The sequence below is a fragment of the Myotis daubentonii genome, chromosome 8 (assembly GCF_963259705.1).
Source record: "Myotis daubentonii chromosome 8, mMyoDau2.1, whole genome shotgun sequence".
Lineage (NCBI taxonomy): Eukaryota > Metazoa > Chordata > Mammalia > Chiroptera > Vespertilionidae > Myotis > Myotis daubentonii.
In genome coordinates this window covers 19,186,959-19,330,306 of record NC_081847.1, presented here as the reverse complement: position 1 = coordinate 19,330,306, position 143,348 = coordinate 19,186,959, and the positions used below count along the sequence as shown (strand labels likewise).

The 143,348-nt window shown below is 45.9% G+C and overlaps 3 protein-coding genes across 10 annotated transcripts; 1 reads left to right on the top strand and 2 right to left on the bottom strand.

Annotated features, from left to right (window-relative positions):
• Positions 1-9,477: 9,477 nt before the first annotated feature.
• Positions 9,478-13,155, bottom strand: LOC132239330 (gametogenetin-like). Of its 3 annotated transcripts, none has more exons than XR_009454025.1 (2): positions 11,399-12,039; positions 9,478-10,840 (listed from the first exon to the last, which is right to left on the bottom strand). XR_009454025.1 is itself a non-coding variant. In XM_059705479.1 (2 exons), the coding sequence occupies exons 1-2, from the start codon at positions 12,966-12,968 to the stop codon at positions 10,837-10,839; spliced, it is 888 nt and encodes a 295-aa protein (XP_059561462.1). In that variant the 5' UTR covers positions 12,969-13,155; the 3' UTR covers positions 9,478-10,836. The 3 variants fall into 3 exon arrangements, 1 of the variants encoding a protein (XP_059561462.1); XR_009454024.1 differs by having other exon boundaries at positions 11,798-12,039; XM_059705479.1 differs by lacking the exon at positions 11,399-12,039 and adding an exon at positions 12,085-13,155.
• DSTN (destrin, actin depolymerizing factor) lies at positions 12,426-61,036 on the top strand. Of its 2 annotated transcripts, none has more exons than XM_059705481.1 (4): positions 12,426-12,564; positions 51,782-52,089; positions 57,509-57,615; positions 59,799-61,036. In XM_059705481.1, exons 1-4 carry the CDS (start codon positions 12,562-12,564, stop codon positions 59,906-59,908), a joined length of 528 nt encoding a protein of 175 aa, XP_059561464.1. In that variant the 5' UTR covers positions 12,426-12,561; the 3' UTR covers positions 59,909-61,036. The 2 variants fall into 2 exon arrangements, with proteins under 2 accessions (XP_059561464.1, XP_059561463.1); XM_059705480.1 differs by lacking the exon at positions 12,426-12,564 and adding an exon at positions 15,860-15,928 and having other exon boundaries at positions 57,539-57,615.
• Positions 61,037-65,430: 4,394 nt separating this feature from the next.
• On the bottom strand, positions 65,431-136,899 carry RRBP1 (ribosome binding protein 1). Of its 5 annotated transcripts, XM_059705476.1 has the most exons (25): positions 136,760-136,899; positions 106,405-107,518; positions 105,562-106,374; positions 92,566-92,714; positions 91,215-91,337; positions 85,799-85,951; positions 84,860-84,978; positions 82,529-82,682; positions 80,630-80,768; positions 78,534-78,703; positions 78,272-78,306; positions 76,011-76,101; positions 75,116-75,208; positions 73,279-73,371; positions 72,950-73,033; positions 72,721-72,810; positions 71,919-72,011; positions 71,494-71,565; positions 70,828-70,923; positions 69,985-70,068; positions 68,250-68,354; positions 67,389-67,472; positions 67,046-67,141; positions 66,443-66,586; positions 65,431-66,004 (listed from the first exon to the last, which is right to left on the bottom strand). In XM_059705476.1, exons 2-25 carry the CDS (start codon positions 107,495-107,497, stop codon positions 65,966-65,968), a joined length of 4,212 nt encoding a protein of 1,403 aa, XP_059561459.1. In that variant the 5' UTR covers positions 107,498-107,518; positions 136,760-136,899; the 3' UTR covers positions 65,431-65,965. The 5 variants fall into 5 exon arrangements, with proteins under 5 accessions (XP_059561459.1, XP_059561456.1, XP_059561457.1 ...); XM_059705473.1 differs by having other exon boundaries at positions 105,562-107,518; XM_059705474.1 differs by having other exon boundaries at positions 68,259-68,354; positions 105,562-107,518.
• Positions 136,900-143,348: the final 6,449 nt, after the last annotated feature.

Genomic DNA, 143,348 nt, shown 5'->3' with positions numbered 1-143,348 from the left:
ACGAATTTCGTGCACCGGGCTTCTAGTACAGGATAAATGAACTGGAAGGCAGATTTAAACTATTCATTACTAGTTTTTGGTAAGTTGTTATACTAGCCTTTTTTTCCCCTGAGTGTAAATAATAGTATATTATATTTTCTTTAGAAAATAAAATCACCTGAAGAAAAGTTAAGGTAATGCTAACGTTGTTTTATAAAAAATAAAACCTTTACTCAGGAGCCCAACCATTACTTATGGCTTCTACCTTCTAAATTTTCTCTGAAACAAGGTAATGTTTTGGATTCCTAACATCTTTCCAGAATGTCTAGCTTCTTCTACACAGAGATGTGGAGGGATTGTTACTCAGGAAGGAAAACATTTATTTTCCTTTTTTCTTTTGAGGGGAAAATCTTTTCATCTTCACCCTCATTAATTTTTATGGTTGGTATTTTCATTATATTAGCCAATAAGAGTCTGGACTAAATAAAGTACAAAACCAAAGGCATCTGAAAGGGCTTCCTGGCCAGGAAGATACTATATCCATCTCAGGAGTGTCTGGCTTCAGGGAAAACAAGTGAAATCTTGGCTGGCCAGGAAGGGCACCTAACAGAATCCAGGCAATGCTTTCTGCCTTTTTTTTCCTCTGAAAGCTCAGAAACAGAGTCACAGTTTATTTGTTGAATACACGCTCCTTGTTTCTTGTAACCATAGAGTCTGGCTTAGTTGAGTGTTTCTTAAGTCATGCTACTGCTGAGCCAATATTTATCATTTTTGAAATTTCCATGAGTCATAAAATAAACTGGAGAAACTCACTGTACCTTCTATGGGTGTTTCTTTTTTAGAGTTGCTTAAAAATAAAAGGAAAAAGGCTGAACCTGAAATCCCACACAGCATTTACCAGACCACATACTACTTCCTCATTGTGGAGGATCCTTCTCTAAATCAGGGCTATTCAAAGTGTGTGGCCTGTTGTCTAAAGCTCCTTTCCTCCCCAACAGCCCAGACCCCTCCTGTCTCCACAGGGTCAGGGGAGGGCTGCAAAGAAAGGAAGCTGTAGAGGCTTGAGGGAGGAAGTGACTCAGTGGCTCAAGGGATGGGAGGGAAGATTTTTCACAGGAGTCAGAATTAAAGGAGCAAGTAACTCCTTCCATTTCCAGCATGGAAAATCTTGTGAGGCGACCACCTCTTGATGGCTGAATCAGAATTTATTGACCAAATATTTTTTTTAAAAGACACTGTAAGCCCGTTGGTATGACTCTGGTTGAACGTTGACCCAGGAAGTAATCTGTAGGGGCACATGTCCAGATTGTGGGCTCCATCCCCCGTATGGGGTGCGCAGGAGGCAGCCAATCAATGACTCTTTCCCATCGTTGATGTTTCTATCTCTCTTCCTCTCCCTTTTTCTCTGAAATCCATAAAAATATTTTTTTTAAAAAAATTGCATGATGTGACATGTTTTGTCTCTCATTTACATGTGAGTGCGTGTGACATGTTATTTTCTCCTTTTGTGCCTATCAGCTCCCTTTCCCCAGTTGTGGATAGCTGGGAGAACCCCATTAGTCCGCAACCTCGACAATTATACCAAGTTATTGATTTTGCTGTAGAAACAGGCTGTGTCAAGAGCTCAAGGCCTAGAGTTCACAAATCAAAATGCACGAGTCTGCCTTAATATTACTAGAATAAATATTCCATAAATTGCTAATGTTGTGCTGGATATTCAATAAATCTTCTGTGTAGTACAGGCATAATATTTTAGAGCCAAAGGGGTTAAATTCTTCAACACCTTCAGTTTGCAGGTGAGGGTAGGGAGGCCCAGAGAGGTGCATCTCACAGGTCACACAGCCAGACAAGACTAGAACTTGTAACGATAGTATCAAATACAGTGGGGCCTTGACTTATGAGTTTAATTCGCTCTGAGACCGAGCTCGTTAAGGAGCTCCTTAACTCAAATTACTCTATCAACTCAGTGCAAAAAATCAGCCGAGAGACAGCTGGTATCTCAAAAAACTCATTAGTCGGGACACTCGTAAGTCAAGGCCCCACTGTACCTCACGGAAATGCTGGGATCTCAGTGATAAAAGTAAAACAGTTATACTAACAGGCACTTAAATTTCGCATCAGGACCATCGTCCCTCGGCTGTTTCTGGTGGAGCAGTGCTTTAACTTGCTCCATGTTCTTATTCCACCCCTAGATGAAGGGAAAACTAGAAAGAGGCTGGAGCAGCCCCCCAAAGCACACAAAATTCACATCTATATCTACTTAGGCATCGTGGTCCATGGAGTCTAATTTTTTTTTATAGGAACATGTGGTAATCTTTCCTTCCAAATATTGGTCCTGAGTGAGCCCTCCCACCATCTTTTCCTTAATTAAATGAGAAATCATTTCGGTAACGAACACACACTTCCTTCCTCTTGGGATGCCTCACTCATTAAGACCTGTTAACATCTCCCAGTCTGATCTGCCCCACCAGTTAGGATCCTGAGAATCCTCAAGGGAACCTGGGCTGAGTTTATCTTGTCATTGATCTGTTTTCACTAGTGATCTCCTTGTGGCAGGCGCATGACTTATTTATCTTTGCAGTCCTAGTAGCGACCATGGCTACAGCTGGCACACAGTAGGATCCCAGTAAACATCTGCTAGACCTAACTGAAAATACTTCAAAGCGCCATCCCATTGTGAATGCAACCAAGATCCTTCTTTTGCCTCCAAACACAGACTTTTATGTGTGTTTTTTTTTAACACTCTTTTCCATGAGAAAATCAGGTGGTAATAATAGATGACGGGGTGATGCAAACATCCTTTAAAAGGGCCAGGCTGCACAGACTCCTGCTTGGTTATCATTGTAAATATGACGCTTATATAAAGCTATAATTCAGGTTTTTTCTGTAATCCATCTTGATCTCTTTACCATGGTCTGGAGGTCCTACATGATCTGATTACTGGTTACCTTTTCAGCCTCAGCTGGGTCCACGCACCCTGGGCCTACGCAAGCATGTCAAACTCATGGCCTGTAGGCCAGCTGCCTCATTCCAGCTGCATTCACTGTCTTCCTTTGTCTTTTAGCACACCTAGCTCATTCCCTCTGCAGGGGATGCTCCCCACTCCTATCTTCACACTGCTGAGTCCTTCTTGGCATTTAAGAGTCAGCTTACATTTCCTCTTTGGAGATTTCTCTGAGCACCAACTTAAATGCGCCTTCACCGCCTCCAGTTATCTTCTGTTCTATCACCTAGTTTTATTGTCAATTAAGCACCTATCACCACCCAAGACTTTTTTGTTTAGTTGTTTATTATCTGCCTGTAGCTGACTAGAATTTGAGCTTCGGAACAGCAGGAACCTTTTTCTTATTCATGCTATGAACAGATTTGGCACATTGTAGACACATCGTAGATGTTGAAATAATGAATTCAGTAATTAAATTAAAAACAGAACTAAAGTTGCAATTATTATTTCTTCAAACCCCCCCCCCCCCAGCCCCGTTTACTAATTTCACTATCTTCAAATTTCTTTATACAGATACTGGCTCTTTTCTCTCTATCCTCCATGACTCTTAACTTTTTTTTATTATTATTATTCTTTGCATCTCTATTCTTTCTAGATACCTTCTGTGAGTTAATTCCTTGACCTTATCTTGCAACTCACATCTTCATTTTTTTAAATAAATGCACTGTTTTCCAACTCATCCAATAAATCTTTTAGTTCAAGAATATTTTAGACTCCTAATGTCTAATGTTTCTATAACTGCTTGTTCTTACTTCTGGTTTCCTAATAGCTTTCCTTATTCCTCTGAGAATATTTACTACGCTCAAATTCTTGTCCTGGTTCTTCTGCTTGAGTTTATTCAGTTGGCTATCTTTCTTTCAAAATGTTTGAATCCCTCCTGTCTCATTATATTTACCTATGGACTCATACACACATCCCTAGGATTTTCATCTCTCTACCAGGTCTTGTACAGAATACCTGGGGGAGGAGGTGAGAACTGGTGCCATTCCTGGTGAGTTTGGGGGTAGAGAGATGAGGATGCATCAAGCTGAGAAACCTCTGATGTTGCAATCTGTGCTCACCTCCCCACACCTCAACCAGGAGGACCTTCTAGATGACTTCCCAGTATCCCAACCCCTTTGTTCTAGGGTATAATTATTTAGTTCTCAGGGGCAGGGAAGGTAAAAGTGGGGTGAGGAAAAGTTCCAGGGTTGGGCAGCCACTTGCATATGTTAGTATCACCTCCCCACTCCCCAGCAAGGCTCCAGAACTGCCTTGACATTACCTGGCAGCCTCTGGGGTGGACACTGCTGGTTCTGAGGTTTTCCTGCCCTACGGCAGTCATGGGAGAGGCAGAGGTTTGCCGAGCATAACGGGATGGTGGTGGAGAAAAATGGGTCCCAACCAGAGAGCTTGCCACTATCAGCCTATTACTGTTTATGACATGCCTTTCTTCTCCATCTGTCATCTTCCTCCCATCCTTACCCATCGTGTAAAATAGTACTCATTTTTCCTAAAATTATATCTTTCGAGCTTTAAGAGCAGCCCTCTTATTTTTATGTTAGAATTTGTTGCAAAATTTCTATTCACTTCATTCCTACTCTTCAAGATTTTATAACTGTGATCACACTCAACCCTCAGGCTTATTTACATTCTGAAGAGTTTGAAGTCATTGAGTCTGTCATTATAGCAAATACTTGATTCCTTTATTTGTCCCTTTTAAAATATTTTATGGCTTTTTTTTTCTCCAAAAGTATAACAACCTGACTAGAACTGTAGAGAGAATGTAACATGCTTCTGAAAAACGGGAAGACAATATAGACAGATCCCCAAGATATACTGTGGAATGAATGAATAAGAGCAAGCTGCAGTCCCATATGCATTGTAGAGGCCATTTCTATTTTTTAAATGCTCCACAGTGTAAGGGTCTGTTAGGCTTCATGCTAAACTGATAACCTCTGATCTTGGCATGTGGATTGTGGGGGAGGAAACAGTGGGGCTCTTCATTTATCCCTAGCTTGTTTCCTTTTTAGAACACTTCCCCAAACCTTTCTTGAATTATCTAGTTTAATGGAAAGGCATCAGGGTAGCCCATGAACTCCCTGAAATTGTAGGCTAAGCTTTGTGAGTCATAGAAAATGTCTACTTTTCTAGAGAGAGGGTCTGTAATTTTCTTCAGAATCTCAGAGGGAACATTTGGTCCCAAAGGGGTTAATAACCACTGGTTAAGGTTGTTGTGCCACTTTCTACTCCATTTTCTCAGAGGTTAACACAAAAAGTTCATGTTATCTGAAAAACATGTCATATTTGTTCAATTTTTAATGTTATAAAATAGTGGTATATGACTTTTACCCTATCATAAGGACCAATAGAGAAATCAATTGTTACCACATGGTTCTGCATCATCCCCATGAATATACTTTTTTAAAAAATATATATTTTTATTAATTTTTAGAGGGAGAGGGAGAAAGAGAAACATTGATCAATTGCCTCCTACACATCCCCCACCAGGATTGAGCCTGCAAACCAGGCATGTGCCCTGACCGTGAATTGAACCAGCAACCTTCCAGTGCATGGCATGATGCCCAACCATCTGAGCCACAGTGGCCAAGGCCCCATGAATATACTTAAATTTAGCTCTTTCCTAAAATAGATGCCTGGGCCCTAGGAGCTGCCTGCATGTCCACAGTGTTTTCTCTACAGTTTCCATTTGCTTTGTTTTGTACAAGACCCCCTGTAATGTGAAGGAAGAACCAGAGGTACCTCATTTTCTTGTTCAGCATTACCCATGAGTGATGTGTCATGTGGCCTGACAGTAAAGGTCATGGGTTTGGAAACAGATCACTTATTCTTTTGGGCTCCTAGGGAATAGCTCTTCACCATATTACCTCATCTGTAGAATGGGACTAATAATGTCATCTACCCATGGCAGTCACCACTAGTTATCTCCAAATGCCCATTTCCCCCTTCTTCCTTAGTAAAGAAACCCCAATTTCTTAGCTGAGTACACTTATGCTCTGAGAACAGACCACATGACCCAGCTGTATGCCTAAGTTCTGGTCAATGAGATAAAAGTGGAAATCCACTCAGTCTAGTACTTCTTTTTAAAAAGAAAAGGGTGGCCCTAACCGGTTTGGCTGGGTGGATAGAGCATTGGCCTGCAGACTGAAGGGTCCCAGGTTTGATTCCGGTCAAGGGCATGTACCTTGGTTGCTGACACGTCCCCAATGGGGAGTGTGCAGGAGGCAGCTGATTGATGTTTCTCTCTCATTGATGTTTCTGACTCTCTATCCCTCTCCCTTCCTCTCTGTAAAAAAATCAATAGAATAGAAAACAAAAAAAAAAAGGAAAGGGTGAACTTCCAGTTTCCAGTTCTGCATGTAAGGAGCTTCAAAGCTGCCACTTGGTCCTAATGACAAGTAAAAAGCTGAACAGGTAACTCTTCTTGGATTTGTAAGAGAGGAGAGGACAACGGGCAAACTGCTGCCCCCAAAACTGGAGACAGACAGGCAAATACAGGGAATTGCGGCTTACCAGAGCAGACACTCCTAAGCAGAAACCACTGTGGGAACCTGTGGCAGGAAAACTTGAACTGTACTTGTCAAATTGCTGGAGGCTCAGTGTGGAGAAGTCTGAGAGTTAAAAACTAGGGAGACTCATTCATAGGAAGGGCTCCCACACTTCTGTGGGTTCAGGGGTATTAGCAGAGGCTACCTGACCTGGGGAAGGGAAATATCCCAACCATTCTAGCCATCCTGTCCCAGCTACCAGTAGAGGATGGGCGCACCGGGGGAGGGGGAGCACAATGAAAACAGTTGTGAAGTTCACAGTCTATAGCACAGACTCACTAAAGGACTGAGACCTAATTGCAGGACTATAGAAACCTTCTCCTCCCTGCCACACCACACCATCACATTACTAAAGGTCTGTTTACTGCAGTTCCTTTTCCCTAGTACGTCATGGCAAACTATCAAGAAAAAATTTTAAGGCATACTAAAAGGCAAAAATCACAGAAATGAAGAATGCCTTTGATTGGCTTATTAGTAGACTGAGCACAGCTGAGCAGCTGAGGAAAGCATCTTTAAAGGACATATCAAGAGAATCCACAACATCAAAAAGCAAAAAGACTGAAAAAGACAGAACAGAATATGCGAGGACTAGAGGACAACTACAAAAGGTGTAACATATGCATAACAGCAAGACCAGAAGAAGAAAAAAAGAAATAGAAGAAATGTTTGAAACACAGTGACTGAGAATTTCCCCAAATTATTGTCAGATATCAAACAACAGATCTAGGAAGCTCAAAAAACACCAAGCAGGATGAATTAAAAAAACAAACGAAAGCCAAAAAACAAAAACAAAACTACACCTTAGCACATCATTGTCAAATCAAAGATAAAGAAAAAAAATCCTGAAAGAAGAGGGAAAAAAACACCTTATCTATAAGAGGACCAAAGATAAGAATTACCTGTGACTTTTCCTCAGAAATGGTGTAAGCAAGGAGAGAGTGGGGTGAAATATTTAGTGTTGAGAGATAAACTCCACCAACTTTGAATTCTGTACCTTCAATATTGTCATTCAAACGTGAAGGAGAGCCCTGGCCAGTGTGGTTCAGTTGGTTGGAGGGTCATCTCATACACTGAAAGGTCATGGGCTCCATTCCTGGTTGGAGCACCTATGAAAGGCAACCAATCATGTTTTTCTCTCACATCAACGTTTCTCTTCCTCTCTCTCTCAAATCAATAATAACACATCCTTGGGTGAGTTCTAAAAAAAAAAAAAAAGTGAAGGAGAATAAGGACTTTCTCAAACAAAAACTGAATTTTTTGCCAGTAGACCTACCTTGCAAGAAATGTTTTTAAAAATTTATTTAGAGAGGAGGAAAATAAAATATGTGAGAACTCAGATCTACACAAAGAAAGGAACATTGAAGAAATAAGTAAAATAAAAATTTTTATTTTTCTTATTCTTAATTGATTTAACAGATAAGTTTATTCAAATACTGGCAACAATGTATTTGATTATATACACTTATGTATATATCTGTGTGTATACACATGCTTATGTTTGCTTATATGTTAAGTGAAGTAAATGACAGCAATGATACAAGGGACTGGAGGAAGGAATTAATATTATTTTGTTATTATAAAGAGTGTTAGTGTTATTTGAAAGTGGACTTGGATTCATTGTAAAGATACATTGCAAACACTAGGGCACCCACTAAAAGAAATAAAATTTATATGAGAAAAAATGTAATTCTATAAAATGTTAAATTAAAACCTCAAAAGGCAGAAAAAAAGGGATAATAAAAATAGGAAGGAAGTTGAAGGGCAACAAATAGAAAACATAGTTTTGAATATCAATGGCCTAAATGTATCAACTAAGACAGCAATTTTCAGAGTGAATCAAAAAACATGAGCCAATTATGTTGGCTTGGCAAAATCCATTTTAAATATAAAGACACATATAAATTAAAAGTAAATGGATGGCGACAAAATACTATGCTAACCCTAATTTAAAAAAAAAGCAGGAATAGCTATATTAACTTCAGACAGAGCAGACTTAAAAGAAAGTTATCAGAGATAAAGGGCATCATCCTATATAATAAAAGGTTAATATGCAAATTGACCCTAACCACAGAATGACCACTGGACCAGTCACTATGAGGCACACTGACCACCTCTTAGTCCCGTCCCCCCTGGCCATCAGGCACCGATCACCCAACAGCAAACGGGGAACCGGGGGTGGGTGACGGCAGGGGGCGGGGCAGGTTGCAGGCAGCTGGGGAAGATGGCCCTGATCGCAGGCCAGGCCTAGGGACCTTACCCGCGCACGAATTTTGTGCGCCAAGCCTCTAGTATGATGATAAAACGGCCAAGCCTCTAGTATGATGATAAAACGGTCAATTCTCTAAGAACATACAACAATTCTTAACATGTATGCACCTCATGTAGTTGCTTCAAGCTACATGAAGCAAAAACTGATAGAATTGCAAGAAACAGACAGTTGGAGTCTGATAATCCCTCTGTCATAAATGAACAGATCCAGCAGGCTGAAAATCAAATCAGAAAGCAAGCTATCGGACACCACACTCCAGCATAAAACCCTTAGACAAAACACCAACAAAAGCAAAACAACACAAAACACCTGGACAAGGTTTATTTCTCTGTAAAGCCATAGACCAAAGTGACAGCAGTGGTTACCTGTGAGAAGGCAGGCACCAGAGACTATGGAAATAGAGACCAGAGGTGCTCAAGGAACTTTCCTTTATTGTGTTGTTTGGATCTTTTTTTTTTTTTTTTAATATATTTTATTGATTTTTTTACAGAGAAGAAGGGAGAGGGATAGAGAGCTAGGAACATCAATGAGAGAGATCGATCAGCTGCCTCCTGCACGCCCCCCACTGGGGATGTGCCCGAAACCAAGGTACATGCCCCTGACCGGAATCGAACCTGGGACCCTTCAGTCCGCAGGCCGACGCTCTATCCACTGAGCCAAACCGGTTCGGCTGGATCTTTTATAATGAGAATATATTCACATCTTATTATATGATTAAAATTATTTTTTAAAGACTATAGACATAAACAAGAGAACAGGTGAATTTGCAGGGAGGCGGAGGAGAAACTAGAAAGCTTTTTCTACACTATATACTGACAGAGTTATTATACTGCCTTGCAAAAACACTTTTTCCAGTCTACTGATTAACATTAATGTTTAACTTACACTTCCCTGTCACTCATAAAAGGTTTTAAATAAAAGTGCCTACATGTTCACAGATTAAGTATGCAACAACATATTAAGTATGTTTCCTAAATGAGAAGTGAAATATACACATCTCATATTTAAAAGAGATTTTATGTTAATACTTGCTCCCTCTGTGGGATGAGGAGGAATGAAAATATCCAGCAAATTTATGTGTAAATGCAGAGGTTAAAATTCAATGGGACCTTAAGATCAATGGGTTCCCTCTTAGATTACAGTGAACTGATATAGACGTTTGCTTGAGGAATTGTAAACATCTTCAGATATTGGTTTACTTACTGAACAAACTGTATTAAATACCTACTACATTATCAGGAGCTATGCTAGTCCAAATAAGATGCATCCTAAACAGCCCTTGTCCTCAAGGAACTCAGTCTAATCTGATGATGGTGGATATCTGTGTGTGTGTGTGTGTGTGTGTGTGTGTGTGTGTGTTACTTGCTATACCAGCAGTAGGGAAAAACTTTTAAGGTCTCACTACTCAAAGCTGCAGACTGGCAGCATTTGAATGACCTGGGGGGCAACTGTAATCCCAGCTTTAACCCCCTGCACCTGCATTTTAAAAAGATCTTCAGGAGACCTGGATGCTCATCAAGATTTGAGAAGTGATGAACTGTGGGGTTATGGAAGGAGCACTATCAGTCCCTTGGGAAGTGGTCAGAGGTCTTCAGACTATAGGGTTATAAGAACCTTTCAGGCTGAGAAAGGAGCAGGCTCAGGGTAAGAGGGCTTCTGGAAGAAAACTGGGCACTACGGAAGATATGGAGACAAGGCAGGAAATTAAAGATAGCTGAGGCCAGAGGCAAAAAGGCCAGGCTGACCTGCTAATTCTGGAGGAAGCCATAGGAAAATTTAAGCAGCGATGTGACAGGATCCAATTCTTATGTTTGGACGTAACTCTGGTGGCAGAGTGGAGGATGAAATGCAGTCCAGACGATGGAGCAGACCGGCTGTGTATTCCCTTAAATGAGCAGGATTCAATTTTGGACTAGAAAGGACATCTTGAGGACTTAGAAGTGGAGGCGGGCACTGAATCCCGTTCAACCAGACAGACAGACAATGGGTTCCAGCTGCAGGGGGATACAGGAAGGTTCTTTCTTCTCAAAGCAGCATCACCTGGGAATTGTCAGAAATGCACATCCTCAGGGTCCCATCGCAGAGGTTCTGCGTCTGCAACTCGGGCGGGTGGGCAAACAACTCTAACTGAACGAGTTCCCTTTGAAAACCACTGCTCAGCCTGCCAAAAATCTTGTGGCAAATTGTATAGGCTTAGAATGGTCACAACTTGCTTCCTCTCTTAAAAAGAAAACAAAACAGCCCCGGGCTGAGCCAGGACCTATGAACCAGGAGGTCACCGTTTGATCCTGGGTCAGGGCACATGCCTGGGTTGCAGGCTCCATCCCCAGTGTGGGGGGCGCAGGAGGCAGCCAATCAATGATTCTCTCTCCACATCGATGTTTCTCTCTCCCCCTCCTTTCCTCTCTGAAATCAATAAACATTTTTTTTTTAAAAAAAGGAAAGAAATGAAAACAAAAACATGATGAGTAATAAGAAATGAGTTTCCATGCTGAATGGTCAGAACAAAAGCCACTTACAATCTAGATTTTTAGATAATGCCCAGCAAAAAACCACACACAACGCCCCCCTCCCACACACACATACACATACACTGACCATCCTGTCCAAAAGCCTCACATTTGGAGAATTAACCGGTTTGGGAGAGGTCGTGATGGTCTCAGTATCTTAAATTGAAATACGACCTAAAATAAAAGAATCAATCCAGTTTCAAATTCTTTGTGCCCTTTACTCCCCACAAAAACACCCTCAGAAAAAAAACGCTGGGATTCCTTCTGGCCGTCTGAAAACTGTGTTTCTGACGCAACCGCCCATAAAAAAAAAAACAAAACAAAACACACAATCCCAAATTTAAAGCCCCAAAAAACGGAGCAGCGGGGTTGGCGCCATCACCCCAAGACCAGCCGACCGTTTCCCAGCTACACCCAGCGGACCGCCGGCCTCCTTTCTCGGGCTGTTCCCAAAGATAAATAAATCACTCCCTGTTTTTTTCCAGACCTGACATTAGCGGTGACTCAGAGCACTCGGTAAGGCCACAGTCGCCTCCGGAAGGAGGGCAAATGTGCAGATTTTTTTCCTTAGACGAGGGCCCAACGTGCCGGGCTGGGCCAATCAGGGGAGGATGGCGGGAATCGCACCAAAGTAGGTAAAATATGCGGTATGCATGCCCCTCTGCCGCCGCCCGCGCCTCAGCTCCCGCCTGGCCTCGCGACTCCTTCTCCCCAACCCCGCCTCCCCGCCTCCCCGCCTCCCCTCCTAGGCCCCACCCCAGCGGCGGCGCACACCTGGCCAGGTAGCCACTTCCTTGTAAGGCCAACAGCTTCACAGTGGGCGGGGCGCCACGTGGCCCCGCCTCTTGGGGGGAGACGGGCCACTGGCCCCGCAGGTGCCAGGCCAAGCTCCGCCTCCTCGTCCCCCGCAGAAGAGAGAGGGACCCACCCCCACTCCCCTCGGCCCGGAGCTGGTGAGGGGGACCCCAGTCAGACTTCTGGAAGGTCCGGAAGGTGAGGAAGACCCCTTCCGCGTGCAGTCCCGAAGGCCGCTCGGGCGGGGCGTTACCCGGCCTTCCGGTTGCGTAGCAACGGCGGGCAGCGCGTGACGTGCGCAGCCGTGTTTGGGCCCGCGGCGCGCTCACGCGCCCTCCCCCTGGTAGGCTCGCTCCCTGCGTCGCCACCTCGCTCGTTTGCTCGGCCCCGCTGCTGTGAGGACACTCGGCGCCCGCCGACTCCCTGCCCCGCGTCCCTGCGACCGCCTCGGCGAACATGGTGAGTGGAAGAGAGTGCGAGGCGTGAGCTGACGCGGCGGGGGCGGCGCGGCTGCGGCGCCGCGGGGGTCGGGCTGAGGGGCGAACGCCGCCCCCCACCCTCCTTCCGCCCCGAAGGGACCCGCGTCCCTCAGCCGTCTCCCGCCGGGGGAGGGTCTTGGGCGTCTGTCGCCCGCGGACCCGCTGGGCCCCGCGTCCCGGAGCGGCTCCACGGCCGCTGTGCGTTGGTCGCAGCTGCTGCTTGGCCGCCGTCCCGGAGCGTCGCCTCGGAGGTTTCTCCGCCCTGGCCTCGGTACCACCAGTTGGAGTCGAGTTCTCCCCGCCTCGGCAAGATCGATTGGGGGGTGGGGTTCGCCAACCCCGGGCGGGGGGCGTGGGAATCCGGAGCGGCCTTGTTCGGGGCATGTTCCCCGGAGCCCGGCACAGATGCGCTGGTCAGGTCTGTCCATCTCGAAAAGGAAAAATACGGCCTTTATTGAGCAGCCCTGGGGGGCGCAGTGATCCCCGAGCCTGACCCGGGCAGGTTAAGGACGGGTGGCCTTTAGCCGCTTTCTCGGCCGTGTCGGGCCGTCCATCCGTCCGTCCGCTTCCTGCTGCGCTCTCCCTGTGCTCGTCAGGCTTGGCGGCGTTTGCTTTAACCCTCGCCGGCCCGACCTCGCCGGGTGCGGCTGGAAAATGCCTTTCACCTGTACACAGTGTGGCTGTGCTTCAGAACTCGGCATGCAAGGGGTGGGCATGATGCAGGCGTACGCATAAAAACAAATGGGAAAAAAAAACTTTTTTAAAGTCCGTAAAATTATCCCAGTCTCTAAAACAGCGGTTCTCAACCTGTGGGTCGCGACCCCTATGGCGATCGAACGACCCTTTCCCAGGGGTCGCCTAAGACCATCCTGCATATCAGATATTGACATTCCGATTCATAACAGTAGCAACATTACAGTTATGAAGTAGCAACGAAAATAATTTTATGGTTGGGTCACAACAGAAGGAACTGCATTTAAAGGGCCAGAAGGTTGAGAACCACTGCAAAAGTAAACATGCTCAGTAGGTGATGGACACTGCTTAATTTACATATTTTCCCGTCTAAACTGGAATTCCAGTGTGCCGTAAAACAGTGTTCTTAAGTAGTATTCTCAAGTGGAACATTTTGTCGTTTTCTTTAGCCTGCAGCACGCCATGACCATTTTTGGTCAGCGATTTGCAGGCAGAGGCTTACCACACTGCTAGAAATATTACAGTTTTTGCATCTGTCTGCGTGGAAGCAGTTGGTGCCAGCTTATTTGCATCCAAAATGTTTTCACGGAATAGTAGTTTTGGTTTTCTTAAGGTATTGCAATATTGCAACTTTCATGACTGTGCACACAGTCTCATTAGTGGAAGGAAATGAGATTAATCAGTAGTTTCTTGGTGACTGAGGATATGTATTGGGAATTTGATAGTGTTCAGTTTCTGATTCTTCTTTGGTTTAATTATGTAAATCATAAAGAGAATCAGCATTTAAGATTTTTAACCTCTTTAAGATTATAAATACATGTACTACTTCATACTAAAAGACCATTTTAACCTAAGGGTTTTGAGTGCTAGTACATCAGCTCTGACGAAAGTGCTATGAAACCTGCTTTAGGGTCTTCTAATTTGACATTCTATGTTTTTGAGTTGCTAGACTGCAAACTTTATTTTGTTTGAAAATAGGGCCAAGCATTTTAACGTTAGTTAAATAGTTAAACTTTAGTTAAAGCTTTACTTCCATATTTTTGTAATTCAAATAAAATGAAGAATCTGTTTTACTTACTGGTTCTTGTGGGAGGAGGAGAAACACAAATCAAGATGGGTGATTCCAAGTACATTTCAAACTTCTTGGTGTAGAGAGGTTAAGAAAAGACTTTATATGGTGACAGGAGAAGATTTGACTTTACTGGGTGGGCACAAAGTGCAATATACAGATCTTGTAACAAACCCACACCTGAAACCTATATGTTCATGTTGACCAGTGTCACCCCAATAAATATAATGAATTTTAAAAAAGAAGACCTTATAAGCTAGTCTTGTTTGGATGCTTGCAAAGAAAGTTGGTTATTCTTGTATGTAATCCTCATGAGAATAGAGCATTTCCCTTCAGTCCAGCTACTATAGGATATTGTGAAGATGGAAAGTTCCTTTATTATCCCAGATTTTAGCATTTTACCTTGGTATTTTATCTTTTTTAGATTTGTTGTCTAGATCCTGGGCTCAAATTTTTTAGTTTTTTAAGTTAAATTTTAACTGTTGATGGTTTTGTTCTACATTAACAAAATCACTTCCTGGTACTCACCAAGTATTCCAGAAGCATTTTGGAGTAAAGCAATTTGAAACCAACTCAAAAGATAAACCCAGGGCACTTTACCATGAAATTTCATGTTTTCAAAGTCTCACTTTACAGTGCCAATAAAAGGAAAAAAGAAAAAAAAGATGCCTACCCTCCACATGAACCACATCTACACACTCCAAACAAAACTTTGGCGTATATGTGTTGGGTGTGCCAGTTTCCTCATTTAAAGATTGATTACCAGCCCACCCACCAAATTCTTTGGGTTATCTGCTCAGTAGTTCTTGTGTTGGGTATGGATTGAGACATAACATAGACTTTCCTAGCTCCTCTTGTAACTGATAGTGTGTTCATTTGCAGTATAACTACATTGCTTTCTCTGAACTAAGAGTGTAGTGTTGCCCCTGAAACAGAGTAAAGGTCTATATGATAATCTAATCCGTAACTTTATTCTAATCAGAATGCTGCTCTACCAAACTGAACTAATTGGCTCAGACTGAATTACAAATGTATTGTACCACTTGATGATTAGCAAAAACACTTTTATTTATAACAACCTAGTGGAATAGGTTGGGCATGTGTTAATGTGCCTACTTAACGTATCAGAAAACTAATGGATTGACTTGTGTGACCACTTCTGACTCCACATCAAATTTTAAAAATAATTTAAAAATTAATTTAGAAACATTTTAAGTGGAAAACTACATAGAACAACAAGTTCCTTTGAAAAAAAGATTAACTTTTTGCCGAATTTCAGGCTATGCTACCGTTACATTTACCTATGCATTTTCTAATCCCAGAAATAACCAACCACTCCAGTGTCAAAGATATAATGCACCAACCAATTAAGGAAATGATTTCTTTTTTAGGCTATTGCAATTGGGAGGACATCGTTTAGTGAGGAACATCTCAAAAAAAAAAGGGGGAGGGAATGGGGACCTTGGGCAGGTAAATCAGGGAGTCTTAAGGGCAGAATCCTTTTGTTACTTGTTCCCCAGAACACACAATGATGGGAGTGGATTTCTTAACTGGCACTGCTTTCCAGGAGCACAGGGCTCAGGTAAAATTCAACATAGTCACCTGAAATTAATGTATTTCATTCTCATTGGCATTTCCATACTTTTAGCTATATATGTATGTATCTGCAGAAGTATATGCTGTATTGCCTTGATTTTTTTATATGTATATATTTTGATTTTGATACATATGCTTTGCGCATCCTTTTGCAACTTAAAATTAAACTTGGTCAGTTTTAGGGGGTGGGATGGATTTTAATTTTAGTTGTGGCTCTGGTTCTTTATAAAATAAACAGCTGAATACTTTCTATTTTATGACTATACTAGGGGCCCAGTGCACAAATCTGTGCACCTTGAAAGGAACTGTGGGCCGTGAGGCTCTGGTAGGCACAGGGGCAGGTCTTAGCCCATCCTCCGCATTCCACCCGTCTCTCCCACTGCAGCCTCTGGTACTCTGTCTGCTGGCAGCCCCGTTCCCACTGCTGCCACTCGCACCAGCTGATGGCATAGAACGATTGGGGCTGGTGCCAGCAGCGGGTGCAAGCAGGGCCGGCGCTGGCAGTGGGTGCAAGCAGTGGCTCCGGCGCCAGCAGCGGGTGCAAGTGGGGCCATGGGAGCAAAGAATTTTCAGTAACCACCAGAGGCTCGCCCTGATGATAGCAACTGGCGCCCCACCTTGGTCTGGTGCCCCCGCTCACCTGCTCCAGCATCCTGTGCAGCCATTTTCTGCGCACGCCCCCTAGTGGTCAGCGCATGTCATAGCGACCGGTTGTTTGGTTGTTCTGCCATTCGGTCTATTTGCATATTAGCCTTTTATTATATAGGATTAAGTTTATCCATTGCCCTATTGATGGATATTTGCCCAACTTTTTGCCCTTTTATCTTTTTTTTTTTTTTGCAATATATTGTTTCCATTTTTTTCCAAGTATATTTTTATTGATTTCAGAGAAGAAGAGATAGAAACATCAATGATGAGAAAGAATCATTGATTGGCTGTCCCCTGGATGCCCCTCCCTGGGGATCAAGCCCTGGGCGTGTGCCCTGACCAGGAATCGAACCATGACTCCCTGGATCATAGGTTGATGCTCAATCACTGAGCCATGCTTGCCAGGCTCCATTTTTATATATTACTATATATTGATTCTCTAGCCCAGGGGTGGGCAAACTTTTTGACTCGAGAGCCACAATGGGTTCTTAAACTGGACCGGAGGGCCGGAACAAAAGCATGGATGGAGTGTTTGTGTGAACTAATATAAATTCAAAGTAAACAAAAGGGTACGGTCTTTTTTTTTTTAAATTTTATTCATTTCAAATGGGCCGGATGCAGCCCGCGGGCCGTAGTTTGCCCACGGCTGCTCTAGCCCTAGTGAATATCTTCTTGGTTTATATGCAGAAGTAGAAGCCCTGGTTTGGAGACCATGCATATGTATTTTTTTAATCTGCCATCAGAGGTTCTAGTTTGCATCCATCCAATCATCTACATTTAGGGGCCTGTTTCTCCATTTCTTTTCACTACTTGCTATTATGAGACTTACAACCTTTGCCAGTCTGATGGGTGCGAAATGTTTTCTCATTCTTTAATTTGTATTTCTCTGATTAGTAGGAGTTGAGTATCTTTTCATTGCAGCTTAATTTTTGCTTGCATGCTCATCGGTGAACTTGACATTGTGTAAAACCTCGTCATATCTTCATCTAAGCTAATTTGTGGAGCCATCAAGTAAACCCAGACTTAAAATCAACAAGAAAGTGACTGTCAAGACCAGAACCACATACATACAGAGGACTAATATTCCTCTCCTCTGGCACCTAGTTTTTTTGCAAGCCTCAAGCTAAGTAAGGAAAGTTTAGTACTCTCTCTTAATTCTAGATACCTGCCATTGTTGGGTCATAGTAGTAGCAGAATGCAGTGATCCACGATAGAGTTCCATTTTTGCCAAGGGCCATGGATGTTAACATCCTTTGCGTTATACTTACACCTTTCTTTTTTCTAGGCAGTTAATCTAGCAAAATGTTAAAAACAAATAAACAACAACAAAACCCTACAAGGGATATATGGGAACTCTCTGTACTTTCTGCTCAATTTTACTGTGAACCTAAAAGGTCTCTGAAAAATAGTCTATTGAAAAAACAACAGACAAAACAAAAATAACTGTGACTATTTTTTATAAGTAGAATTGGTTTGAATCAAAATGGTCTTTAACTTGGTGTACAGGAAGACTCCAAACATTTGTGTTTTTATAATAAATAACTATTTTCTTTCAGTAATAATTAAGATACTTTGAGATGAACACCATAGTTGAAGTTTGAAAAAGATCTTGAAACTCTTGAAAAACTAGATTTAATATATATATGCATTGGTGGTTTTTTAATTTTTTTGTTTTGTTTTTAGTTTTGAAGGATTACCATTTTTATTTATTACTTTTCCTTTTCTACATTTATCCATTTTAAAATTAGCCTTTGAACTTTGGAGATGAACAGTGAGAGCACAGGGAAATCAGACCATAGATGAATTGTTCTTTGATTTTTATGTAACCAAAGAAAACTTCATCTAGCCTAGGAGTATATGCACTGTTTTTATCTACAGAACAATTATCTAGTCTCTGAATAATTAGGCCTAGTCTTTTTACTCTACAGCAGTGGTTCTCAACCTTCTGGCCCTTTAAATACAGTTCCTCATGTTGTGACCCAACCATAAAATTATTTTCGTTGCTACTTCATAACTGTAATGTTGCTGCTGTTATGAATCGTAATGTAAATATCTGATATGCAGGATGGTCTTAGGCGACCCCTGTGAAAGGGTCATTCGATTGCCGAAGGGGTGGCGACCCAGAGGTTGAGAACCGCCGCTCTACAGGCATGCTTCTTTTATTGTGGTTTGCTTTATTGCACTTCATATATGTTGAGTTTTTTACAAATTGAAGGCAAGAACCCTCACCAGCAAAACAATTATGGCTGGCTTTATTCTGATACTCACTTTATTGCAGTGGTCTGGAACCCAACCCCCAATATCTCTGAAGTATGCCTGTACTGTTTGATATTTGCATATCTAAACCACAAAACAGGTAGAAGATTGTTACTGAAGTATCTTTAACTTCCTTCCCTTGTAGCATAATAATGCCTTTCTAGATTGTCCATGAAAGCCATACCCAAAGATTTATACCTAATACTTCAGAAATATTTTAATCCCAGCTTTTCTTCTGTCCCTACCTCCTTGCCTTGATGTTAGAAGTGACTTTTCACTTGAAATTGTGCTTCTAAAAGCTATCTCCTGTTCATTTTGCTTGAAATTCTACATTGGGAGAAGTATAGAAAAATAAACATCAGATTGGTTCATGTTAGTAATACTTTGACAAACTTGTTACATTCATCATCGTGAAGTCTTCTATACAAGGACCTCCATAAAGTTGAGTAGTTTTTAGTCTAGTGATACTTAACTTTTGAAGATAATTCTTTCAGTAGCTGACATTGTAATGCTTATGTGGTTTGCTTTGGTATATTAAAAATCAGGGTTTTTTTTCTAAAATATATTTATTGATTTTTTTACAGAGAGGAAGGGAAAGAGATAGAGAGCTAGAAACATCTATGAGAGAGAAACATCGACCAGCTGCCTCCTGCACACTCCCCACTGGGTATGTGCCCGCAACCAAAGTACACGCCCTTGACCGGAATCAAACCTGGGATCCTTGAGTCCGCAGGCCTACGCTCTGTCCACTGAGCCAAACCGGTCAGGGCTTAAAAATCAGTTTTTATGTAGATCTTTAAAAAAGCAATAGACTTAAGTAAAAATGCAATTAAAATTCTTAAAATTGACATTTTAATCTGTAGTTGAAGGTATGAAAAAGCTGATAGTTTGGCTTTTTTTTTTTTTTTTTCATAACGTGGGGAATATCAAAGAACTCCGTTTTGTTGCAACAGGGCTCAGGATGAGCATTTAAAAGTTGGACACTTCAGTGCATACTGTAGCAAGAAACCTACATTTAAAATGAGTCTGTCACTGTATTTGTACTTTTGGAGCATATTGAAGGAAGACTGTTTACTCCTTTTGGCATTTTTGCTTTACTTTATAGGATGTTACTCCCATTTGAGTTATCACAGAAAAGAAAGATTAATTTCTGACCCATATTTTTATCTTGACTTGCTTTCAGAAAATCGCCAACTTTAAATGTAATTAGTATTTACTTTAGAGTGGTTTCACATGACATGTTTTTTTTACGTTGGTAGTATTTCCATGTAGTAATAGAGCTAAAACTAAAGTATAGGCAAATACTGGTAAGACTCCTTCAACTTGCTAGGGCACAATCTTTTAAGGCAATTGTTGAAGCTCTAGAGCAATGAGGAATTCTGAAATCATTGAAATCTTGTTTTAAGAATGTTGTAAGTAATCTTTTGGCCATTGTTGTCGAACAGAAATAAAATATGAGTTACGTATGTACTACTTAAAAATTTATTAAATTTATTGGGGTAACAGTTAATAAAAGTATATAAATTTCAAATGTACATTTCTATAATATATCATCTGTATATTGCATTGTGTTCATCACCCAGAGTACATATGTACTTTTAAGTTTTCTAATAGCCCCATTGTAAAAGTAAAGAGAAAAGGTGAAATTTATTTAACTCAATATATCTGAAATAAGTCAACATTTAGTCTATATAAAAATTAACGAGACATTTTACATTCCTTTTTCATACAAGTTTGAAATCAGTATATATTTTACACCTACAGTACATCAATTCAAATGTTCAATTTTCATAAGAAATATTTGATATATATTTAGGTTTAAGTTTTACTGTTGAAAAAGTAGATTCATACACATAAGTTGCTCTGGGCATACTTATAAGTTTTCCAGTAATGGAATTGATAAGTTTTAAATTTTTTAAGTAAATTAAAGTGAAATACAATAAAAAAATGCAGCTCTTCAGTCACACTGGCCACTTATAATGGGACTCACTAAACCACAAGTGGCTAATGGTCACCTTGATGGACTATCCTCGGACTTTGCGAATTAGCCTATTTGTAAAGGGAAGTTAGTATGGATACCAACACTGGTGTTAATTCTCTGCATTTTTGCACATCTCTAAGAAACAGTGCTAAGATAGAATCTGAATTCCTTTTATGGCACTTCCTAAGATGTTTTGTGAAACTAGACTGTTAGACTCCTTGTGGGAGGGGCTTGTATGTATTTTTCCCCCTCTTTCTTACCATGGGCTGGCTTATTATTTATTTATTTATTTATTTTAAAAATCTTTATTGTTGAGAGTATTACAGATGTCACCCCTTTTTTCCCCATTGCCCCCCTCCACCCAGTTCCAGCCTCACCCCAAGTCTTCACCACCCTATTGTCTGTGTCCATAGGTAACGCATATCCTGCTGTTAAATCATTTGGTCGTCCCTCACTAACCCCCCTTGCCGGCCTGGTCGCCCCATGCAGCCTGCTGTTCAGTCGTCTGTCCAGTTGTTTCGGTCATGACTCCCCTGTCTTTTTATATGTTAGGATTGATTTTAGAGAGGCAGGGAGAGAGAGATAGAAACATCAATGATGAGAGAGAATCACTGATCGGCTGCCTCCTGCACACTCTACACTGGGGATGGAGCCTGCAACCCGGGCATGTGTCCTGACAGGAATTGAACCATGACCTCCTGGTTCATAGGTTGATGGTTCAACCACTGAGCCATGACGGCTGGGCTATTTTGATTTTTAGATTCAATTGTTGATATATATTTATTGCCATTTTATTCATATTTTTTAATCTTTTAAAAAAATTATTATTACTAACTGCTTTTCTCCTGGTGCTTTTAAGATTCTGTCTTTGTCTATAACCTTTGGCATTTTAACTTTGATGTGTATTGGTGTGGGCCTCTTGTTTTGAACTCTGTGCTTCCTGGACTTGTAAGTCTATTTCTTTCACTAGGTAGGGGAAGTTTTTTGTCATTATTTCTTCAAATAGGTTTTCAGTATTTTGCTTTCTCTCTTCTCAGGCACCTCCATAATGCAAATGTTGGTAGATTTGAAGTTATCCCAGGAGGTCTTCACACTACCTTCATATTTTTTTATTCTTTTTTCTTTTTGCTCTTCTGATTGGGTGTTCTTTGCTTCCTCATATTGCAAATCATTGGTTGGATTCTCCGAATCCTCTACTCTATTGTTGAATCCCCCCTGTACGTTGTTCTTTATTTCAGTTAGTGTATGCTTAATTTCTGTCTGGTCCTTTTTCATGTCTTTGAAATTCTTACTAAGATCCTTGAAAGTCTCACTAAGTCTCTTGAAGCTCTCATTAAGATCCTTGAGCAACCACTGTTTTGAACTCTGTATTTATAGTAGCTTGCTTGCTTCCATTTCATTTAGTTCTTTTTCTAGAGATTTCTCCTGTTCTTTCATTTGTGACATGTTTCTTTGTCTCCGCATTTGGGCCACTTTTCTGTGTTTGTTTCTATGTATTAGGTAGAGCTGCTGTGTTTCCTGAGGGCTTGTATATTTCAAGAGCAAGATGACCCTCATAGTAGGCCCACAACAGATGTTACTTAATGAACATGAATAGGTGAATAAGAGAGCATTCTTAAATTTTTATTTATCGATTGATTTTAGAGAGAGAACGGGGAGAGAGAAACATCGATTTGTTGTTCAACTTATTTATGCATTCATTGGTTGATTTTTGTATATGCCCTGACTGGGGATTGAACCCACAACCTTGGCATATCAAGATGACTCTCTAACCAGCTGAGCTAGCAAGCCAGGGCTTGTTTTATTACTTCTTTAATGTTATTTTATTTGGAATCATTATAGTTTTATCAATTTTTTTTTTATGACCAACTTCTTAATTTGATTTTTCAGGTGACTTGATTCTTGATTTAAAATATCTCTTAGTTATTAAATAGTTAAATAACTATTATGTTTTTCCTGAAGTAATTAATGGAGAATCAAATACAGTTCTTCATTGTCTTCAGGGTTTAAAATAGCAACCATTTATTTAGTAAATAGTTGAGAAATTTGATATGCCAAGAATGGTCCACGTATTAGGGAGACAGTACTGAAAAAGTCCTTTCTTGTGCAAGTTACATTCTAATGTGGGGGGAAAGAGAGAAAAATGACAAGATCATGTCAGATCATTGTAAGTGGTAAGACAGGGGTGGGCAAACTTTTTGACTCAAGGGCCACAATGGGTTCTTAAACTGGATCGGAGGGTCGGAACAAAAGCATGGATGGAGTGTTTGTGTGAACTAATATAAATTCAAAGTAAACATCTACACTAATAAAAGAGAAAAATGGTAATTGGCGTACGATGCTACCCTTTTCATTGGCTAATCAGGGCTATATGCAAATTAACTGCCAACTAAGATTGGCAGTTAACTGCCAACTAAGATTGGCAGTTAACTGCCAACAAGATGGCGGTTAATTTGCATATGTAGGCACAATGCAGGGAGGCGAAAGGGAAAGCAGGAAGAAGCCCCCTGCCACTGACAGTGATCGGAAACCCAGGGGGGAGCTAAGAGCTGGGGGGCAGGGCAAAAGCGGCCCTGCCCCCCAACCATGATCAGAGAATCAGGCGCCTTTGCCGCCCTGGCCAATGATAGCAGGAAGTAGGGGTGGAGCCAGCGATGGGAGCTGGACATGGTCGAAGCTGGCAGTCCCGGGAGCTAGGGGTCCCTTGCCTGGGCCTAAAGCGGAGCCCATGATCGCGGGGCTGCTGCAGCTGCAGGTCCCCGCTACCCGAGCCGGACGCCTCAGCCAGAGGCGTTAGGCCTGGGCAGGGGCGGAGCCTGCAACCGCAGGGAGCTGGGGGTCCCCTGCCCAGGCCTGACACCTCTGCCAGAGGCCTCAGGCCTGGTCAAGGGGCCGATCCAGTGATTGGTGATCGGAGGGTGATGAGGGTCAACTCCTCTGGCCGAGGCATCAGGCCTGGGCGGGGGGCTGAGCCGGGGATTGGGGGGATATGATGGTCCCCTTGCCCAGGCCTGAAGCCTGGGTCAGAGGCGTCAGGCTTGGGCGGGGGGTGGAGCAAGCGATCAGAGGGAGATGGGGGTCCCCTGCCCAGGCATGATTCCTGGGCCAGAGGCCTCAGGCCTGGGCGAGGGTCAGAGCCAGTGATCGGGGGGGAGATGGGGGTCCCCTGTCCAAGCCTGACACCTCTGGCGGAGGCGTCAGGCCTGGGCAAGGGGCCAATCAGGTGATCAGAGGGTGATGGGGGTCTACGCCTCTGGCTGAGGCATCAGGCCTGGGCAAGGGGCAGAGCCAGCAATCGGAGGGGTCTGGGGGTCCCCTGCCCAGGCCTGATGCCTGGGCCAGAGGCATCAGGCCTGGGCTGGGGGCAGAACCAGTGATGGGGGGAAATGAGGGTCCCCTGCCCAGGCCTGACACCTCTGTCAGAGGAGTCAGGCCTGGGCAAGGGGCCGATCCTGTGATTGGAGGGTGATGGGGGTCAACGCCTGAGGGCTCCCAGTATGTGAGAGGGGGCAGGCTGGGCTGAGGGACACTCCCCCCAACACACACCCAGTGCACGAATTTCGTGCACCGGGCCCCTAGTCATTACATAAAAGGGTACGGTCTTTTTTTTTTTTTTTTTTTTTTTTTAGTTTTATTCATTTCAAACGGGCCGTATCCGGCCCGCGGGCCGTAGTTTGCCCACGGCTGGGTAAGAAGGAAGTAGGGTAACAATCGGGAGTACTAGAAGAGTTGGCTACTTTTAGCTAGATTGTTAAGGAAGGCCTCTTAGGAGATGGCATTTGAGCTAAGACTTACATTGTAAGAGAGAGAGCAGGCCATGTGAAAAACATTTCAGGCAGAAGGAACTCTAAGTAGAAAGTCCTTGAGAAGAGAATGAGTTTGACATGCCAGGGACAAAAAAGGTTTGTATAGGTAGAATTCAGTGAAAAGAGGGGAGAGAAGTAGGAAATGTATTGTAGACAAGAGCTAGAATAGGAAGAGCCTTTAGGCCAAGGTGAATAATTTGTATTTTATTCTGACCACCCCAGGAAACCACTGGGTTTGTGGTGGTGGGGAAGTGTTAAGGTGTAACGTAGTGGAATGGGATGTGATTTATTCCTGTGGCTCATGTATGGAGATGTACAAATGGGGACAAAGGCTGATTAAGAGACTACTGCTGCCAAAGCCGGTTTGGCTCAGTGGATAGAGCGTCGGCCTGCAGACTGAAGGGTCCCGGGTTCGATTCCGGTCAAGGGCATGTACCTGGGTTGCGGGCACATCCCCAGTAGGAGATGTGCAGGAGGCAGCTGATCGATGTTTCTCTCTCATCGATGTTTCTAACTCTCTATCTCTCTCCCTTCTTCTCTGTAAAAAATCAAAAAAATATATTAAAAAAAAAAAAGAGACTACTGCTATTATTCAGGCAATGGGTAGCATAGTAGATTAGATTGGGATTGTTATTGGGATAGTGAGAAGCAATTAGAGTGGGTATACCATTGACCCTTGAACAACACGGGGGTTAGGGACAGTCCCCTGCACAGTCAAAAATCCACATATAACTTTTGACTCCCCCCAAACTTAACTACTCTTATTATCTGTGGGGATTTGGTTCCAGAACCCCTCTCAGATACTAAACATGGATACTTAAGTCTTCTATATAAATGATGTAGATCTGTGATACCATTAGTCCTCTGCTACAGACTCCTAACCATAGACTGAAAACAGTACAGGTATTTATATTAAAAAGAAATTGTATAAGTGGACCTGCGCAGTTCAAACCCATGTTGTTCAAGGATCAATTGTATATTTTGGGAGGTAGATCTGACAGGACTTACTGATAATTTAAATTTGTGGCATAAGGGAAAGAGACATCCTATATAAAAAGCCTAATATGCTAAGTGTCCAGTTGTCTGGTCAGCCATTTAACCAATCATAGTGTAATATGCTAATGATATGCTAAGGTCGCTTAACCGCTCACTATCACATGCACTGACCACAAGGGGGCAGTTGACTGGTCAACCAGTTGCTATGACGTGCACTGACTACCAGGGGGAAGATGCTCTGACCGGTAGGTGGGCTTACTGCTGGGGTCTGGCTGAATGGGACTGAGCGAGACGGGCCGAACATTCCCTGGAGCCCTCCCATAGTCCCTCCCTGGCTGGCCAACCTCCTGCATCCCTCCCTGGCCCCAATCGTACACGGGTGGGGTTCTTCGGCCTGGCCTGCACCCTCTTGCAATCCAGGACTCCTTGGGGGATGTTGGAGAATCAGTTTCAGTCCAGTCCTGCAGGCCAGGCCGAGAGACCCCCCACTAGTGCACAAATTTGTGCACCAGGCCTCTAATCAAGGATAACTTCAAATATTGAGACTTGAGCTACTTGGTAGTTGGTGGTGTCATTGTGCTGGAGATCTATAAAAGAAGCTAATATAAAAGTTTGGCAAAAATACCTTAACTTCTTATCTGATTAGGATAATAATGTATATTAATTGTAAAACATTAAGAAAAGATTTAGTTGTAATGGCAATCCCAACCAAGGCATTAACATTTGCTGCATTTTCTTCCAGGCCATTTTAAATATATTTTCATTCTTTCAATAAATGATTGTTAGGTGTCTTCTAGGACCTGTGCAGCAGGTCCATTTAATGTTACTCTATTCTAATGCCATAGGAATTTATTGGCTTTATTATATAACGTTTCATTTAAAGTTGCAGAACCCATTGATGATGTTAAAGGAGGACTGTACTGTTTTAGCCTCTGGGTATTCATCAGTATATAAGTCAAAGTCCCTGTCCCTATGAAGTATACATTATAATAGGAGAGACAGGTAAGAAATAAATAAAAAACTGAATAAGATAATTGCAGATTGTAATAAGTACTATTATGAAAATAAGGGAGAAAGTGAATATCTGGAGACTACTAATACAGATTTTTCTTACATAGTTGAGTTCATTTGTCACGGTTTATATTCTTTATTTCCCATATCCCAAAGTGACAAGGGTGCCAAGCTAATTCAGTGGGGGAAAGAATAGTGTCTTCAACAAATGGTTCTAGAACAACAGGATATTCACATGCAAAAGAATGAATTTGGATCCCTGTTTCACACTAAATAGGAAATTTAACTTAAAATGTGTTACAGCCTAAATGTAAGCGCTAAAGATATAAAACTTGTAGAAGAAAACATAGGTAAAAATATTTGTGAATGTGGTTTGGAGAGTGTTTTTGGTCAATTTTCTTGGCTTTCTAGGCAATGACACCAAAACCTCCAGTGACAAAAGAAAAATAGATAAATTGAATTTTATTACAATTAAAAACTTGTTTGTATCAAAGAACACCCATCAAGAAAGTGAAAAGACAGTTCATAGAATGGGAGAAAATATTTGCAAATCACATGTCTGACTAGGAACTTGTATTCAGAATATATGAAGGACTCTTGCAACTCAGCAACGAAAAGACAGCCTAAAAGGCTTTAAGTAGACATTTCTTAAAAAGAAATACAAGTAGTCGATAAAATCAGTCGTTAGGGAAATGCATATCAAAACCACAATGAGATACTACACACCTACTAGGGTGGCAGTAATAATAATAAAAAAAAAACATGGAGTAACAAAATGTTGGCAGGGCTGTGGGAATACGTTGCTGGTGGGAATATAAAATGGTGTAGCCACTTTGGAAAACAGTTTGGCAGTTCCTTAAGAAGATCAACTTGGGAGTTACCACATGACCCAGCAATTTCACACCTAATTATATACCCAAGCAAAATGAAAATGTATCTGCATAGAAACTTGTACACGAATGTTCATAGTGGCATTATTCGTAATACACCAACAGTTGAAACAGCTCAAATATACATCAACTGATGATTAAATAGGTAAAATGTTGTATATGCATACAATAGAATATCATTTGGCAATAAAAAGAAATGAGTAATGAATCATGCAATAATATGGATGAACTTTGAAAACATGCTAAATGAAAGAAGCCAGTAAAAAAAAAAAAATAAGACTACATATTGTATGATTCACTTATATAAAATATCCAGGAGAAGCAGAACAGTAGGGACAGGAAGTAAATTGCTGCTAGTGGTTGGCTAGGTCTTGGGTGGGAAAGATTGGGAAAAAGGAGTGATTGTTCCCGAGTACAGGGTTCGAAATGTTGTAAAATTAGGTTGTGGTGATGGATGTACATTACAACTTGTGAATATACTAAAACCCACTGAGTTTACACTTTGAATTTTATGACATTACCTCTATCTGTAAAAAACGACTTAAATTGTTTAAGGGTATCCTGCATATACTGTGATGATATTAAGTTATTCCTGTGTTAAATTTAAGTCCAGTATTGTAAGTAATGCTTTCATCTTTGTGCACCAATTTTTGCTTGCATCTGCATTCTTCTTCAAAATAGAATCATAGGTATACAACCATCGAATCAAAAAGTTTGCATGGGTCTGTATTTCTAATTTTAAAAATATGCTCAACACAGAAAACTTTGAAAATGCAGAAAACTAGAGAGAAGATAAAAATTACTTCTATTCCCACTGTTAGAGATAAAATTCCTTTTCTCTATACTGTTTTACATAGTTGAGATTACACTGCATGTAAAACTTTTTATCCAGCTTGTTTTTTCACTTAAATCATAAAATCCCTGTGTCATTAAAAACTTCCCACAAACATGATTTTAATGGATGTAACAGAAACTATCCTGTGGATATACTATTCTTTTCTTAGCAATTCTCCTGTTTTTATTTATTTGGACCGTCTGGTTTTTATTATTATGAAGATAATTTTCCCAGAATAAATTCCTCAAAGTGGGATTTCTGAGTTAAAGGGTCAGAAGGTTTGGATTATTTTGAAGCTCTTGATATAAATGGCCAAATTGCTTTCTGAAAGTTATGAGTGAGTAATAAAATTGCCTGTGGTGGAAAATTAATCTGGAAAAATAAGTTGGTTTGGATGATAAAGGGCCTTTTAAGTGCTGTTAATGAATATGGAGTTTATTTTGTAGGTGCTTGTGAATTGGTGAAGACTTTTAATCTTGGGAGTGTTATGAGATTTTAAGAGGAGATGAGAAGAAATAGATATCCACATTTAAGGAAGAATTGGTAGGGCTTAGAAACTGAATGTGACCATGGAACAGAAGTAGGTCAGTTACCCAACAGCATCAAATCTGTTTTGTGTCTTGGGTTCACTGACATGTTAGTTAATCATCCAAATTGCTAAACCAAGGAGAAATCTTTTACCTTTAGCTCGGCAATTTTCCGTGTGCTGCTAGAATTTTTAAAACCTTGCAATACCTGACTAGTCAGAGGGCACTGACCTCTTTTCCTTTAGACTGTCAAATAAAAAAATGATAGCAGTCAACACAATAATAGCCATCCAGTGTGAATGAATCAAAATTATATCTTTTTTTTTTTTTGTCAGATCCGCAAAAAAGATATTTTTGGTGTGCCACAGAATTTTAGTAGTTTGTATGCCATGAGATGAAAAAGGTTTAAAATTGCTGCTTTATATTATTGTGTGTTCAAAATGGTCTTTCTCAAAGGAGAATAGAATTTTTTTTATATTGTTGCTCCTGAAAGACTAGAAGTGTATAATTTTTCTATTCAGAACAATTTACATAAAGTAAAATTCACCATTTTAAAAAATTTTAATCTATTGGGGTAACTTTGGTTAATAACATATAAGGTTTAGATATACAATTCTATAGCACATCATCAGTATATTGCATTGTGTGTTCGCCATCCAGAGTCTAGGCTCCTTCCATTACCATATATTTGACCCCCTTTGCCTTCTTTATCTTCTCCCCATTCCCTTTGCCCTCTTGTAACCACCATACTATTGGCTGTGTCTATGAGTTTGTTTATTCACTTGTTGGTTTCTGTTTTATATCTCACACTAGTGACCTGGTGCACAGATTTGTGCACATTGAAAGGAAATTAATTAGAATGTGGTTGGTGGGGTAGGACTGGGTGACATGGGCCAGACACACCCTGGAGCCAACCTCCCGAGGTCCCTCCCTGGCCAGCCGCACCTGTGGCAGCACTGCGGCTCAAAGGGCATCTGCGGAGTGAGTGGGGTTGCTCTGGCAGGTGGGGTCCTCAGCCTGGCCTGCAGGGATCAGGCTGAAACCAGCTCTCCAACATTCCCCGAGGGGTCCCGGAGTGAAAGAGGGCACTCTGCAAAGTTGCTGTCATACAGGGTGTGGAACACAAATGCAAGTATGCAGTAAACCAGATTTGGGGCCGACAGTGCCCCAGCAATAACATAAGCCACGGCCGAAGGTGGAATCTCATGGCCCCGCGAGGAATTGGGCTCCCTCCACTCTGATTCTGGGGTGCATCACCCAAGAACTGCTTCTGCCAAGTCACCACAGCTTGGCAGCTCCTCAGTTGAGCGTCTGCCCCCTGGTGGTCACTGCGTATCATACCTACCGGACAGTCGGACGGTTGCTTAGCCTTTTATATATATAGATAGATATATAGATAGATGAGTGAAATCATAAGATTCTTTTCCTTTTATTGCTTGACTGATTTCACTTAGAATGACACCATATATATATATATATATATATATAGGTTTCAGAGAGGAAGGGAGAGGAAAAGAGATGGAAATATCAATGATGAGAATCATTGATCAGCTGCCTCCTGCATGCCCCCTACTGGGGATTGAGCCTGCAACCCTGACATGTGCCCTGACCAGGGATTGAACTGTGACCTCCTGGTTCATAGGTCAACTAGTGACCCGGTGCATGAAATTCGTGCACATTAAAAGGGAATTAGAGGAAATATTTTAATATTGCTATTTGCCCTTTCTCTATAATAGAAGTGTCAGAGATTAAAGAAAATTAGTTAATGTATATGAAAATCTTCCTTTTGTCAGAATCTAGGGTGCGCAACGGGAATCAGAGTCAAGTCCCCGCCTACCCACATATGCCTCAAAATCATGTGAGACCCAGACCCGGCTGGCCCCAACCCCGTCAAGCCCTGCCGGGTGGGGAGGCGTGGCCTCAGGTCGCCTGGCCCGGCACCGGGGCAAGGGGTACAGCCTGAGATCCTCTGGCCTGGTGCCGGGGCGGGGGTTATGGCCTGAGGTCCCCTGTTAAGCACCACCAGGCAGGGGCGGGGCGGGGGGGCGCAGCCTCAGGTCCCTGTCCTGGCCCAGCGCCATGCAGCTTCAGGTCCCTGCTGATGCTGATTGCTTGTTAAGGCTTGTTACGGGAACTCGGCCTCCGCTGTGGGTACAGCCATCTTGTGTTATGGAATCCCTGCCCCCGCTGTGAGTGCAGCCATCTTGACTGTTATGGCGTGACGGTCAATTTGCATATTCCCTCTTTATTAAATAGTACTAGAGGCCCGGTGCACAAAAATTTGTGCACTCAGGCGGGGGGCGGGTTCCTCAGCCTGTGCCCTCTTGCAGTCTGGGACCCTTTGGGAGATAACGACCTGCTGGCTTAGGCCTGCTCCCGGGTGGCAGAGGACAGGCCCAGTCCCTAGATGCAGCCCCTGGTCAGGCTCAGAGCAGGGCCGATTGGGGAGTTGGGGCGCCACCCCGTCATGCACAGAGCAGGGCTGATTGGGAGGTTGCGATGCCACCCTCAGTCACGCACAGAGCAGGGCCAATCAGGGGGTTGGGGCGCTGCCCCCTGTCACTCACAGAGCAGGGCCCATCACGGGGATGGGGGTCCATACCCTGTTGCGCACAGCGCAGGGCCCATCAGGGGGGTTGGGGCTCCGTACCCTGTCACGCACACAGCAAGGCCGATCAGGGGGTTGGGGCGCTCCCCCCTATCACGCACAGAGTAGGGCTGATAGGGGAGTTGCGGCACCTCCCCCAGGGCAGATCAGGGGGTTGGGGTGCCGCACCCTGTCACACTCAGGGCAGGGCCAATGGGGAGGTTATGGCTCTACCCCGTCACACACAGAGCAGGGCCCGTGGGGGGTGGGGGGGTTGGGGCGCCGCACTCTGTCACACACAGAGCAGGGCCGATCAGGAGGTTGGGGCGCCGCACCCTGTCACACACACAGCCGCAAGGCGATCAGGGGGTTTGGGCGTTGCCTCGTCACTCTGATCCCGGTGCCGGGAAGCCTCGCTGCACCGCTGATCCTGGTGCTGGGTGGCATATTACCCTTTTACTATATAGGATAGAGGCCTGGTGCACAGGTGGGGGCCGGCTGGTTTACCCTGAAGGGTGTCCTGGACCAGGGTGGGGGTCCCCACTGGGGTGCCTGGCCAGTCTGGGTGAGGGGCTGAGGGCTGTTTTCAAGCTGGCGGGTGACTGAAGCTCCCAACCACTCCTTTTTTTCTTTTTTATTCTGGGCCAGCTTTAGCTCTGAGGCTTGGCTCCAGCTCTGAGGCCTCGGCTGCTGAAAGCAGGTATCTGGTTTGTTTGGGTTCTATAATCGAAACACTGTTTCAACTCCAGCTCTGAGATCCCAGCTGGCTGAAAGCAGGTTTCTGGGGTTTTGTTTAGCTTCTATATTTGTAACAATGTTTCAAACTGCAAGCTCAGAGGCCGGCAGCGGCAGGCGGGGAACGTTGGAGTCCTCCGTCACTGAAGCAAGCAAGCCTCATGTTTGCTTCAAGCTGCCTGGCTGCCGGCCGCCGTCTTGGCTGGCAGTTAATTTGCATATCACCCTGATTAGCCAATGGGAAGGGTAGCGGAGGTATGGCTAATTACCATGTTTCTCTTTAATTAGATAGGATGGTCAACCACTGAGCTACAGCAGCCAGGTAGCAGGATACTCTTAAGATCCATCCATGATGCTGCAAATGGCAGTATTTAATTTCTCATGGCTGAGTAGTATTACATGTATATGTTTCTATGTCTTTCTGCAAGTTTTGGCAAATGTATAGGGTTGTACAACTACCACCACAATAAAAATATAGAATCGTTTTTTTACTCCACAAAGATTCCCCATGGTAATTCTTCTTCCCACCCTGAATAATCACTGATTTGATTTTTGTCCTTATAGTTTTACCTTTGCAAGAATGTCATATAAATAGGATCATCCAATCATACACTTTGAATCTGGTGTCTTTTCACTTAGCATAAGTCATTTGTACATCAACAGGTTGTTCCTTTTTATGGTGAGTAGTATTTCATTCCCCAGTTGAGGAATATATTCTTTTGTTTATTTCCTGTCTTATTGAAGGATAAGACAGAATATTGTAGAAAACTTTTTCTAATGATAGATGCTTAAAACAGTCATTCTTTCTACCTTGGACAAAATTACTAATAGATACATCTTTATTAAACAGTGTCCTTTTTATTTTTTGAACTACACAACCAAATGATTATTTAACAAGGGTGTAGATTGCAGAAATTTTGAAATGTGTTAGTGTATTTTATGGGATATTGAATTCTTAAATGTTATCCTCTTTGCATATTAATTACTATATACATTAATGGCTCTTATCTAGCATTTATCCTGAAATTAAGTGATGCTTACATATTAGACACTTTAAAAAATAATATATATGTATATGCATATGTGACTTTTAAAACAACATGAAGTAGAGAACTTGTATTAATTAAACATTTATTATGCAGCTTCACAATTCTGGATAGATGGATTGTGTGTATATGTTGGGCAGAAGGAATTGATAAAGATATTAAGAGTTAAGTTGATATCTCAGTGTGGTTTTGATTTGCATTTCCCTGATTATTGATGTTGAGCACCTTTTCACGCACCTTTTGGCCATCTGTATGTCTTTGAAAAAATGTCTGTTCAGATCTTAACCTTCTACCAGATGCATAATTCCAAGTATTTTCTCCCATTTGTTAGGTTGCCTTTTCATTTTGGTGATGGTTTCTTTTGCCTTGCAGGAGCATTTTAGTTTGATGTAATCCTACTTTATTTTTTGCTTTTGGTGTAGGTCATTGCAGAGACCTGTGTCAGAGTGTACAGCCTGTGTTTTCTTTCAGGAGTTCTGTATTTTCAGGTCTTACATTCAAGTCTTTGATCCATTTTGAGTTAATTTCTGTGTATTATGTAAGATAGTGGTCCAGTTTCATTTTTTTTTGCATGCAGCTGTCCAGTTTTCCTTATACTGTCCTTTCCTCACTGTATATTCTTGGCTTTTTTGTTGTAATTAATTGACTATATATGTGTTAGAATTGCTATTATCAAAAAAACAAGAAATAAGTGTTGGTGAGGATGTGGAGAAAAGGGAACCCCTATGCACTGTTTGTGGGAATGTACATTGGTGCAGCCATTTTGGAAAACAATATGGCAGTTCCTCAAAAATTATAAATAGAACTACAATATGCTCCAGTAACCCCACTTTTGGTTATTTATCAAAAGGAAACAAAAATACTTGTCAAATACTGTATTATCTCACTTATATGTGGACTCTAAAACAAAACATACACAAGAAACCCCCCTGAACTTACAGATACAGAAAGTAGATCGGTGGTTGCCAGAAGCAGCGGATAGAGGATAGGCAAAATGTGTAAAGATGGTCAAAAGGTACACATTTCCAGTTATAAAATAAATAAGTCATGAGGATGTAATGTACAGGATGGTTACTAGAGTGACTATAAGTTAATTGTACTATATTGTATATATATATTTGAAAGTTGCTAAGAGTAACTGAAAAGTTCTCATCACAAGAAGAAAAATTATAACTGTGTAATGATGTATGTTTATTAGGCTTATGTGGTGATCATTTAGCAATATATCTAAATAACAAATCATTGTTATATACCTGAAATGAATGTAATATTATATTGTCAATTATAGTTAAAAGAAAAAAAGATTTTTAATTTTATCAAGAGGATGTTCATGCTTCCATGATGTGATTGATACTCAGTGAGTTGTTACTTAAAAATCAAATAGTGTGAAATTTTTCCATCTTTGCAAATTTTTCTTGTCAGTCAGTTATGGGGAGTCTAAAAAACAAAGTAGAAACATTATAAATATATGCAAACAGTATTTCAGAGGCCTCAATTTCTGTATCTTTAGGCAAAAGACAATAAATAGCATATTTCATCTCAGGACCAGAATATTCCAAGGGAAATCTATAAAAATTGCTTAGAAGTTTTTTTGTTTTTTTGCTTAGTTTACCCCCACCCCACCCCCTGAGAATCCTCAAGTTTTAAGGTGAAAAGATTCTTCTTAAACTGAAGAATTGTAACATAAAAAATGGGGGTGGGGGGATATCTTAAGCAGTAGTACATTTCATAAAAGTTTTAAGGGATGACCAGTTTAAAAACCTAATAAAGTAGATAGTAGTTCTTAGGTAGAATAGGATTTAAAACAACAACAACAACTGAGCCCTGGCCGGTTGAACTGCTCACTCAAATGGTTGGAGTATCGTCCAGTAAACCAAAAGGTTGCCTGTTCCATTGCCGCTTAGGGCATATATCTGGTTGCAGGTTCCATCCCTGATCTGGGCGAGTACAACTGCTCGATGTCTGTATGTCTGTCTCCCTCCCTCCCTTCCTGCTTGCTTCCCTCCCTCCTCCCCCTTCTCTATCCCCCTCTCTCTCCTTTTCTCCCTTCCTCTCTCTCTGAAACCAATTAAAAAAACATATCTAGGGGCAGGGGGAGATCCTTAGAATTAGTTCTTGCACTTAAGGAGCACATTTAATGAGAGAATCAGGCAACCAATAGACAATCTCTGTGACAAATAATGCTGTAGGATTAGAGGTGGTGTTGAGGGGCCAAGACACACAACTTTCCAGAGGAGTTGATGTGTGCCTTGAAGGACTTAACCAGGTGAAGAGGAGGAAGATAAAGCATAACAAGAGAACGTAGATCACAAAGAATTGTACATGACTGGAATTAAGGGGTATGTGTCAGGAGAAGTGGGAAAGGAGGCTGGAGAAAGGGCATGAAGAATTTGACATGGTATGGCTTTTATCTTGAAGAACATTGAAAACTTGAAAGAAAACAGTAAAAACAGGACTATTTGCTAACGTGCTTACCTTGCCCTATGTTGCTAGTGTTTTTGAGGGAAGAGTGGGGAGTATTATTTTTCTCTATTAGGCTTATTAAACTCTTTATTGTACTCACTGTTCCTGTCCTCCCTTTCTGACTTCCTATCTCCTGATTGGGGTGGGAAACCTGTTAGTAAACCTGGTTAGGATTGTCTAAAAAATAAGTTTTGAATGAAATTACTTTTAGCAGCTGGGCCTTATTATATCTAATCTACTTTGGCAGTTGAGATCATTTTTCTTTTCTCTTTTGTGGGAGTGTGGGTGGTATTTCATAGTTTATGTTACAGAATGAATTTTTAACCCACTAAGTAAGGTTTAACCATAAAATTGTTTTAATGGAACTCTTCAAAATTAATTCACAGCTAGTAGGATTGCTATTTGGTCTGCACATAGGCTATCTTAAGGACATTGTCTGTACTTTGCTATGAGATGAATGAAGCACTTCTATAATTGGAAATTGGTTGTAAATTTAACACTGTCACCCTGGTTTTGGGAAGTGGACCAGTGTATTAAGGCAGAGAGTTAACTTGGAACATTTTCTGGATCACTGATAGCCTATGTAGTGACTTTGTGCAAATTACAAAGTGGTGCTCCCTCTGGGTAATGTGGCCTCAGGACACAAGCAGTGATACTCCTTGAAACCATTGAAGCTCTGCAGGTACATTTCTTGAAGTTAGCTCTGTCATGGCCAGGCACTCTTTTTTAAAAATATATTTTATTGATTTTTTATAGAGAGGAAGGGAGAGAGATAAAGGGTTAGAAACATCGATGAGAGAGAAACATTGATCAGCTGCCTCCTGCACACCACCAACTGGGGATGTGCCTGCAACCAAGATACATGCCCTTGACCGGAATCGAACCCTGGACCCTTCAGTCCGCAGGCTGACGCTCTATCCACTCAGCCAACCCGGTTAGGGCGGCCTGGCACTCTTTAAGCAAGGCACAATCTATAAAACTATATGCAGCAGCTTTGGACATTTTGAACTTATCAAAGATTGCTGTGTATTGGGCAGGGACAAATTTTAGGACAAAGCCTGTTAGCTCACCCCATAGGCATTGTGGGTTTTGATTTATGGCTGTAGGTGATAGTTGTGCCTAGGAGAATGGCAAGAGGTAGTAGTGTAACTGAATCTTAACTGTGTTATTCTTTTTATTCCTGCATGTCATTGCTGGTCAACCATTTACTAGTTATGGGAATGTCATTATGGTTTTTGAGTTAGTAGTTCTGGTCATCAGAGAACAGATAGAAATTACTGTTTCACTTGGAAGTTTTAAGCCATCTGGATTTCTTTTATCCATAGCCTCCCATTACCAAAAGGCTTCATTAAACATTGCTAACTAGAAGGGGTTGAAGAAGTTCTAACAGGTTTTCTGGTTAATAATAATATGAGTCTTCACTTACCGAATGGTACCATTGCCAGGCCCTTGTATTTAGGTGATGTACATATGTTGTATTGTGATGTCAGTCCTCTTGAGTTAGGATTATCATAATTCACATTTTACAGTGATGAAACTGAGGTTAGAGAAATTAGCTTACTTGCTCAAGTTATTTGAGTAAGTCTGACTTCAATAACTTGATTTGAATAAGCCTGACTTAGACTTGCAGTGCGCCTTCTCCTCTGGATAAAAAGGTCTTATAAGGATAAATGTATGTCCCAAATTCTGTTTATAAGAACACAGCAAATTTAAAAAATTCAATATCTGATTTTATAAATTTACTTCAAGAAACATAACCTAATTAGTTACAAAATTCATCAGAATAGCCCTATGTATAATACTACATAAAATGAAGTTACCTTTAGTGCTATTAAATAAACCTTGCATCTTAAATTATTTCAGTTCTTCCTCAATATCCAGGTTTTTCCCCTACAAGGAATAAAATAACGTTTTGTTATACCATTTGTAAAAATTAAAATCTTTCTCAGTCTGACTTATTTCACTTAGCATAACACCCTCTAGGTCGATCCATGCTGTCACAAAGGGTAAGATTTCATTCTTTTTTATGACCAAGTAATATTCTATTGCATATATGTAAAACAACTTTTCTATCCACTCGTCTGTTGATGGGCACTTGGGTTGCTTCTATATCTTGGTTATTGTAAATAACGTTGGCAGTGAACATGATGCGTGTGTGCATATATTATCTTGAATAAGTGTTTTGGAGATATTTATGTATATATATATGTATGTATGTATATATATATATATATATATCCAGAAATGGAATTGCTGGATCATAAGGCGGTTGCATTTGTATTTTTTTGAGGATCTTCCATACTCCTTCCATGCTGTTTTTCACAGTGGCTGCATCAGTCTGCATTCCCAACAGTGCAGGAGAGTTCCCTTTCCTCCACATTCTCCACAGCACTTGTTTATTGGTTTATTGATGATAGCCATTCTGACAGGTGTGAGGTGATATCTCATTGTTTTTAATTTGCATTTCTCTGATGATTAGAAATGTTGACCACCTTTTCATATGTGTATTGGCTATCTGTATGTCTTCTTTGGATAAGTGTCTCCATATAATTTCACTTATATAAAGAATTTAAAGAACAAAATAAATGAACAAACTAAATAGAAATAGACTCATAGTTGCAGAGAACAGGCTGATGGTTGCCAGAGGGGAAGAAGATTGGAGTTCGGGGGGGTGAAAAAGGTGAAGAGATTAGAAAGTACAAATTGGTAGGTACAAAATAGTCATGGGGATGTATAGTACAGCATAGGAAATATAGTCAGTAATATTGTAATAACTGTGGTGCCAGGAAATATCAGGGTGATCACTTCATAAAGTATACAGTAGGTTAACCATTATGCTGTAAACTGAAACTAACACAAAATAATATTGAATGTCAACTCTAATTGTAAAATAAAATAAAGCCCTGGCTGGTGTGGCTCAGTTGGTTGGGTGTTGTCCTGTGCACCGAGATTGCCAGCTTGATTTCTGTTTGGGGCACATGCCCTGGTTACTGGCTCCATCCCTGTTAGGGGGTGTGCAGGAGGTAGCCAGTCGATGTTTTCTCTCTCTACCAATCAATCAATTAAAAAATATTTTTTTAAAAAACACAAAAATTTAAAATCTTTCCTTAAAGTCAAACCTTCCTTTCTGAAGTTTTATGAACTATTCTTGATTTTGGTCCTTTGACTCTTTCAAATTAACACTCAGGATATTTCCAAAGAGACAAAAAGTCTATCGGAATTTCTCCCGAGATTGCTTACTTGCCCCCAGAAATAGTTGACCATAATTATTATAGTAAATTGAAATTCATGCCCTTGGGAGCATTATTTTGTCACTGCATAGGAGAAAAACTGAGGTTCCTGAAGACCCAAACAAGTCATCATAAATTTAAATAATACACTATTTTTTTCAAGGCAGAAAACATATATTTTTTAAATTTGTTTACTCAAAACATACTATTTTAGTATTGAGAGTTAATTTTATGTTCTATGTTAAATCACTTAAAATAAGATAAAATTAACAATTTAGCTCCTCATTTTTATTAGTCACATTTTATGTACTCAATAGCCATATTGGACAGTGCACATATAGAACAATTGCATCATCACAGAAAGTTCTGTTGGACAGTTAGGCTTCAAGGTACTGGTAGTGGTGGATAGAGTGTCTTAGCATTCAGTTTATATAAGTTCTCCTATTTTCAATATGATGACTAAGCCAGGAAGACCTACTGTGCAGAGAATAAACTGCAGAATTCCAAGGATATGGGGTTGGTGGCAGGGTGGCGATCAGGAGCAGGGTCTAGGAAACTAATTGTTTCTCAAACAAATTTCACTCATTCTTCCTTATCTGAATTTCCATTTTTCTTCTGCTCTCCTTGTTCTTGTGGGTATATGTTCTTTTTCTTTTTTAAAAAAAATCCCCTTTTGTACTTTCAGTGGAGTTTTGAGAGGGAGATAAATTTAGATGTATGTATTTAGTCCCCCATTTTAACACAAGATCTATAGGGCCCTTAATACTCCTATGTAGAAATTTCTTAAGCACTGTCATTCATTGCATGGTGTAAAGAAAGGAGAATCGTGAACCTTTTTTAAACTCCCCAACTCCTTTGATTAGCAGTTATGCTGGGTTTTTAATAGTTGGTAGGTTGAGAAAGGAACTGTTTTCTGCCAGGTGCTTGTAAATTTGAAATTGTATTTTTCTGCTATGCAATATCCTACTGTCAAATATTTCAGACTCTTAGCTTAGAAAAATAATTTTAAAAAAATTAATTTTCTGATGGAGGAAAGTGTCTTTTATTCCTGTTTGTTTGTTTGTTTTTTTCCAACGAGGGTTGGATAAAGTATATTTGGCATTAATTATGGAGCCAAAGTCAGGAATCCTACTTGAGTTAGTAGTATAAAAATACACCACTGTTACTGATATTTTGGTTTAGGATGGGCAGCTGTTACTACATTTAGGATTTGGACTGGTTTAGTTGTTTACAAAAATTGAATCAGAAAGACTTGATGCTCCTTTCAGATTATCACTAGCCTTGTGCTAGAATTGAGAGAATTGATGTTTTAAGTGTGTTCTGTCATTCGCACCTTTAAAATACCAAGTGTTAAAAATTCTCTATAGCATTTGTTTGTGAATAGTAACTTTAGAGAAGAGTACACTGAGTGAATCTTGAGTATTAAAGCAGTGCCCCTGATGTATTCACTTAATCTCTGAATCTGTGTTTACAAATGCTCTGCCAAGGCGACTCAGACAGGTTTGAGATCCATTATGCTTCATGAACAAGTGAAAAACTGGTAGTCAAGTGAAATAAAATACAGCAAAGTAATTATTTAACAGCAACTGTTTTGACATGAGGGTGGAGTTCTAAGAGCAACTGTTATTCTCCAGTGGTCACTGGTACAGAACACAGTGAAACTGAAGTTGTGGATAACATATCTTTTTAAGGTAATCACAAAGCTCTTGTTGCAATAGCAGTCTATTTTTACTCAAGATTTTTCCTTCCTAGCTATGCAGCAAATTTTGGTGCTATATTCAGAGTATCCTTTAATGGTCTTGATTGTTAAAACTTTGTAATCGAATATAAATAAATTTTTTAAAAGTCAAAACCAAACTTGATTTTGCTTTTTAAAATAAACTTTAACTTCCTTGACAGGTGAGTAGTTAATATCTTAGTCATAAAACATTTTAGAAAAATACTGAAAAGTGAGACTGGTGGGAAAGGACCTTTTCTATTAGGAAAAAGTGCAATATAAAGTAAAAAAAAAAAACAACCCATAAATAATTACGTATATCACATCTGCCTTTAAGATTCAACATAATGTTTCTTTGTGATGATGATAAATCCACTAAAATTAATTATCTCAGAGGAATTTATTTTTATTGATTGATATGAGAGAGAGAGAGAGAGAGAGAGAGAGAGAGAATCAGTTTGTTGTTCCACTCATTTATGCATCCACTGATTGCTTTTTTTTTTGGACACTTGCTCTTTGTGTGTGTGTTGTTGTTGTTGTTAATCCTCACCTGAGCATATTTCTTCATTGATTTTTAGAGAGAGTGGAAGGGAGAGGGAGAGACAGAAAGAAACATTGATGTGAAAGAGACATCTATTGGTTGCCTCCTGCATGGACCCTGACCAGGGCCGGGGAACCTGCAACCAAGGTACGTGTCCTTGACTGGAATCAAACCCAGGACCCTTCAGTCCGCGGGCCGACACTCTATTCACTGAGCCAAACTGGCTAGCCACTGGTTGCCTCTTATATGTGCCCTGACGAGGGATCGAACCTGTGACCCTTCACTGTACAGGCCGATGCTCCAACCAACTGAGCCACACTGTCTAGGGCAGCTGTGGGCAAACTACGGCCCGCGGGCCGGATCCGGCCCGTTTGAAATGAATAAAACTAAAAAAATAAAAGACCATACCCTTTTATGTAATGATGTTTACTTTGAATTTATATTAGTTCACACAAACACTCCATCCATGCTTTTGTTCCGGCCCTCCGGTCCAGTTTAAGAACCCATTGTGGCCCTCGAGTCAAAAAGTTTGCCCACCCCTGGTCTAGGGCATTAATCAGCCTCCTAATCACCAAACTATTCTGATTCCTTCCTTTCCACCATCCCTCTCCCAGCCAGTGGTTGTCATGTACAGATGTTTGTGCCTATACACTGTTGACATCCAGCCCTCTTCCTCGTACTGCTCCTACTACCCTAATGAAGGCTTTGATCACCTCTTGCCTTGCTTACTGAATTAGCCTTTTTGCTGGTCATCCTTACTTTTCTTTTAAAAAATATATCCATTGTCTCCAAACTCTTGAGCCTGTCATTTGTGGTCTCTTCCTCCTGAACCCAGTCTACATCTCAATTTCCTCCTCCCTATCCTCTCATATTGTATATGCAAGGTTCCCTTTCTCAGGGACTCTTTTCATCCTTTAGTCCTCTTGTCTTGGAGTGCTTTAAGTCGGTTTAGATGTGAACCCCACCCCCTACCTGTGTCCTGCTTTACCCTAGCATAATCTCTACCTTCTTTAAACTCTCTTCTATTGGAGTTTATCAGGGAATAATAGTTTTACCAAGTATTGATGATTTGTATATGCTGTCTTTATCTTCTCCATTAGTTAAATAAACTACGATGGGAGTCTTTTATTTATCTTTGATTTCCTCAGAGGAATACAATAGTGAATAAGATAGACACAGTCTTTCTTAAGGAACTTACAGTCTTAAACAGCCTATTTGGGGAGACAATCTACACTAATAAAAGAGAAACATGGTAATTGGCGTATGACCGCTACCCTTTTCATTGGCTAATCATCGAGATATGCAAATTAACTGTCAGCCAAGATGGCGGCGGGCAGCCAGGCAGCTTGAAACTAACATGAGGCTTGCTTCCCTCAGTGAGGGAGGAAACCAACGTTCCCGCCTGCGGCTGCAGGCCTCTGAGCCTGCAGTTTCAAACATGGTAACAAATACTGCCTGACTTCAGCCAGCAGATTCGCAACATTGTATGCAAAGGCCAGAAACCTACTTTCAGGAGCGGCGGCCTAAGAGCTGGAGCCAAGCCTCAAGCTAAAGCTGGCCCAGAATAAAAAAAAAAAAAGGAAAAAAGGAGCGTTTGGGAGTTCAGTCACCCCCAGCCTGAAAACAGCCCTCAGCCCCTCACCCAGACTGGCCAGGCACCCCAGTGGGGACCCCCACCCTGAAGGGTGTGTGACAAGCTACAAACAGCCATCATCCACTCACCCAGGCTGGCCAGGCACCCCAGTGGGGACCCCCACCCTGATCCAGGACACCCTTCAGGGCAAAGAAGCTGGCACCCACCCATGCACCAGGCCTCTATTCTATATAGTAAAAGGGAAATATGCCTCCCAGCACCGGGATCAGCGGAGCCGAGAGGCCTCCCGGCACTGGGGTCAGCATGACAGGGGGCAGCGCCCAAACACCCTGATCGGCCCTGCTCTGTGTGTGACAGGGTGCGGCACCCCAACCCCCCCCCCCCGGCCCCCCCGGGCCCTGCTCTGTGTGTGTGACGGGGTAGAGCCATAACCTCCCCATCAGCCCTGCCCTGAGTGTGAGAGTGGCGGCGCCCCAACCCCCTGATTGGCCCTGCTCTGTGGGTGATAGAGGGTGGCGCCCCAACCTCCCCCGCCCCCCCCCCCACGGGCCCTGCTCTGTGTGTGACGGGGTAGAGCCATAACCTCCCCATCAGCCCTGCCCTGAGTGTGACAGTGGCGGTGCCCCAATCCCCTGATCGGCCCTGCTCTGTGAGTGATAGAGGGCGGCGCTCCAACCCACTGATCCACCCTGCTCTGTGTGTGACAGGGGGCGGTGCCCCAACTCCCCTATATGCCCTACTCTGTGAGTGACGGGGGGGGGGGAGCTCCTCAACCCCCTGATGGGCCCTGCTCTGTGCGTGACAGGAGGGAGCTCCCCAACCCCCTGATGGGCCCTGCTCTGTTCATGACAGGGTACGGAGCCCCAACCCCCCTGATGGGCCCTGCTCTGTGTGTGACGTGGTCACGCCGCAACCTCCCCATCGACCCTGCCTTGAGTGTGACAGGGGGTGGTGCCCCAACCCCCCAATCGGCCCTGCTCTGAGCCCGACCAGGGGCTGCACCTAGGGATTGGGCCTGCCTTCTGCCACCCGGGAGCAGGCCTAAGCCAGCAGGTTGTTACCTCCCGAGGGGTCCCAGACTGCTAGAGGGCACAGGCCGGGCTGAGGGACCCCTCCTTCCCCCCGAGTGCACAAATTTTTGTGCACTGGGCCTCTAGTCATTAAATAAAGAGAGAACATTGAAACTGTGGTTAAGTGCTATGGTGTAGAGATGCATGATTTCATGGAAGCGTGAAGTAGTGGTCTTGACCTCAAAAACTTATTTGCAAAATGAGAATTTGGTCTGAGATCTGAAAAGTGTATAGCCGAGTATTTAGTATGAGCAAACTCCCTGAAGTGAGAAGGAGCATGGCAAATAGAATTAAAAGAAGGCTCAAGGTATTGAGGTAGCAGAGAATATGTGTGGTAGAGAGGAAGATAGGGTCAGATCATGCAGTAATAAACAGTTATTACTCTTTTTACCCTCAGATCAAAGGAAAGCCATAGAAGTGTTTTAAACATGTAGATAGGATTTGTGTTTCAGATCCTTGGCTGCAGTGTAGAGAGTGAACTGGAGAGTGGAAGGGTCACAGCAAGGGGTATGGGCGGTCTGTTGTATTTGAACTACTACGGTAACAAATTAAATCCCAAATCTCTTTGGCTTAACACAGTAAAGATTTATCTCTATCATATAGAGTGCCACAGAGTTGGGCAGCCCGCTTCTATCTTGAAGTATATCTCCCGAGGTCATCTTGTCAGGGGAAGATGGAGCTAGATCACTTTTAAAGAGCCAGGCCTGGAAGTGGTTTATATCACTGTGTCCACCTGTTGCTGAGCAGAATCAGTCTGGTGAACTTTCAAGGAAGGCTGGGGAATGTAGTCTTCCTGTGTGTCCAGGAAGAGGAAACAGTATGGTACACACATCTTCCAGGGGAGGTTTGCAACACTTGGGGAGGTTATTTTAACAGTTCAGATAACAGACAGTAGTGGTTTGGACTAGAAGAGTGGTGATAGAAAGGGAGAGAGATGAATGTCTTGGGAAAATATATGAGAAACCAAAGAGCTTAGTGAGGTGAGAGAGAAGGAATTGTTAGAGATGTATCAGGTTTGGGGCTTATGTAACTAGGATGGTGATGTCTTGGAAAAATATCCTATCTAATAAAAGAGAAAAATGGTAATTGGCGTACGACGATACCCTTTTCATTGGCTAATCAGGGCTATATGCAAATTAACTGCCAACTAAGATTGGCAGTTAACTGCCAACAAGATGGCGGCTAATTTGCATATGTAGGCACAATGCAGGGAGGCGAAAGGGAAAGCAGGAAGAAGCCCCCTGCCACTGACAGTGATCGGAAACCCAGGGGGGAGCTAAGAGCTGGGGGGCAGGGCAAAGGCGGCCCTGCCCCCCAGCCATGATCAGAGAATCAGGTGCCTTTGCCGCCCTGGCCAGTGATAGCAGGAAATAGGGGTGGAGCCAGCGATGGGAGCTGGGCACGGTCGAAGCCGGCAGTCCCAGGAGCTAGGGGTCCCTTGCCTGGGCCTAAAGCGGAGCCCACGATCGCGGGGCCGCTGCAGTTGCGGGTCCCCGCTGCCCGGGCCGGACGCCTAGGCCAGAGGCGTTAGGCCTGGGCAGGGGTGGAGCCTGCAACCACAGGGAGCTGGGGGTCCCCTGCCCAGGCCTGACACCTCTGCCGGAGGCCTCAGGCCTGGTCAAGGGGCCGATCCGGTGATTGGTGATCGGAGGGTGATGAGGGTCAACTCCTCCGGCCGAGGCATCAGGCCTGGGTGGGGCGCAGAGCCGGGGATTGGGGGGATATGATGGTCCCCTTGCCCAGGCCTGAAGCCTGGGTCAGAGGCATCAGGCTTGGGCGGGGGGTGGAGCAAGAGATCAGAGGGAGATGGGGGTCCCCTGCCTAGGCGTGATTCCTGGGCCAGAGGCCTCAGGCCTGGGCAGGGGCCAGAGCCAGTGATCAGGGGGAGATGGGGGTCCCCTGTCCAAGCCTGACACCTCTGGCGGAGGTGTCAGGCCTGGGCAAGGGGCTGATCCTGAGATTGGAGGGTGATGGGGGTCAACGCCTGAGGGCTCCCAGTATGTGAGAGGGGGCAGGCTGGGCTGAGGGACACTCCCCCCCCCCCCCCCCACACACACCCAGTGCACGAATTTCGTGCACCGGGCCCCTAGTCTATAATAATAAAAATGTAATATGCTAATTAGACCCGATGTCCTTCGGAACAAGTCCAGGGTGGGCTGGAGCCAAGGCAGAGGAGGCTGCTACAGCTGCCTTTTGCATGAATTTCGTGCATCAGGCCTCTAGTATGAAAATATCTTCCTTGGAAAGGAAGACTGACTAGAAGGGGACTTTGGGCATGCAGAGCTCTTTGAGACATCCAGCTGGAGATTTTAGGTAGGAAATTGGGTGTAAAGACTGCAAGCTCAGAAAAGCAGAAGTCTGAATAATGTGTGAGTCATTGGGATTAGATGATTGAAACTTCAGGCTTGGATAAAAATCTCTTAGAGATAATGTAGAGTCCTTTCTTTCCACCTGCACTGACATCCTGCCATCAACATCTGCTTTCTGCCTGATTGCTCTGCTATCACCCTCTCTGACCTCAGCTAAAACTTTTTATGTCCTCAGAGTCCTTTTGCTTGTCCTTGGGTGATTCCCTTTAGAACTTCCCAGAACAGTGATTCTAAATCTTTACCTAGTATGTTCAAACCACTGCACTTCTATAGCCTGTCAAGCACAATTTTTAGCAGTGCCTCTTCCTTCCTCCAACTGTTACCCTCCCTCTTCCTATATTAGAGGAAACTAAGATTCACATTTCCATCTGTGCTCTGCATCTCCCCAACCTCTCTAAAGTTCTGTCTCTAAATTATGAGTGTTTATGAGTATTTTCTGGATCCAAATTGCATGAGTTCAGATCTCAGTTCCACTACCAGTTTCTGTGTAATTCTGACCATGTTACTGTACTTAATCTTTCCACGCCTCTGTTTTCAAGTCTGTAAGAAGCAAATAATGGTACTAGCTTTCTCATAGAATTTTTGTTATTTCAAAGTGTCTGATAATAATAAGTACTCAGTATTATGTTTTTGGATGTTTTTTTCTCTTTAGTGTTTTGGCTTCCTTTTTCTTGTTCCCTTAAGAGCTCTTAAACTTTTAGTATGGTCAGAATTTCCCCAATAAGAAATGGATAATACTCAGTCTTTCCTTTTCCCTTCACCATTAACCCTCCTGTGTTTTCACTTTCTCAGTTCCCTGTGGATCCTCAGCCCATTACCCTGGAGTTCTGCCCCATTCCTCCAGTCTCCTGAAATGCACAGAGGCCCAATTGCCAAGCCCAGTTGTCTATTTTCAAACTCTATAGTTTTTGGTATTGATGATCTCCTTCCTCAAAATACTCTCTGTTGGCATCTTGGATGCTGTTTTTGCCCTTCTTACTTTTTCTTCTTAGCTTTCCTATCATTTCTTCTTAGTCCCCTTGACTTGTTTCTCTTTTGCTACTTAATGTTGGTGATTCTGTGATAATGGCTGTAGTCCAAAATATCTATTAGTTTCATCTTCGTATTTCCAGTTGAAATCTCCATCTTAGATGTTTTACACATTCCTCAAAATTAACATGTCAGCCCTAGGTGGTTTGCTAAGTGGTGAGAGCATTGGCCCTTCGACTGAAGGGTCTCAGGTTTGATTACAGTCCAGGGTATGGACATTGGTTGCAGGCTTGATCCCTGGCTCTGGTTGGCCCTGGCATGCGCGGAAGATAATCAATCGATGTGTCTCTCACATTGATGTTTCTCTCTGTGGGTGTCTCCTCCCTTCCGTTCTAAAAATCAATGGGAAAAAAATATCCTCATGAGGATTAAAAAAAAATTTTTTTAACATGTTAAATTGTAACCATCTCCCCTTTCTGCTGATTCACCACAAACTTTCTACTTACCAGTCTAGAGAATCCTGGATCTTCTTTAATGCTGCTACTTTAAAAAATATATATATATATTGTTATTGATTTCAGAGAGGAAGGGAGAGGGAGAGAGAGATGGAAACATCAGTAATGGGAGAGAATCATCGATCTGCTGCCTCCTGCACGCCCCCTACTAGAGATGGAGCCTGCAACCCAGGCATGTGCCCTGACCAGGAATTGAACTGTGACCTCCTGGTTCATAGGTCAATACTTAACCACTGAGCCATTCTACTGGGCTGATGCTACTTCTTATGGTTTCACTCAGCGATATTAATTCTATTTATGGTTTCACTCAGCTATATTAATTCTACTTTGAAATGCCCTTGGATTTTTTTTTTGTTTGTTTTGTTTTAACTGCACTGCTGTAGTTCAGAGCTTTCTCTTCTGGATATTTGTAACTATCTCAAAAATGGTTTTCCTGCTTCCAGTGTCTGCCAGTTTCTTAGTGTCTCTTCATTAGAGACCTGCACAGACCTAAATTTTGATTTAAAAAAAGCTCAAATTCCTCCTTACTGAGGCTTTTAAGATGCCTGCAAGTTACAGCTTAATTTGTCTGAGATTAGTTGCATTTTAATTGCAGAATATACATTTCCTTTCTGTTTTCAGTTACTGGTACATGATTACTTTGATTAATTTCTAAGTCAGGATATAAAATGCTTGAGATACTTCACTTAGATGTTGACAGATAAATTCAAATATTGATTGGTTAGATATAAGTCTTTAAATATACTGTCTTCATGCTTTTCAAGATGGGTTAGACATGTGAGCCTAACAAATCAACATAGGTAAACTTGGGTGCTTAGAAGAATTGGAGTCTGCTTTTATAGGGTGTCCCAAAATTCACGCAAGATTTGAATTTTGCGTGAGCATTAACAACAACAACAACAAAAAATAAAAGTCTAATTTTACTTGGTTTATTGAATCAGATTCTAATATCTGTTGTCCTTTGATTTCAATCCCTTCAATTTGATAAACATTACCAAGTACCAATTATGGCCCAGGAGCAGGGACAATGAAGACCACGGCTTTGCGTAGGTGCCAGCAAAGCCGTGGAGGCCATTTACCCGATGTGCTATTCCATACATAACCCTATACTGTATACTTTATGAATCAATAAAAAATTTACAATTTTTAATTATAAACCTGTGTTTTCTATCAAAGTTACTTCTTGCGTGAATTTTGGGACTCCATGTAGTAGTTATTCACTATTTTGTTATTTTGAACATTTTTTTCCTCTGTTCAAAATAGCAAAGTAATCGTAACTTCCTGTACACAGATGAACTATGAAGATCATAAGCAGTAAAAGGTTTAAGAAAAGTGCTTTTTAATAGTAGGAAAGTGATAAGATTGTGTAGCTTTTGTAGTAATTTTCTAGTCTTAATTTTTCTATATTTACCACTTCATTATTTTAGAGTGAAATATTCATTTATAAACAAAATGTGGAATAGGTTAGACAGGATTGAACTGGATTATGATTATAGGTTAGATTAGATGGGATTGAAGTGGATTATACTCTTTTAATTAATATTATTAAATGGCCCAAGTACATTAATGTTAACTAAATGCTGGGATCTTAGTGTATTTTAATCCCCAGAATTCTTGCATACATTTTTAAAGTAACAGCTTTATTGAGATACTAGAGGCCCAATGCATGAAATTCGTGCAAGAGTAGGCCTTCCTTCCCCCGCTGCCGCCACCGGCTTCCCTCTGGCACCTGGGACCTGGGCTTCCCTCGCAGAGGGAGGCCCTGCCCACCTGCTGCAGCCTGCCGATTGGTGGCTGGGCCTCCCTCTTTGGGGTGATCGCGGAGCCTCCCCGATTGATTGCCCCTCCAGTCAGTGGCCTGACCCTCCTTCTATGATGCCATCATGGGGCGATGGCCGGGCCCCCGACCAATCGCATTGCACCGCCTTGGCTGGTCTGGCACCAGTGGGTATTATAGCATGGTCATCCAGATGGTCTTCTGGCTGTCTGACCTAATTAGCATATCACACTTTTATTATAGATAATTCACACATCATAAAGTACAAGTCACTGGTTTTCAGTATATTTACAAAGTTGTGCATCCACATTGCTATCAAGTTTCAAAACATTTTATCACTCCAAAATGAAAACGCCATATCAATTAGTAGTCATTCCCCATTCTTCTTTCCTCTTAGCTCCTCTTAGCTTCCTGTCTATGGATTTGCCTATTTTGAACATTTTGTGAAAAAAAGAATCATATAATGGGGCCTTGTATGCATGGCTTATTTCACTTAGCATAATGTTTTTCAAGGTTTTTCCATTTTGTAGCATGTATCAGTACCTCATTTTTTATGGCTGAATAATATTCTATTGTATGTATATGCCACATTTTGTTTATTCATTCATCAGTTTTTCCTAATTTTTTACTGTTATGAATTATGCTGCTATTAATATTCATGTACAAGTTTTTGTATGAACTTATGTTTTTATTTCTCTTGTGAATATACCTAGGAGAGTGGCATTGCTAGGTGTTTAACTGCATGTTTAACTTTCTGAGGAACTCTGCCAGACTGTTTCCCAAAGCAGCAGCACCATTTAACAGTTCTGTCAGCAATGTATAAGTGTTCCAGTTTTTCAACAGCCTCACCAGCATTTGTTGCTGTTGTCTTTTTGGTTATAGCCATCCTAGTGGGTGTGAAGTAATAGCTCATTGTGGTTTTGCCCTAAGACCACTATCATGAGCATTTTTCCCGAGTGTTTATTGACCATTTTTATATCTTCTTTGAAGAAATGTCTATTCAAATCCCTTAAATTGGGTTGTCTTTATTTTTATTGTTGAGTTAGAAGGGTTCTTTATATATTCTGGATACAAGTTTTCATTGGATACATGATTTGCAAATACTTTCTCCCAGTGTATGGGTTATCTTTTCACCTCACATGTATTTTTATTTCTTAAGCAAATTACTTGATATTAATTTTGGGTTATCAATATTTTTGCATTGTTCAGTATTTATATTCTGTTAAGTTTAAATTCTTGCTTTAGAAAAACTAACATGCAAAACCAAAGAAGTTAATGAAGTAAAGTTAATATAAATAGCACATTCCTTAAAAAAGAGGAAAAGATTAAAAACTGGTTTTAGAACTTTTGCTATCAAGATCTTTTGTAACTGCTTTCTCATCTCAAAATAGCAAATATAACATAGTAAAAGGTTTATTTTTCTGGTCAATATAATACCAAATTAAACTGTGTTCTTTGTCACAGCAGTAAACATACTCTGATTTATTCTTTCTTTAAATTGAGATATAATTGACATATAACATTGTTAAGTTTAAGGTGTAAAAGTTGTTGATTTGATACATTTTTATATAGCAATATGATTACTATCATAGCATTAGCTAACCAACACCTCTATCATATCACATAAATATCATTGCTTTTTGTGGTGGGAATAATTAAGATTTAGTCTCTTAATAATCTTATTTATTCTTATCTTAATTTAAAACTTGGAGATTTTTTTAAAGTGTAATTTTAAAGGCATTTTACTATTATGTTACTGAATATTAATCTCATAATTTTGAAATGTGAGTAGAACAAAGACCTTTTAATTATTTTATTAGTGAAAGCTATGCCATAGGAATAGAATAATTTTTCCAGCCCAGCCACTCTGGCCATTTATTATACTTATGAAAAGAATTTGGGGTGATATTAATAATCAAACTGGGAAGTTGACTACCTCCAGTCAGGGCTCTGAGCCACCTCTACAAGATAAAAAAAAAAATAATCCAGCACCTCAGAAGTACCTTTTTTCAGGTTTTAAGGTATGAGGGGCTGCATAGATGACTCATCCCTTAATCCCACATAATAGTGATGAATGGCTTATATATGTAATCTTGTAAATGTTCAGTGACTGAAATTAGTGATTGCAGCTCAGGTATTCCAGTTTCCCTATTGGATGATAAGTATGCCTTAAAAATTGTAATAAGTGTCTGTCAGTCTATAATCAAATATATAGTTTTTATATTTGGCACAATAAAAATTACAAACCTCTTTCTGATTTCCTTTTCTTATTATAGGCCTCAGGAGTGCAAGTTGCTGATGAAGTATGTCGCATTTTTTATGACATGAAAGTTAGGAAGTGTTCCACACCAGAAGAAATCAAGAAAAGAAAGAAGGCTGTCATTTTTTGTCTCAGTGCAGACAAAAAGTGCATCATTGTAGAAGAAGGCAAAGAGATCTTGGTTGGAGATGTTGGTGTAACCATAACTGATCCTTTCAAGCATTTTGTGGGAATGCTCCCAGAGAAAGATTGTCGCTATGCTTTGTATGATGCAAGCTTTGAAACCAAGGAATCCAGAAAAGAGGAGCTGATGTTTTTCTTATGGTAAGCAGTGATAGAAATAGTGAGTCTCTGTAAAAATCAGAGTTAATGTCATTGTTAGTTTAGCATTTGGAGAGCCAGTATCTGCAGCCAAAGTAGTTTTCAGTCAAGTGGTCTGCAGTCATTGTTGTTTAATTTTTATTTACAAGGTTTCTGGTAAATTTTTATTTATAAGATGGGCAAAGGGGTGGGGGAATCAAGGATATCTGCATAGTGTCACCACTAAAAAATTTAAATTAAAAGAAAAGAAAAGGTCTTAGCTAGATTGATGTTTGTGGAACCAAAAATAAATTTTAACTAGTCTTTGTTTACTTGAAAGGTGACTTTCAGTAGTCAATTATTTTGGCAGTGGAAGGAGGCAGAGGGGTAGACTTCTATGCATCCTCTGAACTCCTTATAAGCTAAAATTTCTCTAAAAACTCTTCCTAGGATACTGAGAAGAAAGTTTATCTCACCAAAATCCTTCTCTAACTTGTAATGCCAGGAACCAGCCTCCTACTTTTTTAAACATCTATACTTTATTTGTGCCTGGAGTTTGCTACTTTTGAAGTTGGTACTATCATTGCCTCCAACTGTGATAGGTCACACTGTCCATAAGGGTAGCCACTAGTCACTAGCTATCCTATCTAATAAAAGAGAAACATGGTAATTAGCCGTACCTCCGCTACCCTTCCCATTGGCTAATCAGGGTGATATGCAAATTAACTGCCAGCCAAGATGGCAGCTGGCAGCCAGGCAGCTTGAAGCAAACATGAGGCTTGCTTGCTTCAGTGACGGAGGACTCCAACGTTCCCCGCCAGCCGCCGCCAGCATCTGAGCTTGCAGTTTGAAACATTGTTACAAATATAGAAGCTAAACAAAACCCCAGAAACCTGCTTTCAGCCAGCCGGGATCTCAGAGCTGGAGTTGATACAGTGTTTCAATTATAGAACCCAAACAAACCAGATACCTGCTTTCAGCAGCCGAGGCCTCAGAGCTGGAGCCAAGCCTCAGAGCTAAAGCTGGCCCAGAATAAAAAAGAAAAAAAGAAAAAAAGGAGCAGTTGGGAGCTTCAGTCACCCGCCAGCCTGAAAACAGCCCTCAGCCCCTCACCCAGACTGGCCAGGCACCCCAGTGGGGACCCCCACCCTGAAGGGTGTGTGACCAGTTGCAAACAGCCATCATCTCCTCACCCAGACTGGCCAGGCACCCCAGTGGGGACCCCCACCCTGATCCAGGACACCCTTCAGGGCAAACCAGCCGGCCCCCACCCGTGCACCAGGCCTCTATCCTATCTAGTAAAAGGGTAATATGCCTCCCAGCACCGGGATCAGTGGAGCCACGAGGCCTCCCAGCACTGGGATCAGCGTGATGGGGCAGCGCCCAAACCTCGTAATCGCCCTGCAGCTCTCTGTGTGATGGGGCGGGGCCACAACCTCCCTATCCACACTGCTCTGTTCGTGACAGGGGAAGGCGCCCCAGCCCCCTGATCAGCCCTGATCTGTGCCTAATGTAAACTTAATTTCTGTTACATTCCAGGTATTGTGTTATGGCCTGGGGAAACAGCTGGTAAAGTCCTTGCCATTCTGGGATTTACAGCTGAGTGGCAGCTAAATAAGATTTTGACTTAAATATTTATTTATTTGTTTATTCATTTTTTATGAATATATTTAGTAAGGTTTTAGCTTTTAAATTGGTGAATACAGGTGGGGAGAAAGTAGGTTTACAGTTGTGAGTATAAGAAACACAGTTTATTCTTATATTATCATTTATTAACTAGAGGCCCAGAGCACAAATCTATACACAGGTGGGGTACCTTAGCCTGGCCAGCGATTGAGGCCTATCAGGGGGCTGGTCGGTCAGGGGGAGGGGCTCCGGGAGGTTGGCCAACCATGGGAGGTTGGCTGTGGGAGTGCACTGACCACCAGGGGGCAGCTCCTGTGTTGAGTGTCTGCCCCCTGGTGGTCAGTGCACGTCATAGCGACTGGTCAACTGGTTATTCGGTCGTAATGGTCACTTAGGCTTTTATATATATAGATTATTGTATTATTTTCCATACAAACAATTATAAGCCTAATTTTGCCCCACTCTCCCTATATTTCCTTCATCTGCCCCTGGTTTTTGTACTTTTTATTTACTATGAAAATGATCCTCTACATCAGTGGTTCTCAACTTTGGCTGCACATTAGAATCACCTGGGAATCTTTTTAAAATCCTGATTTCTGGGCCTCATCCTCCAGAAATTATGTTTCTTTGTTATGGGGTGAGACCACAACATTAGTAATAAAGAAACAGAATTTCCAGAGGATGAGGCCCAGAAATCAGGATTTTTAAAGAAAAGGTGAAACCATCAGGAATGTTCCATAACAGGCTGTTTAAAGGGCCCAGGGTACAGCTCTTACCTAGTGTTTTTTAAATCTTGTCTGAGTCAAATCAGAGCAGTGATTATTTTTTCCTGTCCCTGACCTATTTTGCATAAGAAAAGTACCCACTTAACTTTGCAGTTCAAACATTTGCCAGACCTGAGTTTATTGTTATGACTTGCCTCCCTCCTTTGACCTTAGGGTTGGGAAGAATAAGCATCTGAGAGATACAGAGACTGTTCTTTTCCTGGCTCCCAAGAATAGAATCTCCGAGCTGTGGGAGTAGACTAGGTGAAGTCCATGTCAGCCCATGGTGTTAAGGACTGTGGCACATCCTGGAAATACGCAGTGAAAAGGATTAAGTGTTTAAAGGATTTAACAACACTCCATTTATCCTTTGTTATCTTGGTAGTATGGAGTGGAGTTGGGCCTGAGGGTAGGTGGTGGTGTGGGGAATGATGCATTCACAGATAGTTTGGATAGGATAGGATTTTTCTGTCAATTGTTACTATTTCTGGTATTTTTCAATATTGCTGGTGAAGAAAGTGGTGAAGCGTATACTTTGCTTCCAGTGTTCATTCAACATGGGGCCAGCACAAAAAAATCTTATAGATCAAGATAGTAGTAACTATTGACAATTAAGGCATAGCTATTGCTGAATTGCCATTAAGCTTTAAAAAAGAAATCCTTCTGACATGTTTATTATGTTAGACTAAGATGGAAAACAAGTAGTCCTGTGGTCAGAATTTGCTATTGTAATAGACATAAAAGGGGTAAGAAGGGAACTTTTATAATATGTTCTTTTTAAAGACATCGGAAGCAAAAATGCTAAGATTACTAGCATTTCTTAATTTGGGTGGCACATACTTGATTAACAGATTATTCTCTGTACTTTAAAACTTTTTTTTAACCAGAAGGGGTTAAATATCCTAATATATATATAAAAACCCAGGGTCCGTAAGGACTGAAGACTCGACCGACTGGAAGTCAGTCCTGGGTTGCTGTGGTGACCCAGCACTGACTGCTGAGGGGGCTGCGGATCAGCCTGGAGAGAGGCCCAAAAAGAGAGGCAGGGTCTGGTCAGCCGTTGCCTCTCTCTCTCCCCGGGCTTCGCCAGCAGCTGTGCCTCTGTTTCTCTCCAGGGGCTGCTGATCAGCCCCGCCTCTGTGATCAGGCCTAGAGATAGGCCCGGAGACACTGACTGGCATAGAAACTGACCAATCAGAATCAAATCTTGGTGAAGTGCAAGGAGCCAATGGCTGCCTAGGAGGCGGAGCTTTTGACACTGGCATAGAAACCGACCAATCAGAACCTAATCTGGGTGAACTGTGAAGGCAGAACCTAAGGTGGGGGCTGAGGAGGGCTTTTATAGGCAACAGCTGTTTGGTGTAAGGCAGGGGTAGGCAACCTTTTTGTGAGTGCGTGCCAAAACCAGCAAAATCTCTGACTCAAAATTCTGCGTGCCAACCCTACTTTTTGAGAACATATTACGCCTACTTGATATCTCTTAAGGTGTACATATGTGAAGAACCTTGAAGAAATAATAAAATTCATTCGAGTGACAAAAACACAGTATATGATGATGAAAAACACATTTATTTTTTAATGTATACGTGTACACTGATAGTCCGACAGAAAACTTTATGACTCCGTTTGACATTATCAGTGGGACTTTTGCTGCTGCATCACTGATGACAGAGATTTTACATCAGGTTTATATTTCATGACCTTCAGAGATATGCACGAGCTACTACTTTAATCCGTCAGGCTACTCCTATTACAAGACTTAACAAAATTCATCACTGAGAACAAAGATTCACAGTTGTAAATGGAAGATTATAAGAGAGGGTTTTGTGTGCCAGCAAAAGTTACTGGCGTGTCATGTTTGGCACGCGTGCCAGGGGTTGCCCACCCCTGGTGTAAGGTATAAGAAAGCAGTTCAATTTTTTAATGACCGGTTCAGCAGTATAGTGCAAATAGCTGGCAGTCAGTCCAGATATAGAGATTTGTATTTTTGTCTGCGAAGGGCATCTCCTCCTGCTGGAAAAGCCCCCCCCCCCCGCCCCCCCCCCCCATTTAAGCAGTCTATCCTGTGTAATCTATCTATACTAATAAAAGGGTAATATGCATGCTAATTAGACCGAGTTGACCGGCCATCTTCCGGATGTCCAACTTCCTTCTGGACAAAGCCATGATGGTGGAGGCCGAGGCAGAGTGGGCAGTTGGAGGTGAGATAAGGCCAGCAGGAGAGGGCAGTTGGGAGTGAGATCAGGCCTGCAGGGGAGGGCAGTTGGGGGCGATCAGGTAGGCAGAGGCAGTTAGGGGCAATCTGGCCAGCAAGGTAGAGCAATTAGGGGCGAGATCAGGCTGGCAGGATAGGGCCATTGCGGGTGAGATCAGACCAGCAGTGGAGGGCAGTTGGGGGCAAGATCAGGCCGGCAGGGGAGGGCAGTTAGGAGCGATCAGACAGGCAGGCTGAGGTAGTTAGAGGCGATCAGGCAGGCAGAGGGCTTAGGGGCGATCAGGCAGGCAGGCAGGCAGGTGAGTGGTTTAGGAGCCAGCGGTCCCAGACTGCGAGAGGGATCTGGCCTAAACAGGCAGTTGGACATCAGGCCTAAACAGTTTGGAGAGGGTGCAGGCTGGGCTAAGGCAACACCTTCTCTCTCCCCTACCACCCCCCTCCAGCCCCCCCCCCCCCCCGCACGAATTTCGTGCACTGGGCCACTAGTCTTATATAAAAGTCGTTATTAGCCTAAACTCAAGCCTTTATTGATAAAAAATATATTTTTTAACATTATTTTAAAGAAAACAAATTCGGTAATATAATGGATTATCCAGTCAGTGTTGGTTGTTTATTCTGGCCCCATTAATCTGATTTTTAATCAGTAGTTCTCTACTTTTTTCCCACTTGTTCAGCCTGAGCCATTCTGTGTTTGCCACTTGCAACAGTTCTCTATAAGAAGGTGGGGACATAGAAAAATTTTGTAGTTAGGAAAACTCTCCCAGGATAGTCTGAGGACCCTTCCCCATTACTGATGTAAATGTGTAACACGATGTAAATTGTACTTTCTCTAAACCAGTTTTTTCATTTTTGGCATCTCTTTATCCAGGGCACCAGAACTAGCACCTCTGAAAAGTAAAATGATCTATGCGAGCTCCAAGGATGCAATTAAAAAGAAATTTCAAGGTATGATCTAGATTTACTTCCAAATACTTAGAGGTATGGTGAGCCCCTGAAATGGGGCTACATCTTTTCTAGGGAGCACCTTATTTTCTTTGGAGAACCTTGCCATGGAGGGAAGCATTGTTTTGAGAAAAAACCCAGAAGGTTAAACCTGGTTTTCAGTGTCCTCTGCCTTGCACTGGTCACTTTGGGTCTGCATGGCCCATATTTAATAACCTCATTCTCTCCACATTGTGTAGCACTTGTTCAAGCTGGTTTTAAACTTGTTTGAGATGCTGTCAAGTTTCTCACATAACAGATGGAGACTAATTGGTTTACATTGGTCATACTAAATGATAACTTTGTTCTTGTCTTTTTAAAAAATACATATTTTTATTCATTTCAGGGAGGAAGGGAAAGGGAGAGAGATAGAAACATCATCGATGAGAGGATCATTGATCAGCTACCTCCTGCACACACCCCCACTGGGGATTGAGCCTGAAACCTGGGCATGTGCTCTGACCAGGAATTGAACCGTGACTTCGTGGTTCATAGGTTGATGCTCAACCACTGAGTCACACTGGCTGGGCTGCTCTTGCCTTTGATTATAGTTAAAGTTGAAAAAGGAAAATGCTTATAAATGGGAAAGGATACTTTTATCTCTAGCTTTACTTTGGAATGGTATAATTTTAGGTAATTGACTCATCTGTATCCAAAGGAAAGTTCCCTCCTTGAGCTGGCCAGTTATGTTTGACTTGCCCACTGGGTGATTGGGATCCTGATGAGATGGCCTGACCATACTGTCTCCAGCCAGGAGGAAATGTTGGTATGCTGGAAAGAGCATGGGGCAAGTGCCCAAAGGCCTGCATTGAGGGCTAAGCTTGTCATCTAACTGCTGTGTGACCTTGACCAAAACCGCTAAACCTCCTTGGGCCTTGATTCTCTCAGCTGTAGAACGAGATCATCTTGTTTGTGGGAGCTTAGTCTCAGAGGTTGCCCTACCTCCTTCCTGCCATGGCTAACTAACTCCAAACAGCTGGGCGAGCCAAGGTCATAGGACTTGCCCAGTGTGGTTTTTGTTTTGTTTATTTGACTGTGACTGACTTTTATGTTCTTGTAGTTGAACAGGTTTGCCCTAGCTTGTTTACTTAGGAAAGCAACATGCTCGCTTTCTTTCCTGAAACCTGCTGCTGTGTAGTTCAGGCCTTGCAGGTTCTCCATGCCTTCGAGTTGATGTTGGCCCATTACCCAGAAGTGTGTTCACCAGTTGGTTAACTGATGTTTTAACATGACTCATTAAAGATGGCCACCTTGTCACCTTTTTCTAGTGAAACCAGACTGGCTTTCTCAATCAGTCCTAAGTGGTCCAAAAGCTAGCTGACCTCTTATGCTTTCAGCAGCTTAAGAAATTGTCTTAAAATTATGGAAAGTCAGAAACAATGTAGGTATTTAAAAGATTGTTATTTACAGAGAAGCTACTGTATGTAATTCCATAATTGAGCTCATTCTTCAGTGTGGTGATGTAATTTTTCTGAGAAAGCAATTAGTAATACATTTTACAGTTTCCATTGTGATAGAGTTCTCAAATATATAATACACTAAAGAGCTGTTTTGTAGAATTAAAGTATGCCATTTGTAAATATTTTTACTCTTCAACACAGTTGACTAAATCAACTGCAATCAAAACATCATATTCGTATTTTTACTTATTTTTTAAAAATACTTCTAGACTTGCTTTTTAAATTTTTATTGAAGTACATCATATCTATAAAAAAAAGCTTATGGCATAAATTATATTGTAGAACTCAATGAATTTTCACAAACTGACATAATTCTTGTTTCTAGATTTACTGACCAGTACCCCAGAAGTCTCACTCCTGCCCCTTCCAGTCACACCACTTTCTTTTACTCTTTTATCCAAAGGATAACCAATACTCTGGCTTCTAACAGCATAAAATAGCTTTGGCTGATTTTGTGTTATATAGAATCATCCAGAATGTACGCTTCAGTCAACATTGTTTAAGTCATTCATTTTTATGCATGTAGTTATAGATTATTTATTCTCATTACTGCATAGTATATTGTTATTTGTGTATACCACAGCTTTTCTATCCATATTAGAATTGGTCTTTTAAAACAGCTGGCTGTCTTAGAGAAATAGGTAAACTACTGTCATAATTCTAAATAGAATTATTTTTCCTCCGTAGGCATAAAACACGAATGTCAAGCAAATGGGCCAGAAGACCTCAATCGGGCTTGTATTGCTGAAAAGCTAGGTGGATCCTTAATTGTAGCTTTTGAAGGATGCCCTGTGTAGATCATGGTTCAGTGCCACAATGAAAAGCTTCCATGTTTAATGTTATCCTCTTGCTATATAAGTAAAGCAAATATGTTTAGGCCAGGGTCTCACTGAGGGGGAGCTATCTTGTCATCTGTTAAACTAAATATTCTATAAACATGTGCAAACAGCCCTAAATAAATCTAAAATCTAAAGTTCTATTGGTATGAAATTAAATTCTTATTGGTCATTCATAATTCTTAATGCCTGTTTTGATGAGTTGGCTTGTAAAGATTTTTGCTAAGCTCCTTTTTAATAATGCAGTTCACAAAACAGTGCATATAAGAGAACTGTTGTATCTTTGTTAACTTCAGCAATTTGTTTCTTTAGCTTAGAGAATTGGTCATAACCTGGTTATAATTATTGCCCAAATTCTTTATTCTCTCTTGAGTGAAACTGAATAATGGAAAATAATTCTCACATGTAATAACACTAATATACTAACTACAATAAGATTAAGTCAGGCAGTCTTTTAATTCTACCAGATGTGTAATGAAGACTGTCTCAGAATTGTGAATGCTTATACCAGTAATCAGCGCTGATCTTGCAAAGCACTATTTCAAGCACATAGTTGGAGTACAGGAAACAACTCCTTGCACCTGTGGTGAGCTCTCCACTTACTAGATGGGAGACTGTTCTGAGAGTGACCTTGCATCTAGAGAATCATGTGTCCTTAGGAGAATGTGCAATATCTTGTGTAACAACCAGAAAAGATGCAAATTAACATTCCATTGTAATCCACTTTGTTAATGAAAATGATAAAAACGGTGTATTGATAAGCTAGGACACTTGTGAAAATTTTAATTGTGTCTTCTTCAGAACTTTGTTTCTGGCACAGTAAGGTGGGGAAGCACATTAGGTGTATGATTACTCTGGGGCCTGGGAGAACTTCTTAATTTCCTAGAGCAGTTTCTCAACTGTATGTGAAATGGGGAGCAGGTATGACAAAAGATGACACCCATAGAAAACTGCTACCTGATGACACTTGGAAGTGGTTGTCTTAACATCACAGACATAACACCTTGAACAATATAGAGATGCATAAACAGTTGAACTTAGAAATAGCTGTACTGGCTTTATGTAATAAAGGAAGCATTTTTAACTTAATCTCTTGTGTAATTATTCACATGTGAGTTGGGTATAAAGGAGATTGTCTTCCATATATGGGGCAAGTTATGGAGGTTTGAGTATTTTGGACAATTACAGTTAAGATCACAGCTCCCTCTTCTTATAAAATGAGAAAGTTGGTATGAAAGTTGGGAATCTTTCTTATTCCAAATGTTGATCCAAACATCAGGCTTTTAAATCCTTTGATTTGTTTGAGGTGCAAAAAAAGGCTTTAATTAAAATACTTTTCAAAATTGTCTAGAAAAAAGTGCTGGTTACTGGTTTACTGATAAGCTGCTTGTCATTCTTTCATCCTGAATTTCTTGTTTTACTATTTGCAATGCTTTTAGTGACTGTTTTTATTAACAGGCCTCTTGAAAAGCATTGCAGGCCCAAGGTTGGCCTACTCAGGAATCAGCCATGTAGCTAGAACCAGGTATTTGGTCAGGGAGTTTTAGAAAGTATTTTGTGTGGTTTTAGCTTGGACATGTGATACAACTTGGTTTAACCACCACGCCGGGCAGGTGCGCATCTGTCTGTGTCATACGTGCTATGGCCAGAATTTCAAGCAGTGTGCAGAGATATAATGTAAACATCTACCAACATTTCACTCTTATTCCAGAAATTGGAAGATGTTAGTTACCTATATTTCTATGTAGGGCAAGTTTTGAGAGTCTTATTATATTCCTGCGGTGGGGCCCAAGAATCCTACTAAAGAAGCATTCCAGGTCATTCTGATGCTAGAGTTTGGAACCTCAGCTGACATTGGTAAGAAATAAAACTGCAGAGTACTCTGCTTTCAGCAAACATATTTACATTTTTTCAAGAGTTAACACATGACAAAAATGTGTGTGTGGAAAGCTTAGGGTTTACCCAGGGAGTATTCTTTTGCCCTAATTTCTATTGGCAGCAGATAAAGCCACTACTAATAGAAATACAGAATTTGACTGTGAAGTTTGTTATTTCAGAGAACATTAATCTGAGAAAACAGCGAACACAATGGCTTGAATAATAGAATTAGGCTTAGTTGAGTGGTTTCTTTTGCAGAACTACCCAGAGTACTGGCTTGGTCAACACATAGGAAGTGCAGTTCTGGTTCTTGACTGTTTTGTTGTTCTGTGAACTGTCAGAGACTGGATATGTCCAAGGACACATACATCACTTTCTCATTATTTGGGGCATTTCTGAAATAAAAGTCTCCAAACAAGCTCCGGTAAAAGGACCACTAATTACATTGTGGCTGGGGTGGGGTCCAGGAGCCAGGCTCACGTATAATTTGAGCTGTTTGGCTGGCCAGGGCTCCCCTTGGGCTCTGCCCAGTTCCAGAAGGGTAGCAGAAAGGGGACTTACCCAACCTATAGCCAGTGCCCTCAGAAGCCAGCCTGAGAGGTCAAATAACTTGCCTAAGGTCACACAACTCATGAGTAGCAGAACCAGGGCAACTAGGGCCTCTTGTTTTCTGGTCCTTAGCGCTTCCCTTGAATCCCTGGGGAGTTCTTCATTTCTAACCTGGATTTCTAAAGTTAGATCTTATTCAGTGCCATGATGTGACTTGAACTGGGAAGGAAAACACAATTCTTTTGGGCTTTGAATCTTGTTAAACCCAAATCTAAAAGAGGCTCAGAGAGAAGGCATTTGTGGAGTGTGTCTAGTCCCAGCTCTGCTTGTTGGTTGTCTAAGAGATTTTCAACCTGTGCTGCGAGAATTTTTAAAACGTGTCAGTGCCCCAGGATTTAGGGGCACTGACCTCTTTTCCCTTAGATTGTGAAAAAATGACAATAGCCATCTGGTGTGTATAAATCAAAATTATACCTATTTTTGTCAGGTCAGCAAAAATCTGTTTTTCGGTGTGCCACAGAGTTTTAGGGATTAGTGTATGTGTACCAGGGGATGAGAAAGGTTGAAAATAGCTGGTCTAGATGAGCAAGTAGCACTGCGCCCAGGCTGTGGCCTCAGAAGCCAGGCTCTGGGAGAGCAGTGCTTCCTGTTAGCAGGCCAGCCAGTGCCTTGCAGTTGGCTAATGCTCCAACCCAGCCTGGCTGATTCCTGCCTCCACACAACTTCATTCCAAGTGACTACAAAGCCATGGCTCCAGTGCTGTAGGGGTGTCGCGCTGTACTTGCAGGCCAGGAGAGTGGCCAGGACAATGCGCCAGGCTCCCACGTCAGTTCCGTATGGTGGGACGCCAGGGGGCCTGTCAGCCTCTTATGCTGCAATGTGCACCCACACCTTCCTGATTGTCTCTTTTCTCCTTCCCTAGCCTGATGATGAAGCCTTGCCCAGGAACAGCCCTAGTGACAAGGCCCGACTGAAGCCTGGCAGGTTGCCTAGCAAACTTGGGCTCCCTCTGCTGGCCTGGGAGGTGCCACTGCTGGGCCTCGGGGATGCTTAGCCCTTGCTGGGTTGGAGGGAAGGCCTGATGATGGGCCCTCAGAGCTTGAGCTCCAGGTAACATTTTCCTGAGTCTCACAGGGCCCCACACTCTGCACTTTTACCTCCTCCCCACAGGCAGACACTGGGTCCCCACCAGGTGGTTTGAGAAGGGAATAGGGAGTAACCAGAACCCAAAGGCAGCCATTTGGTACCCCCAGGGTTTCTTGTCCTTTCCCTGAGGTGCTCCCATTCCTGTGCCTTCAGAGGGCATCTGCTCAGCATAGGAGTTCTCTTTTGCACTCAGTGGGGCAGGGTGGGGAACTTAATGGAAATGCAGGCCTCCAGGCCCACGGAGGAAACTTATCAAGGCCCAAAACATTGACCTTACGTAAGGGTGGGAGGACAAGTTGTGCCGCACAGGGCCAGCCCTCCTGTGCTAATAAGCCTCTGCTCCTGTGGCACAGGCCACACAGAAGGTACAGTGTGAGGGGCCACAGGTTCATGGGGCTCAGTGCCACTCTTATGGAGTCTGAACATGCCAGATGGCATTCTCCCTCCAAATGACCCCCAGGCTGCATGATGTACTGCCAGGCATTAGAGATGGGTTTGTAACCTGCTTGCCTTTTGCCTGGTGAGCTACCTTCTTTTCATTGGGATTGTTTGCAAAATGGGAGGTTCACCTCCCATGGGAACTAAGATTCACCAGAGAGCCAGGTGTTAATAATGGTCACTTCTTCCTGCTCAGTCTCCTGGCCAGGAACCATGACATCCATGTCCCAAGTGCTGTGTGCTCCCCTCTGCTTCAGCCCCCTCAAGTTCTAGAATAGGTACAATTGTCTTCCCTTGTCTAAAAAACTTACGGCCTTGCCTGTCCAGACTGTAATCTGTCCCCTCAGCCTGAACCCTTCTTTCCTTCCCCTGACAAATGCCTTCTGGTCTGGTTAACTCCAGCTCCAGCTTAGGCTCCCTTCTCTGGGGAGCCTTCCCAGAATTTCCAGCTCCCTGTTCCCAGTATGAGTGCAGTGCACAACGCCACACAGCACAAGGTGGTGGCCCACAGGCCAGGCGCTCCAGGAGAGCTGGGACCACGACTTGGCGTGCAGGTTAAGGTCAGCACTGCCTGGCCCCTGGCAGATGCTGTGTGTGTGGGGGCTGGAGGCAGTGAAAGGATACACAGTGCAATACTTCCCAAGGTCTTGAGGTTCTCATGACAACTGTGCCAGAGGAGTCTAACCCACCAGCCAAAAGGTTGCCTCCTGGGAGCCCATCCCCTCTGACTAGCTGGACCTGCTATCCAAGTGCTCACTCCCGTCAAGTTCAGCCAATGAGACCCCCTCCCAGGGTGCTGAGGGTTGGGAGATGGACATGGGATAGTGCTTGGTGTTCAGGCAGCCCCTTGACAGAACTGGCTGACATCTGCCTCAAAGAACCCAGGCTGCTCGGTTTCACCTTCCATTCCTGGAGTATTTCAACCCCTCCTGTGACTCAGCCTCTAAATCCATTTTTTGCTTAAGCTACAGGTTTCTATTTCTTACAAAGTCTCCGGCACACCTGTTGGCCCAGTGTGGGCCACAAAGGACACAGAGGGTCGGGAGGATCCCAGGAAGTCTCAGCTGGCTGCTCCAGCCCTGGTCTGCCCCTCTTGAGATGGATGTTTGTTCAAGCCCCAGCCAGACGGACAGAGACCCTCTTATTCAGTCAGAGCTCATAGCACACAGCAGCCTAGGCCACCCACAGCCCTGCTCAGGTAACCTCAGATCCTCAAGGGTGGGGACCACAGAAAGTGTACCTGGCATCCAGGGTCTGCTCCTCCTGCCTGGTGGGCACTGATGGGGAAAAGTGCTGGGGACCTGGAAGCAACACATTTCATCCCCACTTTAGGCCGAGCTGCCAATTCCCTGACGTCAAAGAAACCAAGAACTACACTTCTTCTCTCCTAAGGGATCCAGCCCCTCTTCATTCCTCAGTCCAGGCCCAGAGCCAGCAGGGAAGCCCCAGCAGAATAGCAGACGAGACCGCAGTGCCGGGCGACAATGTTGGTTTTAATGATACAACATCCAGGAGGTCACATATCAGTTCTGGTTGGCAACTTCTTCCAGGGGTGAGGGGCTGCTGCCTTGCTGGGCTGGGCCGGGCCCCTCCAGTCTGTGCCACAGCCTTTGAGACTCACCACCTGGTCTGCCCGCCTCCTGGCCCCCGACCCATTGAAAGACAAAACAATTGCACTGATCTCGACATACAGACAGCCAGAGGTCCCGGCCTCCCCAGCACACACCCGGGGTCTGTCACAGCTGATAAGGGCTTTGGTGTCTGCTCTGTGGTGGTCCAGGGCTGATCCTGGGGAATAGTGTTTATCGAATGTGACGGGTTCTTTTACAAACGGGGGGTCTGGTCTGGAAGATCTACTTCTGTGGTTCTAAGAGACTGTCTCTAATGGCTTCTCTCAGAGCCACTGGAGTTGGGCCTGGATAACGCTGTGTTGGTTTGTGTATTTGTAAGGAATGTATAAGGCATTTTGGTAAGTTGAACAGTAACTTCTTTTTCCACAGAGGAGACTCAGACAGAGGTGCCCTCCTTTGAGCTGCTACCGTCGTCCTGTGAACAAAAGGCAGAGGGAGGGTGAGGGTAGTGCCAAGGAGAACACTAACCCCAACTCCTAGGGACCTCCAGTCCCCCTGGGTTAACCCTCCACACCCTTCGGAGAATACCCAGCACATCAGAGAACCAGAGCTGACTCCTGGGGCTTGCGGGAAGGCCTTAGGGTTGGTGGGAGCTGAGGGTTCCAAGTTTGGGTGAGCACCTTGATCCCACAGGCCTTAGGCTGGCTGTGGGGGTCAGAGACTGCTGCTCACCAGAGACCCATAGGTGCTGTGCGTCCTGATGCTACCCTTCAGAAGTCTGTCCCCATGCCTTCTGCCCCAGGTCCGTGACTCCTTTTGGTCCTGCATCCAGGAGTCCTGGGCCTCCAGCACAGGCCCAACCCTTCCCAGCAGCCCTTGAGAGCCAGTGGCCCTGCATGGCCAAGACACTCACTGATTTGTCCAGCTGCTCCTGCAACTTCTTCACTGTCTCTTTCTCCTTTGCCAGCTGCTCCTGGGACGTCTTCAAAAGCCCCTGTAATTTGGTGGCTGCACGTCCCAGGTCACTGGTTAACTTCTTCTCTTTTTCTAGTCTCTCCTGTGGATCAGAGGGTTGAAGGGGATTAGCCTGCACACTGGGGAGGTAGGAGGTTGCGGTCTCCTGCTCACCAGACAGACAGTGATGATCGGGAGCTGACAGATTAGTTAGGCCTGTGCCTATCTACCAGTACTGCCAGTTGTGACTGGGATGTTCTGATGTGCACTGGACAGATGTGGTGGCTGCTAAACACGTGCAATATGGTCACTGCGACTGAGGAACTGAACTTTAAGTTGTGTTTCATTCAAATTTAAATAGCCACAGTGACTAGTGGCTGGCGTATATGACACTGGAGGTTTAGGGACTACCCCCTCCCCCCCCCCAATGACCGAGTTAGGCTGCATCTGCCTAAGGGGCTGCAGGATGGCTCCTCTCCCATTCCCGCTCTAGGTGGTGACAATGGGAAGCCAGTGCCCAGAGCTGGCTCTGCTCAAGCCTTGAGCAGAGCTGCCCTTCTACCTTCAACTGTGTGGCTGGCTCTGCTTCTGCTGAGTCCAAGGCGCTGGCACGGAGCTTCTCCAATTCCTCCTGTAGCCGGCACGCTGCATTCTGAGCCTTGGCAGAGAAGGGGCAGAGGGCTTACGGCATGGGGTCGGGGAGTCGCCTCACAAACCCGCTTGGGATGGAAGGGCACCCAGCATGATGGGACAACAGTTCCAGCGGGTGGACATGAGGCAGGTGAACAACTGCACAGCAACAGCCCCAAGGGTGGGACCATTCAGGCTTGCAACCACCTGCCTGGGCCACACCCTCCACCATCCCCAACACAGCTGATGGCTCAGGGCCCCCAGCAGGACCTCACCTCCTCAAACTCAGCTGTGAGCTTCTGCCGCTGCGTCTGCTCATCCTCCAGGATGGCTTCTGTCCGCTCCAGCTGCATCTTCAGCTGTGTGGGAACACCCAAACATCCTTTGGGAACCTGATGAAGGACCCTCTTGGGAGCCCAGGGCTCCTGGGAAGGTTGAGACCTGGAGGCTCCACCTTCTAGCTGCTTCTAGTGTTGCTGCCTCTCCCTGCCTCTGCCCAGCTGGAGTGGCCTCTGCCCACCAGCCAGCCTACCAAGTCAATTCCAAAGCTCCCCCTTACAGGAACATGGTGCCTCAGCCTCTGGGTACAAAAGCTGATGTGGCTGAAGGGAGATGCCGGTGGGACCTCTGCTGACCTTTAATGAGGCCCACAGACAAGGATGCCTCCGAGCCGCTGGCCAAGCCCCGCCCCACAGCAGTCGCCCCATCCAGCAACCAGCCCACTGCCACTTTGGTGAGGGGCCCTGCCTCCTGGTGAGAGCTCTTGGCGGCACCTACTTGGGTCAAAAGTTGGAGAGCAAGCACCCTACTAGTGATGCCTCAGCAAGGGCCACAGTGCGAGATCAGACCCTAATCACAGGCCTGGCTTCCCCTCCTCCCTCTTCCATCCCCCTCTGCACATGTTGTTAGCTTCTAACACCCCGCCTGGCACCTTCCCTGCCCTTCATCTGCTCTGTGGCTTCCTCAGAGCCTGGATAACCCACTCCCGGTATCGGGGCAGAGGGCTGGGGAGGGCAGGCAATGGAGGCTGCAAGTAGCAAGTGTTTAGCCAGAACAGAGGCCTACTGTCCCTGCACTCCAACTGGGGTGGAGGAGCCCGGGGGTGGTTAGTGACAGACATCTGAGGACCAGCTCACCGCCCTAACCTCGACAGGGTCCTGCTCTGCTGGGGGGGCCTCTGGAGACCCAGCTACGTCACCATCCTCTACGTGGCTCTTCATCTCACTCAACTGCTGCCTGACCTGAAACGGGAGGGGTGGGTTTGTGCAAATGCCCAGCACACATACAGACCCCCTTGGGAGGGCCGCAGATGCTCTCAACAGCCAAAGACCCTCAGAGCACTTGGTTTGGTTACGGTGACCTGTAACCAATGAGAGGCCTGACCTGGCCTGACCCATGTGTTCTCCAAGACCAGCCGGCACAAAACCCTCCCCAGGAGCAAGGTGACCCCTGGTGGACGCAAGGCACACACAGTGGAGGAACTCAAAAGGGAGAGGCGCTGAGAGGCTCAGCATGCGTCACACTGCCTAGGTCCTGGATTCCTTCTGGACACAGACCTGTTCTGAGCCCTTTATGGGTCTAGAAAAGATTACAAGAGGACACTCTTGTCTAATAAGGTTCCCCTACCCCTGAGCTCCACTGCTGGGGGCAAATGACACGGTGGTGGTCTGCAAGCCCTCAGACCATTGAGCTCAGATCTGAAGAGGCAACAGCATCATCACCCATGAAGCTCAGATAAAGGTTCCAGTTAAGGGGTCTAGATGGGCCCTTGGCCAAGTTTTCCAGGAGACATGGGTGGTCTCAGACACCCCAAGTGTGGGCCCTGCTCCCTGGCTTCCTTCCCTTCCTCCCAACAACCCCTAAAGGCAGAAGCCAAACTGCCTGGGCTAATGAGCACTCGGGCGTTTGCTCCACACGTGCCCCCAGCCTGGGCAGTGCCCCAGGAGCCTATCACCCAGATCTTGCTTTAGGAAGTGGTCCTTGGGCTCAGGCGGTGACTCAGTCTGGATGATACCCACTCTCTGGTGCAACAGTCCCAGGTAAGGCCCCCAGGGAGTCGGGAGCATGTGCACCATGCAGAGGCTGCTAGCTCAGCAGATGCCACTGTAGGAATGGCAGCCCATGCGTGAGACCGGTCCCCTCACAGAAACCCAGACACATCCATTTGTGTTCAAAATCTCCCAATTTCTGTCAGCTGGTTCAGAATTTTTAAAACGACCATGTAGATAAAACCACATGCCTGTGACCTTACAGGCTGCTATTTGCAGCCCCAGCCCTGGAGTTGGTATTGGGACCAGTGGGCTCACCTCTGTAAGGCTGGGCTGACTGACAGGGAGTGGGGGCTGTGATCAGACACCAACACTGAAAACTGGGAGGGCCCAGAGGCCAAGTGCACACAGGGAGCTCTGAAAGTCTGCTTCTACTGCCAGGCGCAGAGCAGGCCTCCCCGCCGTGGGCTGGACAGAACTAGCCTCGGCCTCTGCTGCAGTGAGAAAAGGCCTGAAGTCCCACAGAGGGCAAGGCCTGTGCTGACAGCCCCGGGGGCAGACGAGCCAAGCCCAGAAGCTCCAGGTAGCACTGGACTCGGGCAGACTTCCCTGAACACCCAGCCCTGCCCCAGGAAACATGGGGAGTGGGGCCTGAGCACACTGGTCCCAGCAGCAACAGGCCCAGCTTAGAGGTTTGAGCTAATGTGCAAGGAGCCCCTTTAAGCACAGCCCAATCAAAGCCTGGCCCAAACACCAAATTGGTGCACATGGCCCCATCACCTTTGACAGGATGTAAAAGCGGGACTGGAAGTTAATCTCACACATACACACACACACACACCCTCCACGTCTCATGCCGCTGCCCCACCCCATGTTCACTCACCAGGGCAAGCTCATTGCTCTGTTTCTGGGCTTCACTCTTGGCTGCATCCAGCTGAGATTGAGATTCTAATAAAAGTTGCCTCAACTTGAGAAGTAAACAGACCCAGATGATGCGGGCAAAGGATAGAGAAGAGAAAATCATCGCCTGTAAGTTAACACCTAAGCACAACCTACTACATCCCTGTAACCCAGACCCTTAAGAGCATGCAGGGCACAGTGAGTACACAGACTCCCAGGCCTCCGGCAGCTCCTGTTTCCTTTCTGAAGACTTAGGAAAAGCCGGCATTCACAGTCTATCTCGTCTGGAGCTTTTGCAAATGTTTATGGACTGTCTCTCAAAATAAGGCCAAAATTTTGAGATCAAACCAGAATTGGGGTGCCAGTTTTGTGCTTTCTGCTTCAGAAGTCAGAAAACAGTATCAGATTTAAATCCATTTTCCCCAGAATGGTGTCACCAAGCCAGGTGGAGAATTCTCTCGCTGCTCAACCATCCCAGCTTCACCCCTGCCCTGTCGGTTGGCCCAAGGCCTAGAGCAGCGGTTCTCAACCTGTGGGTCGCCACCCCTTTGGCGGTCGAACGACCCTTTCACAGGGGTCGCCTAAGACCATCCTGCTTATCAGATATTTACATTGCGATTCATAACAGTAGCAACATTACAGTTATGAAGTAGCAACGAAAATAATTTTATGGTTGGGTCACAACATGAGGAACTGGATTTAAAGGGCCAGAAGGTTGAGAACCACTGGCCTAGAGCAAAGCCAGAGAACTGGGACTTTGAGCTCCTGTGAATGAGAGCTGCTGAGAAGAAGCCTCTGGGCAGGCCGGGACCCTGGGGAGACTCACCCCCGCCACCTCCTGCGCGTAGCTCTGGCACTCGGCGCTAGCGGCTGCCATGTGCTTCTCCAGCTCTGCCTCCAGATGCGAGGTGTGCTCCCTCACCTGGACACACAGATGCACATGTCAGAGGTCGAGAGCCAGCCAGCAGGGAACAGCGTGATGGGCGACAGATGGCTGGCCCTGAGATAAGGGCTAAGAGAGACCTCCACAGCCTGACGACTATGGAGACAATCAAAGCCGGGCAGAAACAAGACCATGGCAACAGAACCCCTTCCTAAAAATTGTTCCCAAGCTCCAAGTGCTCCTGGGTCTGTGTTCTCAGCCCTCAGCAGTTGGGGAGAGGAGTGTTCACAGTGACTTGCTGGGTGGATACCAGGAGTACCCTCTTCATAGCCAGGGCTGACGGTATGTCTCCCGAAGGCAGTGGGCCCACCTCCCATGCCTCAGAAGGCCACTGCAGAAGCCACTGCTCACCAGAGCTGGGCATTCTGCAAATGGCCCATGTGGTCTCAAATGGCTCAGGCTGTAAAAGACCCTCATTAAGGAAAACCAGGGCTGATAAGATCCCCTGGCCACTCAAGACACATGGTCCACAGGGGAAATAACTAAGGTAGCCTCGTAATGACGTTTCTCAGTAATAAGGAAAGTAGTCCTCTAACCCTCCATACGCACCTGATCTGAACTTTCAAGTTCTCCTTTTAGCTTCTCTACAATCTCTTCAAGATGTTTCACTGTGACCTGTGACTATAAGGCAAGAGGAAGGCATGTGTCAAACTTGAGCCCCATCTCTCAGGAAGCCCAGTGGTGCCCGCCCACTCTGAGCATGACCCCACAGCCTCTTCCTGGAGGTGAGCAGGGGGAAAGGTGGTCTCCTTGAGGTTGAGGACGTATCCGTCATTCTGCAATTGCCTATAAATATGGCATCACCAAAACCCAGCAAACGTGACTCCCGTCTCCCAAATGATGCCATCGGCTTTCCCCCTGGGTTTGACCCAGCTGTCTTTCTTAAGGAAGTTACGTTTGGATTCCTAGGAAGGTGGACCCCTGGAGCGATGCTCTCGTCACTGGGCCCTGGCGAGGGTCAGAGGGCCTTGTACCTTTTGGAGCTCCTCCTCTGCGGTGCTGACTCTGGCCTTCCACACCTGCTCCTCCTCCTCCACACTCTTCTGCAGGTGTCTGAGCATACCCTCCTGGGGGGACAGGCAGTGAGGCAGGGCCCTCTCTGTGGAGGCCCACCCCACGTAAACACACCACTGAGTCTTCCTGTCCCTCAGTCCCTCTGTGATGACTGCCTGACTGCCGGCGTCGCCTTGCTCTGATTTGGTCAGTCAGCGTCACACGGGGAACAAGATGGGCCACAGCCCGGGAGTGGGGCCCTCTGGCAGGTGTGTGAACAAAGTCTGTGGACCACACATGGGAATGAGGCCTGTGACCCAAATGAGGCCACAGGCATCCTCATCTCGGCTGAGTCTGACAACCGTGCACCCTTAGTGGCCCAGCATGAAGAACACAGGATGGGCCCAGCACTTTTCCTGGAGCTAGGGGCCACAGCTTCAAGCCAGCTGTCAGCCGAATGGTCCCACCTTCCTTTCCCTTCCCAGACTGTTCCTTGTTTTGACCAAGTCTCTCTGTCCCCTGAGAGCAGCCCCAAACCTTCATCCCCGCCCTCTCCACAGCTTGGAAATCATGAAGACCTGGGCGTCTTCCTCATCCCTTTTACCACTCAGCCAGCGAAATAGGGCCCGACCGGGAGTGACTTGCCCCAAGTCCCACAGAGCCTGCATCTTGTCCATAACACCCTGCCTCCTGCTCTGCAGGCCCAGAAAGCTCTTTCCTGGAAGCCCCTTGGCGGGACACCCAGCCAAAAGCCTAGCCAGAGGCCCAGCCCTCGTGCCTTACTGTCTCTGCCAGGATGGTGCGGTACTGGTCACACTCGGCCTGCAGGCTGCTCTGGGTCTCCTCAGCCTCCCGCAGCTTGGAAGCCAGGTCCTAAGGGCAGAGGGCAGTACAGGGGTCTGCTTAGCCAAGCACAGAGGTTTCTCCCAAGGCCTGATGAAACCAAAACTCCCTTCCTGCGGACAGGAAAGCAAGGGGCAGCCCCACGAGGGCCTGTTTATGCCATGCTTACCGAGGGCAGCTCTGTGTTCACTGGCGGCTGCTGCAGCAGTTCTGGGCCTTTCTCTTTGAGTTCTTGGAGCCACTCAGTGTAATTCTACAACGAAAATGTGCAAAGGGAGCTTAGTGACTTTTAAAAATATATATATATTTTATTGATTTTTTTACAGAGAGGAAGGGAGAGGGATGTGCCCGCAACCAACGTACATGCCCTTGGCCGGAATCGAACCCGGGACCCTTGAGTCCGCAGGCCGACGCTCTATCCACTGAGCCAAACCGGTTAGGGCTCAGTAACATTCTTGATGAGCAGTGGGGTCTGAGGGAACAGCCCCCTCCTTTTACCTGGTGGGCTGAGTTGGAAAGTGCTGGGAGCAGAGCCAGCAGCGCCTCCTTGGTCTGTGCCTCAGTCAGCGTGAGCTGCTTTTCCGATTCCTCCTGCAGGGGGGAAGGCGATTCTCAGACATGAAGGTTTAGAGTAAATCCCGGGAGGGTGTCCCCAGAAATGCTGGGGTTTCCACCCCAGAAAGGGGAGGGAGGAGGGTCAAAGGAGGAGGTGGGCAACTTTTGGGGTTGATGGAGGGGTGGTGTTTAACCTTAGTGGCCAGTCCTCTATTTTAAACAGATTCCGCTCTAATGAAGGGAGACAGCAAGCTGGCCCATGTGGCAGATAGGGGTTAATCAACACCTCTCCACAGAGACTCAGGCTAAACCAGTTGTTGATTTCCCGGGGGTATGTACACACTATGGGGAGGGTGGGGTCCAAGCTGCTGTGAGAGATGACAAGGAGGCAAAGAGAAGATGTATCTCCCAGTAGCCACGAAAGTTAGGAGCTACTGCTGGCCAGGGGTGGCGGGACACCTGGCAACAGTGGAGGGAGAATCAGTATTCCCACTTTGCCTTATGCCGTGGGCCATGCCGCACTCAATCAGCGGCCCCAGTGGTCCTCCTTGAGTCTCCTCTTCAAAGCATGAAGGACCAACGTAGCTATAAAGCGAAGCCTAGGACAGCAGCGTCCCCTGGAGACAGATAGCATCCCCTCTCTGCACACCGTGGGGGTGGCCACAGGAGATTTCTGGCTAAAAGACAGTTTTTCTAATAACCACAGCAGCTGGACCTACTGCCACAGCCGCACTCTCCACACGCCTGGGCTCCAGGGGCAGCACGAGGCGCCGCACGGCTAAGAGCTGTACTGGTGTTCTGCAACGTGCACATGCAGGATGGCCCACGGACACCAGCTTGACCACAGCGCCCACATGGTCTGGAAGTCTTAGAAGCAGACCCTTCTTGTCTCACCAGTGACCCAGAGACAATGCCTGCCACAGACCCCCAACCTCATGACTACCATTCAGGCCCCCCGTCTTGGGAGTTGGAAGCCAGAGCCAGTGGACCCAGAGGCCAGCTCTTGTCTTTATCTGGCTGCATGACCACAAGCAAGTCAGGTGACATCTCTAGTCATAGATTCTGCATTTGCCACAAGTAGACCAGGCAGGCTCAGGTCACCCTGGGGAGTCTAGGTACAGCTGCCACAATGGGACCTGAGGCCAGCCCTCCCCCTCCGTCTCAGGGGCACATTCATGAAGTCACTGAAAGGTCCTGAAAACAGGGCAGACATGAGACACAATGCAGCACTGGCTCCCAGCTCAGGGCTTCAGAAGTGATGTGAGGGCCCCGGACACTGAGATGCCTGCATTCTCCCCAACCCGGGTTGCACAGAACCCAGGACCAACGTGGACTCAGGGCCTGAGTGCTGCCAAAGATGTCTCTCCCCCCTGTGACTTACTGTAGGGAGCAATCACAGAACCTACTGCACCATGATTTCAGAGGGCCTGAGAGAGCAGCAGGATCAGACAAAATACCAGGGTTTCGAAGACGGCCCAATGTTGAACTCACGGCCTTCATGGCCCATCTCTGCCCCCTGATGGCAAAGAGCCCAGGTGAGAAAGGCAATCAGAAGTACATTTACACCTGTTCTCTTAGGGACAGCTCAAGGAAGGGAGGGAAGGAGGACGATGCGGGAGCCGGGCACATGTGCTGCCCTCGAGGAGGACCCGGGTGCGGATCTGAGATGCACCAGGGCCGAGGCTGTGCTGCATGCAGTTGGTGAGTTTTGCGTTTGGCTAAACTACACAGGTGCTGCTGACAGTCTTCACTAGCAGGCACGTCGAAGGCTGGGACTGACCTTGGCCTGGGTCAGGGAGCGCAGCTTCTCTTCGAAGGCTCTCTCGGCTGAGGCCAGGGCCTCCATCGCCTTCCAGTTCTTCTCCCGGAGGTCCTGGGGGAAGACGTGGAACAGTCAGCAGCCAGGCGGGGCAGCAGCTGCACCCTCCCGCCCCCCAGGAGCTGCCCCCGAGGATCTCAGTGGAGCAGAGCCTCCCGACCCTGTTCTGCACCCCACAGGAGGCCTGCAAAGGGACAAAGTGCCCTCTTCTTGGGCCACACCCACTGGGCTTCTCTGGGGCAGATAACACAAGGCCCAGGTGCTGCAGCCCACTATGGGGTGGCTGTGGCATAGCATGAGGAGGGTGAGCATCTTTTCAGGGAGATTCTATTCTGGAGGAGGGAGGGCCAGCCTGGCTCCTAAGAAAAAAGAGGTTCCTGTCACCCAACAGTAAGCACTGGCCCCTTGGCTGGCTCTGGCCAAGCCAGGCACATGAAGGTACAAGGGGAACCTCCTCTGGGGACAGCAGACAGGGCTACCCGAAACGGGCTCTGTGAGGGGTGGTGGGTGGGCAGCTGGGTGAGGACACAGCCAAGGATCCTCTGCTCACTGCCTGCCCTCCTTCCCCCCGCGCCCAACCCTCCCCACACACAGTAGAGGAACTGCCACATCCCCTTTTCCTGACACTAGCCTCAAGATGACTGACCATGTGACCCTGGGAAAGTGGCCAATCAGCACATCTCTGTCCTCACGGGGGTTCCATACCCGGACACATGACCCAAGCTGATCTAATGGGAGTCTACCCTGGGACTCTGGATGGACCCCAAAGGCAGGCTTTCAGCAGTGAGTAGCACAATGGGATGTAAAGAGGCAGCTAGCCCCACCCCTCCTCTGCATACACATGCCCAATACTCACATTGTTCTTCACTTTCTGCTGCTCAACCGCCTCCTTGAGGTTGGTGGCCTCCTTTTCCAGACATGATACCTGGGACTCCAATTCCTTGAGGCTGAAAGGAATTAGTGGGGTCACTGTGGGCTCTGAAGGCACACAACGCCCATAGTCTTGTTTCGGGAGGGACCCTTCCTCTTCTGCCTGGGTGCCCACCCTAGCCAGGAGCACCTCTCACTCCTGACCACCTGCCAGGGCACAAACTTTTAGGAAAGACCAAACTGCCACCCTCTCCCCTCACTCATCCTGAGTGCCCAGGGATCAGGGTGCAGGCCTCAGAGGCCACCAGAGTTCCACTTGGCGACTATGGCCACAGAGACTGCAGGGGTCAGAGCAGCCACAGGGGCCAGAGCAGGGACGGGCCCCGACAGTAGGGCTTTCAGGGAAGCTTTTTCTTCCAATGAACCAAGCCCACTGCCTGGTTACATGGCTCTTGGTCAACCTGGTCCTGCCCTGCCCCCACTGAACTTGTCAGCTGGCCCTTCTCAGAGGACACCTGAGCTAGAAACTCATGTGGTGCCTGCACACCCAGAGACTCAGCACCACTATTCTCGGCAGCTTACTGTGTAAAGCGGGACCATCCTTTGTCCAAAACCTAACTCTGCTGGGACCCAAGGACTCCTCCTGCAGTCTGTGCCCCTGGTACGACCCCCAGACACCACAGGGTTGGCAAGATGCAGGCCTCAACTTTTCACCCTTCTTCCAGATGCAATGGCCCAGTGGGCTTTGTACAATCTCATCATCTAGAAAGTGAAATGCTGACACTATAACTGTACAAGCTGTTCCGAGGAACGGGCTTCAAATGGACACTTGGATATGTCACCTTGTGCATTAAGATTTAGGACTGGGCCCTGGCTGGTGTTTCTCAGTGGTTGGAGCACTGGCCCACACCATGCACTGAAGGGTCACCAGGTTCGATTACTGGTCAAGGGCAATCCCTGGCCTCAGTCGGGGACGTGCAGGAGGCTACCAATCGAGTGTCTCTAACACATCAATGTTTCTCTCTCTCTCTTTCTCTCTCTCTCCTCCCTCCTTCCCTTTGACTCTCTCTGAAAAACAATGAAAAAAAAAAATACCCTCAGGTGAGGATTAAAAAAAAAAAAAAGATTTAGTACCAAGAAGGCCCCATGGACAGAAGCCCCACCAAGGACCTCCTACCAGAGGAGGCTGCCATGGCCACCAGGGGGGGACATACAGATTTGTACTTCTTATTGTGGGCGACAACCAAAAACATTTTGATAACCGCCCTAGGAATTCGCTGCGTGGCCGGAATCTGACTTTAAAATACAACAGCAAAAGCCTAAACAAATACAACCTCTCTATTCCAACAAATACCATGAGAAACAAAGATCCTCCAACCTTTCTGGAAAAGGAAGTTGGAGAGGGTTTGGTTCTGGGTTCTGCAAGGCATTTTGGGCCTTCTGAGCAATTGGCTTCCTTCCCCAGCCCCCAAACCCTGAAGCCTGAGGCCAGGGAACATGGGCCATGGGCTAGGAGGTACAAGGAGATGACTCACTGGTAGCAGCAGCCAGAGCAAGGGATATCCTCCATGATTCACCCCCACATGGCTGTTCTGTGGATCCCTGGGCACAGCAGCCAGGGCCCACCTCCTGAGCCTCTGGGCATCTGCTGAGGGACACATACCCCAGATATGACAGTCCCAAGGACTCTGGCCCTCTGGCCTGAGTCGCCTCACCCAGATGTGGGCTCTGGCCTTAATAACAGCAAACAACGCCTGAGCACCGCCTGGTGCTGGGCCAACACAAGGGAAAACAAGGTCTGCCAGCAGTGAAATGACTCTTCAACTTGGTAGCTCTGAACTGTACTGACGTCCCAAATCTGCGCAAAAAGCCTGGGCCGCCTCCCAGATCATTCAGGGTGTGCAACCATCTTTCTATTTGATTTATGACTTAAGTCTCTAAAGTCTGCCGACCAGCTAGGCCCTCCCAATCGAGAGCTGGATAGATGGCAGGAGGTGGCCCTGTTGAGGCACCTGGCACTCTCTACACAGATCAGTTTTGCTTTTAGAGAGAAGGCAAGGAGCTACTTGCAAGGCTGCCTTCTTTCCTGACCAGGCCTATCCTGTCACTGGAGGGATGGAGAAAGGCAGGGGCCTCTGAAAGGGGCTCCTTCCAGGGAAGCTGTGTGCCCCACTGAAGGCCCTGGCTCCCAGGGTCCTGGGCCACCCTGTGCTGAGGCTGCAGCCCTCCACCTCCACCTCCACTTACCGTGCCTGCTGCTGGTCAGCCTCCACTTGGCTGGCCTGGAATGAGAGACAGAGAGCTCCTTAGTCACTGTGAGTCTCACTTCACTTGGCAACTGGTGTGTGTGTGTGGGGGGGGGGGGGGGGGGGGGTGTGAGTAGGGGGGGGGGGGGGCGGGATTTGCTCTCATAACTCTACACAGTGGTGGTGGTGGTGGCGTCCAGGTCAGAACTCGATGGCATTCTCCCTCCCCTCCTGTCAGCCCCAGGAAGGAAGTGCCAGCTGACCTGGGCATCCTGGGCCTGGCCTGCCTCCAGCAGGGCTTCGATGGACCGGATTCTCTCTGTGAGCTGTGAGTTTTCTGCCCTGGACTCCTTGAGCTGCCCGTGTAGACCACTCAGCTCCTCGCACTTGCTCTTCACCTCCGCCTCAGAGGACTGTAATTTGCTGTGCAGCTCTGGGCCAGAAGGGGAGCAAGGGCAGGTCAGGGGCAGCAAATGCCGGGCTGGACACCATGCCTGCCCTTCAGCACACTGGCACCGAGGACTCCTTCCCTTGCCTCCTCCCTGTGCCTGGAGTTTAAGGCTTACTTCTGACCCCTGGGGCATCTCATTAGCTATTGGACAAAGTCACACCTCGGCTTTGTTCTCGAGGACTTGTTAGGGTAGAATAAAAGGCCCTCAGAGCACTCATGGAAAAATGCTGAAAATCTAGAATGGATTTCAGTTGCAGTTTCTAAAAATTGGTTCTCTATGAGACTGGCTCATTTGCTGAGACTAAGGGCAGGGGTCTTCTGGGGGTGTCCTTCCTTGATGACGTCAGATAAGTCCCATGGTTCTAAATGTCATCCATGTGTCTATGACTCTGCAAAGTCCCAAAGCTCTGGCCTCATCCCCACACCAGGCTCGGCGCCTGACACTTCCAAATGAAGCTCTGCTTAGGAACTCAAGTCCAGCACCAACCTCCCCATCTGGCTGCTCCGCTTTCCTGGGCTCCTGCCTCTCTCTCATCTTCCAGGCCTCTGGATTCTACATCCACTGTCTGCCGAGAACATCCTTCCCTCACAAGCACCTCTGTGACTGGGCCCAGCACTATTTCCTTTTGGCCTGAATGACTGCAAGAGCCTCATTCCTGGTCCCCTGGACCACTCTTGCCCCTCCAGTCCATTCCAGAAGTGCAAATGGAACCATGCCATCCCCCAAACTCTCTGAACCCTTCCATCACTGAACACAGCACCCAAACTCTTCACAGGGAGGGTCACCCATCTGGCCCCACATTGCCCACTTGCTTGCTTTCTTCACTCACTGACTTTCTATTTCTTGTACAGGCTAAGTTCAAGTTCCCATTTGCAGGGGTCCTTTGCTTACCATACTGCCCCTTCCTTCCATCATCCATATCTCAGCTTAAACACCTGCCCCCGCCCCAACTGCCCAATCTAAAGCCACACCTGGCGATGAGAGGAGGGGTCAGCAAACCGAGCCTAGGGGCCACCCATTTTTGTAAATAAAGTTTTATTGAAACCTAGCCAGACCTGTCTGTTTATATAATGTCTGGAGCTGCTCTACACTATGGCAGCAAAGCTGAGCAGTTGTGACAGATACCATCTGGCCTATAGAACCAAAAATATTTACTATCTGGCTCTTCACAGAAACAGCTGCAACTCTGCTCTATGCTGTCTATTTGAAATCTATAGAGCACAGACTGTCTGACCTGTTGACATGTGTCTATCTACCTATGTCTCTCCTGCTGGAACATTGCGCAGATGCCCACGGCTTCACCCCTGGCCATGCCCTGGGCACCCACAGCAGTGTTCAGCCCATGGCAGTCTCTCAGGAAATATTGAGCAAGTGACCATGGAGCTGTCGCGAACACTGTCTGTCTTCTTTCTCTAGGGGCCCTGGGTGCCCCCGACTCTGCCATCCCCTCCTGATTGTGAAGCAGACCTGTGAGCACAGGGGAACCATAGACCCACCTTCCAAACCTGGCCTCTTGAGCTAACTGAGCCAGGAGAGCCAGAAAGGTCCAGAAGAAGTCAGCTGAGAAAGCCAGCAATGCCCTCAGGAGCACCTCGGCTCCCCCACAGCAAACAGGAGACGGCAGCACCTTCAGCCATCACCCAGCCCTCAAAGGCTGCCCCCCCGCCCCCACCGTCCTCCCCACACCCTGCCTTTATAAGCCCCACCGCTCACCCAGCCCTCACAAACCACCCCAATCCGGCTCTCCCACGGGGGTGAGCCTCACCCCTGCACCTCATCTGTCCCCTGACTGGGCACAATCCCTGACTCACAGACTAACAGGACTAGCTCACTTTATGGTTCAGGGTGTGCAACCATAAAGACCTTAACCACCCCGCCTGGGCCTCCAAACCAAGCCTCGCCCTCACCGGCCAGCTGCTGCTGCTGCTGCTGGGCCTTCTCAGCATCTGCCCGGAGACTGGCGTGGCTGGTCTGCGAGCGGCAGAGCTCCCGGCTGACCTCGTCCAGGCGCTTCTGCAGGGCCTCCTCACTCTCCTTGTGAGACGCCTGGGGAGTGGGCAGAGGGAAAAGGGCCATGAGCATACAAAAGGGAGGCCAGACCCTCAACTAGCTCTGCGGTCACACAGAACAACCTCCCATCCACCCCGATGACCTTTATAAAACCCGCCTGAATTTCTCACGTCAGTTCATCCATGGGTAAAGCCAGGAGCCCATGCCCACCTAGCCCTTGAAGAGCTGGCTGAGGGTGAAGGAACCTCAGGTGAAAGATAGTCACAAAAAGGAAAAACCCCATTCTCATTTCAGCATGGCACAGAGATGCTTCCTACAACAGAAACCCCCAGTCTAACATGGAGATTTCCTGAGTGGGCCTTTGTACAGATCACATTTACTGAGCTCTTTTTCTGTGCAAGGCACTGTTCATGTGCCACATGGTTAATCCTCAGCCACCAAAAACAGGTACTACTGTCATGCCTATGTTACAGATGGGGAATCCAAGGCTCTGAAAGCCCACAGCAGGCACCAAGGGCCTCAATGTCAACACCATGCCCTGGTCTCCCTCACCACCAGTGGCCAGCCACTCCCAGAATTTTTGGTATCAAGAAGGGACAGAATGGACCCCTTGGTGTGGCCCGAGGCTGAAAACAGTGCCTGAGGCCTGAAAGGGCAGGAGCTGCTCGGAGTCTGGGGTTTACTGACAAGAGCCAGGCCCAGGCCTTGGCCCCAGGATCCTTAGAAATGGCACGTGGAATGGCAACACCCTGGTCACTAGGGCAGTGGTTATAGCACCAGACCATCTGGGAGCCTTTAAAACAGTCACAGCCATTCCTGCCCAGGTGGCTCTGATTTCACTCATCTGGGTGGGTCTGCTTTACATGAAAATCAGTAACCACCAATTACCTACCTTGCTTTCACCTGAACAACCCAAACCATGTTGATTTGTCCATATGCCTTTTTAGTCTTTTGTACACAAACAATTTTGTGTGTCATTCTAGTCCCTTCCACAGACAGCCCCAATGCCCCTTGTGCTACCGCCTAGCTTTAATGACTGGGCAGAAAGTGGACCCAATGCCCTTCGGGATGGCAGGATTTCCTTGTTACCCAGAAAAGTTCAATGAAAAGCAGGCACGATGTCAAGGCTCCCCACACCCTGTCATCCTGCCCCGAAACAGGCCAGCTGGGGGGCCACACTAGATGTTGCCCAGGACACTTTGGGAACAGGGGGACTGACAATCTTCCTTCCTCTGGCGAAAGGGCATCCTCCGGGGAAATCAGAGCTCCCAGGCCACATCTAGAGGCTGAGAAGGAAGAACCCTCCCCCAGCCTTGAAGCCAGAGCTGCTGACGTTCGTCTGGATGGCTATGGCCAGAGCTGCGGTACCAGAAGTGGCAAAAAGTGTGGGAGAACAAACAGCTCTGAGGCTCGACGTGGAGGTTGAAATCTTGCCTCTGTGTGAACTTGGGGTAGTTGCTTACCTTCTCCATGCCTTGAATTTCCTATGGGTAAATTCCAGATAGTAATAGAACCTACCTCACAGGGTTACAATAAGCATTAGCTAAGTTAATGCTTATAAAGTGCTTAGAGCAATAGGTAGCCCATAGAACGAATCCATTTGAAGCTAGCAAGCTATCACTATTACTCATGAGGCCAGGGTTGAGGGTTCCAGTTCCCGTCCTGCCTGAGTCTCCAGCTGTCAGTCATGGCTGGAAGGACTCTGTGGCTGGGCAGCCCTGGCCCGTTCCTGCTACTCAGACAGGCTTGGTGGGTGGGGTGAACAATGCACTGAAGTGGCTGCCACTGTGACTCACCTGTAGCTGCAAGACCTGCTTCTCGAAGGCAGTTGCTTTGGCCTCCAGAGCCTTCCGCTGCTGCTCCTCTTGCCGTGCTGTCTCTGACTTCTCCTCCAGCTCCTTGCTCACCTTGCTGAGCTCCTGCCGGAGCTTGGCCAGCTCCGCATTCTGCCTGCAAGACAGTCACCAGCCCCCAACTGACAGACAGAAGAGGGCTCGAGTCAGCTCTTGCCAGCCCTGAGAGCTGCCCCTGGCTGACTGGGACCGTGAGATGAGCCCTCCATCTGGGCCACCTGCTCTTTCCTAAGTAGCTGCCTGAATCTTGGAGCTATTACTAAGCCCCTCTTGCATTATCAGCCAGGTGGGGTTTTACCAGCATGGTGTGTGGACCAGAGAGAGCGAAGAGCAAAATGTGCACTAAAAGATCCCACAGGCGCCCCTCCCAGATACCTAGGAATTCAGATAGAAAAAGGTAAGACACAATTTTCCTCATTGCCAACTAGCGTCCAAACAAGCCCTGGGATGCAGGCTGCCTTGCTGGACCCCTGCAGGGTTTGGGGCAGCAGCCCACTGGAGTCCTGTTTCACTGGAGGTCACCCGAAGCGGGAGGCTGAGGCCCTTCACAGAACAGAGCTCTCAATACTGCATAAAAGGTGGGTCTCAGGACCAGGGAGAAGTTCAGGAGGGAGGGAAGGAGACGTGGTTAACAGGAAAAAAAGGGGCAGGTCAACGCCTGCCTTTCCTAGTGTGAAGAGGTCATCAGCATGCAGTCCTCCTTCACTAGACAGCTTTTCAAGACAGGACCGACGGTTCAGCCAAGGGACAGACCAGACAAGACTGTCCACAAGCCTGGGAGGCAGGAAACCTGGCCAAGACCAGCTCTGTCTGCTGCTGGGGGTGAGAAGGTCCCACCTCTGGACTTGGGTTTCCCCATCTGAACTAGGGAGGCCATCCAAAACCCTCTGCGGGCCGTCAGCTCAGGTTTTTACAGCACCAAGATCCAAGACTGGAGAGCTCACGGGAACTGCTAGACTCCAGGACCCTTGATGGAGGTGGGCGGCTGGGTGGGCAGCCCCTTGGGACTGATATGCAGCTAGGGCGGGGCCTGGGAACACCCATCCGTATGGGCAGACCTCCCACGAAGTGACAGTCAGCAGCCGCCTCCTCAGGACCACGGGTCTCCATGCTTCGGAGCTTCCCCAGGGCAGAGGCCACAGCAAACCCTGCATGGGGAAGCCAGAATGCTCCTCCGCCCCACGTTCACCTTCTGCTGTGGCTGCAGAGAAGAACCCAGGGGCCAGGGTGGAGATGAGATGTGAACACACACACACCCAAAGGGGACCTCCAGAGAGAAGAAACCGGCCTGGGGAGGGTGGCCTTTGGCTCTCACTCCGTGCCAGGAGGCCCACCAGCAAAACAGGCGCGCGGGCACTGATATGCCTCCCTGGTCTAGATCCTGGGCCAACACTGTCCCCTGGACTTCCAGTTAACACCCACTGAGGGTGCCCGTGCTCTGCCTAAGTTAGTTCTCCTCTTGGCAAAAGGAAATGCTCTGGGGGCAACGCAGATCCCCAGAAAGTCCCTTCAGGATGCTTCAGGCCAAGAGGAGGCAAAGAAATGTGAATCGAAAGAAAATGCAGGGGCCTTCCTCCAAGAACATGGCTGAGGTTCCGTACTGCCCACTGGGGTCGTCCACTTGCTGTGGGCTTGCCAGAACTTCAGCTCCCGAGAGGCAACACGGAGATCGAGAACTCTGCTAAACAGGCCGGGCCAGTGTGCTGTGAAGCATTACTTGTCACCAATGCATCAAAAGCAAATGTCCCTCCAGCACAGACCTCGTTCCCAGTGGAGAATCAAGGCGTTCAGGCCCACAGCGGATCCCTACAACACATCGAACTCTGAACTTGGACAAGCCACTCAGCCTTGATACTCTAGGTCACAATCAGGAGTTTTTAAAAGCCTCAAATCAGGATGTTGTGAAGATAAGACATGGAAACAGTATCTACTCGTCCAGGAAAGCAGATGCTGGCACCAGCCAGGACCTGAGGGGCTCTTGATCACAGGGGCATGGGCAAGGGTGTGCTGGAGCTCACTCCTCCCTGCAGCCTGACCACAGGAGAGGATGCCAGCCATGCGCTGGAAGGCTCAGCTGCTCCGAACCAGGTAAGAGATGGAGGAGGAGGATGGAGCCTCAAATGGGGAGGTGCAGAAGTGCCCAGCAGCCCCAGATCCAGTAAGAAACTAGAGTGCACTTGCTGCAGCCTTGCAGGAGGCTCAGGGACCCTTCCCAGCTCCAGAGGCCCCCAGGGCTGTGCCGTTGCCAAATCCGACTGGGAGCACTGAGCTTACTTGCTTTCCACCTGGCTCGTCGCTTGGTTCAAGGCGTCCCTCAGGATGGAGTTCTCCTGCTGCAGGCGGGCCAGCTGTGTGTTAGGGCCATTCTCCAGCTGTTCCTGAAGTGTCCGGACCTAAAACCATTGATGGGAATCAGTGCTACGTGGCCTTACAGGGAGCTGACTTCTGGAGCCAGGTTAGTGAGATAACAGCTGCAGACAAAACCCCCAAGGGCTCACTTCCCCACATGAGGTGGACAGGACCCCTAAGAACAAGAGTCTGGAAACTGAACAGCTCTAGCATCAGGAGCTCAGGGCCAAGAGTGACCCCCCAACCACACACCTCCTCTCCCCTCTGAGGCTTCCAGGCAGCAAAGTGCTCAGTCCAGAGTACCAGACATGCTCCACACACTCTCAGCCTGAGGTCTGAGACAAAGGACACAGCCATGGTCACAGCCTAAAACTACCCAGGAAGCCTGGGATCCTGCCTCTGGCCTACTGTGGCCCACCATGAGCAGAGCACAGGTTTGAGAAGATGAGGTCCAGGGCTCTGACTCCGCAGGCCAAGGTGGACACACCTCCCCTGGCCCCATTCCAGAGCCTTTTGCTTTAGGTGATTTTTCCAACCTCAAGTAGAAAAGGCAGAGCCAGCATTACTCTAGGATCACAGGGAGGCTGAGAACTTGACCCACAGGCACCCAGGAGACAGGACATAAGACTGGCTACTTGGGACCCAACTATTTTCAAAAAGAGCTCTTTAAAATGTATGTTACATTTTCCCAGTTAGTATCATTAAATATATAAGGTAGGCTGGCTGCCACTATCTGGCCAGATAAAAACAGTTGCTTCCTTCAAAAATAAACCAGATTCTATAGACCCGCCCCCACCCCCGAGGGCACCCTGAACTGCCCTTTGCGACCACTCCAGCCCTCCTTGGCCCCACACCACTGCTCACCTTGCCCTGTAGCTCTTGCACCTCCTTCATGTGATCCCGGTAGCTGGCCTGCATTCGGGCCTGCACAGCTGTCATCTCCTGATCCTTGGCCACCAGCTGCTTTTTCACCTTGGCCTCCCCAGCTGCTGCCTTTGCCTTTTCTGCTGCCAACTCCTGGAGAAAGCAGAGTGCCAGTGAAGCAGGGGCAGGAGCTTATCAGATAGGACTGAGATCATCAGAACCCAGAGCATCAGCTGGGGCTAGGGCTGGGAGGAGCTTCCGAGCAGAGCACAAGACCCCATCTCCTGAGTTCTGACAGATCCACGCCAGCCACAGCAGACAGCAAGCAGGAGACAAGAGGTTACCAGAAAACCCTGCTGGCTTGACCAACTAAGGGCTGGATGTCAGGCCTTGGCCACAATGGATATGGACACCAGCAAGAGCTAAGTAAACAGTATTCTCTTCCTAGGCTCTCCAGGGACACTCCAGCTCTGCTGGGATTACAACACTCCAGTTGGCGTGGTCCCTGATATCCAGGCCCCAGAACGCCTACCTCTACTTGAGTACCTTTGTCAGGACTGACAGGCTCCAAGTTTGATGGCTGGGGTGGGAACACTGCCCGTCCTATCATGGCTGGGGAATCAGCCCCACTCCTGGAGGGCCTAGTCTGCTGTGGGCAACCACTCAGTCCTCCTTGGGGAATGTCTGCTCTGGGCAGTGTCAGATGCCACAATGAACACAGGATGTTTGGGCCTGGGGGACCAGAGACTTAGGCAGGGGCAGAGCACAGGGTGGGAAGGGGAGGCTGAGGGAGAAGAGCTGGCTGGGATCTGTGTTATCCCAGAAGGAATGGCAATGGATATAAGCCTTGTGGAATCACAGTGCGAGGGAGGGTTGATGAAATGGGCCTCTGGAAGTGGGTGCTCTCCGTCCAGTGGGCCTTCAGCCAGAATAACAACTACTTAGTATGGCTCCAATTTGCCTGGGTGACTGGGATGTAAGTGTCTCATGAGATTCAAAGCCCCATCTCTTCCCATTCTGGGCAATGAAACAGAGAAATGGGAAATCCTCTCCTTTCTCCAGTCCAGGGCTGCCAGGGAGACCCATCCCAAAGGGCCAGAGTGCCCCTCCTGTCTGAGATGGGTGAGAACTGGAGGCAAGGCGAGGAGCACTGGGTTCCAGGGCTGCTCTGTGTGGTTGGGGTTCCCTAGGAACACCTGGGACCCACTGGCCCCACATTTCAAAGACAATCCTCCTCCTGGCTCCACCAGGGAGAGAACCCACAGGGACATGAGGTCCAGAATCAGGAACGATTCACTGATTATCCACAGAAATGGGAGGAGAGGCTGACACTGTGTGCCCGCCCGGGGACAGACAGGTGTCTCTTAGTAAGGTGAGGATCTTGATCCCCAGGTTAAAGTCGAGCTCACTGACACTTGGGAAGATGTTGTTCTAGGCTGGGGAGCAGCTGTAGTAGCAGAGGTGGTCTGGAACCTGGGACTGTGAGTCCACAAGGGTCCCAGAAAGGGGGAGAAATGAAAAGTTGCCCCACTCCTTTGGCTGGCCCTGCACCTCTAAAGCAGGGCAGGGCAACTCTGTGGGAATTCAAAGCTTCACCAAGCTTCCTCTAATATACATGACCCTGCCAGCTCCCCCAGCAAAACTCCACACACTAGCAACACCTTCTAGTACAGGATCCAGGCGTGGAAGAAACCAAAGCTCAGAGAGACCCTGGAGTGCCCATAGCCACACCAGCAGCAGGTGGTGCAGCCACATTGGATCATCCTCTGCCCGCCTCTGCTGTCCACAACTAATGGACACCCAGAGGCTGGCACTGAGCATCTGTCTAGGGCAGTGATGGTGAACCTATGACACTCGTGTCAGAGGTGACACGCAAACTCATTTTTTTGGTTAATTTTTCTTTCTTTGTTAAATGGCCTTTAAATATATAAAATAAATATCAAAAATATAAGTCTTTGTTTTACTATGGTTGCAAATATCAAACAATTTCTATATGTGACACGGCACCAGAGTTAAGTTAGGGTTTTTCAAAATGCTGACACGCCGAGCTCAAAAGGTTCGCCATCACTGGTCTAGGGACAGCCTTCCCCATGCTGGGCAGGACTCATGCAATTCCAGGCGTCTAGCTAGGATCCCAAGGCCAGCAGAATCTAATGGGATTTCCCTTCCTTTAGCCTCTGGGCTTTTTTAAAGGGCAGAGAAAGGCCAGCTTTTCCTCAGGGCATTTGTTTAGCCCTCCTTGGCTTTGTTTTCTCCTACGAGCTCAGAATCCCAGGATTCCTCTTGTCACATTCTAAATTCAGTTGCAAAGGTCAGATTCATTTTCCTGAAATGCATCCCCAGTGGTGCTGGGGACTGGAGGACTGGAGCCCAGTTTTCTTTGACTGGGCTGGGCTAGGAGGCTTGGCACCAGCACAAACACTCTGGCTCAGAAACGGCACTCTGCTCTCAGTCCGAGAGTGGCCCTGCTTGGTGTGAGCTTCCGAAGCCTGGTGAGGCATGGACAGCCAGAAGACCTCCCACTCCATCCCTGGGAGCACACCACCCTGAGGGTCTTCTTGACTGCATGACGCTAGGCCCGATCTCCCAGGCTGAGAGAACACAGCATGGGGTCTAGTCCAGAGCTCTGCCTCAGGACAGAGGCCCCATGACAGGGCACCTGGTGCCTCAGAAGACTACAGCTAGAAAGATGGTTTTCCAGAGGGCTGCACCAAAGCCATGCATGGTTCCTCAAACCCAGGCACAGGGCCAGAAGACCGTCAGAAGGCTAGGACAGAAGTCAAGGGTTCCTATGCCTGTTAAGTCCTGCAGCTGGTGCCTGAAATGGTCCCTGAGCCCAACTCTGCTGAGACTTCACCCATTTGTGAAGCATGGATCCATCACAGAAAACAATCCATAAGGAGAACGAAAACACATGGAGGGAACCAGATCCTTATGAGAGGAGAAATTCCACATTTCCCAAAATTTAGTTTCTCATATAACTTTCCTCAATGGTCCTGGGCTAGGAGACATGACAAGAATGAAATCAACACATCAGCTCTGCCCCAAACTCTCAACAGAGAAATGCAGGAACCTGATGTGCATGGATTCCAGAAGCACAGGGAGGAAAGATGACAATTCCAAACCATCAGAGGCTGTATCTTCTTAGCTGGCCTCAAGCCTCAGCAGCTGAGCCAAGCAAGCTGGTTAGAGTCACCAGGGACAGATACAGTGGCACATGACTGCAATGGCAACCTCTGTGCTGAGACAAGCAACTGGGGGCTCCGGAAGGATTCCCAAGGGAGAGCAAATTGAGTCTTCCAGGATAGGGAAAAAATGCCCAGCCAGTTCAGCAATGAAGAGCATTTGAGGCTAATGGCAGAGCATAAAGAGTGCCTCGCAGGACCAGGTTAGCACTTGAGAGCCTGAGAGGACCTCCTTGGGCTGCAGGGAGGAGGATGTAGTCAGAGGAGGGAGGGCTGGATGCACCTCAGACATCTCCTCGCCTTGGAGCCAAGGCCTGGGATTCCTGGAGGGTGAGATGAGTAATGAAACCAAGGGCTGCACCCCTACATATCTCACAGGTCCCTGCAGCTGCAGCCAGGGAGATCTACCAGGGGAGGGCTAGACATAGAATAGAACTGAGGAGAGTATCTGTAGATTAGCTGCCACTGTGGTTTTGGCAATCTCGTGAAGCAGCCACCACTGAGGGAGAGCAGTAAGTGTCCAGCACAAGGGGCAGTGTCTGAGGGGCCTCCTTCTGCCCGGTTCACTGACCCGCAGTGGCCGGAGACACCAGTAGTGGGGAAGAGATGCCACAGAGGCCAGCATCACCATCAGAGGTTGCACTTATTCACTCATCACACCTGTAGCCCTTCCTAAATTCAAGGTGGTAGGCACAAGGTACTAGCCAGGCAGCCCCATGCCAGCCAGCTGTGGGAACACTCACTCCTTTTTTTTCCTCACCTGAACCTTACTTTGGGGGTATCAACAAATTTTCACAGGCATTTCCCAGTTTGTCCAGTAAGAGGGTATGGAAGAACGGCTCCCCTAAACCATAGACACTTAATCAATGGTGTGCTGGTCAGCTAGCTCTTAGGGAGAGAGCTCTGAGCTGGCTCACTTCCATGGTGTAAATGCTCCTGGCCTAGGGCATACTATGTCATGTCTACCAGGAAGAGACATGTGCAGTCGGCTCTTGGGTGCAGGGCAAATGGCTCCAGCCACCCTGCATTTAACCAACACAAGATGGACTTGTGTGAAGGCCACATATTGAGCCTCCCACACCCCCAACCTAAGCAGAAGCTACCAAGCTCTAGACCTGCCTTTTTTTTTCCTTCTCCTGGGCGGAGCATTAACCAAGAGTAACCAACCAAAGGCTCATCTTCTACTCCTGCCTTCCCCCCCAAACAAACTATGCCATTTAGCTCAAAGCCACATCCCTCCAATTTAGGACAAAAACTCAGGCTGCCTCACTTATGAGTCTTCTCAAATGAGCAGATGGAAGGTGCCCAGAGGAGGGGCTGCAGCCTAGACACTGTGGGGCATCCGGAGGCCCAGGCCACCCCTGTACCTGTTGCACCGTTAAAGGAGGCAGAGGGCAGGGAGAGGGAGAGGGCAATGCTCAGCATTGTGCTGGCAAAACTTAGCCCATGGGCTGGGACACCAGACCTTTCTCCTCAGAAGGGGAGGGAGAAGCCCCAGTGAGTTCTGACAGGGAGAGCAGCCCGTGTGCATGTGTCCTGACTCATCTGACTGCTGTTCACTGAGTACAAACATCACACACCGGCCATCAGCTGATTCAGGAGCCAGGCTTTCCCTCAGGATTGCTCCACAGATAGCAGAAAAGGGAGAAAAGCAGCCCCCTCTGCCCCATGAAAACAATTGTGGGTCAACTGCGCCCATCCTCCTTTTCAGGACGTATACCAGGGGTGGGCAAACTTTTTGACTCGAGGGCCACAATGGGTTCTTAAACTGGACCGGAGGGCCGGAACAAAAGCATGGATGGAGTGTTTGTGTGAACTAATATAAATTCAAAGTAAACATAATTACATAAAAGGGTACGGTCTTTTTTTTTTTTTTTTTTTTAGTTTTATTCATTTCAAATGGGCTGGATCCGGCCCGCGAGCCATAGTTTGCCCACGGCTGGTATATACCCTAAAACGATGGCCCATAACTGTGGGACAGGCCAATGACCCCATCTCACACTACTTAACAACCTGCGTTCCTAGTCCTGAGAAGGAAGCAGCCACCCCACGGAGCTCTGCAGGGGCTGTACAGGCTGGCCTCGGGCTCCCACAGTCACAGTGCGCGTTGGTTCCAGGGGCAGTTACACGGGCAGCCCCGAGCAGAGTCAGAGTAGGGAGGAAACCCCCGACCCAGGAGCAGCACTGCCGCAGCCCAGGGGCTCTCAGGATGGGGCATGCGCTGGCCGTACCTTATTGAGTTCCCTCAGTTTGCTCTTGGCAACAGCCGCGTCTTCCTGCTCTGTGGCCAGCAGCTTTTCCTTCTCTTCCAGCTGGCGTTTCAGAATCGCCACAGGGTCGCCCTTCTGAGTGGCCTGGAAATATCCACAGAGCCACATTAACAGAGGGTACAGACACACTTGGTTTGTCCCCCCAACCCAGCAGACTCTGACCCAGTGTCCTGATGAAGTGGGAGCAGGAACTTCAAGACAAACAGGTTCCACCCTGACTCCAGACATTTCTGGGGAAAGCCCCACCACCACCACCACCCCGCCTTAGACACCCAGTCTGTAGGGCCTCCAGAACCCACGTGCTTATTAGCTGTTTGGCAAAAGCACTGGATCTTTGAGGTAGTTTTCAGGAGCATAGCGTTCCCATTAACTTGGGTCAATGGAGGCCAGGGCCTCTCCACTGGGGGCAGTGGCCACTGTTTCTGACTCAGTGCCTAGCCCTTAGATTCTGGGTGCAGCCTGTAGATCCCTGGCTGAGGCACAGAAGCCATGGGAGGGGAAGTGTATTCTGGGACAGTAGCCTGAGTGGAGTTCAGGCCTCTCTCCTTGGAGAAGCGAGGTCATCCTGACCTCCAGCCACTCACAGCCAGGAAACCTCCTTCCACACACACACCCCTCTCTATTCTCACTGAGCGAGCAGCTCCCTGTGACTGCATGACACATCGCAGTTCAGCAAGGGCCAGGAGTAGAGGAACTCCCACTGGCCTTTTAGGGCACCCCCCAACATCTCTAACCACTAAGTTGCCACAAAATTCTCCATCAAAATTACCTACAATTCCAACTCTGATTAAGGAATAAATAAATATGTGCCATGCAGCACTTCCTGGTGGCAGCTCATTCACCAAGATACCAGAGGGTGGGTGCCAGCATCTGAACTGGCCCCCAACAGCAGGAGGGAAGGTGCTTCTGGTTCCATCACAAGGTTCCCTCACTCAGTGTGTCCCTACACATATTCCTTCCTGCCCCCAGAGCCCTGGCCACAAACCAGCCAGGCCCCCGCTCCTGTGTTGCACCCCCAGGCCCCTGGAACTCAGAGTGCTGCCCTGGCTCTTTATGTTTCAGTGGCCCAGGCACGGCTGGGCTGTAGCTGAATCCGAAGGATCTGCAGGGTAATTCCTGCAGCTTCTGCTTGGAAAAGGGCAACAGGGTTCTGCCGAGAAAGGTGAGTGGAGGCTGTTCCCTGTGCAGGTTGGCAAGCCAGGTGTGGCCACCCCAGGACCAGGTAGCCACTACAATTCACAGGTCCCTGAGAGGGAGGGGGGAAGGCCAGCTGCAGAGGCCATTAAACGCAGGCAGGAGAGTGTGGGCCCACCTTATGCCAGGTGTCCTGAATGACACCAGCCTTCTCAGACAGGATCTCAATTAGCCGCTGGGCCTCACCCTCGTTGAACACCATGCTTCCAAGCGTGGAGACCAGCGTCTTGTAGGGGAGGCAGAGAGGACTGTCGGTGTCCAGGGACCCTGTGCAGAGGAAAGGAGCAAGGACTTACACTTAGACATGAGCAACCAAGCCAGTCAGAGCCAAAGATTCTGTCCAGCTGCCTGGGGTGTGGATTCTTGACTTAGGTCCCAACAAACTCATCATAAGTTGAAAACATCGGAAGTCAAAATGCATTTAATACACCTAACCTACCGAACAGCTTAGCCTAGCTGACCTTAAACGTGCTCAGAACACTCACATTAGCCCCAAAGTCATGGAGCACAGAACCTATTTTATAATAGTGTTGACTATCGCCCAGCCAGCATGGCTCAGTGGTTAAGTTTCGACCTATGAACCAGTTCACCGTTTGAATCCTGGTCAGGACACTAGCCCGGGGTTGTGGGCTCAATCCCCAGTGTGGGGTGTGCAAGAGGCAGCCCATCAATGATTCTCTCATCATTGATGTTTTCTCTCTCTCTCTCCCTTCCTCTCTGAAATAAATAAAAATATTTTTTAAAAAATAAAGTGTTGACTATCTCGTGCAATTTATTATATGTATTGCTTTCAAATCACTGCAAAATTGAAAGACTGTAGGTGGAACCAGTGTCAGTCGGGGACCATCTGCACTCAGAAATGGAATAAACTGAGGGCCCTGCACATGCTTCCTGACTGTCCAAAGACAGCCGACGGAGAAGTCCCCAATAAAGAAAAGTGGAGTTTTCCTAGGTTGGGGGAGATACCCTCCACCCTTATCATCAAAATGAGCAGAATTAATCAAGGCAAAGGTGCTTTTTCTTTCTTTCTCAGACAGAATCGGTCTTTTTTCCCACTTTTTCTCAAACAGCTCAGCTAGGCTCACCCTCTGCATGACCAAGCCCTATGGCCCTGCAGGTCCTGACTGACCAGTGAGCCCATCATTCCCCACAAACACAGATGCCAACAGCCACATCCATGGGGGAAGCATGGGAAGCAAAAGGCCCATGTCTCCAAGGTTGCTCTGAGGTCCCAGGGAAAAGGGGGCTGCTCCCACGCAGTCAGGCTCAAACACAATTTCCAGTTCCCCTGGATGAAGCTTAGGGACGCTTTAGGAGGGAAGGCTGGGCTCGGTTCTTGCAGAAGGGCTTGCCCACGCCTCAGTCCATTAGTGACTCTGAAGGAGACAGAGCCATTTGCCAAAAACCAATGGTCACTTCTGAAACACGACTGGTGCAACCCCCCCAAAAAACTTTGCTCTCATCGTAGACTCTCACAGAAAAAAGGGGTGAACCAAGATGCCCCGACTGGCAGGAGCCCTGCATAAAAAGCTCAGGCAATTCCTTATGCTGAGGCTCAAATCTGCCCTTTAGCTGAAAGACAGGGTCAAAAATGAGCTGAAACCAAGAAAACAGGCTAACTTGTGTGGCCCCTTCAGCTAAGCCCACCCTGAGGACAATGAATGGAGGTTTCCATAGCAACCCCAAATTCTCTGGCTTATCATAATATTTTCATCACAAGTCAAAGCATTTAGCATGATACCTTAATAAGGAGTATGTGGCCAAAACCGGTTTGGCTCAGTGGATAGAGCGTCAGCCTGCGGACTGAAAGGTCCCAGGTTCGATTCCGGTCAAGGGCATGTACCTGGGTTGCGGGCACATCCCCAGTAGGAGATGTGCAGGAGGCGGCTGATCGATGTTTCTCTCTCATCGATGTTTCTAACTCTCTCTCTCTCTCCCTTCCTCTCTGTAAAAAATCAATAAAATATATTTTAAAAAAATAAATAAAAAATAAGGAGTATGTGGGACATGGGCGAGCTGGTTGCTATGAGCACCTTCATTTTTGAGCTTCTTACCTTGGTGAACCTTGAGATTAGAAATAACCATGGTGACATTAAAGGCCTAAGAGCTCAAGGGTGCCATGAAAATGAGTTGGGGGGAGTGGGAGAGGAAGCATGTCCCCTTCAACCTTCTGTCTTTTCATTGAAATGTATATAAAATAAGGAATAATTTTAATGGCAACTTATGAACACTAGAAAAAAATTGAGTACAGCTAGACCAAAAGAAAATAAAAACCACTCTCTAGTTCACTACTGGGAGAAAATCCCACTGTTAGCCTTTTAGTTTACGGGCTTCCTACTTTCCCCTCTCAGCCTGTAGGCGGATGTTTACTGCCAGTGTTTTCCCGAAGGAGGAGGACCACTCTTTCACAGATACCCCTGAAGCAAGACTGGGCAGGCCTGCCTCTCTGAAGCCGAGCACCACACAATTTCCTGTCCTCATTCAGAAAGGTCTACTCCTGTACTGTCTGGTACACTGGCCACCAACCAAGCGGGGGTACACCATGGATTTTCAAAAACTTCATATAAAGAAGTTAAATACCTGTCATAACTTTTTATATTGATTGTATGTTATAATTATAATGTTTTGGGTAAACTGGGTTAAATAAAATACGTCATTAAAATGAATTACATCATTAAAATGAATTACATTTGTTTCTTGTTTGCCTTTTTTAATGTGACTACCAGGAAGGTTTAAATTCCCTATGTGGTGCACACATGTGGCTCACACTGTTTCTACTAGACAGGCCAGTTTGCTCCTTTCCAGCCCTAGGGACCCCCAAAGCACTCCCTACTGAAATCCTGGCAGCCTCCACCCCATAGGGGCCTCAGACCAGAGGCTTGGGCCTCTCTTGAAGGCTCTCCTTGAAGACCATCCTTCTTGACTCCTAAAGCCCCGAGAGCATTGCTGGGGTGAAAGGGACATCAAGGTAATGCAGCTACACTTCACTGTGAAATGTCATTTACTTCACAGGCATCAATCACCCCAGTGGTCTCGACAATGTGCAATCCCTCCTGAAGGTCTAGGAGACACGAACCTTAAGACACCCAGTCCATAAACCATTTCTGAAATTACTCTGTAAATGTGTCATTCTAATACATCTTTAATAAAACTTAATAATGTAATTGTATTATTTTATTAGCTATAATAATAAACAGTAATAAAAACTTGTAACAAGTGAAACAATCCAAAGCTACATACAGCAACACTTAATTCTCTCCTGCCCACTCCCCTCACAGAAACTTGCATAGCCTTCTCCATCCTCATACAAACACTATCTTTTACATTATTTTTAAAAAGCAATAACCTAACATTTTTTCATTAAGTTTTTTAGGTAAGAATGGTGCCATCTCTATGCTTCCTAAATCAGAGAAGTAAAACTAAAAGAAAAAGGAACTAGAATTTCTGGATATTTGTGGGGTTCACATTTATTTCCCAGTTTCAGATCCTCTCGCCCTATCAGCAGCACTAAGCCCTCCTTGAGAGAGACAGGCACACTGACTCCATCAACGAACAGCATACTAACAGGAGTTAATACATGCTTGAACATCACGCCTGACTCCAGCAAATACTCTAAAATCTAGAAATAATCCTTGGTATTATGAAATCTTAAGGCACTAAAATAAATTTGTCAAAGATTCAACATCTACTAGTAATCTGTCAAACCACAGACTTCATAAAGACCAGGAGGCAGTGACATCTCGTGAGATCAGTTCACTCAGGGCCTGCTCCTGTAGCTAATGTTTTGCCTACCTTGGTGAGTCTGAAATACCAGGAACAGGACAGGGAGGCCTAGGGAAGGAATGAGGCAGCAGGAGAACAGATTGGAGAGGCAGCGTCCCACTGCTCTAGAATACTCCAGATGCCTGTCTGGCAGGGGTGGGACAGGCCTGGGCTCAGGGGAAGCCTCTTCTGAGCAGGGTGGCCTTGGGCATGGTTCTTCAGCTCCAGGTGATGGACCTCATGGTCTGAACCAGAAGCCTCAGAGCTGCGGGCTTGTTTAGAGAGCTGGACAGGAGATTTTTATATGCTGTCTCCTGGCCTTCATTTAGCTAACTCAATGAAAAACAGATAAAGAAAACCACTCTGGAGCTGAACAAACTCATCCATGGGCCAGGGCCAGCCTTTAGGTCACCTCTGACCTTGGGCAGAGGCACCATGGTCAGAACAAGGCCCCGGGGGGCCTGGGCTCGAATTCCAGCCCTGCTCCTTCCTGCCTGCTCACCCTAGACAGGTGGCTTCACTTCTCTCTGCCTGTTTCCTCACCAGTGACACATGGATAGCAACTGATCCTCCTTCACAGCCTCGCTACAATGTGCTTGAACAATGCCTGGCACAGGGTAAGGCACTGCCAAATCTACCCACAAGGCCACCTTCAAGCCCATCACAGGAGAAATCGCAGACCAGACCCTCCCGGAACAGACAGCGCTCCTAGGGAGGAGCTCAGGGTGGCTGAAGCAATTCTGCCCTTTCTCCTACTCCCATCAATGGGATGGAAGTCATACAAAAGTGGTGCCCAAAATACCTCCGTGGACAGAGAACCACAGCCTTGTACCACTGTTCTTACTCAGTAGGTTAAAGGAGCAGCACATACAAGCAAGGAGCCATATGTCTCCTTGGCTCTCAGCTCTGATAATGTGCATAACGCTTCAAATTCCAAAACTAAGCTCCCTTTTGTGACCACAGGGGAGGCTCAATCACCTAAAATTAAATTTGTCTTGCAAAAAAGGCACCCAGGAATCTCTCTCAACTGGGGTCCTCAGGAAAATTTTCTCTCTGCTTGCATAGTTACGAGGCTCCCCCAGTCATCAGGTTCCAGCCAAAGGGGACCCATTGGGTTCCAACAGCCCAGCAGTTTCAGCATCAGCCCCTTCAGTGTGCAGTTACTGGAACACTCCTGGCACTGCTCACGCTCAGCTTACTCAACCAACAGGGAGGGCGTCGGGACCTCTCCAGTAACTGCATCTGAGCTCGAGACAGCTGGTGATCAATGAGAGATTATTACCACAGCTCTGCCACGGGCTCCAGCTCAACTCCAGCTGTTGTTGCAGGTGCCTGGCAGTCCTCCCTAGGGCAGGCAGATTCAGGTGGTCTTCATGCACAAAGTATGGACCCATGTGTACCTGGCAGTCTACAGAAGGCTAGGCCTGGTAAGGTAAGTTGGGTTGAAAGTGCCAGCTAAGACAGGTGGAGGAGACACAGGACACGTGACAATCATGCAGCAGAGCCACACCAAAGGAATGCGGGACTGTGTGCGTCACTACAGAAGCAACTATGGCAGCAACACCAGAAAGGCTTTTAAACAGAGGATTCTTGAGCCAAACACTGCTGAGTAAGGAGAAGGCAAGGGCGGGGGCTTAAGCAAGGAGAGCAGCACAGGACAGGCACAGAGGCTTGCAAGGGGCCTTACTAGTCAGAGCGAGGTTGTGAGGCCAGGGTAAGCCCAAGTCTTCATAGGCCCCAGGAATCCAGATTTTATTCCACAGGCAAGGAGCAACGTCTAGAAGGGAGCAAGGTTTGCATTTGGGAAAAATTATTCCAGGACACGCAGTGGGACAAGGCTGGAGGCAGGCAGATCAAGGAAAAGCCCACGCCTGAGAGTACAGAAAGCAGAACTGTTGGGACACAGGCCCTGTGTCAACTCAGGGTCTCGAGAGCAAAACCTGCCACAGGGGTGTGTGGTTTTAGGAGTTGGGGGGCGAACACCAATGGAAAAGACACTCATTTTCTCAGGGAATGTCTGGAGCACTCTGAAGGCCTCAGACACACAGATGCAGGCAGAATGGCTGCTGCCTCCGGACACTGCACTGTCCTTCCAACAGAAAGCCAGACACCAACCTCAGGGTGCCTTCTAGGTTGACATCCCCAATCACCTGAGCCAAACTCCAGTCAAAAGCCCCAGGGTCCCAGGAAGGGCTACCCTGCAACTCCTTGAAGCCCAACACTACACAAGCAATCATCTCATTTAGAGATGGACAAGCCCCTGACTCCTCCTGACCCCTAGTCCAGAGGGCATCTCCCTGAATCACAGAAGCTGGCAGGTGGGGACATCCATCTCTATAAATGAGAAACTAGGGCCAGCATTGCTGCTGGCCTCCCCACTACGCAGAAGGCAATTCATTGACAGAGAAGGGTCTCCCTGGGCTTGTGGGAAAGTGACCCTCATGGGCCCTGGATGAAAGATCCCTCAAATGCAGCAGCAGCAGCAGCACCTGCAGGCCCTGCAGTCCTCATCAGTCCGTACCCAAGAGGTGGCTGGCCCTGTGCAGACTCCAAGCCCAGCACTCGCAGGGACTTGTCTGCCCTCATGACCGGATGCACTCAACCTGACTGCCATGGACATTAAAATCTGGTGTTTTAATTGCACTGGAATGAAGTACAAATAATGTCAACAGCAATGCTATTTGGACCTTTGAATCAGGCCTTTTTGTTTGGTTGGAGAAAAAGTAATCTTAACTAGGAAATTGGGCTCTTAATGATGTCTAATGGAATGTTTAAAAAATCCTATAAATTGCATGACTATTTCCCCCCTCAAATTTCAAAAAAATCAACTTCGTATCTGAAACATGAACGCCACCTACAGCTTCTCTAAGACGTGGCGTACCACACTGACACTTGGCTTGCTTCCCGAGACACTTTTGTTCTTTTTTTTTTTTTAAAGTTGAATTTGAAGAACTAAGAGAAAGTGAATAAAGGCTCAAAGCCCCACAGAGACTTCTTGAGCTTCAGACTCTGAAAAAGTTAAAGTCCAAAAGAAAGAGTATGAAACTTACTCTCAATACACATTGATCTGTGCCTCAGCCCTAAGGCGGAGGGCCCAGATGGGGGCCCAAGCTCCAGCTCTGATCCCTGCCCTAGCATTTACTGGCTGCATGATTTCTGGGAAGTTTAAAAACACAGCTGAGCTTTGGTTTCTGTTCTTGTAAAACAGGCAAAAATACAAACCCACCTTTCAGAATGTTAGGGGGATACATTCATGGAGAAGAGTTTCATAAACCATGCACCTAATGGTGTCACATTCCCAGTGGTGACCCAGCACCAGGCCTCAGACACAGTGAGTTCACAGCACAAAGGACAGCATGGGGGGCAGGGAGGTGGAATTGGAGGAAGGAAGGGGTGGTGTTCTTATCAAGTTACACAGTTGAAGATGAGGCCCCTGCTAAGCTACAGACACCTAAAGTTTTTCTGGTAGGTCTGAAAATTTCTCCGCATCTCCCTTGACCTCTGGTGACCCCTGCCCCATTTATTAGGTTATAGAACATGATCCTATTTGCATTTCCACCTGCTCTGGCAGAGGGTGAAGCAGCCCCTTGAGGCCTGGCACAACATGCAGCTGCCAGACCCCCCAGGACACTGCCAGGTTTTTAAATGCAGGACACACCTGATAATATTCTTCTTAGCTCAGTTTGTGACCATTTACTGGGTACCCAAGGCTGGGACAGGCATGAGAAAAACTGGCCACTTTCTTTCCTCCACCTGGCCCCCCTAAAAGAGCAAGGACTTCTTTCTGCTTGCTGCTCAGAGGATACTCAGGGGACCTCTGGTCAGGGCTGCACTGCCTCACAGCACCTGAAAGGACAGGGGTTCTGCTTGGTACAATAAGGTTCTGTTTATTTGACTCAGACAGATAATGGACTTTTTGTTTCTTTTCTATTTAAAAAATAATACCTACATGTTACAGAAAAACTGGGAAATGCAGAAGGGTGAAGATATTAAGATTTACCCATAATCCTGTCCCCCAAAGATGGCCTCTTTCTCCAACATGGGCTGTGTGTGTCTGAAAACATGGTCATCATGGGGTTATAAATACCTATGTCTCCTGGAGGGTGGCTGGGCTTGCCTGGGCCCTGTTGTGGCGGCCTTCTGGCCCCAGAGTAAACCTTATACATCTGCAGATGGGAAGCGTGTCAGGCATAAAGCCATCCTAGGGAAGAGGGCCATGCCTTGTCTTAGCCTTGCTCAGCTTCTTCTCCAAGCGAACCAAGCTCCAGCGGAAGCCCGGTATTCTAGAGCGTATCTAAATGGGGAGTTTCCTGAACGAGCACCCTGTACTTCCCAAGACCAAATCTTTGGCTTATCCAGGGTCCAGACCCACACTGTACTAATCTGGACCTACCTCCAGGTCATGGCACTGATAGCTCTCCTAAAAGGGTAATGCTAACATGCCCATTAGTACACGCTAGGTGCAAGCAGGCAGGCCAGCATGTTATGCAGGCAAGGACTGTGTTTGAGGACAAAAATAGATTAAAAAAAAACCACCACCACATACACACACTTCCTGTGAGAGACATGGCTTTCATAATAGGTACCGCACACAAATGCTGAGGTAACAATCAGAGAATGAACCAGCAGAGGCCACACGGCACTGCAAACACTTAGAAGCTTCAGTTCTGGGAAATTTCCACTTTCTCTTTGGTACCATGAATTCCCTCTTTTCCAAACACTGAGACAAGAGCCCATGCCTTTTGTTTCATAAGCAAGTATTTTCTCCGTGTTCCACACCTGGGTTTATGATGCTCCCTGGAAAATGTCACCATTTCCATAGTACCACACGAGCAGTAAAATCAGTCGGAGGGCGCTGGAAACACTCATGTGGGTCTCTTGCACTCTGCAACAAGGGTAAATCGTGGAATGTGTTTGAAGAATGATGCTGTACTGTCTTCCTAAAAGGGGACCTACCTTTTGACTTAGCGAGCACATATCTAGGAATTTAATTTCTACAGAGAGATACTCACACATCATATATACATCACTGCAGCATTAATTTTAGCAACAACAACAACAGAAAACACTGCACACTACTTAATATCATTTAAATAAATCATGATACATTCATGCTATGGAAAGTGGCAGCCCTGCAGAAGATGTCACTAGTACGCTTATAAGTAAAGAAAGCCAGTTCCAAAGCTGCGTGCACTGTAGGCCCCAGCTGTGCATTTGGTGTGATGAGCAGAGTATCCCCGGAGATACCCCTGGGAAGTGGATGGTAAATGGGATGAAGCAGGAAGGAACACTAACTTTTTACCTTCTATGGTTTTATACTGCTTGAACTGTGTTTGCTGGAAGCACATATTTATACAATAATGAACGTTAAAAAGCAGGGATTAGGAAGGCAGTGTTCACTGTCAAATCCAGCCACAGACAAGTGCTAAAGCTGTCACATGGCCTTGATTAGCTCTTGTAGGAAAATTAGATCAGAAGTTCTGGAAAAGTTCCAAGTTGGACTTTCAGAAGTGTGTCCTGTGCCTGCACCCACATCTGCTGGGCTTCCCTCTGGGCACCTGTCAGTGAGGGCCCCACCTCGTGATGACTAAAGAAGCAACCCTGTCTCTGGTGGACCCCAGCTCTGGGGCAGGTTTTGCCACTGATCTGTCATGTGTCATGGCCAGCCGCAGCCTCTGTGATCTCATTCGTCACATCTCACTGTGATACAGAGGACAACGGGAGTTCACCCCCACCCCACTCCGGACGCAGGCAGGCAGGCAGAACAAAGCAGAAAGGAGCTGCATGGCACCAATAGAGGGTTGCAAAGACATGTTTATTTTTACAGAGTCACCTGTAAGGTGACCCAAGAGACCACCACCCTCCTAAGGACTCCAGTTTAGAGCAGTGCTGTATAAAAGAAGCCACTGTGCTGATGCAGACGTTGTTCTTCATCTGCACTGCCCAAAAGGGCAGCTGCTGGCCACATGTGACTACTGAGCATTCGGAATGTGGTTAGCGTAACAGAATCTTTCACTTTATTACTTTTGACTGACTTGAATGTTTTTACACGGATGGCCCCATGTGACTAGCAGCTTCCCTGGTGGACAACACTGCCCTAGACTCTAGTTCTTCACTGCCCATGGTCAAAAATCTCATGGCCCTGGAACCCTTCTCCACCTGAGTCAGGCTCCTCGATTTGGAGTTAGAAATCCCTTCCTAGCCTGCTCCACACCAGTGATAAAGAACCTATTCCCCAAGTAGCTCCCCATGGTCATCAGGCCACCTCTCCCCCACCAAGGTTATTCTCCAGGTCCCCGAGTTTCTGGACACCCAGGGCCAGCCAGCCCACCCAGAGTTGTATCCACAGTTCTCTTCTCTAGGGCATGCATAGCCTTGGGGAGGCTGGAGGTGGAAAAACCCTGGACAGACATAGAAAGAAGCTCAACCCCAGCTGGTGGGCAAGAAGGTCAAGAGCATGCAGTTGGGGCTAACCAGAGCCTCAGGGGACAGGAGGTGTAACTGCATGAAAAGAATGTGGTCTGCTTCTCACTCGGCAACACAGTCACAGCTACAGATTCTAATATGAGTCAGATTAATTCTAGAACACTGAACCCCACATACAAGATGGAATTGCAAGGGATGTGTGAAAACCCATGATTTCACAATTATGGAGCCGGGGGCAGGGAGTGACCTGCATCCACCTCGGAGGGCCCTGAAGGTGACTACCAACCCTAGGAAAAACAGGGCTCAGATCACACACTGCAAATTCAGGGAAATAAAAAATAAAATACAAGAGCTCTGGCCGGTGGGGCTTGGTTAGTTGGAGAGTCATCCTATACACCAAAAGGCTGTGGGTTTGCTTCCCAGTCAGAGCACAACCCAGGTTGTGGGTTCAGTCTCTGGTCGGGCTGAGTGCTGGAGGCAACTGATCAATGTTTCTCTCTCCCTCAGTTGAAGATAATACAAATAAAAAGAAGTACAAGAAAATATCTCCCCATGCTTTCAGACTTTCACCTTTCAGGTGTTATATTAGCCACACGTATTATCCTTTGTGGCTGTTTTCATATAGGTCATGTCTGACTGTCCCACGTGGCTGTTTGTGTGGCCAAGAGCCCCAAATTGCAACCTTGGAGTAATAGCCTCCCACCATGTGGGTCAGCACCCTACTTGTAATTAAAATAGTTTGGGAATACGGAATACATTCACACATCAGACAAAACTGGCCTTCCAAAAGCCACTTACAACTCCATCCAATATTCCTATCTATTTTTCCCTCCAGATGGGACTTTCAGAATAGTTTTGTCAAATTAAGGGAGGAAAATTCCATTGAAATTTTGGCTGGAAGAATAATAAACCCTTAAGAGAACTTAGGAATAACTATTATTTTATCTATAATATTCAATCTTTCTTCTCCTGGAGCACGGTATTTCCTTCTTCAAATTTTGCCTTATACCACCCTCAGCCAAGTTGCTATGTGGGTTCTCACAGGCATAAAGTTAAGTCTTCCTTCTAACAAGGTTCTCTATTACCTGCAAATTAGGACCATTTTGTCTTCCTTTCTATATTATCATCACATTTTGTTTCATGCCTTATCTCAGATGTCTAAAGCCATAGTGGTAATAATGACCACAGGACACAGGAAGCTCTATTCTAACACACCTGATGTTGGAAAGCCAGAAAACAGGCCTGTTCTCAGCAATATACCTGTCTTCGAATCTCAAATGGCCTTGTAGCTGTGTCAGGTGGAAAACCACCTTCAACAAGGGCAGTGTGCGCTCCCTCCAGCCTGTGCTGGCAGGGCTGAGGCCCTTGGGTTTTCAAGGGCCTGAGAAGTTGACCTGACCTATGGGGCCAGGTGATGGTCCCTGATCCTCAGCAGGAGCCCAAAGCTACTCACAGAGGATGGGTGCCCTCCCAGCCCATGAAGTTGGAGGTAGAAGCCAGAGAAACGGTAATGTAGCTTCACTAAGGTGCAAGAAAGGGAAACCCAGCTAAAAAACAGAGGATCCAAAAAACAAAACAAAAACAACAGAGAATCCTGTGCTACATAACATAGGTCCAAACATTTAAGATCCCATAAGATGCCTCATCAATGCCCTAGCCAGTTTGGCTCAGTTGATAGAGTGTCAGTCTGGAGACTGAAGGGTCTCAGGTTCAATTCCAGGCTGGGGCACGTACCTCAGTTGTAGGCTCAATTCCCAGCCCTGGTCGGGGCATGTGCAGAAAGCAACCAATTGACTTATCTCTGTCACATGGCTGTTTCTTTCCCTCCCTCCCTTCCACTCTCTCTAAAAATCAATGGAAAAATATCCTAGGGTGAGGATTAACAACAACAAAAAAAGATGCCTCATCAAGACAAATGCAATTAATTTTCCAAATCAACTAAGAAAACATAAGACTACTAGTATTCTAGCAAATGAGTGATGAACATGAAATAGAACTCATCGGCCCAATTTCCATATTAATATGAAACAAAGTAATAGGAAACTACTGTTCTATATTATTTTATATATACATAAAATGCTCCATTAAATAACTGGGACAAGCCTTAGCTGGTTTGGCTCAGTGGACAGAAGGTCAGCCTGAGGGCTAAAGGGTATTAGGTTCGATTCCAGTCAAGGACACATGCCTGGTTGTGAGCTCGATCCCCAGTGGGGGGCGCGTAGGAGGCAGCCGATCAATGATTCTCTCGCATCAATGATGTTTCTACCTCTCTCCCCCTCTCCCTCACTGAAATCAATAAAAAATTATAATGGGGACGGGGGTAGGGAGGACAGGACACTGGGGGTGAGGGGTTGGAGGGGTAAATACTACTGCTCCCTGAAAACATTATCCTACCATTATTCCCTCAACAAACACATATAAATGAATAAAGGTATGCTAAAATACCAGGTGAGGTACACAACAGAACAGGCTCACAAAAGGCAGTCAGACATTTAAGAAAGATTTGCTGTCCCTTGACTCAGGCTCTCACATGACTTGCTCTAGCTAATAAGATGCTAGTCAGAAATGTGCCCTTTTATAGCTCTGTCATAAGCATGAGAAGGGCCTCTGCCCTGAGAGTCCTTGTGTCTCAGCCTGGACCCCAGAATGAACACATGTGGAAGAGACTTACAGAAAGGAGCCAAACCCAGAGTGAACAGAGCCACTCAGCAGAGCCAACCCAGATCAGTCAACCTCTAGCCAATCCAGCAGAAGTATGAGCAAGAATAAATGACAGCTGGTGTAAATCACTGAAATCTGAAATGTTTGTTATGCCGCCTTGTTGTGGCAATAGCTAACTGATAAGATGGCTTCCCCAAAGGAAATCCATAAGCCATTCAAAGATAGCATTTTCCTCCAAGTTCATAAAGAAATCAAAGCTACTTACCAGGCTCACCTTTCTTCTTTGAACCAGACTTCTTCTTTGCAGGAGCCTCTTGCTTTGGTGCCTCCTGGCTCTGAACCATATCTGCCTTTTTGCCCTGGTTAGGAGCTGACTCTGCCTTTTTACCCTGATTGGCAGATGCATCTACCTTTTTGGCCTGGTTGGGGGACCCTTCTGACTTTTTGCCCTGGTTTGGGGTTCCCTCTGCCTTCTTGCCTTGGTTGGAGGGCCCATCTGCTTTTTTCCCTTGGTTTGCAGTACCCTCCACCTTTGTGCCCTGATTAGCAACTGAATCTGCCTTTTTACCCTGATTCTGGGCCCCCTCTGCCTTTTTGCCCTGATTCTGGGCCCCCTCTGCCTTTTTGCCCTGATTCTGGGCCCCCTCTGCCTTTTTGCCCTGATTCTGGCTCCCCTCTGCCTTTTTGCCCTGGTTCTGGGCCCCGTCCGCCTTTTTGCCCTGATTCTGGGCCCCCTCCACCTTTTGGCCCTGATTCTGGGCCCCCTCGCCCTTTTTGCCCTGGTTGGGAGCCCCCTCTGCCTTTTTGCCCTGGTTCTGGGCCCCGTCTGCCTTTTTGCCCTGGTTCTGGCCCCCGTCCGCCTTTTTGCCCTGGTTCTGGCCCCCCTCCACCTTTTGGCCCTGATTCTGAGCCCCCTCTCCCTTTTTGCCCTGATTTTGGGCCCCCTCTCCCTTTTTGCCCTGGTTGGGAGCCCCTTCTGCCTTTTTACCTTGGTTGGAAGTGCCTTCTGCCTTTTTACCCTGGTTCTGGGTTCCTTCTGCCTTTTTGCCTTGGTTCTGGGCTCCCTCTGCCTTTTTGCCTTGGTTCTGGGCTCCCTCTGCCTTTTTGCCCTGGTTGGGAGTTCCCTCAACCTTTTTGCTCTGATTCTGAACAACTTCTGCCTTTTTGCCCTGGTCTGGGGACCCCTCCTGTTTTTTGCCCTGGTTGGGGGCTCCTTCTGCCTTTTTGCCCTGGTTCTGGGCCCCCTCTGCCTTTTTGCCCTGGTTCTGGGCCCCCTCTGCCTTTTTGCCCTGGTTCTGGGCCCCTTCTGCCTTTTTGCCCTGGTTCTGGACCCCCTCTGCCTTTTTGCCCTGGTTCTGGACCCCCTCTGCCTTTTTGCCCTGGTTCTGGGTTCCCTCTGCCTTTTTGCCCTGGTTCTGGGTCCCCTCTGCCTTTTTGCCCTGGTTCTGGATCCCCTCTGCCTTTTTGCCCTGGTTCTGAGCCCCCTCTGCCTTTTTGCCCTGGTTCTGAGCCCCCTCTGCCTTTTTGCCCTGGTTCTGTGGCCCCTCTGCCTTTTTGCCCTGGTTGGGAGTTCCCTCTGCCTTTTTGCCCTGGTTCTGAGTCCCTTCTGCCTTTTTGCCCTGCACAGCACCAGTGGCCTTGGAGCCCACTGGAGGCACAACCACCATAGGCACCTCCTTAGGAGCAGTTTCCAAGATGGCAGCCTTTGAGGCAAGAACCTGGATAGAATTCACTACAGAACTGACTGCTGGTTCCACTTTTGCTACTTTTTTCTCTTTCTTCTTTTTGTCCTTAGGGGAGGAGGCCAGCTTCTCTTGGGGCATGGCTGGTACCGTGGCTATAGGGGTAATGACCACAGAGGGTTGGACCGGGGTTGGAGCCACAGCCATTGCAGGTGCCCGTACTGGGTCTTTGAGGAGGATGGTCATGTTTGGGGCTGGCTCATGGTCAGGTATCTTCCCGTTGGGTTTCTCATCCTTTTTCTTGGTCTTTCCTTTCTTCTCTATTGTTTTCTCCTTCTTTTTCTTCTCTACTTTCTGGTGATAAGTTTTTGCCATCTCCTTGCGCTGGTTGGCTAGAGCTTCTTCATATGACGTCTCCTTCATGGAGAAGGTTGACACCAGGAAGATGCCAATGGCAGAAACAACCATAAATCCACCAAAGACCACAACCCCCAAGGTTTGAGTGTCGTAAATGTCCATTCTGGCTTATTTTCCGTTCACCTGCCAAACACATACACATAGATTACTTTTTGCAGAAACTGAGGTATTCAGTTTTCATCCCTAACCCCCACCACCAACTTAAGGTTTCACTAATTCTTCAGACTGATAAAGTCAATGAAGAAACAAATCCAGGCAATCTCTGATGCCATACACTCTTACCTTTCTCTCCGTAAAAGAGAGCAATTTCTAAGCAAGATATGAGCAGTCCCTTTCAGTGCTGGCAGATACAAAGCACTAAGGAGATGGCAGACTGAAGGTCTGTACTTAGGGCATGTGATGCCCTGGAGACTCAGAGGCCTCCATCACAATTCAAGATATTCCCCACTGGAGAAGTTAAAGATGCACATGAGCACGAGCACAGGCCAGGTGTGTAACAATCAGGAGTGGTGAGGACTGTGGCAAAAATGCTCCACTAAATTAGGAGCTGTCAACCAGCTATAGCTGATTGTTATAGAAATGTAAACAAGCACTTGCCAAGAGAGCTTTTGCTTTTTCACATTAGGTCAGAAATCTTTTTTACACAATGTGAAATAGACAAATTGGAAAAATACTACATGAGCCTGACATAGTAGGCAGTTAAGACAGACATGAGCAGAGCAGGAATTTGATAAGCCAGGTACAAAAGGTCACCAGGGTGGAAAGCTCTGGGAGCTTACCAATGGACAACTGTAAGGTGGGATCTCGTCCCCAGGGTGACCTTTCCTCCCCTAGCATATCGCTGGCCATGCAATTCAGACCCCTGATCTTTCATACCGCTGGTCATCCTGTGGTGCGGACCCTCCCCTGACCTTTCCTCCCCTGTCACATCACTAGTCATCTGGTAGACCGCCTGTACAGGAGGAACAAGGGGGCTGGAAAAAAGCCTCTACTGCTCCCGAACAAGCCCTTGCACCATCACTCCCTTAAGCATTAAGTTCCAAGACAGTGAGGTTCTGACCTACATCAAATAATCTTAGGAACCAAGGTCTGTTGACCACTAAGACAGAGTTTTAGTCAAACTAGAGATAATATCTAGGCTTCAGCTGTGTTTCACCTCCAGGCCCAGAAAAGCAGCAAGACCAGACCAGGCTAGGTGACCCCAAGGCTGACATCAGGACTAGCTATGGGAAGTAAGGATCCCCTGCCCTGGTACAGACCAATCAGAGGAGACCATGACCCTGGGCAGATGCTCCTGGAAAGCTGATGAATATTCTATTGATATCCTCCTCTGAGACTTCTAGTTAAAAACCCTTAAGATGGGAGGTGGGGGGGGGGGGGGAATCTCTTTTCCTCTCTCTCTCTCTTCCTAAATCCACACAGCTTAGCTGGATCACATTTTCATAGCCCACTTCTCTACCTCTGACTTTCTAAATAAACTTTCACCTGTATTTCAGTCTTAGCTCTGAATTTTTTCCTAGCCAAACTCAAGGACCCAGGTCTAACACCTGGCGCCGTTCGCAGTTAACATGCCAAAGCAAACACTTCTGCAGTCTTTCAGCTGCATACATTCTGGCCTGGAGGCCCCAGGTGTGCCATCTCTACTCTGTCACCTCTTTCCCCCGTGTTGATAAACAAAACTACCCAAAGGTCAGGAATGAAAACCTTTTTATTACAATCCTAAAAAGTGACCAAGAATTTCGTGAGTAAAAAATGGTCTGTTGCCAGTGATAGCTGCTGAAAAGTTATGGAAACTGCAACTCACAGGAAAACAGGGGGTGTATCAGTCTTGGGAAGTCCACCAAATATAAGACTCCAGGTTTGGAATTTCACAGCCAGAGGCTGCAAAGGAAGGAGGACAGTATCACCAGGCTCAATCCTTGCCCTGGGGAGGGGCCCTTTGCCTGGGACACACTCCAAACCAGAGGATGAACCACTCCTTCTCACTGCCCATGGACCAAAGTCCAAAGAGTCAGATGTATCCTGGTCCACACTTTACTGACTGACAGTCCAGGCTAGAGTCAACTTCAGTGAGAAACTCCAAGAGTTTTACTTACTTGAATACACTCAACTTTCATCAACTAATTTTCATGTTATTATCACATTCCCATCCCCCCGGAGTGAAAAACAGCCTAGCCCCTTCAGATGATCAAAAATGAAATTTGAGAACAGAATGTAAGTATAAGGCGGTGGGTAAAGGAAAGTGGAAAGGGGGCAAAGAGAGAGGAGCAGGAGAGGTGAACCACCCTCCCCAACATATCCCCCCCTCCCAAAATCTCTAGACACAGTGTCCAGGCCGGGTCCAGGCTTGTCATTGGCTTAGAAGTTGAGATTCCTCTTCCAGTGGGAGTGAGAAAGAGAAACAGAGTAGGAATTTCTAAACAATAATGAAATCTAAAGTTTGACTATAGGGCATTTAAAAGAAGGAACTAAGACTGTTTTAAATGTCTCAGCATTATGTTGTAAGAAAAATCAGTCATCGCAAAACAAGCACACTACTGCATCGTGCCTTTCTAATAAAACCCTTGCAGGAAGAGGGTTTCATGCTCTTCTGACAGGAACTTCACATATGTGCTTTCCATGGTAGTAACTCCGTCAGCTGCAGCTATGATACTGCTCCCAGCTTATCACCCTGGGTCTACAGAACCAAGTCAAAGTCTTCATTCCGGTCGGAACTTCTGCAAATGAAGTCTGAGGTATGCTCATGGAAACTTAGACCTGGACAAGCAGATTCTCACCTCTGGCCATGGGTTCTGACAGTATGATCCACACACAGCCAGGGCGCCCTCATTGACTAGTATGATAGTCAAGAGGCTGCCCCAGATTAATCCTTCCAGGAACACACTTAGAAGCTAAGTGTTGAAAATGAAACTGCCCTGCTTAGCCCTGAAGGGATCCACAGGGTGGGAAGGCAGAGACAAGAAGGCCTGAAATATTCTATGGTCAACCTCCATTTCTTGGTGAGCGCGCATCTCCAACTGAAACTCCACGTCCTCACAAAGACCTCTCAGAACTTCACTAATGTGGACACAACTCAGGTACAAAAACTATATTATCATCCCTATACTCGGTCTATTCAGATGACAAAATTCCTGTAAAACACCCCCCTTCTCCAGAGGCAGCACAACAACAGGGGCCTGAGTCACCCTATCGAGTCTCCATAAGCTGCGAACGGCTTCCCAACAACTCTGCGCTTGAGGGGTGGTCTCCCACGACGCTGCAGGTTCACCAGCGACTATAAAGCAGGCCTGTCCAGCCGACCACTGTGGGGCCTCTGCAGCCTGTGGTTTAGGCAGAAAAGCCAAAGCTGAAAATTAGCCTTGAATCTTACTCAAGTTAGGCAAACATGGGCCACAAAAATATATTCTCTGTCCGGAGCTCAGAATGGAGAAAGGCCAGCTTGGGAGAGTATTTCCCTTGGCAATACACACAAGTGTATGTTTGATAGCAGCGCAAATGTGTCTCCCCAACTTATGCATAATGGGTTACTCTAAAAAGGAATTACATCCCCACCACTAATTCCTAGGTTAGAATTTTTTAAAAAGAAATCTTTCAGAGAAAAATAAAAAGCCCTAGTCTTAAGGAGTAATACACTAAAACATTTAAGGCTAAGATCGTATCACCACAAACAGCAAAGAAATCTAAGTGAAAGCCAGCCTTCCTGCTTCTCTGCAGGGTCAGCTTGGGTGGGAACATCATGGGAAATCTCTGATTCACAGGAATGATAAAGCCAGTGACGCCTCACAATGTGCTCTCAAGATCATCATTCAGGGTGCTTTGCTTCTGAAATCCCCACTGGATTTTCCATAGGCCATGCCCAGGTTGGTAGAGAAGGTGCATGCCCGCCATATATCCTGTATGGGCTGACCACAAAGCACCTATGTTCTGTTAATTCTGAAATACAGTATGTATTTTTACTTACTATTGCTAGTACATTTAAGAGTGTTAAGTAGAAAGGTGAAGGCCCCATGATGAAAGGAAGCAGGAAGCGACCCAGAGGCTTGGGGATCACTCCCAAACTCAGCTGGCTGAAACTCACTGGCCTACCTGGAGGGTACTGAGAGAATGGCTTTCCTTCTGTTCCCAGAGGGGTAAGGATTTAGGGAACAAAAGAAAGTTAAAACTCCAAATTCTTCATACATGTAATATATCTAAGTCATGTAGCCAGACAAGTCTAGTCCGGTTTGGCCAATTCAGTCCAATTTGGCAATTGGGATGAGGTAGGCTTTACAAAAGAACCCTCAACAGCACCCCAGAGCTCGGTCTCATCACTAACGAACGAGCTATTCTGCCATGGGCCACATGAGGGCTCTCAGAAAAATCATGGGGCAGGAGGTGTCACAGAGAACAAGTCCCCAGATAGATTTCCTGGGCACAAGATTACCCACCAGTAAGCCACAAAACTAAAACAGAATGACAACGAAATAGAGTCCCTTACATATACGGTTGTATCAGGATCACCATCTAATATACAAAAGATTAAGAAAAATATCATGAACATCCATTTATCTACCACCCTACTGCCTCTGATAAAGGTTTATCAGATCCAAACATTTTACCACATTTATTTCTGATTTTTATAGATTTTTTTTAAATCCTCACCCAAAGACATGCTTTTATTGGTTTGAGAGAGAGAGGAAAGGAGAGGGAGAGAAAGAAAGAGAAACATCAATGTGAGAGTGAAACATCGACAGGTTGTCTCCCACACATGCCCGGACCAGAGACCAAACCTACAACTTGGGTAGGTGCCCTGACCAGGAATAGAGCAGACCCACGCTGGCCAGGGCTACTTCAGATATTTTTAAAACTCTCGGCCTGGCCAGCGAGGCTCAGTGGTTGAGCGTCATCGACCTATAAACCAGGAGGTCACGGTTTGATTCACAGTCAGGGCACATGCTTGAGTTGCAGGCTCGATCCCCAGTGTGGGGCATGCAAGAAGCAGCTAATCAATGATTCTCTCTTATCATTAATGTTTCTATCTCGCTCTCTCTCTTTTCCCTTCCTCTCTGAAATAAATAAAAATATATTTTAAAATAAAAATAAAACTCTCAGCACCTGGAATGTAGCACGTGCATACATATTTATGCTTACATTACAAACATATGTCTCAACAAATAAAATATAGTGTAGCTTTGAGTGCTGATGAGTGTTATATAAATGACACTACTGCAGGTATTATTGGACATTTTTAAACAATTAAACTTAGTTTTTGAGATTTATTTCCATAAACAAACATAGCTTTAGTTCATTTTAATTCTATATTATGTAACTAGACCACAAATGGAAATGGAAATGACAGGCATTTAGGTTTTACAAATTTATGCTATTCACACAGAACTATAGTGTGGCACGTTTTCCAGGTTCTCTGTGCCTGTGTACACATTTCTCTATGACAGACCTAGAGCTGGACCTGTTGGGACAGGGTGGGCAAGGCTGTATGCCAGATGTTGCCAAACTGGTCTCCAAAGGGGCAGCAACACAAAGCCCCCACATCTCTGCCAACATTTCCTACTGTAGTCAAGCTTGAGTCATGGTGCCAATCAAATGAATGTGACATTGCATCTTATTTACTGCCTTCAGATTTCTTTACTATGTTACTGTTCATAGCCTTTTGCTCATTTTTGTATCAGTTTTTTTCCTCTTTGTAGCTGACCTTTACATGTTTTGATATTAATCATTTGTTTTAGTTGTGCTGCAATCTGTGGTTTCTTTTCCAACCAATGTATAATATATCAACTATTAATTACACTATCAATGTAGTCCAATTTACTAATATTTGCCTTATGGTTTGTCATTCTTGTTTCATAGCTACTGCCTCAGAGTCATAAAGAGAATGTTTACTTTTTTTAAAAGAAAAAAGTGTCACTATCCTTCAAATTTAAATAATTACTCATTTATGTTGGATAGAAGAAATAAAGGGTGTCCCAAAATTCACGCAAGAAGTAATTTTGATAGAAAACACAGGTTTATAATTAAAAATTGTAAATTTTTTATTGATTCATAAAGTATACAGTATAGGGTTATGTATGGAATAGCACATCGGGTAAATGGCCTCCACGGCTTTGCTGGCACATACGCAAAGCCGTGGTCTTCATTGTCCCTGCTCCTGGGCCATAATTGGTACTTGGTAATGTTTATCAAATTGAAGGGATTGAAATCAAAGGGCAACAGATATTAGAATCTGATCCAATAAACCAAGTAAAATTAGGCTTTTATTTTTTGTTGTTGTTGTTAATGCTCACGCAAAATTCAAATCTTGCTTGAATTTTGGGACACCCTTTACATTTCTATGAGTCAAAACTCAATACAACCCGGGCCAATGTGGCTCTGCTGGCTGAAGCATCGCCCTGTGCACCAGAACGTCACAGGTTAGATTCCCAGTCAGGGCACATAACCAGGTTGCACATTTCACCCCGTTTGAGGTAGGTTCGGGAGGCAACCAATCAATGTTTCTCTCTATGTCTTCCTTCCTCTCTCACTAAAAAAACCAACAAAATAAAATGAGAAAACTTTCACGCACACAAAAAAACTCATACAAAGTGAAAAATCTCCCTTATACCCAATCCCCCAGCCACTCAGGTTCCAACCATTGGGATGGGAGACAGCCACTATAACACAAGTCATTTTACTATTTAGAGTTATTTTTTTCTAAAATCCTCAGTAATGCTTTTCATAGCTAGTTTTTTTAATCACCTGGGATTTACTTTGCCATATGACAGGAAATCATGATAAAACTTTTCCCCATCAGTTTAATTATCCAGCACCATTTCCTGGCTGTTCTATCTTCCTCCACATTGCTCCCCATTACTTAAATGCAACCTCTGTCCCATCAAGTCTGAAATATGCCGGGATCTGTTACTGGACTCACACTTTGTACCACCAGTATATTTATCTATGCCCTGCATCATCACACATTTTTGGCCTATGCATTCCCTTGAAAAAATTCTACTATGATTTTTATTTGAATCTGAATTTATAGATGAACATAGAGAGAACTAATCCTGCACACTATGGGAGCTTCTCATAAATGAATATAGTATGGTAAAGCTCTACATTCTTTCAAATTTGCAAATAGCTTTTTAAGGTCTTCCCTATAAGTCTTACCCATCTTTTCTGTTGTAATTAAGATTATTGTTTTTTTTTAATGTACTAAAAAAGATAGCTTTTGTAAATTACTTTTTCTACTTCTAGCTATAGACAACCAGCAAAGTTATTCATTCCTGCACTCATTTATCCAGATACTATGCTAAACTATTGTCAAATCTAGGAGTTTGTAGGTTTTCTTGAATTTTCTTAGTTTAAAAAACAATCACCTATGAAAAAAGAAAATGTTGTTTCAAGCCATACTCTCCCTCATCTTTTTTGTCTGAGAAAACTCTGCAGCAGTGTTGACAGGGTGGGAGAGGGGGCTTCCTGGTCTCATCTGTTTGCCATTTCCTAACATTTCACTATTAGACAACAGCTTTTTGGTAGAAGCGTCTTCTCAGGCTAAGCTATCTTACATTCCTAGTTATCTTTTTTTTAACAACTGGTTACTAAACTTTAGCAAATGCTTTTTCTTTACCACTTGACATTTTCTCTATTCTGAAATGGACTGCATTACAGTAATACATATTATGTTAACTCAAAGACTGTTCTTATGCTATAAACCCTTCTTGATGGTGAGCCCTTTTTAATATATCACTAGATTTGTTTTGCTCACATTTTTATATGGGATTTCCATGTGTTCCCTTTAAGTGAAGAGAGTTAGAGGTCATTCTCAGACTGTTCTTATATAGTCTTGGTAGCAAGGTCACTTGAGTCTCATAAAATGAGCTAAAGATCATCCCTTTCACCCTGTTCTTGGTAGATTTAGAAGAACTTTCCTGTATAAAAACTGTCAGATCTCTGGTGTTTCAACATCTGTTTTGGGGGGTAGGGGGAGTTAGAGCTCATTTTTAACTGATTCCATTTTTTCCCATTTTTTGAGATATAATTGAAATAGATCACTGTGTAAGTTTAAGGTGTACAGCATGATGATTTGACTTACATACATCATGAAATGACTACCACAATAGGTTTAGTTAATATCCATCATTGCATATAGATACAAAAACAAAACAAAAAAGAGGAAAAGGGAAAACTAAGATGGCGACATAGGTAAACACCTGAAATTGCTGCCCCAAACAACCAGTTCAAAACTACAACTAAAAGACAAACCAGACATCATCCAGAACCACAGGAAGGCTGGCTGAGTGGAAATTCTACAACTAGAAGGAAAGAGAAAAGCACACTGAGACTCAGAGGAGGTGTGGAAGTAAAGTGCAGAGGTACGGAGGCTCGAGCGCGCGGAAAGGGGCTGGCAAGGGAGGACGCTCGTGTCTTTCGCAATCTGGAGGGAGGCACAAACTCCCTATGGCCCTGACTCCAGTTCCGGGCGAGTCTCTGGGGACCCAGACTCATACGGGGAGAAACTGGACTGTCTAGCAGTGGGCAGAACTCGAGGGCAGCTTTCTCTCTGAGGTGCCTGCAGCGATTACCAGGACACTGAGACCCTGGACCTCTTAGGGCAGAACTGAGGATCAGCCATAGCTGTTTGCTCTGCCCTGTTGATTCCCTGAGACCCCGCCCCACCCAAGCTGTGAGCAGAAGCTTCTGCATATGAATGGGCTGGCCCTTTGAGATCTAAAATTACCTAACAAACGGCAGCTGGGTCAGAAAGACCCACAACATCCAAAAGAAGGCCTAAGGCCCCATCGCAGCTTGCACTGCTTCACAGCTGGGCCTCATCTGGGCACCTCCAAACCCAAACAAAGAAGAGGAACCTGCAGATCTCTCCATAGCTCCTGCTGCGTAGCCTCAGGCAGAGGCTAAATTAGCACCTCTTTAGAGATCCAAGAGCCTGTGTACCCAGTGGTCAGATTGGGACCATCCAGATTACAACTCCTCAGATCCATAAGGGACACACTCAGGGGGCAGACTCAGGGAGCACCAAAGCCCAACTGAAGCAAGTCTTGCCCCATAAGGGTGTCTTCAGCACAGAAGTCCTCCCACTGTAGACACAGCTGATTCTCACAGACAATTGGCCTGGAGGTCAATTCCTCCCAGTAATACCTACAACAATCAAGGCTTAACTACAACAAGATGTGCACACAGCCCACAAAGGGGTGCACCAAGAGTGTCCACCTCAGGTAATTGGGGAGGCTGAGCCACTGGGCCTTATAGGACACCTAGCACAGAAAGCCACTCTATCAACACAGGAAAGCATAAAAAATGCGGAGACAAAGAAACAGATCACAAATGACAGAAATGGAGGAAAGCAAACGACTGGATATAGAGTTCAAAACCACGGTTATAAGGTTTTTCAAGAATTTTCTAGAAACCACCGATAAATTTAGTGAGACCTTCGAGGATATGAAAAAGGACCAACTAGAAATTAAGCATACACTGACTGAAATAAAGAATAATATACAGAGATCCAACAGCAGACAAGAGGATCCCAAGAATCAAGTCAAAGATTTAAAATATGAAGAAGTAAAAAACACCCAACCAGAAAAGCAAAAACAAAACAGAATCCAAACATATCAAGATAGTGTAAGGAGCCTCTGGGACAACTTCAAGCGTCCCAACATCCGAATTATAGCAGTGCCAAAAGAAGAGAGAGCAAGCTATTGAAAACCTATTTGAAGACATAATGACAAAACTTCCCCTACCTGGTGAAAGAAATAGACTTACAAGTCCAGGAAGTGCAGAGAACCCCAAACAAAAGGAATCCAAAGAGGACCACACCAAGACACATCATAATTAAAATGCCAAGAGCAAAAGACAAAGAAAAAATCTTAAAAGCAGCAAGAGAAAAAAAAGTTAGTTACCTACAAGGGAGTACCCATACGATTGTCAGCTGATTTCTCAACAGAAACTATGCAGGCCAGAAGGGAGTGGCAAGAAATATTCAAAGTGATGAATACCAAGAACCTACAACCAAGATTACTTTATCCAGCAAAGCTATCATTCAGAATTGAAGGTCAGATAAAGAGCTTCACTGATAAGAAAAAGCTAAAGGAGTTCATCACCACCAAACCAGTATTATATGAAACTAGAGGCCCGGTGCACAGTCTGGGACCCCTCGGGAGATAACAACCTGCTGGCTTAGGCCTGCTCCCGGGTGGCAGAGGGCAAGCCCAATCCCTAGGTGCAGCCCCTGGTCGGGCTCAAAGCAGGGCCGATTGGGGGGTTGGGGCACCACCCCGTCACACTCAAGGCAGGGTCGATGAGGAGGTTGCGGCGCGACCCCCTGTCACACACAGAGCAGGGCCCATCAGGGGGGTTGGGGCTCCGTACCCTGTCATGCACAGAGCAGGGCCCATCAGGGGGTTGGGGAACTCCCTCCTGTCACGCACAGAGCAGGGCCCACCAGGGGGTTGAGGAGCTCACCCCTGTCACTCACAGAGTAGGTCTGATAGGGGAGTTGGGGCACCGTCCCGTCACACACAGAGCAGGGCGGATCAGTGGGTTGGGGAGCCGCCCTCTATCACCCACAGAGCAGGGCCAATCAGGGGATTGGGGCGCCACCACTGTCACACTCAGGGCAGGGCTGATAGGGAGGTTATGGCTCTACCCCGTCACACACAGAGCAGGGCCCGTGGGGTCGGGGAGGGGGGGATGTTGGGGCACTGCCCTCTATCACCCACAGAGCAGGGCCAATCAGGGGGTTGGGGCGCCGCCATTCTCACACTCAGGGCAGGGCCGATGGGGACGTTATGGCTCTACCCCGTCACACACAGAGCAGGGCCCGGGGGGCGGGGGGGTGGGCTGGGGTGCCGCACCCTGTCACACACAGAGCAGGGCCGATCAGGGTGTTTGGGCGCTGCCCCCTGTGATGCTGATCCCGGTGCTGGGAGGCATATTACCCTTTTACTATATAGGGTAGAGGCCTGATGCATGGGTGGGTGCCAGCTCGTTTGCCCTGAAGGGTGTCCTGGATCAGGGTGGGGGTCCCCACTGGGGTGCCTGGCCAGCCTGGGTGAGTGGATGATGGCTGTTTGCAGCTGGTCACACACCCTTCAGGGTCGGTGTCCCCACTGGGGTGCCTGGCCAGTCTGGGTGAGGGGCTGAGGGCTGTTTTCAGGCTGGGGGTGACTGAACTCCCAAACGCTCCTTTTTTCCTTTTTTTTTTTTACTCTGGGCCAGCTTTAGCTTGAGGCTTGGCTCCAGTTCTTAGGCCTCTGCTCCTGAAAGTAGGTTTCTGGCCTTTGCATACAATGTTGCGAATCTGCTGGCTGAAGTCAGGCAGTATTTGTTACCATGTTTGAAACTGCAGGTTCAGAGGCCTGCAGCCGCAGGCGGGGAACGTTGGTTTCCTCCATCACTGAGGCAAGCAAGCCTCATGTTAGTTTCAAGCTGCCTGGCTGCCCGCCGCCATCTTGGCTGACAGTTAATTTGCATATCTCGCTGATTAGCCAATGAAAAGGGTAGCGGTCGTACGCCAATTACCATGTTTCTCTTTTATTAGTGTAGATGCTGAAAGGTATTCTTTAAGAAGAGGAAGAAGAAAAAGGTAAAGATAAAAATTATTAACAACAAATACACATCTATCAACAAGTGAATCTAAAAATCAAGTGAATAAAAAATCTGATGAACAGAGTAAACTGGTGAATATAATAGAATCAGGGGCATAGAAAGGGAGTGGACTGACAATTCTCAGGGGGAAAGGGGTGTGGGGGGTGTAGGAAGAGACTGGACAAAAATCGTACACCTATGGATGAGGACAGTGGGGGGTGGGGTTAAGGGCAGAGGGTGGGGTGGGAACTGGGTGGAGGGGAGCTATGGGGGGGGAAAAAGAGGAACAACTGTAATAATCTGAACAATAAAGATTTATTTTAAAAAAAAGAGGAGAAAATTTTTTCTTGTGATGAGAACTCAGGTTTTACTCTCTTAACTTTCATATGTATCACACAGCAGTCATCATGTCATTGTGTTGTACTTTACATCACTAGTACTTATTTACCTTACAACTGGAACTTTGTACCTTTTCACCACCTTCTTCCAATTCCCCTTCCTCCTCCCCTCTGCCTATGGTAACCTCAAATCTAATCACTTTTTCTACAAGATGAGATTTTTTGGTTAAGATTTGGAGATCATACAGTAATTGTCTTTTTGACTTATTTCACTTAGCACAATGCCCTAAAAAAAAAGTCCATTCACGTTGTCACAAAAAGCAGGAATTCTTCCTTTTTATAGCTGAACTAGAGGCCCAGTAGTACATGAATTCGTGCATGAACAGTGGGGATGGGAGGGTGTCCCTCAGCCTGGCCTGCACCCTCTTGCAATCTAGGACCCTTTTGGGATGTCCGGATGCCAGTTTAGGCCCGATCCCCGCCTGGCCTGAGGGACCAGCAGTCAGACATCCCCTGAGGGATGTAGCAGTGTGCCAAGTGGCAGGTAGCCAGGGAGGAGCCCAAGCCGGGGCTGGGTGCTGTGCCACTCGCGCTCATCCCAGCCCATTGCGCATGCCTGCCACCACTGCTAGGTAGCACTGGTGGAGTCAGGAGAGGCTCCTGCTACTACAGCAGCTGCGCTGGCCAGCCATGAGCCCCGCTTCTGGCTGAGTGGCACTCCCCCTGTGGGAGCGCACTGACCACCAGGAGGCAGCTCCTGCATTGAGTGTCTTCCCCCTGGTGGTCAGTGCACATCATAGCGGCTGGTCAACCAGTTGTTCAGTCACTTAGACTTTTATATCCTATATAATAAAAGGGTAATATGCAAGTCAACCAAACAGCTGAACGACTGGTCACTATGATGTGCTCTGACCACCAAAGGGCAGACGTTCAATGCAGGACCTGCCCCCTGGTGGTCAGTGCACTCCCACAGGGGGAGTGCCCCTCATCCAGAAGCTGGCTGACCGGGAGTGGGACTGAGCTGTCAGTCAGACACCCCCTGAGGGCTCCTGGACTGCAAAAGGGCGCAGGCTGGGCTGAGGGACCCTCCCCACCCCCAGTGCACGAATGTCGTGCACCGGGCCTCTAGTATATAGATAATATTCCAGTGTGTGTGCGCGCACGCGTGTGTGCGAGTGTGTCCCACAGCTTCTTCATCCATTCATCTGTTAATGGACACTAAGGTTGTTTCCATGTCTTGGCTATTATAAATTGCTGATTCAATATCAATGTCAACTCCCAAACCAGCTTTTGGGTTTGTGATCCAAGCTATATAAATTCTCATTATTCCTTCCTCCAGCTTCTATTGGTTTATTTTGTTCACACTTCTTGATATTACATTTAATCATTTTTAGGACTATTTTTTCTGTAGCAAATCTTTAAGGCAATAAATTTCCCTTTAAGTACTATTGTAGCTTCACCCTAACAAGCTCCAGCACACAGTATTTTCATTTTCAGTTGTAAGTATTTTCTAATTCCCATATGATCTTTTAGACTTGTGTGGTGGTAGTGTCATTAACTTTCTGAAAACATGGAGAGTTGAACTATCATAGGTAATTCCTCATTTAACTGCACTGTCATCAGAGAATTTGTTCTATATGATCCATAAAAATAACTTCTTATGTGACCCAGGATGGACACACACACACACTAGTGTATTGGGGGGGGGGGGGACATATGTAATACTTTCAACAATAAAGATTAAAAACAAAAACAAAAAAACGATCACTTGAGAAGGGGACTTAGCCCTCAGACCCTTTTCCAGGCAAAACTCTCACTGTAGGAAATGGTTTCTTTGCATACAACCTAAACCCTTCTTAAGTGTTAAAGCTTATATCTCCTTAAGCAAAAAAGAGACAGCATCTGCTCCATGTTGTGTAACAAATATCATTTGAGGCTAGTAAGTCTGTCCTCAGACAAAATCATTTCCATTTCTTTAAATTTTCTCCTGGGTGTTTGTAATGTGGCTCTTCTTCAAGTTCCTCTAAACATGGACTACACAACAGCAGGGCTTGGAATTAGAAATCGAATACCAGATTAGAAATGAGGCATCTGTTGGCCCTGCCACTTGCTGGCCTTGTGACTTTGGGCAGACAGTGACTCCCTGGGCCTGTCTCCTATACGAGGGAAAGGATACCTCTGCTCAGGAACAAGGGAAGGGGAAAGAAGGCGGGATTATCTCAAGCCATCCATGAGCAATACGTGAAACAAACTTGAAAGAAAAATATGGAAAACTAGACTTTGCATTCGAAATCCCTAGGTCTTCTATTTCTAAATGAAGTAAACTGTACTTATCAAAAGAGCCCCTTCACGCTCCAACTCCATGGGTGTGTTGGTTGTTTCTGAGCTTGTTATATGTGGCTTCACAAAGTCCAAAGGTGTGTGCTGAAACTTGTTGACTAAAACAAAGGGTATGCAAACGTATATGTGCCTCTGAATGATGGAAATTCCTGGAATGTTAGCACACACATATACACACACACACACAAACTGTATCTGTAAGAAGTTAGGTCTTTTTCTTTATATACTTCCAAAATACTCAAAAAAAATTTTATCATAAGCTGAATCTAACCAGCTGTATAATCAGTCCTTTAACTTATTCTATTTGTTTAAGTTATTAATGTTTTTTATTACCTACTTTTATGCCTTTAATAATGATTTTGTGTCATACCTTTAGTGGGACTTTAATAGTGGCAATCCTGTCGGGGCTTAGTCGTGGAGCTGTTTCTGCAGAGCTGTTCTATCTTTGCTTCAACCAGGGTCTAGACTACTTTTTTACAACCAGCATGAACCTCCTGTTAATATTCTCAGGGGACTTTGCCTCCCCAGCTTCGGGACAACACAGATAAGCTCCACAGGTTACCACCCCTTGCTACCAGTCAGTCCTTTCATTGAGGGTGTGGACCTTCAAGGGTGCAGGGCCCAGGAGTCCTCAAACTTTTTAAACAGGGGGCCAGTTCATTGTCCCTCAGACCATTGGAGGGCTGGACTATAGTTTAAAAAAAAACTATGAACAAATTCCTATGCACACTGCACATATCTTATTTTGAAGTAAAAAAACAAAATGGGAACAAATACAGTATTTGTATTTGCATGTGGCCCGCGGGCCGTAGTTTGAGGACCCCTGGTGCAGGCTTTACTTGGATGTATGAAGGGAAACTCAGGTCCCACTCCCCCCCTTAGACAAACCCCTGTCACCACCTGGACATTAAAGCCAAAGGCCTAAGACCCAAGAAAACTCTGGCTGACAATATCCCACCCATACCCCAGGGTTAATTTACTCTTGGGTCCCAGTCACTCCCCTCACCCTTGGTTAATGGCCTCTGACAATCTCTTTTACTACCTTATTAGCTCAGCTATGTTTTTAAAAGCATGTTTATTCACTTTATTTAACATTTCTAAAAAGAGAAGATAAATTTCAGATCTGATTTAAAATTTTAAGTATAATCTCTGATTTTTTTAACCCAAAGAAACTAAGAGAAATACTGTAACTAAAAGATGTGATCTAAAATAATTTATTTCATGCTTTTTAAAAATATATATTTTATTGATTTTTTACAGAGAGGAAGGGAGAGGGACAGAGAGTTAGAAACATTGATCAGCTGCTTCCTGCACACCCCCTACTGGGGATGTGCCCGCAACCAAGGTACATGCCCTTGACCAGAATCAAACCTGGGACCCTTCAGTCCGCAGGCCAACTCTATCCACTGAGCTAAACCCATTAGGGCTATTTCATGCTTAAATAGGATGGAAATAGCTTTCTACTTTAAAGAAACAATGCTACTCGTTTTAAAGAAAGGCTTAAACACTAAAAATAGAAATGTATTCTATTATAAGCCTTTGCTTATTCATCGGCCATTTCAGATGAATGGTTCAATTTCTATGCCTAAGGGAAAAAAATAATTGACATGTTTTTTGTACTTATCCACAATAACAGTCTTTGGGAAAGTAGGTACTTAAATAGACCTAAATCTGAGAGCTTATAAGAAAGAGGCTTACAGGCTCCACCTCATTTATGAAAACAACATGCCTACAAGTTAGAAATCAAGAATCCTGACTTTTCGAAATGGACATGAACAGTTAAGATGTGCTGGGCCACGACAGAATTCCTACTGCAGTAGATATTAGGGTCCCAGAAAGAAGAGATCAGTCTCTTCCGTACTGTATCCACCAAGCAAATCTCAGCATATCAACTGAACGAAGGCTCTACTAAATGATATTGGGATAGGAGTCACTCATTTATATGGTTATAAGGACCAGATCCAACCAGAAAAACACAAGTATCCTGGTAAAGGAAAATAATGCACTGCGGTGACTTACATACTTTTGGAAAGAGTTATTTCTTGGTTCTTCATAGTTCCTACACTATTGCCAATGGTTTCTTTTTTATAAGTTTCATTTTCTGTTGTTGCTGGTACGTATACAGAAATGTAACTGATTTTTTCCCCAAGCAACCTTGCCTAATTCTAGCAACGTATGTGTAGATTTTTTTTTTTAAGTTTTTTCTACATATACAAGCATATTGTCTATGAATCAGTTTTTGTTCCTTTCTTTCCAATCTTCATATCTTCTGCTTCACTTTTCCTGAACTTTGAACTTTGCACAGGATAGGACCTCCCGCACAGTGCTAGAGAGAAGGAATAACAGCAGGTATCTAGTTTTTTCTTATCTCAAAGGGAAATTTAGATGTCTTGCTCTTTAGTGTGATGTTTGCTAAAGGCTTTTTGTAGATATCTTTTTTATTAGGTTCTTGGTTCTCTTCTTGGCTCAGTGTTGATAAGTAATATTTTCCTAGAAATTTATTTATGTTGTCAGGGAGGTAAAAAAGAAGTCTTCTCTGTACAGCACCCCCTCCTCTGGATCTTTCAGATGTTTTTAATGAACACAAATTAACACTGATTTATTTTTACTTAGCATAAGTTGTTCATAATAATTACACGTTTTTCTAATGTCAACCACATCTGTAGTAAAGTCCCATTTTACATTTTTTATATTAATTATTTATGCCTTTTTCTTGGTCAATTTTACTTGATATCTGTCAACATTATTCACCTTTTGTAAGAACGAAGTTTTTACGTTGTTGAACTTCTCTACTGTATGTTTATTTCCTGTCTCATTAATTTCTTCATATTATTACTTCCTTTTGATTGGTTTAACTTTATTTTACCTTTTGTAATTTCTGGAAAGAGATGCTTATTATTTAGCTCAGTTATTTTTATCTTTTCTTTTTTTAATGTATGTATTAAAGTTATACATTTTTCTGTAAATAATACTTTAGCTATATCCTACAAGTTTGTATAATATTTATTATCATTCACTTCAAAACATTTCTATTTTGGGAGGCCTACATAAATACTAGAAGCAGATTTTTATTTTTAAAAAATATATATTTTTATTGATTTCAGAGAGGAAGGGAGGAAAGAGAGATATAGAAACATCAATGATGATAGAGAATCATTAATTGTCTGCCTCCTGCATGACCCTCATTTGGAATTGAACTGTAACCTCTTGATTCATAGGTCAATGCTCAACCACTGAGCCACGCCAGTTGGGCTAGAAGCAGATTTTTTTTAAATTTCCAAATACATGGAGATTTTCTATCTATCTATCTTTTCATTCATATTTCTAGTTTAACTGAATTGTGCTACCTGTTTTAGACAAGTTCAATCCTTTGACATGTATTGAGACTTACTTTAAAGTCCCAGATGTGGCCAATCTTTCAAAAATTTTGAAGTCAAATATGTATTAGCTAGCTGCAGTGTTTTATTTATAACAGTCATACATAGACCACATTCCTAATTGTGTTCAAAGTTCTAATCCTTACTGATTTTTGTGTCTGCTTAGCTGTCAATTACTAAGAGGATGTGCTAAAATTCTCTATTATGTTTACAGATTTGGCTATTTCTCATAGTCCTGTCATTTTTGTTTTGTATTTTTTGTGATTATGTTAATAAGATGCAAATTAAAAATGCTGTATCTTTGAGCAAAATTGAACTTTTATAACTATGAAGTGACCTTTTCTCTAACTTTTTTGTGTTAGTCTATTTAAAATCTGATATATCTTTGTTTTAACTAGAGTGTTTAGTAAACTTACATTTAATATGAATGCCAATATATTTGACTTTAAATATATCATCTCATATTGTGCTATTCCCCTACTGTCCTGGCATGTTTTTTTTTTAAATCTCCTTTCTTATCTCTTTTTATTTTATTGTTTTTAAATCATTCAATTTCCCCCCTCTATTATCACAGAATATATTGTTTCTATTCCTTAGGAATAACGCTTAAAAAATAACAACATGCAGGGTTCACCAAGTTAAACAAAACTTTACCCCTCTGCACTAATTCAATGTTATTGTTTATACATATTTAATCTTATCCATTTTTCAGCCTCCTCCCCATTGCCAACATTATTAGTCTTTTACATTTGCTTGGAATTGCCACTTTCTTTATTTTTCATTGCTGGTACATCTCACTCTTCCCATTTGGCATTACTTTCCTTCCAGGAACATCTGTGAGAATTTCATTTAGAAAAACCTGTCTTGTTTTTTGTCTTAAAAGTTACCTTCATTTCATCCTCTCTTGATTTTTCTCCTTTGGTTGCTGTATCAATCACTACATTGTCTACAAGTCGATTTTGTTTTTTCTTTTGGGGGATGGGTGTCTCATCTGTTCTATAAAATTTTTAATCATTATCTCATCATATTCTCTGTCCCGTAATCTCTCTTCCTTCCTGGAACCCCAATTAAACACACTTCTCAGTCTATCCTCCCTGATTCTTAATAGGGCCTACAAATTATTCATCTATTGGATTCTCTGAAATGAAATCTGTGTATTTTCCTCTGTTCTAACTTCTACTCCATGTATTCTCTTCAATCTGTGAGTCTATAATTACAATTACTAAGCTGCTCATGTCTAGAAGTTAGTTGTACCCTGATCATTTTTTCAAACTTGCTAGGTCATTTGATAGTTTCTTTCCCTTGTAGGGATTTTCAAGCTTGTCTATTACTTTAAGAATAGTAAGAAGTGTTGTTTAAAATTGGTTTAAAACTACCTCGTGCTCTCACAGATTTCTTTCTGCTGGTCCTCATTCACAGTGCTCTGCACTATTTGTGTTCAGTTATTCTTAACTAGAGACTCCACATTTTCCTTTATAAATTACCAGAGGCCTGGTGCATGTAATTCATGCATGGGTAGGGTCCCTAGGCCTGGCTGGTGATCAGGGCTGATCAGGGCCAATTGGGGGCCTTCCACTGCCAGCCAGGGCCTTTCTTCATTCCACACTGCCCCCTGGTGGTCAGCGCACGTGAGCGATCGAACTCCCAGTCTCCCGGTTGAACTCCCGAGGGGACAATTTACATATTGGGCTTTTATATACATAGATACCTGGGAATTCACTGAGCCTAAAAAAAGGTGCAATCCTTCAAAGATCTGTTTGTTGGTGGCTGGCCCAGGAGTGCTATCTGTCCAGGTAAACTCTAAAATAAAGAATTTAAAAATTGGCTGAGAATTTTTTACCATTTAGGATCATGGGATCTGCATGAGGGGCAACTTGTGAGTTCAACTTTGCAGCAGGTGAATGGACCTACTCCTGACTTGCCTTCACCTTGAAGGCATAGGAGCCCTCTGTGGTTCCAGCTCTAAAAGTGAGGGTCTTCCGCCCTAGCCGGTTTGGCTCAGTGGATAGAGCGTCGAACCTGCAGACTGAAGGGTCCCGGGTTCGATTCCAGTCAAGGGCATGTACCTTGGTTGCAAGCACATCCCCAGTAGGGGGCATACAGGAGGCAGCTGATCAATGTTTCTCTCTCATCAATGTTCCTAACTCTCTATCCCTCTCCCTCTCTGTAAAAAATTAATAAAATGTATTTTTTAAAAATAAAATAAAATAAAAATAAAAGTGAGGGTCTTCCATCATACTGCCCCCTGTGCCCAGAGACACCATCAAAACTCAGTTTGCCCAATGTTTTCAGGATTGTGCATACTTCCCAGGATTACTCCACTTTTACTGAAATTTCGGCCTCCTTACTATCTTCCTCAATATGTTCCAAGTCATTCAATGCTTTCAGAAGATGTTTGTATTTCTTATGTAGTACTTGCCCCACTCAACCCCGGTCAGTTCACCCAGTCACCAGAAATACAGTGCCCCTTTCCTTCTTTACACTACTGACTTTTGGAACTCTTGTCACTCCTAGCCAAAGCAAATCCCAGCCAACCAACTCTTAAAAGAAAAAGATCATCCCTGCTACATGACAGGAAATGTGACTGTGCTAGGAAGCCTTCCAAAGCCAAACCTGGATATACAACAATCCAGGAGGAACGGAGCCTGCAGTGTCCTATACCACCAACCCTGGGCTCTGCACACGGATTCCAGGAACAGGAGGCGTGCAGATTTTCAGGTTAGAAACTGTGGGTCAGTACTGAATGACCTCTAGTATCCAACTAATGGCTCCTTTGTTTTTAAGAAATTCACTTAATATTCCAGGACGTTACATTAACCTGGGTGGGGAGGAGCGTCTGAAGAACTGAAATCTCCAGACCAGAGCGATGCTGAGCTCCTTCTCCCTTCATTTAAATACAGCAAGAGAAACTGCCTTTTCTGCTCAGATTTGTGATTAAGAGACAGCATTTGCTCAGAGGCAATAAAATCTGACCCTCTTCCACAAACCCTCTGCAAAGGCCCATCTTCGATTAAGGAATCCTGCAGCCAAACCTTCCTATCTCTCTGACAAGTAAAACTACGGCATGAGAATTATTTCTTACTAACAGCAATGGTAAATCAAACTTCATTCTGACTCATTTTTAAAGTCAGCTACTGTATAATGTATTCCAAGCTCTCATATACTGCTGGTGGGAGTATAAACTAGTACCAGCACTTTGGGAAAAAGTCTAGCACTCTCTTCTAAAGCTAAGCAAAGGTCTCCTTGTGGTCCCAAAATCCCACTCTTACGAAGAGATCCAATGGAAATGTAGACAAGTAGTCACCGAAGTCAGGGGCAAGACTTTGTATTCTGTAATGTAATTTACAAGTCCCAAATTAGAAACTATCCAAGTACTCATCCATAGTAAAATGGATAAACTGTGATGCATTCACAGAGTACTACACAACAAAAATGAACTAGCCGCCCTAGCTGGTTTGGCTCAGTGGATAGAGCCTGCAGACCAAATGGTCCCAGGTTCGATTCAGGTCAAGGGCACATACCTTGGTTACAGGCTCCTCCCCAGCGCGGGCCCTGGTCAGGACTCGTGCAGGAGGCAACCAATCGATGTGTTTCTCTCACATCGATGTTTCTCTCTGTCTTTCCCTCACTCTTCCACTCTCCCTAAAAATCAATGAAAAAATATCCTCGGGTGAGGATTAACAAAAATAAAAAACGAATGAACTAGCCCAACAGCATGGATGAACTTTACACATAACCAATGAAAGACCCAAAGAGCATATGCCATATGATTCCATTTACATCAAGTTTAAACACAGGCTGAATGAATCTGTGTGCTAGATAGAAATCAGGACAGCAGATATCCTGGGGGTTGGGCAGCATCTGAAGTGGGCACAAGAGGAGCTGTGGCAGAGGGCAGCATGGGGTGTGATCATCCTAATCTGCTAAACAGGGTGGGCAAAAGCAGGTTTACAGTAGTGGGTATGTGAAACAGAGTTTATTCTTGTATTATATATTTTTCTATACGAACAACTGTAAACTTACGTTTGCCCACCCTGTATTGTTCTACAAACTATGACTGCATTTTTCTGTGTCTGTATTTTACTTTAATAAAAAGAAAAATAGTACACATATGCCAACTCTGGTAGGAAATGGATCATGTGAATCTCGAAGGAGGAGCATCATTAATGACTGGAGAATCTGTTGCAGCACTTTCAATCCTGCCACCTCCCTGACCTCACCTTTGCACACACACATACACAATGTTAGCTGGAACCAAGGTCAAGATGGGCAGTCACCTCCTGCTTTAATCTTCCCAAGACCCTCACTGTCCATGGCCAAGCCCACTGTGCCATCCTTCTCACCACTTTTAAAAATCAAACTGTTCAGAGTAAGGCTCAGGATCTTCCAACTTAAGAGGAAAGCCAAAATCACAGAATAGAGTGGCTGGGCTTCAGAGTCGTAGCTGAAGTTGACTTTTTCAATGTCCCTTGGCACATCACAAATGAGACTTTTCACTCAGGGTGTCAATTCATTTATTCTTCAGCACCGACTCCTTCTTTCCCTCTATCACCATGATTACTATGAAATTCCGAAAATTAAGATTCTTTCTAATTACCACAAATATCTAGGACTCACAAAGAAATGAAAATGTATTCAACAGAAATAAAGCTACATCTAATTCCTATTCAGGACGAGTCTTAATTGAAGAGAAAATAGTTTTTGATGTATTGAGTTGTGCATTTTAACGACTGAATGAGAAGTTCCCGAAAAACATACCAGTTGAGCTTACAGCCAGATGAGGATGTTCCACATAAAACAAGTAGGCCAGATTCTCTGGTCAGAAACAGCTAAGAATCTAGGATCTATTTTTCATTTCTTTGCCTAAAAGCAAAAGTAGGAAGAAAGGCGGAGATATGAAGGATGGGGGCTAGGCCTAGAATGGCCTCTTGCCAGCCCACTTGCCCCAATAATTTTCCTCTAGTTCAGTGGTTCTCAACCTTGGCTGCACATTAGAATCACCTGGGAATCTTTGTAAAATCCTGATTTCTGGGCCTCATCCTCCGGAAATTCTGTTTCTTTGTTTCTAATGTTGTGGCCTCACCCCATAACAAAGAACCAGAATTTCCGGAGGATGAGGCCCAGAAATCAGGATATTAAAGATTCCCAGTGATTCTAATGTGCAGCCAAGGTTAAGAAAACTGCTCTAGTTCCTTGGCTTCCACCGGCAAGTTCTCCCAGAGGAAAGAAAACCACCACATGGGGAAGCAGGAGGTTAATCTTAGCAACATCTCTTACTCCTCAGTCTGACTAAAAGAAAAGAGAATGGAATCCCAGCTACAAGGAAAGAATTTTCCCTCCTACCACTATGGAACACTCATGCCACAAAACACAAAATCCACCTGCAAGCCCCACCTAATGCTCATCAGCTAATTCTCAGAGAACTGGTGTGAGCACCTGGGAAGGGCCCGATCTGCTGAGGGATCCCGGTGTGAACGATGGTCTTTGGAGAACAGGAAGCACTGAGATCAATACAACCAGCATGGAGGTTTGGGGCACTAAGGAGAGAGCAAATGCCCAAGCCGCCCCCTAAGGGTCACTTCAAATCCCTGGCCTCTGCTGGTAGAGCAGGACCATCCGTCCACATTTGAGAGCTGGCAGAGCAGGACCATCCCTCCATGGGTGTAACTGTTAATTTCCCAACTGTAGCCAGCCTGGAAGGATTCCAAAAATCACCTGGCTTTGGAATATGTTTATACTTGATGCTCTAGGAATCCAGATGACTTCAAGCTAAATAGTAGACTCATAGAACACAAGCAGAAAGTCATCTTTCCATTAGCTCAGCAAGGATGGGCACCTACTGTGTGCCAGTCACTATTCCAAGCATTAGGGATACCTTGGAGAAACAAAACAGACACATCCCTCCATTGGCAGAGCTTATGCTCCAAGGGCAGCATGTCAGGTAGTGATAATGAAGCAAAAACCATGCAGAGAGGTGGGGCAGGGAGCTGGAGTAGGGGTGGGGATTGTCATGGACTGTCACTTTAAATAGGGTGGTCAGGGAGGTAACACTTCACAGCCCTGAAGAAGGTTGGGGAAGCAAGCCATGTGGCCATCTGGAAAGAAGCTCCCCACTGAGAGCAACAGTATGTGCAAAGGCCCTGAGGCAGAAGCATGCCTGAGAAAAAACAGGGGGCCAGTGTGATTGGAGCAGAGGGCAAGGAGATGGTAAGAGCGAGTGGCCAAGGAGAATCTTAAACAGAAAAGTGACATGATTTTCTCTTGGAACAGACTAGAAGTCAGGGGGTGAAAGCAAAAAGCAAGAAGCCCACTTTAGAGCTAATGCAATAACCCAGGCAAAACAATATTTAGTAAATATTTATCAAATAAAAAAAATAACCCAGGCAACATGAGAAGGATTTGGATCAGGGTGGTGCTAGTGAAAGTAGAGAGAATAGCTGGATTCTGGCTCTGATTTGAAGGTAGAGCTGACAGGATTTGCTATTATACAGGATACAAGTATGAGAAAGCAAAGAGTTAAGGATAAACCAAGATTTGTGGCCTGAAAGATGGCGCCATCTGGCCTAGTTTAATTTTACATGAGGAGGACACCAAAGCCCAGAGAAAAGTCATGCCCAAGGTTGAACTACTTATTTCTGGGACTGAAACCCCCAACCAGTGCTCAACAATAGACACTGATGACCACTCACTCAGGTGCCCTCCAACTCCTCTTTGCTCTCTGATGCTGGAGTAGACAGTGCCCTCTCAGGGACAGCCAATACCCACACAAGTCATGTAAATCAGGGTAGGATGCTGGTGAAAGAGATCACAGGTACTGACCAGAGAGGGTGACCATGGTCCATGGTTGCCATTAAAGGCGGCAGACCTGGTGTGGCCAGAAATTCCCATTTTTTCCAAGAAAACCCAATAATCTAGATTTTATGGAAAAATTCTCCATTTTTAAAAGGTGATTTAGTTGTTTAGTAACATGAGGTTGACCAAGCAAATCTCATGTGCAGACCAAGTTCTACATGGTGTCCATACAGGGCACCAGCCTGGAACCAGCCTTAAGACAGTCTAAAGCAGATCTTATTTGCTCATACCTCGATCAGGGTTAGTATATGGAATTCAAGGTTTGGGCTTAAAATAGTCTTTATTCCAGCTTTTGAGCCAGCAGATGATATTCATTATCACTATAAATAGCTAATAACTTCTGGCACAATCTCCTCTCTAACCAGAAGAGAATAAGTAGCTACCCATCATTCTGGGTTGTTAACTTTAGTTTTATGTTATTCTACTCCAAGTACCAAGATCAGCCCACTAGTATAATAGAGCCTTGCAAATAATCATTGACCCAGGAAACAACTTATGACAGCCAAGTACAAAAATGCCAGTATATTGGAATATATAAGATTTGGGAACTGGCAGCTATTCCAGTCTTGCAAACATAATTAAATGCAGAAATGACACTTTCTTTATAAAGTTGTTTCCCATTGCTAGTGGGAGACACATGTCACTTATAGCACTTAAAGGAAATATACTAGATATGTCTGGTTTTTCAGACCTGGGAGTCAGGTTGCCTGTTTCAGGAGATTCATCAGAATTTGCCTCCTACGAAGCACCCAAGTTAATTTTCTATAATGCTAAGTGGCCCTCTTGCCCAGGCTCTCTCACTTAGAATTAAATATTGACTTTCTCTACAAACCATATGCTTTTTGCCCAATAATGATTTATGTGTGTGCTTGGTTTGATCGCTTTGATGCTATTGGTAAAAATCTCTCCAAGGCAGAGCCACTGCGGTATCTGCGTTACTTACCCACCTCCTTTCTTTTCCTTGGTATGCAATTTACAACACACCCAAAGAGTTGGTAATGTTTTCTAAAGGTGATATATCTCATTAGTTTGAAGTGCATGAACTACCACTAGTCAACTTTTTGATTATAGAATGGGCAATTTCATATGGTTCAACCTATTATGTCTAAATGTTCCAAGGAACAGAGACTTGAATGATTAGAGAATACTATCTCTAGAACTTCCTGTGATGATGGAAATGATCTAAATCTCCACTGACCAACACTTGAAATATGGGTAGCATGAGTAAGAAATTGAATTTTAAATTTTATTTAACTTTAAGTTTAAATAACTCCTTGTGGCTGCCATATTAGACAACAGTTTTCTAGATGGTAGCTTCTTCAGACAAGAATTGGTATCACACTTTGTATTTATCGTGTTTGAAGGCCCAGCACACATGAGATACTTGAGAAATGAAATTAAAAGTACCTTCTTGCACTGCCACATTTTCAACTGAGTCCCTACCTTCCTTCCATTAAAGATTTTAATTTACATCTTCTAGTTCCATGTCTTCCCTTGGGTAGTTACTGTCCCAGCAAGTGTGTAATTATATGGACCTACTAGAGGCCCGGTGCATGAAATTCGTGCAGGGGGGAGAGGTCCCTCACCCTGCCTGTGCCCTCTCACCATCCGGGACCCCTTGCTCCTTACTGCCCACCTGCTCGCTGCTCCTTACCACTGGGCTCACTGCTCCTTAGTGCTGCTGCAGAGATGGGAGAGGCTCCTGCCACCGCCGCTGCACTCACCAGCTGTGAGCCCAGCTTCTGGCTGAGCGGTGCACCTCCTGTGGGAGCGCACTGACCACCATGGAGCAGCTCCTGCATTGAGTATCTGCCCCCTGGTGGTCAGTGCATGTCATAGCGACCAGTCGTTCTGCTGTTCGGTCAATTTGCATATTAGGATAGGTTAACATTGTGAAGGCTATGCCCACATCACCCAGCAACTGGGCAATGGGAACTCGCTTGACAACCACCTAACAGGCTGAGTTTCCATGATCTCATACACAGAATAGGGACAATCATACCTACTCTTAGAATGGGGTTGTTGCAAGACCTAGATATACGTCAAAGTTGTGGAATCTAATTCTAAACTTTTAAAAAATAAACTTGGGTTCAGCTTCATTTGTCCAATGAGATAAGAAACAACTAAAGAGACTATATTAATAGGTATTGTGGTCTACCTCATTTAGCCAACTTTTATTGTGTTACAGGCCAGACTTTAAACATTGCAGCTCCTAGATGTACAGATGAAATAACAGTCTTGCCTTCACAATTCTGACTGACCATTTTCCCCCCCTAAAACAAGATTTTAGCAAAGAAAAAATCTGGTGTCTCAAAAGAACTCTTGACTCCCTGCCTAAGTGTCGTTCACCAATTAATATAAGCTTCCAGGAATAAAAGAACAAGTAAGAGTATGAGGTCTTCTCACTTTTAAAAGGTGTCCCTGCTATATAATAAACCAATATTCCAATTAAATCACTTGTATTCAACCACTTATATGGAATATAGTGCTATAATTACTGCAGCTTGTTGATTAGGGTTCATTTCAGCAAAGAACAAAATTGCTCAAATGTGACTCAATGATTTCAGATTTATTTAAAACTCTTCCAACAACCAAAAAATAGTAAGATGCCAAGGTACCACTTTAACAGCTTAATCTCTTTATAGATGTTCAAAGGCCGATTCCCAATTATGAAAGAATTCTGTTATAGCATGTCTTTAGCTCTACCCACTGGACACCCTCTATTTCCAAACGGACACCTTTTCTGTTCTCCTGCACTCAACAGGGCCCAGAAGCTCTGCAAGCCAAGTTCAAATTGCTCTGTGTAAAGGGAAAACAACCTACTTTCTGTCCTTTGCTTAAATAGAGAGGGAAGTGGCATCTCCAGGACCTCAGAACCGGAAGCTACTCTCTGGAAGGGAAATAGGTTGGCAACCCATAGTCTGGCTGACCTTTGGAAAGTTCATAAAGGAACTGAGACATCACCACAGTAAGCAAGCAGCATGATGCAGGATCACCAAGACTTCCCTGGTATCAGATTAACAGGAAGTTAGTTAAAACGACTAACACAGAGGGAAAGTGAAAAGCAGGAGGCAGGGTCAGTGGAGAATACATGCTCCCCAAATGCACAGGGATGGGGTAAAACATGCAGCTGTCCCTCCTGGGAGTGCTGGACAAAGACCTAGGTCTCTGGATCCTCAGCAGCAGTGTTCTTGAAGAGATCTCTAGCCTGGGGTGTGAGGACCAAACTCCAGAAAGTGCCAGCCAGGCACCCTCACCCTAAAGGTTCCAGCACACTAGGCAAACAGTGATGTAGGAGGCTCACAACTCTGCAAAGCTTCATTTTCTTGATGCTTTCTAGTTTCTGCTGACCTCTGACCTGCTTCCTAGTCTCTCTTGACCTCCGACCTCCAGGAGTTATTGCCAAACTGCCTTGTTTGCACAAGGTCCCTGTTTTATCCAGCACTTGCCTGAGAGATTGCCCAGCTCCTAATTGTGCGTGTGTTTTACTATCTCCAGGCTAAAGGTAAGGAGACCCTAAGCATAGTGGCATAGGGGTGGAATCCAGCCCTGCATTTGCAGCAAATAGGATGGAGCCAGAACGACTCCACTTCCCTCCCAAGCCCCACACGCCCCTAAAAACTCATTCCAACAAGATCGGCCAGCACTTGTTGATTACTCCATGCATGTGCTGCACAAATTTTCTCTTAAGTAGAAACATCAGCAGCCCTGTTTTTCACACAGGGAAGTGGAACCCGGAGTGAAACAGCTGGGTCGAGGTCACCCTCAACGGTGCTGGGATTTCAGAAGACCCCCTCCCTCCCTTAACGACTTCACCATCCCAACCTACCATTTATGAACTGTAACCTGGGGAGGAGTCCCTGAAGCTTCCCGGAAGCCCCAGAGGAAGCGCGGACCCCAGCCTGCCCTCCCCTGCCCCAGAGAGCAGCCTGGGAGCCTGGCCGGCCGGGGCGGGTGCCAACACGCTTGGCCGACCGGGCCGGAGGTGCCCGCTTCCGCCCGGGCCTGGCACCGCCAGCCCATTCATCGTGGCACCGGCGGGGCGGGCCGGGCAGGGCCCGAGGTGCCCACGTACCCCCGCCGGGCGCCCGAGCGCTGAGCTCCGCACGGCCGGGTGCGGGGGCGGGGGGGGGGGGTGCCCTCAGCCCGGCCGCCAGGGGGAGCAGGGAGCTGCCTCCCTCACTCCGGGAAGTTGCCACGGCGGCCGCCGGGGCGTCCGGACCCCGTTCAGCCCTCGGTCTCTGCACGACCTCACCCGCAGCCCCGCGTCCCAGGCCCCGCCCGTCCGGGGGGGCCTAGAAGCGCCTCCAGGCCGCAGCCCGCAGGCGGGCGCGCTCGGCCCGCGGGCCCTCATTCAATCCCGCCCTCCTCCCCCCGGCCGGCCTCCGCAGCCTTCCGCCCGTCCCCCCACCCTCTCCAGTCCGGACTGCAGCCCGGCAACGTCATCCGGCCGCTTCCCGAAACTTAACCCCTTCCTCCTCCAGCTGTGCGCCGCCCCACCCCGCCGACAACTTTCTTCGCCCAACTTCAGAGCGCGCGGGCCGGCCCGACGGCCGGGCGGAGAGGGAGGGGTCGCCACGTCGCACCACGGGGCCGCCGCCGGTCACCCCGACGGCGAAGAGCGTTGAGTCCACACCGTGGGGCGCACCCGGCTGACGCCCCTGCATGGGTTTGGCCGGCACACGCCCCCGGCGCCGGACCCGACTCCGAGGGTCCGGAGAGTCCGCGGCCGCCGCGACGGCTGGCGGCGCTGCCGGGGGAGGGGCCGCCAAAGGAGACGTGTCACTCGCGGCGCAGCCGGCCCTCGCCCCTGCCCGGCGCCCCGACGGCCCGGCCCACGCGCCGTGGCCGCCGCTGCAGGGCCGGGCCAAGTTTCTTACCTGCAGCCTGAGAAGCGGGAGGGAGAGCGTGAAGGCAGAAGCCGCGTCGCCGCCGCGGAACCGGGAGAGAGAAGCCGGCCGAGCCTCCGCCGAAAAGCCACCCCCGAGCAGCTGCAGACACCGCGACCCCGACGCCGCCCGCCCCGTCCGCCGTCCGCTCCGGCCGCTAGCTGGCTGCGTGCGCGCGTGTGGAGTCGTGGCACTTTCTGCCTCGGAGCTGGCGAACGGCCCCCTCCGCCGGGATCGCCGCCTCCTGCCTTCCCCACCCGCGCCAGCCATTCATCGGGCCGCCTCTCTCCATTGGCCCGCGCCCCGCCACTCTGCCGGGCGCTAGCCAATCAGAGCGCGGGAGGCCAAGTAGCGGCGGCTGTCATTGGGCAGAGAGGAGGGTCTCCGCCTGGGCCAATGGGAGAGGGGAGGAGCTGCAGGGAACCGGGAGGGCGGAGCCGGGGCGGGGCCGGGCTGCGCGGCGCTCGGCCCCGCGCGGGGGCGGGACGGGGCTGGCCGCACCGCCAGACGGGGGAGGGGGCGCCGGCCGCCCACGCCCACTGTGGGCCTGCCGCGCCGCTCCCGGAGGCTGACACGAAACGGGCTCTGCCTGGGCGGGCGGTGGGAGGTTCGAGTCCCGGCGGCGCTGGGCCTGCGCCCCTGAATCCCGACGAGCTGAGATGGCAGAGGGTGTTACCCTGCACAACCCACCAACAACCGGGAAAAATGCTTTATTTAAACCCAACTAACTTCCCCCAGAACAGCGCCCCCTCCGGGCCCCGGGTGTGAGGACAGACTCTGCTGGGGATCAATCCAGGGAGGGCAAGTCCCTATCTTCAAAGAGACTGCAATCAGCACCAGAAAGAATTTTCTTGAGTAAATAGAGGAACTGGGTAGAATGGCCAGAAGTGCATAAGGAGTGGAGGGGGACGTCATTGCACTCATTTTTAGGGAGGGTACAACTGAGGCTTAATCTCCTCCAAACCACAGCTGGCAGAGTAATAATTACAGGCCGCCTTGAGCTTTTAGTCCTTGAATGGGGAGGGCGAGAGGGTCTGACCCAAGAAAACACCCATTTCCCAGAAAACTGAGCAAAATAGTACTTCTTCATTACATGGAATTATTTCCCAATGTAAGCCAACACCCTCTCTTAATAACCAAATGAATCTTTTAATTAAGACCATTCTAAGCCTGAGTTTTAACTACTATATCCGTTTCTCTTAAACCTAACTCTGAGCTTGATCCAAAGCTAGGGTCTTTGAAATTAAGGTTTCTGAGAGGCCAAAAGGGCTGCGGCAGCCTGATCAGCCCCACATGACTTTCCTGGCCCCTGTGGCTGAGAATCCTGCTCCTAATATCCATATCTTGGCCAATTTCATATGACCCCCCTTTTTGTTACTGGTACTGTACTAGTGGGTGTTAGGAAGATGTGGAAAATATAAGCCGTCGAAATAAAGAGGGGCTGGGGTGAAATAAAACCGCTCATTCCTATTTTTAATCTCAGCAGTTCCTTGGCATATTAATGATTAATCAGCTGGAATTAACCTGGATTAGCTTTCCAGGGGCGAGCTCTGGCTTGAAATAAAAATCAAGAAATCCACCTTCTTTAAAAAAAAAAAAGAAAAGAAAAGAAAGAGAAAGGAAAGAAAGAAATCCATTGCCCTAACTGGTTTGGCTCAGTGGATAGAGTGGAGGCCTGCTGACTGAAGGGTCCCAGGTTCGATTCCGGTCAAGGGCATGTACCTTGGTTGAGGGCACATCCCCAGTGGAGGGTGTGCAGGAGGCAGCTGATCAATGTTTCTCTCTCTTCGATGTTTCTAGCTCTCTATCCCTCTCCCTTCTTCTCTGTAAAAAATCAATAAAATATATTAAAAAAGAAAGAAAGAAATTCAGCTTCTGGCTGGCACATGCTACCATCTAGTTCTAATTGAGCATGGGTAAACCAGTCACCATCTCTGAAAATGGGTGCACTCCTCCAGGACAATAATTGCCCCCTCTGGGTTTTAGACAGGAAATACATTCATTTCTGTTTATTGAGTGCCTATAGGCAAGCAGCCTCGAGCGATACACTGACCCAGTAAAGACCCAACTGTCCTCAGGGCCTTTCTGTGGGCAGAGACCTCCTTTATCTTATTTACTGTTTAGGTTTTCTCGGAGAGAGATCCTGACAGGAGGGTTTGGGTTTAAGTGACTCGTTTTTGGGATGATCACAGGAAACAATGGTAGAAAAATGAGATGGGAAGGAAGAAAAGTGGATTATTTACCTACCCACTCCCAGTCCTTGGTTGAGGGCCTCTTCTGGGGGAACTTTAACTTGTCCTCATGCACCATCAGCCGGAGCACAGTAGCAAGAATCCCATGGCAGGAGGTGAGTGCCTACAGGGCACCGAGGGGTTGGGGGCTAGGAGGGGAGTGGTCACAATAGTGTCTTCTACCCAACTCTGACCCAGTACCAGCACGGAGTAGAGACTCAGTAAATACATGTTCCATAAATATTGTTAAATGAAATGTATTATTACAAACTCCCTAGGAGTAAGGGGTGTTGATATGTTCCAGTATGGAAACCTTTCCTCCCTCCCTGTCCTGTGTTCCTCCACCAGGCTCCATCAGGGGCAGGTCAGTCCCTACCCATCCCCCATCCTCTGACCTGGCCTGGCCACTGCTGTACCCATGAACCGCCATCCTTAGCCCTGCTCAGCCTCATCAGTGTATTTCAGCCTTGCTCTCTCCCAAGGTGTATCTAGGAAAAACCAGAACCACCCAGGACTAGATGGACAGGGTTGCCTGCATGGGAGTGAGTGCCTGCCCCTGCTGCATTGTCTACCATAGGCCTGTATCTGCCAGATCACACACTCTTCCATGGCAGGAGGGAAAGCCCATCACAAAGTGCCCTCAGGCCCATCTGCTCCGTGCCAGGCACCAGGCTAGAGCCTGGGAAACAGATCCCTGCCATCCCCCTGGATGACAGTCCAATGAAATACTGTCACGTGTCAACTGGCCAGAGAGAGAGAAGCCCACAGACAGGGACGGGCAGGGACAGGCCGGGGTGTTAACCTTCACTGAGGACAGTAGAGGTGTGACAGGAGAAGCTTGAATGGAGTTAGCCAGGTCAAGAAGTGGGTGGAAGGCCCACCGGATGCAAGAACAGCCTGGGCAAAGGCCTGGTGGTCTCAGCATGATTCACAAGGGGCAACTACAAATTGTGTTTTGCCAAAGCCTGGAGGAAGAAGGAGAGGATAAGAGATGAGTCTCAAACAGTAATCATAATGGCATGAGAGAACTCTTTGGGGGCGATGTAAATGTTCCATGTCTTGGTGATAGTGATGGTTACATGGTCAAATTATACACTCTTAAAAAGAGTGAATTTAGCCCTAGCTGGTTTGGCTCAGTGGATAGAGCGTCGGCCTGTGGACTGACAGATCCTGGGTTCGATTCCAGTCAAGGGCACATGCCTGTGTTGCAGGCTCATTCCCCAGAAGAGAGTGTGCAGGAGGCGGCTGATCAATGATTCTCTCTCACTCATTGATGTTTCAATCTCTCTCTCTCCCTCTCCCTTCCTCTCTGAAATCAATAATATATATATGAGTGAATTTAGTTTTTAAGCAAATTATAATTCAATCAACCTGATTCAAAGAATATATTGGGTTTTAAAACAAAGCTATTTTATTAGGGAAAACTAAACATACAAGAATAATTACCTAGTAGGTTTCTTTTTGTTATTATTAATCCTCACCCAAGGATATTTTTTTCATTGATTTTTAGAGAGAGTGCAAGGGAGGGAGGAAGGGAGAGAGATAGAAAGAGAGATGAGAGAGAGAGGTATTAATGTAAGAGAGAAACATATAGATTGATTGCCTCCTGCACCCACACCAACTGGTCAGGGATCATGCAATCCAGGTACGTGCCCTTGACCAGGAATTGAACTCACAACCCTTCAGTGCTCGGGCCAATGCTCTGACCATTGAACAACACCAGCCAGGGTGACAGTACTTTGCTTTCTATTACTAAATTGCAAATATTATTTTAAAAGACTAGGCAGAAAGATGAGAATATGTTGTATCTTATGGTGTAAAAAGAAGTTTTGCTTTATCAACTCTGAAAGGATGATAAATGGTAAACATAATAAAATGTCACACAGGGAAAAAAAAAGCATCATAACAATATATAGCATTTTTAGGTCTTAGATGCTAGGCATTATTCAAGATGTCCTATAAATAAGTAAAATTACTTAACGCTCAGATCAACTGTGTGCCTTTTTTTTTAAATTAAATCTTTATTGTTCAGATTATTACATTTGTTCCTCTTTTTCCCCCCCATAACTCCCCTCCTCCCAGTTCCCGCCCCACCCTCCGCCCTCACTCCCCACCCACTGTCCTCATCCATAGGTGCACGATTTTTGTCCAGTCTCTTTCCGCCTCTCCCACACCCCTTTCCTCCCCAAGAATAGTCAGTCCATTCCCTTTCTATGTCCCTGATTCTATTATAATCACCAGATTATTAATTCACTTGATTCTTAGATTCACTTGTTGATAGATGCATATTTGTTGTTCATAATTTGTATCTTTACCTTTTCCTTCTTCTTCCTCTTCTTAAAGGATATCTTTCAGCATTTCATATAATACTGGTTTGGTGGTGATGAACTCCTTTAGCTTTTCCTTATCTGTGAAGCTCTTTATCTGACCTTCCGTTCTGAATGATAGCTTTGCTGGATAAAGTAATCTTGGTTGTAGGTTCTTGGTATTCATCACTTTGAATATTTCTTGCCATTCCCTTCTGGCCTGCAAAGTTTCTGTTGAGAAATCAGCTGACAGTCGTATGGGTATTCTCTTGTAGGTAACTGGGTTTCTTTCTCTTGCTGCTTTTAAGATTCTCTCTTTGTCTTTTGCTCTTGGCATTTTAATTATGATGTGTCTTGGTGTGGTCCTCTTTGGATTCCTTTTGTTTGGGGTTCTCTGCGCTTCCTGGACCTGTAAGTCTATTTCTTTCACCAGGTGGGGGAAGTTTTCTGTCATTATTTCTTCAAATAGGTTTTCAATATCTTGCTCTCTCTCATCTTCTGGCACCCCTATAATTCTGATGTTGGTACGCTTGAAGCTGTCCCAGAGGCTCCTTACACTATCTTCGTATTTTCGGATTCTTTTTTCATTTTGCTTTTCCAGTTGGGTGTTTTTTGCTTCTTCGTGTTTTGAATCTTTGACTTGATTCTTGCGCTCCTCTGGTCTGCTGTTGGGTGTCTGTATAATATTCTTTATTTCAGTCAGTGTATGCTTAATTTCTAGTTGGTTCTTTATCACAACATCGAGGGTCTCATTAGATTTCTTGAGGATCTCACTACATTTATCGGCGGTCTCACCAGTCTTTTCGAGGGCCTTACTAAGTTTATCGGCAGCTTCTAGACAGTTCTTGAGAGACCTTAAAAGTGTGGTTTTGAGCTCTATATCTTCCATTTCTGACATTTGCGTCCTGTTTCTTTGTCTCCGCATTTTTTTATCTTTTCTTGGTGCATCCCCTTGTGGTCTTTGTGCGCAGTCTTGTAGTTAAGCCTTGATTGTTGTCGGTAATACCAGGGGTGATTTGACCTCCAGGCTAACTGGTTATGAGAGTCAGCTGTGTCTGCAGTGGGAGAGCTTCTGTGCTGGATCTCTAGGGCGGTGCTAATCTAGCCTTTGCCTGAGGCTATCCGGCAAATGGTTCTGTGCAGGGCTTGGGCGGGGCGGGTCGGGTCTTCAGGGCAGGTTTTCAGGGTGGGCCTTCAGGGTGGGCCGGAGCGAGCAGTTATGGCTGCTCTCAGTTCCGTCCCTAGGGGCTCTGCCTCTCAGAGTCCCAGCAACTGCTGCAAACCTCGGAGAGAAAGCTGCCTTCGAGTTCCGACCGAAGCCAGACAGTCCTGCTTCTCCCATTTGAGTCTGGGTCCCCAGAGACTCGCCAGGATCTGGAGCTCAGAGTCTGAAACTCCCTCCCGATTGAAAACAACAACCACGCCCTCCTCTGCCAGCCCGCTCCGCATGCACACTCCGCACCTGAGTATTTCACTTCAGCACTGTGCCTCTTCGAGGCAGCAATCTCTGGCGTTAACCTATGCCGCCATCTTGGTTTCTCCCAACTGTGTGCCTCTTAACTCCCTTTACCTTTCGCCCTCCCACTCCTTCCTCTCCAACCACCGTCAGTTTGTTCTTGATGTCTATGAGTCTATTTCTGTTTTGTTTTGCTTTTTAGATTCCACATAGACGTGAAATCATATGAAAACACTAAATCAGAAAGACATATACACCCCTATGTTCATGGCTGCATTATTTACAATAGCCAAGATATGGAAGCAACCTAGGTGTCCATCAATAGATGAATGTATAAAGAAGATGCGATATGTATATATAGGGTGTCCCAAACTTCACGCAAGATTTGCAATTCAATTGCAAATCTTGCGTGAAGTTTGGGACACCCTATATAATGGAATATTACTGAACCATAAAAAAGAACAAAATCTTGCCATTTGCAACAACATGGATGGACCTACAGGGTATAATGCTAAGAGAAATGTCAGAGAAGGACAGATATCATATGATTTACATTTTAGGCGATTACATTAGCAGTGATGTAAAGA

Excerpts from the sequence above, each read along its gene's own strand:
- LOC132239330 (XM_059705479.1), bottom strand. The coding sequence starts at position 12,968 with ATGCCCCGAACAAGGCCGCTCCGGATTCCCACGCCCCCCGCCCGGGGT.
- DSTN (XM_059705480.1), top strand. The coding sequence starts at position 15,875 with ATGATGGGAGTGGATTTCTTAACTGGCACTGCTTTCCAGGAGCACAGG. Across the intron at positions 52,090-57,538 it reads GAGCTGATGTTTTTCTTATG|GGCACCAGAACTAGCACCTC; the intron begins GTAAGCAGTGAT and ends CTCTTTATCCAG. Across the intron at positions 57,616-59,798 it reads AATTAAAAAGAAATTTCAAG|GCATAAAACACGAATGTCAA; the intron begins GTATGATCTAGA and ends TTTCCTCCGTAG.
- RRBP1 (XM_059705473.1), bottom strand. The coding sequence starts at position 107,497 with ATGGACATTTACGACACTCAAACCTTGGGGGTTGTGGTCTTTGGTGGA. Across the intron at positions 73,372-75,115 it reads GCTCCCTGACCCAGGCCAAG|GAGGAATCGGAAAAGCAGCT; the intron begins GTCAGTCCCAGC and ends TCCCCCCTGCAG. Across the intron at positions 68,355-69,984 it reads AGAGCAATGAGCTTGCCCTG|GTCAGGCAGCAGTTGAGTGA; the intron begins GTGAGTGAACAT and ends CTCCCGTTTCAG.